At 47.2% G+C, this 121,585-nt stretch overlaps 3 protein-coding genes, 4 long non-coding RNA genes and 2 pseudogenes across 13 annotated transcripts; all 9 read right to left on the reverse strand.

Moving 5' to 3' along the window:
- Positions 1–9,253: 9,253 nt before the first annotated feature.
- Positions 9,254–12,471, reverse strand: LOC310891980 (zinc finger CCCH domain-containing protein 11A-like). 2 transcript variants are annotated; one of them, XM_083854182.1, is made up of 6 exons: positions 12,380–12,471; positions 12,034–12,153; positions 11,128–11,251; positions 10,480–10,683; positions 9,843–9,962; positions 9,254–9,334 (listed from the first exon to the last, which is right to left on the reverse strand). In XM_083854182.1, exons 1-4 carry the CDS (start codon positions 12,431–12,433, stop codon positions 10,580–10,582), a joined length of 402 nt encoding a protein of 133 aa, XP_083710308.1. In that variant the 5' UTR covers positions 12,434–12,471; the 3' UTR covers positions 9,254–9,334; positions 9,843–9,962; positions 10,480–10,579. The 2 variants fall into 2 exon arrangements, with proteins under 2 accessions (XP_083710308.1, XP_083710307.1); XM_083854181.1 differs by lacking the exon at positions 9,254–9,334 and having other exon boundaries at positions 9,621–9,962.
- Positions 12,472–20,504: 8,033 nt separating this feature from the next.
- On the reverse strand, positions 20,505–32,314 carry LOC310891982. 3 transcript variants are annotated; one of them, XR_014577836.1, is made up of 4 exons: positions 29,672–32,314; positions 21,774–24,998; positions 21,244–21,302; positions 20,553–21,036 (listed from the first exon to the last, which is right to left on the reverse strand). It is a non-coding gene; the product is annotated as an uncharacterized lncRNA (long non-coding RNA). The 3 variants fall into 3 exon arrangements; XR_014577834.1 differs by lacking the exon at positions 29,672–32,314 and having other exon boundaries at positions 20,505–21,036; positions 21,214–21,302; positions 21,774–25,256; XR_014577835.1 differs by lacking the exon at positions 29,672–32,314 and having other exon boundaries at positions 20,511–21,036; positions 21,774–25,256.
- A 2,420-nt stretch (positions 32,315–34,734) lies between these two features.
- LOC310891985 (zinc finger CCCH domain-containing protein 11A-like) lies at positions 34,735–69,363 on the reverse strand (annotated as a pseudogene). The gene is made up of 18 exons: positions 68,991–69,363; positions 67,706–67,875; positions 67,228–67,289; positions 64,012–66,450; positions 57,419–59,870; positions 49,520–49,578; positions 49,181–49,312; positions 40,646–40,839; positions 40,300–40,419; positions 39,394–39,517; positions 38,746–38,949; positions 38,097–38,216; positions 37,508–37,588; positions 36,981–37,091; positions 36,180–36,242; positions 35,799–35,921; positions 35,550–35,615; positions 34,735–35,036 (listed from the first exon to the last, which is right to left on the reverse strand). The product of its transcript is annotated as a zinc finger CCCH domain-containing protein 11A-like (transcript).
- Positions 69,364–72,137: 2,774 nt separating this feature from the next.
- LOC310891981 lies at positions 72,138–74,807 on the reverse strand. Its single transcript, XR_014577833.1, has 4 exons — positions 74,641–74,807; positions 73,735–73,858; positions 73,087–73,290; positions 72,138–72,557 (listed from the first exon to the last, which is right to left on the reverse strand). It is a non-coding gene; the product is annotated as an uncharacterized lncRNA (long non-coding RNA).
- An 89-nt stretch (positions 74,808–74,896) lies between these two features.
- LOC310891978 lies at positions 74,897–88,277 on the reverse strand. Of its 2 annotated transcripts, none has more exons than XR_014577829.1 (5): positions 87,730–88,277; positions 84,391–87,615; positions 83,861–83,919; positions 83,522–83,653; positions 74,897–75,180 (listed from the first exon to the last, which is right to left on the reverse strand). It is a non-coding gene; the product is annotated as an uncharacterized lncRNA (long non-coding RNA). The 2 variants fall into 2 exon arrangements; XR_014577830.1 differs by lacking the exon at positions 74,897–75,180 and adding an exon at positions 82,717–83,210.
- A 2,222-nt stretch (positions 88,278–90,499) lies between these two features.
- Positions 90,500–93,887, reverse strand: LOC310891988 (zinc finger CCCH domain-containing protein 11A-like; the record flags this gene model as incomplete). The annotated part of the gene is made up of 4 exons (XM_083854183.1): positions 90,500–90,953; positions 91,731–91,792; positions 92,209–92,378; positions 93,494–93,887. The coding sequence occupies 4 exons, from the start codon at positions 93,885–93,887 to the stop codon at positions 90,692–90,694; spliced, it is 888 nt and encodes a 295-aa protein (XP_083710309.1). The 3' UTR covers positions 90,500–90,691.
- Positions 93,888–96,718: 2,831 nt separating this feature from the next.
- On the reverse strand, positions 96,719–99,305 carry LOC310891989 (zinc finger CCCH domain-containing protein 11A-like; annotated as a pseudogene). Its single transcript has 4 exons — positions 99,144–99,305; positions 98,238–98,361; positions 97,590–97,793; positions 96,719–97,060 (listed from the first exon to the last, which is right to left on the reverse strand). The product of its transcript is annotated as a zinc finger CCCH domain-containing protein 11A-like (transcript).
- An 8,379-nt stretch (positions 99,306–107,684) lies between these two features.
- On the reverse strand, positions 107,685–112,768 carry LOC310891986. Its single transcript, XR_014577839.1, has 3 exons — positions 109,130–112,768; positions 108,351–108,409; positions 107,685–108,143 (listed from the first exon to the last, which is right to left on the reverse strand). It is a non-coding gene; the product is annotated as an uncharacterized lncRNA (long non-coding RNA).
- Positions 112,769–116,116: 3,348 nt separating this feature from the next.
- LOC310891990 (zinc finger CCCH domain-containing protein 11A-like) lies at positions 116,117–119,504 on the reverse strand (the record flags this gene model as incomplete). The annotated part of the gene is made up of 4 exons (XM_083854184.1): positions 116,117–116,570; positions 117,348–117,409; positions 117,826–117,995; positions 119,111–119,504. 4 exons carry the CDS (start codon positions 119,502–119,504, stop codon positions 116,309–116,311), a joined length of 888 nt encoding a protein of 295 aa, XP_083710310.1. The 3' UTR covers positions 116,117–116,308.
- Between the last annotated feature and the right edge of the window lie 2,081 nt (positions 119,505–121,585).

The raw sequence follows: 121,585 nt of genomic DNA on the forward strand, positions 1-121,585 counted from the left end.
GAAACCCTAACCCTAAAAACTCTTACAGGCCTAACCCGATAAAATTTACCACACTAAAGCCCTGAAGACCTACGCCTAAAAACCCTAACCCTAAAAATTAAGACCCTCTAAACCCTAACCCAAAAAAATAAGACTCTCAAGGCTCTAACCCTGGAGACCCTATCAACACTAAAACCCCCCAAAACTTTAAAACCTTAACACACTAACCCCCAAACCCTAACCCTTATAACTGCAACCCTAACAACCTTAAAATCCTAACCCTAAACCCTGGAAACCCTAACCCTGAAACCCAACCCTAGTGCCTTAGCCCTGAAACCTTAAAACCCTAACACCTTATTAGAAACACTCTGTAACCAATACCATAGGCTCAGGCAAGTATCTCAGTGAGGTAGCATTTTTATTCACGATTGCAATGGCAGGCGTCCCACAAGCCACCTACCAGTTCCATAACACAGTTTATATAATTTTTTTTTCCTCTCGGTGACCAGGACCCTCCCCAGTTTCCCCATTGACTGGGTAATCCATGTTCACAATCTATCCAGTGCTTCACAGAAAATACACAGCTGCTGGCCTGTTACTAGTCAATTTTATTTTTTTCTTGACTGTTTTCCTCTTTGAGGTGGTAATGTTTCTTACACCGTGATTTCCACCCAATTGCTCTAAGGATTCTGGTTGTCTGCATTTTACAAGGTTGTCTGTTAAGCTTTCTTATCACTGCAAGCATATATCAATACCACCTTCCTTCCCTCTAAACGATGTAACTCTGTGCAAAAACATTTTTATTCCCACAACCTTGATCCCCTTACCCTAAAATCCTTATTCTCTTTAACCCTAACAACTCTAACCACAACCCTAACCCTTCATATCAACCCCCCGACGCTAATGACACTGACTAATGATCCAAACCCCAAACCCCAGGCAACCAACAAAGAAACAGACACAAAGCTGAAAACTACAAAAAAGGCAAAACCCTGGATACAGACCCCAAATCACAAACACGCTACCAAAATGCTACAGAAAAGCCCCAGACGCAGGCCCCAAGCACTACAGCTAGGCCCCAGAAGCTCTAGACACATCCCAAAGCCAAAATGCAATCCCCAAACACTACAGAAAAGCCCCCAAACACCAGACACAGGCTGCAGAAGTCTACAAGCAGGCCCCAGCCACACCCGGATGCAGACCCCAACTGTCCACAAGCAGCTCCCAACCCACCCCCCCCATGAACTGGACCCCCCCCCCCCACCACCCAGATGCAGGCCCCAGGCCTCAGCCCCAGCCCCCACACCCCAGACTCAGGCCCCAAAGGTGTACAACCAGCTCCCAACTGCCCCCCTCAAAGGGAGGCCCCAAAGCCTGCCAGAGGGCCCTAGAGTGTACAAGCAGCTCCCAACCCCCCCCCACACAGGCCCCAACCCCCCCCCAGACACAGGCCCCAAAGGTGTACAAGCAACTCCCCATCCTCCCCAGAGGCACGCCCCAAAGGTGTACAAACAGCCCCAACCCCCCAAGACCCAGACCCCTACAGCGTAGAAGCAGCTCCCCCCACACCCCCAAGGCACAAGCCCCAACCCCTCCCCCAAGGCAGGCCCTAACAGTGTACAAGCAGCTCCCACCCCCCCCCCCAGACGCAGGCCCAAAGGTGTACAAGCAGGCCCCTACAGTATACAAGCAGCTCACAACCACCTCCCCAAAGGCAGGCCCCAACCCCTCCAGATGCAAGCCCGAAAGGTTAAAACCAGCTCCAACCCCCCCCCCCCCCCCGCCCCACCCCGCACAGACGCAGGCCCCAAAGGTGTACAAGCAGTTCCCAACCCCTCCAAGGCAGGCCCCAAAAGTGTACAGGCAGGCCCCTACAGTGTAGAAACGCTCCAACCCCCCCCCTTCCACCTCGAGGGAGGCCCTCCCCCCCAGTATACACAAACCTCCCAACCCCCTCTCAGAGGAATGCCTAAAAAAGTATACAAGCAGCTCCTAACAACCCCTCCCCCCCCCCCCCCCAAAGAGGCAGTCCCCAAAGGTGTACAAGCAGGCCCTCAAATCCCTTAGGTATACAAACAGGCCCTTCAAATCCCTTAGCCCCTGCGCCAGCTTTATTGGTGAGCAGCGAGGCTGGGGGGGGGAGGGGGGCAAGACAGCCTTAAATAAAATACAAATATAAAAAGTGTTATAAATGGCTGAGTCCCAAATAGGATTACAATCAAAGTTTACAATTTATTAAACGAAAAGAGGCAAGCAAGAAGCGCTGCGTGCGCCGGGAGTCTCTGCTCCCCCAGGAAGCACACCTGTTACGTAACGCGGCTGGTTTTGATGCTCCCAGGCTAATACATATTCATTACTACTTCGAGAAGAGGCAGGGTTATTAGAATTGGTTTCCGGAATCCAAAACCCCTCCCAGGGGCGCCTTCGTATCAGTCTCTGGTGGTCTCTCGGGGCTTGCTCGGGCTCAATGCTGGTTGTCTTCCTCCCAGGCTTTTGTCCTTCAATTGTCCTTCAGCTCCCCCTTCCTCCTCGTTTGGGAGCCTCTGCGCCGGATTTCAGAAACTCTAGCAACATCCCCTGCAGTAGTCAGCACTTTTCCCTAAAAACCCCTTTGTTCTCTTATCACCTAGACCCGGGCCTCGATGTTAACCCTTCAAATCTCTTAGTGACACGAATTGCTGGACCATTCCTTACAAAAGGAAGGATAAAATATGTAGAGGAGCAATGGCACACGCGAAAGCCCAGCGCCGCGGGCAGAGGCAGCGAAGGTTGACGGCAGAACAGTGCTCGGTTTGAACACGGAGAGGGAAAGCGAGGGGAAGGTGGCCGAAGCCGGCCGCAGTCTCTGAGCTCTCCTCCTCCTGATTGTTTTCTCTCAAAGCCATTTCTGTCTGTGTGCGGGCACCCGGAGCCGGCAGAAGTCCCCGTGAAGTCCTTCGGCAGGACGGAGGGCTGCGTGGGCTCCAGTGAGAGAGGGAGTTAGGAGAATCTTATCAAGTAGAGATAGAGCGCTGACAGCGTTAAACTAGGATGCTACTTAGCGTCTTTGCTAACTATGGTGCATTGTGCCAATTAACTAAAGCAAGAAGCCTTGGGCCCCTTACCCAGGTCAGTCTCCTAATAAGAGAGCGAGCCTATCTTAAGAATAAAAGTCAAGAGTTGACATAGTAACTCCGGGATTTGGGTATCAACTGTCCGAGAAATCAGAACACCCAGGCTTCACAATGTGCCCAACATCGAGCTGTGCCAAGGCGGGGGGGAAGGAAGAAGCTTTCCGTTTAAGCCTTCAGAGCATCGCTCCATCACTACGTCAATTCACAGCCACCGCAGCGTGCCGATGGACATCTTTCTGTGCCAAAAGAAACAAGTGCTTTGTCCTCTTGATATCAAAGGTAGCCACCTATAGTTACGGAACCATGCACAAGACCTTAACTCTGACCAGCAGGAAAACTTAGGACAACTGAGTGCAGATCCTGCCAATTTCTACCAGTTCCAACTGTGCTTTAAGTCTCATTGCAAAGCCTCAGTTAGAAAAAGGATCACCTCGGGGTATCCAACAAGAAGAAGAGTTTTTTTTTTTTTTTTTTTTTTAATATACAATAGGACTATGCAGTTCAATCATCAATCATCTTGGAAAGCTCAAGGAGGAGGTCATCCTCATCCTTCCCTGGGTCCAAGTCGAGCTCGGCTTCCAGTATGCCGTCTGAGAGTTCCCAAAGTAGCGTCTCTAAATCCTCGTCTACAGATACGGGCGCGTTGCCTGTGGAACTCAGCCGGCGTGTCCTTGCTTCTTCTAGCTGGGAAGAAGCTGAAGTCGAGCTTGAGAACTCCATTGGCTCCACGGATTCTGCCTGGCTTCCAAGATGTGCTTCAGGTCTTGGCAGAGCAAGGAAGAGAACAATCAGTATATGCCATTTCTTAACGGGAAATCCCTTTTCTGCAAACCGGCTCTTGAAACCGTAGCCAACCCCTCCTGCACTTCAATCTTACCCAGGGATTGTTATTCAATTAACCCAGGGCTACATTTAGAGCCCAATATATTAGCAGGTACATTTTTCAGTTTGGGGGTTTCTCTGTGAAGCCAGAGCACCTGGAGTCTAGCAAAGATGGTTGAATTTTTGTAGCAAGAGGCACTTTGCCACCTTGCTTAATTTTCCTGTTAAAATGTTAAGAAGTCTCCATCTGCAAATATCTGTTTGCTAAGTTAGTCATTTTTCCCACGGCACACTCAGCAGAGTTTGCTCCCCACTACAGGAAGCTGATCTGCAGCCATCACTTCCCTCTGCTCTCCCTGCACTCTTGTCACCTTGTATGTTTGTTCGGGTGGCTTTCTTGAGGACCAAAAGGCAGAGGACACTACTCATCATTTATCACCTCACGAGGAAGTAGGAGAACTTCACCTCATCCTCATTTAGGTATTCAGACAGAGCAAGAAGTCACTGGAAAGCTGTACCGACTTGCAGCATTTAAAGAAAGTAAGTCTAATTAAGCATTCCTGCTAGCTGCTAGAAAGTCATTTCACGTGACTTATTCCTCTGATGGATTTGGGCTTTAATTATCTCAGAACCCTCCTTTTTTCCCCACGTGTGACAGAACTTATGTTTCACTGGGGATATACACCGATTGAGAAAAAGAACAAGTTGTGGTCATCACCTGTTTTGGGGATTTTCTTCAAGTCTGGTGGCTGGGACGTGCTCCAGCGTGGCTGGAACAGCCTAGAAAGCAGCAAAACAGTATTTAGGACTCATGGGTAAAAGATTCCTTACTAGCTTTTTCCTCCATGCTGCTTCTCCTCTGGCATTGCGGAGCCTTAGCCAAAATACAAAACCAAGGTGCTCCTGAAGAAAGTTAATATTCACTTGGAGGTTACTAATGATCTTGTGTCTTTTAAGAACACAGCATTAATGGACAAAATCCTCCACACCAGAGAAATCACAGAATCACAGAGGACTAAGTAAATAGTGCCATTAATCTAATAAATATGGAAGGGTACTACAAGAATTCTGTAGGCAGCTACTGGATTTAAAAGGAAACAGAAAGCCTGTAGAACTTTTGAGTTTTCCATCTTTTCTCCTAGAGGAGGGTGTAAATTTTACAAGGGATCCATTTCTGCATTAGCCCCTGTCCTTACCATAGCTGCTTTTTTGGCTGGAGGTCCCATTGTGTCAGCGTCAGAGGCAGTCCGTGGCTTCACAGCTGCTACAGCAGAGGGAAAACTGCCAGGTGCCTTACGTTTCAGTGCCTTCTTCTTGGGGGAAGCGACTTTCCCATCCCAAGGCTTCGCAAACATGTTAAAGTTGGCTAGAGTAAAAGGAAGAGAGAACTGATACAGTCTTGCTCTGCCTCATGAAAAATCCACGTTCTCTTCCTCATTTCCACGGCCCGTCTACACAGTTAACTGTATTTGGCCAGCAGAATTACACTGCCATTGCCTGGATTCTCAGCAATATCTTCCACATAGTAAACTCCGTCTACCAACAATCCATACAAAGGAACAAAGGAACTGAATAGCTACAGTAAATCATAATCCAGGACGAGGGAAACTCAGACACAGAGCGATCCCAAGTGCAAGCAATACTCTAAGACGTTGTATGAAGTCTAGTAAGATTCACAAATGTTGACAGCTTTTGTATTTAAAGTCTTGCTCCCTCTAGGAAAGGAAAAGCAGCAGGTATAGTAAGACAAGAGAGTGTATGCAACTGTTGTACCAGCTTCCTCTCCCCTGCAGTGATGTCCCACAAAATCTATTAAGTTGTTCTACAAAATCCAAATTTGTAGAGTCATATTCTAGTCTCCCATTCCTGACCTAACATCTGGCTGGCAGGAGAAGAAACGAAAGAAAGCTGGGTACTTGTTTTCTTTGTGTGTTTATTTCCTCGTGTCCCATGAGACAGAGAGAAAGGCTACAATGTGCAGTGCATGCAGCCTTTAAGCCCTCCTTATCTCCCTCACACAATCTCATTTTACAAAGTTGATATAATCTTAACAACGAGGCCTTTGATCCTCTGTCATTTTTGACAGAAACTGGCCCCCCACATTAAGACGCTGATGCATGCTTTACAAACACATACACGTGTCAAGTTAAGCAACACATGCCAAAGAGGAAGGTGAACTTGAACTCAACGCAGGGAGGACTTCATACCATAAACAGATGGCAGAAAAAAACAGAATACCAAAATTAGACTAAAAAGCCCCTCAGTGTGTTAATTTTCTAGTGGGAAATACAGAATACCATCACGTAATTAACGAAAACAGACATGGTTGCACGTTCTGGCCCTTCTTTGCCTTTGAACTTTGTAGCCTTAAACTCTTTTATCCTCCGCATTGAAGGAAAAAGCAAAGCAGATCCTGAGCAAACGGAACTTGCTCAATACGGGAAGCACCTCACCGGGGCAGGTATTAAAGCATCTTATTACCTGATAGCTTTGTGTTCCATAACGATTTCTGCCCGGCTGGGGCAGGTCCAGGTTGTGCTGGGGGAGCTGGCACATTTCCTCCACTCTGCTGCATCCGCAGAGCTTTCTCGCGCTTTATTTCTTCCAGGGTTTTAACACGCACTTCTCCTTCTGGCTTGGCTTTACCTGCCGGCTCCTTCGACTGCACTTTGCTGGGCCCGGAAAGAGTGAGCACGCTCTGCTTCTTGGGCTCACCCTGAATTTTTGCCCCTGCGCTGGGATCTTTGGTTTTACCATGCCATTCAGCCTGGGCTTTGGCTTGACATTCTCGTCTCTGAAGAGCTCTCTCACGACGGATTTCCTCCAGTGTTTTCACATGGATCTCTCCCTTTGGCTTAGCAGCCTTCCCTGTCATCATCAAGAAATGAGAAGCACCAACATTTAAAGAGAGTCCAACAATAGTTTAAGTCTCCAAAATTTGTCACAGTACTAAGGAAAACTAAGCCTGAGCGTTCCCAATAACGCATCTTAGGACAATAGCCTAACATTCTCCTCCTCCTCTGAGCCACTTGTTGTATTTTGAAGACCAGCCCTATCCAGAGAGAGTTGCTACACAGAAATGCTAGTTTACTTGATTACTTTTTCAGACTGCATTTCAAATTCCTGCTCCCGGCAGTGGCTCTATTCTAATTGTATATGATGGTTCACAGAAGCAGCTTAAAACCTTGACAAGGCACAAGCGGAAAATAAACACACACCTAGAGCCAGATTTCTGATAGTGGCTGTCAGAAGAGCTTCAGCACTCGAGCAAGAGGAATCAGTTCTTTGTTTTCATTTGAATTCCTTTTTAGGGCTGTATGAAAACGGTCTAAGTTCACGGAAAGGAAGAAGGAGAAAGTATATTTAATAGCCAGTTGTTACCTTTCGCAGTACTAGTCCGTTGAGAAGGTAATCCTAGCCTCTCCTTCACAGACTTGGGAACTTGAACTGCAAAACAGAAAAAGACCAAATTAGGGAGGCTGCATAAACGTCAACTTTGTGTTCACATTCGAAAACAAGGCAGGAAAGGTAACTTTGAATCCTGGTGATTAAGACCTCAGCCAACATGCAAAAAGAAACATCGCAGGAAAAGGACAAACAGAGAGCCTAAATACAAAACCCGTGAATCACATCCAGATGCCTGTTTAGTAGCTGTACCTCTCTTTGGTGCTTTGTCAGCATTTCCCGGAACCTCCACCTTCTTCCCCAGCCTTTCAGCAAGGCTGCGCTTCACCGGAAGGGCGCTTACATCAGCTTCAGACAGAGAAAACAAGGAATATTTTAAGAACATTTCTTTGCAGGAAGATTTGAGAACAGTCAACCACAAGCTTCTATTTTTCAAGCATATTTTCATAAAATTGCCTTTCAGCTGCTAAATGGTTTTTTTGCCATTTCTGCAGTCAACACAGATCTCCACTGCAATGCATTTTCCTCTCATACGTCAAAAATACTCTTCAATGCAGTCATATAGAGAAGGCGGCACCTAAATAACAGCTCATAAAAAGTTCTTACCCACGGAGGCTTTCCGTTTTCCTTGTTTCTCAGCAAGATCTAGTCGAACCACAGGTTCCTCCCCTAAAACAAAAGTAAAATTTTTCTATTTCATAGAAACCAGTAGCCAATAGAAATAGTATACTGTTAGCCCATGTCCAAAAAGAACCCAGCAAGGCACTGTTTTGACAGCTAAACCACACAAACTCATATTTCAACTATAATTAACTTAGAAAAAGTATCCATAGTCTCAGTGTTTGCCTCAAATTCCAGCTGAATGTAGTCGAGAATGAATCTGAGTCTGCTTGACAGCTATACTTTGTGCAGAACAGAGCTGCATAAGCAAGCAGAATATTATTAGGTACAAATGCTGAGAAATATTCCTTTCTAAGGTGAATGTCTATGAGTAGAAGTACTTCTTCACTTCTTTCCCTTTCAAAGGAATTTGCACAACTCTAAACAATATAATTTATACACAGACTCCTATCGCACTACTGTCCACACGTGCCACTGTCAGCCTCTTTAAAGCTTCAGAAATTGCTTCTTACATAGCACTGTCCTCTAGAGCTCTTTCTTCTCGTTACTCTCCTGTTTTTCAGTTATCCCCCTATTTGCATACTGACACATTTTTTTCTTTCTCCTGCTACTGCACTTAACCTGAGCACCAAAGCTTTCCAGTACAACCAGGGACTTTCAGCATAAAAGCATGTTTTGAACAGAAGGCGGCAGCACCAGGAGGCTAACAGGGGTGAATTGCCTTCCTTCTTGCTTAACCTTCCAGTTTAGGAGTAATGAAATCAAAACAAAAGCATGAATTATTACCTTCCTCTGTAGACAGTGTCACAGTTCTCACCACTGTCCGGACATTTTCCTTTTCCGGAGCAGGAAAAATCATAGAATCGACGGGAGGAAGAGAAGATCTTGAAGGACCTTCTGCTCAGAGCAAGCAAAACATAAGGAAGTTTACCAAACAGAAAAAACTATCACGAAGAACAAAAAACTTTAATTATTCATTACTGTCAAACATACAGTGACCAGAGCATGCAAATAAGAGAGGTGACTAGTTTGCCTCTGGTTGCCCTTGGAATTCCCATCTAGAATACCAGCTGGCTGAGAATCAGGTTGCTCGATGCCCCCAGCTAAACATGGAAGTCTATCCCTCAAGCAGCTCCCAGCCACCATCACCTGCCATTCTGAAGCCAATCAAATTTCACTTCTTTGGCAAAATAGTTGGATTCACCAAAGCATAGCCAGCTACCCGGTATTACTGGAAGAGTTTTTTTTTGAAAGAAAAATCATCACACAGGATGAAGGTGAACAGGGTAAGGAAGCAGGGAATATTAACTCACCACCGTGTCTCTTAGTTTTTTCCTTCATTTTCTGCAATTTGATTTCTTCAAGTGTTTTTATTCCAAAATTCAGACCGTCCTCTGAAAACAGAAAACAGTTAATGAGACTAAGGCTTAGAGGCACTCACTGAGGACCACAGATCCTCAGGCTTCTTAGTGCTCAGGAACTTTCAGAAGTATTTAGAATAAAGCCTGTCAACACTCCTCACAAGTGAAACAACCATAGAATCAATGGCATTTTGCCCCTCCTTTCACCCTTCAGGGTAAAAACTGTAGTTTTAATTTTAATCCATTTACGTGATATTAGATCCCTCTATCGTTAGATATGGCTTTCAACAGTGGTTGCCAGGCTGCACGTGCAGCCATTTAAACTCCATGCTGTGACCCTGTTTTGTTCTCCAAAAGGAAAGAAAAGGAGTTCAACTTTCTGACCCAATGGGCACATGATGGTATCAGGGAGAAATGAGATCATGGAAATAACCGAGTCCATTCAGCACCCCTACATTCTGTTGTGTTTTTACGCCACATTGCTTTTGAGTTAATTGTCAAGTTCTCCTTCCGATTTATCCTACTACAGGTGCTGGAATACCTTGTTTAGCAGTAGTAGCACTGGCTTTCCGAGTGGAAATCATCCGTAATCCATTTTGGCCTTCCTCAGCTGGTTGCTGGACGGGAGTTTTAGTTTCTTCTCCTTCCGCAGAAAGCTGGTCTGAAGGGGAAGAATCTATTCAGTTATGCATAGGCCAGATTGTTCGTGATTATGTAGCTCATGCAATGACACTTCAGTCCATGGTTCCTATAAAAAAGTTGTTTTTTTTTTTTTTTTTTAATACAGCTACACTGACCTGATGAACTCGTAAGTAGACTACCCTAGGACAAAACATCTAGGACTCTAGATTCTCTCTGCAGCTTTAACTACTACACAACATATTACTCTTCAGACAAAAAAAAAGGAATTTCCTTCCTAGTTTCACATAGAGCTTTACACAACAGACCAGCTAAAGCCAAGAGTGGTTCTAAGCTTTCCTCCAACATTTCAGGTTCTGTCCACTGACTGCCAGACAAAGCCACCAGTGACCTGAGCGGACTGCCTGCCCTATCGCTAGTCAGACCTCAGGTCATCTGTGATTTATACATTCATTTACAGCACAAATTCCTTCCAAGAACCAAAGACTTACACAATCATTTACAGCACAAATTCCTTCCAAGAACCAAACCATGCTCACCATCATCATCTGCATCATCATCTGCAGCATTGATTACAACTGGAGGGTGTGTAGGGCTTGGGACATTTTCCGAGTTTTCCACTTTCATCACCCGCCTTAGCTATGGAGAGGGATTGGACTGGACAGAAAGTTTGTTTTGCTGCAGAGACATCTGAGCCACTTTCAAATCATCGTCCGCGGACTCAGGCGGACTTGGCAGTGTAGCTAGAGGAAGAGGAGGATCATCAGTAATATGGCAGTTTAAAACTTTGACCACAATGCACGAAGATGGTAGCTAAGGCAGATAACCTGCACAGGCAATGAATGCAGCATCTCCTTTTGCCCATCCCGCCACTGTTTACACCGTGAACAATGACTTGCCTTCAAACAACAACACATCTCCCTACCACCCAGCAGAAGACGAAACAACAGAAAGCAAACTGCAAGGCAAATATCACACAAAGCAGAGAGAAGCTGAGCATGAAAGCAGAAAACAAATACCAGCAGTACAGCAGCAGTACACTCGGTTTAGCTGACCACCTAGGACTGCAGACCTTTTCCTGCACTCACAAATGAACGGTTACCTGATGTCTCCTACACTATTGGCACCCACTAAGTAATATGCAAAATTAATTCTTCAATACTTAAAGAAAAAGGACCTAAACTCACTCTTGCTTGGTGGTAAGAAGACGCCATCGATGTAACGTCCCTTTGCGTGATGAAAAGCACAGTTGGCTTTCTGACAGCCTACTGGCTGCTTCTCCCAGTAGCAGGGAATCTCAGCGCGCTTTTTCTGAAGACAGAAAGAAAGACAAGCTCGTGATAACATGCACCTAAGGTTTGCAAAGAGATGCACAGTTCCAGGTCACGACAGCGATAGGGCTGTCACAATACAGTGCTGAAACATCATTCCAAAGGTCAGTTTATCACGGAAGTATAGTATTTCCGGGCATATTCACAAAGTTTGCAGAAGCTGTAACCACTATGCACGTTTAGCCTTGTCATCATTCAGTTTGAGAAGACAGGCACTCTCAGACATCAGTTTAGGGTGGGTTAAACTAATACACCTAGGATTATACTAGGATTATTCAGAGGGAAAAAGAACATCTTAAATTGCCTACGTTAACTCTATCCAGAACTACTTCTCGGAGACTTCGTTCTTCTGCACCTTTAACTTTCCCCACTGCTTCCTAGCCCAGGCAGCTAGAACAGCATTATCTGAAGGACTCCGGGACACAAGAGACCTGATAGATCATTATCAAGCCTGCTCTCAGGAGGCTAGTACAGCCTGTTTATTACCCCCCTGCTCCAGCAGGTTTTAGCAGTCTAGTTAGCGGTTATTCTGCATCTGTTGAGAAAATACTGTCGGCGTCTAATAAAAGAAAATCTTGCTAAGACATACCTAAGGCATTGATTTTATTTCCCTCTCCTTCCTCCCACCCCCTCCCCTGCTAACAGAAACCAGTGTAATTCCAAAGCAAAGGACTCTATCCTGCAAAAGCACAATCAGCACACCTACAGCACTGAAAAATGCTTTTGTTGATTTATTTTGAGAACACATCTTTAGGCACTCACATCGATTTCCATGTGTCTGAATCGGCAGACATTCCTGAAACAACGACCCTCCTGCCACAGCGTGCAGACTGTCTCGTTCCCCAGAGCAGCTTCACAGTGGCGGAAGGAACAGTTGTCTCCCTGTAACCAAAAGGAAACCAACAAGGAAAATATAGTACAGCCTCAAAAACGTCCATGCTACTGCTTCAGGTTGCTACAATTGAATTCAGAATCTATCTGGTTATCACGTTAACCAAAGACCAGTGTGCCTCCTCCTCCTACTCTACCCCTTCCTGAAAAAAATGAAAAAAAAAAAAAAAACAACAAAAAAACAAAGCAAAGCAAAGCAAAAGAAACCCAGCCATACCTTGGTACAGGTAGAATAGAAATAGAAGTAGCAATCGTCTCCTTGTTTAGACATGCCGACAAGTTCTGATAACAAGCTCGGGTTCTCTCCACAGGGACTTCCTCTGCTCTTGGAGAGAGCTGTCTTCACCCTTGCTTGGGCTGAAAGTCTTCCACTGGCTTGTGATCAGTGAAATCTTCTTTTTAAAAGTAACCCTAAAGAAAGTACCAACAAGTGAAAAATAATGAGTAACAAGCATTTTTCCAGCTTTCTTCTGTTCATCAAATTAGTCTCTTGAGGAGAGCAATGCCTTGAAATCAGCTGTTACGGGAACTAACACAATATTAAACTAAAGTTCTGTAAAGCTGCCAGGAGCTTTGTCAGCAAGTGTTCTCTTCCACGTCCTCAATAATATGCCTTGGAGCACATCCGGAAGCCTGAAAATGGAGTCACTTCTTCAAAAACCACCTGATCATACATGCAAGGCAATGATCAACTATGGCTACGAGTAACTTCTACAGAACGCAGTATGACGCATTAAATAGCACGTTCCAGTCACTGTGGGTCTTCGAGTTCACCTACCTGGACAACCTCAGCAAAGTTATCGATCTTCAAAGACTTCCAGTTAACTTCTCCTGGAGGCCGAACCAACACTGAATCCGTGAATTAATGATAAAGGGGTAGGAAGAATTTGCCTCCTCACTTTGCCAAGGGAGCCTCTCATCCACAATTCAAACATAGGATGTGCTTTTAAACAGCTTATAACTAATGGAGGAAGCAAGTCCATCTGAACACTCTCTCAGACTGGAGACAGCCAGGGTTAGTTAGCTCTTCAAAAAATAAAAACCAAAAAAAAAAACCACAAAACAAAACAAAAACAAAAAAACCCAGTGCATTTAGAGATGAACTCGTGATTCAAAGTGGCTGCAAAAATGAGGCTCCATCTTCCACAGCCAGAAAATTTGACTTTTTTTTTTTTTTTTAATTCAAAATTCAGTATGTTCCAATCTCTGGTCTTCAAGATTTCTTCACCTATTAAGAAAACACTAAAACCTTTCCCCGTCTTTATTACCTGTACAGCAAAAAACACACCAGTGCACAGAAATACACAAATGTGCATACGCATACACACATATGTGTTTAGACACACACACGAGGAGTGAGTGATAGAAAGTTAGCGAGAGCGACAGTGGAAATCAGAAGTTTTGCCTTTTTGACACAGAGAGCGCGTAAAAACTCTCTCATTTTGAGGGAACTAGAAAAAAAAGGAGGATCTACCAAATATTTTGATGAGTATGCCTTCGAGGCCAATGCTTTATACCATGAGTGATCTGGGGGCCAGCACACAAATATGCATACATATGTATCACACAGTATCACAGATTTCTAGGTTGGAAGAGACCTCAAGATCATCGAGTCCAACCTCCGACCTAACACTAAGTACTCCACTAAACCATATCGCTAAGCTCTACATCTAAACGTCTTTTAAAGACCTCCAGGGATGCTGACTCCACCACCTCCCTGGGCAGCCCGTTCCAATGCTTAATAACCCTTTCGGTAAAGAAGTACTTCCTAACATCCAACCTAAAACTCCCCTGTCGCAACTTTCGCCCATTCCCCCTCGTCCTGTCACCAGGCACGTAGGAGAACAGACCAACCCCCACCTCTTTACAGCCTCCTTTAAGGTAACTGTAGAGAGCGATAAGGTCGCCCCTGAGCCTCCTCTTCTCCAGGCTGAACAAGCCCAGCTCCCTCAGCCGCTCCTCGTAAGACTTGTTCTCCAGACCCCTCACCAGCTTGGTCGCCCTTCTCTGGACTCGCTCGAGCACGTCCATGTCCTTCCTGTAGCGAGGGGCCCAAAACTGAACACAGTACTCAAGGTGCGGCCTCACCAGAGCCGAGTACAGGGGCACAATCACTTCCCTAGACCTGCTGGCCACACTGCTTCTTATACAGGCCAGGATGCTGTTGGCCTTCTTGGCCACCTGGGCACACTGCTGGCTCATATTCAGCCGACTGTCAACCAACACTCCCAGGTCCCTCTCGGCCAGGCAGCTTTCCAGCCACTCATCTCCCAGCCTGTAGCTCTGCTTGGGGTTGTTGCGCCCCAGGTGCAGGACCCGGCACTTGGCCTTGTTGAACTTCATACAGTTGACCTCAGCCCATCGCTCCAGCCTATCCAGATCAAATATGTACATGCATACAGGATAAACATATCTATACACACAAGCGTGCACAGTATATGTCGTATGGTATCCATATGGAGAACAACTCGTAGCCCTGATCAGACACGTAGAGTTGCAATCAATTAACAGCAGGAAGGCAGCAGATCAAGGATACAGCAAGCTTTGAGAGGCAGGGCAATGCTCACTTTGCCAGTGGCATGGCTGCATGATACCAAGAATTTTGAATTAGTTTGATTTTTTGGAAGCAATTTGTTTTCTTTCTGCGCTGTAGCAAATACCACAGGTTTGCCATCACGTGCTGTTCCCTAATCCATATATCCATCATCATCCATTGCTGCAAGATCATGAAAGGTTAGAAAAGATGACTTAGGTCCAATTTAACAGCCAATGATTTTTCAATGACCAGAGCTGCAACAGATTTTATTTAGCCACAAGCAGGTTTTTTTTTCTGATGTGAAGTCAGATATTTTGATTTTTTTTTTAAGACACTAAATGTCATAAAACCTGCAACCAGACCAGATAAAGTTCAAATTAGAGTGATTCTGAAGCCTTTCATTAAAATGCTACACATTTCTGTGCAAATTATTTCTGACTCTTCTGGACAAAAGCGGATGAAATAGTTCTTACAAATTAATAATAAAAGGTTGGAACCTTTTACTCACACAAACACTAGTGAATTTTCCAGGAAGTATTATTTTGGCAGGGAATTTTCCCAAATCTAAAGTAAAGAGGGGAAAAGTTGGGTTCCCGTATTAGTTGTTGGTTTTGACTGCTTGACAAAGGGAATAAAAACAGTAGTTAAGTGCAAGGTTTCCTTCTCTTCTTTAGTATTGAGAGGAATCGTCACTTCTGACCTTTAGCACCTTCAGAAACACACTTAGTGCCATGCAGATTCCTCTGCATCTACTTCTAAAAATTACTGGTGCTCCTTAGCATGGAAGTTGGACTTGAAATCTTTTCCAGACTGAGCTCTTTTGAATGCCCAAGGAGCTCATCATTTTGCTTGTTGCCTTCCATTTTCCTGAACAGACCCAGAACGCTGTTCAGGATATGAATGGATCTGGTCTAAGGAATGGGAAGAAAGCAAAAACCAAGGATACCTCACAGCCCTAAATGCCATAAAAAGCAGTCACATTTTAAAAAAGATCTCCAAAGCTTTTTTTTTTTTTTTTTAAACTGACATCTGCCAATATGGCGATCCAAGTGCTGAACAGAAACCAACTGAACTAGCCCCTGAAAGCCTGAATAAAAATGAGTAACTCTGGTGCACTCAGCAGGTCTGTAATAGAAGTTGGCAAGATTTTTAGATTTCTTTTTTCTCCAGGGTGCTAGTAAAGTTTTTGCGTTACGAGATTTTGAACTCTTTTTGTACAAAAGAATTACAGATGCACTACAGTCACGGTAGCTGGGGGTCTGGAAATACATGCCAACAAGTGTCATAAACTTTGCCTTTGCTGAAGGAAGATAACTAGTCCAAAGAAAACCTGCCTAGTTTGTTTTACAGGCTTGTCTTTCTCAGTATGGAACAAACTGACCTCCCTGGTCTAACTTTCCAGTTGGCTATTCTGCCTTTGTCCTGGAGAGAAGAGCAAGAAGGGAACAAAATATTTTTGCACTCCAAAAAATGCATTAGGGAAGGATTATCACACCTACCTAAGGGTAATTTCTTGTTTGTTTATAAAGCACAAAGTCTTTCTCTTGGACAGTCTCTGTTGCTGGCCTGTTTTGTGCCTTCCATTTATAATAAAGGTATTAAAGATGCTTACCCCGTTTTGGTGGTTTTTTATTTTAAGAACAGTGTAAGCGGACAGTCGGATGACAAGCAAGAAAGAACAGCATAAATCCTTGTTGTGACCCTGCTTTTTAATCACCCAGCATCAGCCTTGCTGCAAAACAGTCTCCGCTGATTTACCTGCTTGTTAAAGCACCCCACAGGCTGCAAGTGTTGTGTGCTAGGTGTCAAATTATATTTAACGGTGCATAGGTAAACCATTCATCTTCCCATGGTCAAAGCACAGAACAGCCTCCTGCTAACACAGCTCATCCTTGCTGTAACTGCTTTTAAACCTATTTGTTGGTAAGAAAAGAGCTCAGTACACCACCTTCACAGGGCAAAAATTCACATGGAAGAGCAGAAAAACCCAGAAGTGCTTCCTGAACTTCACGTTACCAACAGCACCATCGGATTTAGATCCTTGCCTGGCATCCAGGATGCACGGCCTGCAAGCACTGCTGCAATGTGGAAGTGCCAAGGCAGGTTTTTGGCCTGCCCTAAAACACTTTTTTTTTTTTTCTTTTACAAACAATACAAAGAGTGTGCCAGGTATGCTGTAATGCCCGTGTGCCAGGTCAATAGAGGATATCCAAACAACAGAGGCGCTTCTCCTAATTTCTGGCGTGAAAACACTTTCACAGCATTCTTTTCACGAAGAAACCCCTCTCTATCTTCTCCAATGCTCCAGGACCTGCTGCAGCTGCAGCGGCTGCGCTGGTACCAGCCGCATCTTTGACAAATCTTTTCAACGGTTCTGCTTTACCTCGGCACAGTTGAGGTCACTCCTCTTCCTCTTCCAGCTGAGGAAGCAGCTTGCGGGCTCTGCCACACGGTCGGTGCAGAAGCGAAAGCTGGGAACACAGCAGTCAAACCCTCACTGCTAACGAAGCCACCAGGGCAGAGGGCTGACACAGACCCACCAGAGGCGAACCGTACCCGCTCTCCCTCCCGGCTGCGAGGCTCGCCACAGCAGCCCCGACCCGAAGCGCTCACAATGCTTTGCTTGGTGATGTCACCGATGAGTCAGAGTCCCCAGATGAGCATCTGCCTTGCCACTCTTTAATGTTGGTGTTGTTTTTTGGTTGGTTGTTTGCTTGCTTTTGAAACTTATGTAGGTTATGGTAAACCTTCAGGTAAACCACAGATCAATGGGGAAGAAGTCCCACACGAGGGATGGCGCATTCTTTAACGTGCTGCATTCGACAAAGAAGCTCTCTCCATTTTGCGCAGTGGCAACAGGCACGACTGCAACACACGCACGTGTAGGCAGCACCTGCAGGTCCCAAACCGTTAACCAATTTTTAGATAGCACCAATTGTTTATGTAGTTGCTTTCCCTTCATCCATAACCCCTTTTTTCCTTTCTTTATATCGGGTGGCTCTCCTCCATTGTTCTGTCATTTTACTCCCCAGTGTCTGAGCAGGCACTGGGAATCGTTTCCAGAGGAAGGGTACTGCTGAAGCTACAACATTTACTCTCAGGGAAAAGAGAGTATGTGAAAGAATACATACTTCCTTTCTTTTTCCTTTTTTTTTTTTTTAAATCTCTGAAATCAATGCTGCGGCCTGGCAGCAAATAACTATGGGAGTAAAGATGATTCCTCATCCTCACTGTAACGTTGTAGTTAATGTCATAAAGAAGCAATTTCCCCAGGCAGTGGCCATTTGAGATGGGAAGGGGCAGTAAGAGGAAGTTTTCCTTAGACTAGCTCTTCCCCCAGAACACCTCGCCATCCAGCAACAAATTCAATTCACCTGCTCCGCCTGATCAGTCAAACGCGCGTCCGACTCCAGCACACGTCACAGCGGTGGTTCTGACGTGGTTTGAGAATCACCTATCCGCAGAATATCTCGGGTTTGTACACTCAAATAACGCAGTCTTTTCCAAATAAGGCCCAGAGCTCACACTCCGAGTGCAGCCTAACAGCACCAGAGGGCCGGTAGGCTAAACATTCCCATCCTGGCAACAGGACTGACCCGGGCAACAGTAAGCATCCCTTCTGCACTTTCGCCGTGAACATCAACATAAGGAAACAGAGACCTCCTCGATCCAAGTTTGAAGAAACAAACACAAAGGTCACCCAAGCGGGTTGTTTTCAGCAAACTAACGGAGAAATTAAGGTGACAACCGCGTGCATCCAGAGTTAGTCAGATCCCGAAGGCAGTTCCTTTGGGAAACGCAGGAGCAGCGCACCAGATGACGGCTACCTTACAGCGCACCCCTCAGAGGCACTGCTACGAAAGGAAGGCAGAAGGTTGGAACTCAAAATAACTCGCAAGGCGCCCGTTAAGGGGGAAGCTTTAATTTCCTGAGCAGAACCTCCCCCCTGAAGGCAGCCCAGGGACTCTTTGCTTCCCTAGGGAGACGGCAGGGACGGGGCAGGGCGGTGGGACGGGGGGACACAGGGCCAGATGGACGGCCAGACAGCCGGATGGATGGACAGACGGCCAGACGGACGGCCAAACGGCCCAAAAGGCCTGAGCAAGGGCTGAGGAGCGGGAGGGAAGGGCAGGGCGAGGGGAAGGGCGGCCCTGGGCCTGACAGGGCACCTTGGGCCTAACCCCGGGCAGCAGCTCCCCATCTCACAGGGCCCGCGGGGGGCTGCCTGTAACAGGAGATGCGGGCAGGTAAATTTTACAAGCACTGCATCACAAATACCCTGCAACACCTGAACTATTCACTGGGACAGCCTCCTTCCTCACCTCCTGAAAGCTCCAGCTGGCAAACCAAGGACAAAATGAAAGGCAGATGTGGAGGACCTCGTAAGATACTGTTTTTTTCCCTACGTGCCCACTGCTGGTGACACGTAATGCCTCCTGTTCCCAAACGACATCGGCACGTTACATCTTTACTACATGCTGAAAGGAACTCAGCAACTTGAACACAACTTAGAATTACCCATCCCGGCAGCAGGCTGTCCAGCTGAAGCTGCTTTAGCCAATCAAGTGTGTCATGCTGCCCCTCAAAGGTTTCTTCCTGGGAACGTCTGCTGTGACACTCCTGACGTATTACTTCTCGGAATGGCAGAACTGCGCTGGGTAGGCCCCACAGCAAGACTCGTATTTCTGTCCTTCCCTTTCAGGAAAGGATCTCCCACCTTGAATTTATTAATTTTCATGATGATGATACACAAAAAACTGAATGCTGATTAACAGATTTCTAGCACAGCCTGTGCATCAAAATTCATTTCTCTCCATTTAGGTAATCTTAGTTTCTGAGTTACAGTTACAGTCAAAATTTTTCTTCTTCGATTTTTTTCTTTTTCTTTTTTTTTTTTTTTTTTTTTTGTGATCAGAAAAACGAGGGGACTGGCTGTCCCAAGTCAGCCGGGGAACTTCTCTTTGGTCGATGCATCAAGCAACTCAGCTCTCTTGGGGAAACTTAAATAGAAAAGACAGATCTCCAAATGGATAAAAAAAATAAATCAAATGATAAAAACCCAACCGACACATCTGATACCCCAGCTTATTGAACACCACAAGGGTTTAATCTACAGGCTCTGTCCAAAGCAGCAAGAAGTGACAGATTTAATCCAAACCAGTTGCCCGCTCTCACTCTCTGATCTGGAGACGTTATTGGACAAGCATGCATAGCAGTAACACTTGTAAACACTGGGTTACTGCACCACAGCCCCAAATCCCTCACGGGCCCACTAAGATACTTTTACTGACTGATCCACAATAAACACTCCCAAAAAGATTCTCAACAAGCTAAACCCTGTTTAGAAAGAATCTGAGGAACCTGTCACTGCAGCAACAAAGGGCTGCAATTGTATGCAAAATCTCCAACACCCTCCTTAGCACCCTGCTAGCTCAAGGACTGTGTGGGGCTTCCGTGCCCTGAACGAGTCCACCCTGGCCACATAACGCAGATGTAATGGTCAAGAAAGCACATAGCGTTATCGAAACTTATCAGATCCACAGCAAAAAGAAAAGCCCACGCTTCTATATTTCTCCTCCTTCTCCATTCACAGAAGGAAGAGACTGAAAACAAGCAGATTTGTGTTTACATTTACAGTTAATGTGAAAAATGGTTATTTGTGAAATACATCACGTATTGTTTCAAGCTACAAACAACTCGCTCCCACAAAGGAAAGACTTTTGACCTCAGCATGCAACCCCAGTTACAAATAACTTCCTATCTACCAGCGGGCCGCGTTCCCCTGGCACTCAGTCACTCCGCAGCACGGCAGCCACCTTTGTTCTAAGGATGGCAAATTCTACTTAGAAACGCTCTGTAGAAGAGTGATGTTGTCCCCTTTTAACACGATCCGGCCTGCAGCACAGAGAAGGGAAAGAGGGGATTAGAGAGAGCCCAGAACCTGAGAATAATCTCGTGTTTTCAGAAAGTGTTTCGTGTGGTTGAGCAGGGTTTTGCCCATCACGCAGAGTGCAGGCCGCCTGGTATTACACGTTTCAAAGACCAGAACTGGTCTCAGGCAGGGACAGATTCTCCTTCATTCAGCAAAATCAGCAGCTCAAAAATCATCAGGGACAGAGATGTAGCCAGGAATTGCTCACTGAACTTCAACAGCAAGGCTCGTCACACGGTTGGTACGTCTCAGTGCTGCTACCTAGAAGGCTCACCCGGGCAGGTTTCAGACCGCGCGTCACTCGGGTTGCACAGACACACGACACACCCAGCTGTTTCCTTGATTTTGTCTTGGAGTGAATCTCCTCTGCGTCGTCCAGCGCCAAATTCACGTACTCGTCAAAGCCCTACAAATCGGCAACAGTGGCAATTAGTTCAGCAACAACACGAACCATCGTCAGCTTTGCTGACCCAGGCTGGACAACGAAGACTAATTGTTAGAGAAGCACGATTTCTTTTTTCCCTTGGGCTAGTTTTTCTTGACAAGAAAAAATAGGATTGTGAATGAGGGAAAACAAACTAACGATGTAACGTGGGGTCGTGCTGACACTCACGATGATGCAGCCTTCTATCCGCACGTTCACTTGCTCAGCCACACCTGGATCCTCGAGCTCTGCAGAACGAAGGAGGAGAGTAAATTGGAACACAAACACCGCGAGCAGTTTTGTTCTCTCTCGTGTGTTCAGAAATACCCGCTAACCATAGCCGCTAGAGCTCCCAAACACTCCAAGGAGCAACTCTCAGGGGCAGTTTCAATTAACAGTCTGACATTTTAGAGTCTTATATGACTGGGTGAATACTACACGTTTGCTGAAGGACACGTTTCCAGTCACAAGGGAACACTCCTGCACGCCCGGCTGCACGATCCCACTCCCGTTAACACGAGGGGGAAACGCCGGGCTGCGCAGCAGCTCCTTGTACCCACCAGCACGCCGCACAGCTCTCCACTCCCCACAAACCTGCCCCGAGCAACGGGTGGGAGCCGAAAACTCAGCGAGGGAGATCCCCGGACCCTCCCTCCTCCCCCCACCCCCCCCAAATCCCCATCCCCATCCCCTCCCCGTCCTCTCCCCGCGCTACTCACGCTCTGCAGGTAGCGGAAGATGAGGTTCTGGGGCACTGCGTGAAGGGCTCAGCACGGGGACAAGAGCTCCAGGCCCGGGACAAGGCCTCAAGACAAGGCCTCAAACCCTGCAACGAGGCCCCAGGGCCCCGGGACAAGGCCTCAAGGCCAGGGCCGAGACCCCTGAGGCCCGGGCCGCCCCCCACCCGCTCCCCCGTCGCTCCCCAGCCGCAGGAAGGCTACGATGGGCTGCACCATCACCGTCTGCACCTTCTGGTCCTGCCCGCGGTACGCCATGGCTGCCGCCGCCTCGCTGCTCCCGCCGCCCCTGCTGGGCCGCCTCCGGAAGCCCCTGAGGCCGGGCGGGAGCGCGCAAGGTACGCTGGGATGCTGGAGGAGCGTGGGGGGCCGCTCTAGCAGGCCGGGAGGACCGCGTCTCTATGGTTGCAGGCAGGGGTCCCTGCGCTAGCTTTATTGGTGAGCAGCGAGGCTGGGGGGGGGAGGGGGGCAAGACAGCCTTAAATAAAATACAAATATAAAAAGTGTTATAAATGGCTGAGTCCCAAATAGGATTACAATCAAAGTTTACAATTTATTAAACGAATAGAGGCAAGCAAGCAGCGCTGGGTGCGCCGGGAGTCTCTGCTCCCCCAGGACGCACACCTGTTACGTAAGGCGGCTGGTTTTGATGCTCCCAGGCTAATACATATTCATTACTACTTCGAGAAGAGGCAGGGTTATTAGAATTGGTTTCCGGAATCCGAAACCCCTCCCAGGGGCGCCTGCGTACCAGTCTCTGGTGGTCTCTCGGGGCTTGCTCGGGCTCAATGCTGGTTGTCTTCCTCTCAGGCTTTTGTCCTTCAATTGTCCTTCAGCTCCCCCTTCCTCCTCGTTTGGGAGCCTCTGCGCCGGATTTCAGAAACTCTAGCAACATCCCCTGCAGTAGTCAGCACTTTTCCCTAAAAACCCCTTTGTTCTCTTATCACCTAGACCCGGGCCTCGATGTTAACCCTTCAAATCCCTTAGTGACACGAATTGCTGGACCATTCCTTACAAAAGGAAGGATAAAATATGTAGAGGAGCAATGGCACACGCGAAAGCCCAGTGCCGCGGGCAGAGGCAGCGAAGGTTGACGGCAGAACAGTGCTCGGTTTGAACACGGAGAGGGAAAGCGAGGGGAAGGTGGCCGAAGCCGGCCGCAGTCTCTGAGCTCTCCTCCTCCTGATTGTTTTCTCTCAAAGCCATTTCTGTCTGTGTGCGGGCACCCGGAGCCGGCAGAAGTCCCCGTGAAGTCCTTCGGCAGGACGGAGGGCTGCGTGGGCTCCAGTGAGAGAGGGAGTTAGGAGAATCTTATCAAGTAGAGATAGAGCGCTGACAGCGTTAAACTAGGATGCTACTTAGCGTCTTTGCTAACTATGGTGCATTGTGCCAATTAACTAAAGCAAGAAGCCTTGGGCCCCTTACCAAGGTCAGTCTCCTAATAAGAGAGTGAGCCTGTCTTAAGAAACTGGGAGAAACTGGTCCTGCAGGTGGACAAGAGCCAAGGAGCAACTGAGTCTGTGCAAAGACAAGAGGTCAACTAGCGGTGACGAGGAAGAGTCATCAATCTTCATGCCCACGACCTCCCGTGCTGCCCAGCGCTGAATAAACATACCTACTTTACAATCTCACTGATTGTGGAGTCCCTTTTCCGCAAGTCACTAGCAGCGGTTTCTTCCGCAGAGGTTTTCCCAGAGCCGCTTCAAAGCTTCCCTCGCGGAGCTGGGGCGTCGCAGGGGGTCGTCAAAGCATGCACGCGCACACACACACACACGCACACACACACACACAGGCGTTGTTGTCCAAACAGAAAGTATTTACAACAAATTCGACAAGCGGTTTTCCTCTGCCAGCAGCAAATGCCTGAGGGCCCCTACAGCTTCACAAATCATAGCACAAAGAGCCTAAAGTTCCTCTAAAATTTAGGGAAATGATTCAAAATAGATCTGCTAGGGGAAAACGATCACTGGCGGCAGGGTACACAATACACGCGAGTCTCAGCTCTCCTCCGCAGGGTCAGTGCCCACGCCCAAGTGCGACGCTGATGGCACCCGAACATTTGCTGTAGCAGGCAGCAGAGCCAGCAGCTCAGGGGAGCAATTTTAAAAACCAGGAGGCACTTAAACCGACCCTTAATTGACCCAGTTACTGCAGGAGAGTCCCGACTACTCGCCCTGGAGTCCTACTGTCACCAGCAAAAAGCACCAACCAAAGCTTGGGGGAACTTTGGTACAGCACAAGAGAAGGGAGTGGGGGTAGCGTAGCCGTATCGCAGAGCTGCTGCTTTTCACACCATTTTATCATCCCTGATAATTGAAAGTAAGGCCGGGTGGGCTGACCCCACCACCACCACTCCTGGCAGCATGTTTGGTCCACAACGCTAGAATAATTATTTTGCTCCCTCCCGCCTCTACAGCTTCATCATCTGAAAAGATTACAGTCAAAACAATGGCATACACAAATAAAAGTCAAGAGTTGACATAGTAACTCCGGGATTTGGGTATCAACTGTCCGAGAAATCAGAACACCCAGGCTTCACAATGTGCCCAACATCGAGCTGTGCCAAGGGGGGGCGGAAGGAAGAAGCTTTCCGTTTGAGCCTTCAGAGCATCGCTCCATCACTACGTCAATTCACAGCCACCACAGCGTGCTGATGGACATCTTTCTGTGCCAAAAGAAACAAGTGCTTTGTCCTCTTGATATCAAAGGTAGCCACCTATAGTTACGGAACCATGCACAAGACCTTAACTCTGACCAGCAGGAAAACTTAGGACAACTGAGTGCAGATCCTGCCAATTTCTACCAGTTCCAACTGTGCTTTAAGTCTCATTGCAAAGCCTCAGTTAGAAAAAGGATCACCTCAGGGTATCCAACAAGAAGAAGAGTTGTTTTCTTTTTTTTTTTCTTTTTTTTTTTTTTTTTAATATACCATAGGACTATGCAGTTCAATCATCAATCATCTTGGAAAGCTCAAGGAGGAGGTCATCCTCATCCTTCCCTGGGTCCAAGTCGAGCTCGGCTTCCAGTATGCCGTCTGAGAGTTCCCAAAGTAGCATCTCTAAATCCTCGTCTACAGATACGGGCGCGTTGCCTGTGGAACTCAGCCGGCGTGTCCTTGCTTCTTCTAGCTGGGAAGAAGCTGAAGTCGAGCTTGAGAACTCCATTGGCTCCACGGATTCTGCCTGGCTTCCAAGATGTGCTTCAGGTCTTGGCAGAGCAAGGAAGAGAACAATCAGTATATGCCATTTCTTAACGGGAAATCCCTTTTCTGCAAACCGGCTCTTAAAACCGTAGCCAACCCCTCCTGCACTTCAATCTTACCCAGGGATTGTTATTCAATTAACCCAGGGCTACATTTAGAGCCCAATATATTAGCAGGTACATTTTTCAGTTTGGGGGTTTCTCTGTGAAGCCAGAGCACCCGGAGCCTAGCAAAGATGGGAAACCAACATGGCCTTCCGGAAGCCCAGTGTCCGAGAACTACATCTCCCGGCATGCTCTGGGAAAACAATATGGACTCCCGGAAACCCGGTGGCCAAGAACTACATTTCCCAGCACTCCCCAGAAAATTGAGCCTCGCAGCTCTGTTACATTACCGGTTTCGTGTTTATGGAGGGTTTTCCCGCCGTTTTGGGGGGTTTCCCCTCAATTTCGGGTTTTCAGCTCTCCATTTCAGAGTTCTTCCCCGCAATTTTGGGGTTCCTTCCCCTAATTTGGTGCTTCGCCCCCCCCCCACTTTTGGGGTTCCCCCTCCATTTTGGGGATTCCCCCCAATTCCAAGCCCCCCACAATTTTGGAGGCCCCCACCATCCTTTCTTGGCCTGCCACCCTAATATTAAGGTTCTTTCCCCCAGTGTTGGGGTTCTCACCACATGTTTGAGGTTCCTTCCCTTAATTTGGGGCTTAGCTCCCCGGGACCTGGGGCTTTAACCCCAATTTTGGGGGTCCCCCCCAAGTTTGGGGATTCCTCTCCAGGTCTGGGGGGGGGGTCCACATTCAATTCTGGAATTTCACACTTCCTTTTAAGTCTTCTTCCCCCCAATTTGGGGGTTCACCCACCCAATTTTGGGGGTTCCTCCCCTAATTTGGGGGGACCCGACCAATTTTGGGGGTCCCCCCCAATTGTAGAGTCCCCCACCCTCCTTTTTTGGGTTCCCCCCTAATATTAAAGAGTTCTTCTGCCCAATTTTGGGGGACCCCACAATTTGGCCGTTCCTTCCCCTAACTTTGGGCTTCAACCCTTCGATTTTGGGGGGGGCTCCCCCCCTCTTATTTTGGCCTTCCGCCCTAATATTAGGCCTAACCCCTAAGAACCTTGACCCCTAAGCCTATGGCAACCACGGATCTAACCCTAACCCCTACCCCAACAAACCCTAGAAACCCTAACCCTAAAAACCCTTGCAGCCCTAACCCGATAAAATTTACCACACTAAACCCCTGAAGACTGTTCTGGGGGGTCCACATTCAATTCTGGAATTTCACACTTCCATTTAAGTGTTCTTCCCCCCCAATATGGGGGTCCGCCCACCCAATTTTCGGGGTTCCTCCCCTAATTGGGGGGGACACAACCAATTTTGGGGGGGACACAACCAATTTTGGGGGGGACACAACCAATTTTAGAGTCCCCCACCCTCCTTTTTTGGGTTTCCCCCAATATTAAGAGCTCTTCCGCTCAATTTTGGGGGACCCCACAATTTTGACGTTCCTTCCCCTAACTTGGGGCTTCAACCCTTCGATTTTGGGGGGGGCTCCCACCCTCTTATTTTGGCCTTCCGCCCTAATATTAGGCCTAACCCCTAAGAACCTTGACCCCTAAGCCTATGGCAACCACGGATCTAATCCTAACCCCTACCGCAACAAACCCTAGAAACCCTAACCCTAAAAACCCTTACAGCCCTAACCCGATAAAATTTACCACACTAAACCCCTGAAGACTGTTCTGGGGGGTCCACATTCAATTCTGGAATTTCACACTTCCATTTAAGTCTTCTTCCCCCCAATATGGGGGTTCGCCCACCCAATTTTGGGGGTTCCTCCCCTAATTGGGGGGGACACAACCAATTTTGGGGGGGACACAACCAATTTGGGGGGGGACACAACCAATTTGGGGGGGACACAACCGATTGTAGAGTCCCCCACCCTCCTTTTTTGGGTTCCCCCCTAATATTAAAAGTTCTTCCGCCCAATTTTGGGGGACCCCACAATTTTGACGTTCCTTCCCCTAACTTGGGGCTTCAACCCTTCAATTTTGGGGGGGGCTCCCACCCTCTTATTTTGGCCTTCCGCCCTAATATTAGGCCTAACCCCTAAGAACCTTGACCCCTAAGCCTATGGCAACCACGGATCTAACCCTAACCCCTACCCCAACAAACCCTAGAAACCCTAACCCTAAAAACCCTTACAGTCCTAACCCGATAAAATTTACCACACTAGACCTACGCCTAAAAGCCCTAACCCTAAAAATTAAGACCCTCTAAACCCTAACCCAAAACGTAAAGATTCTCAAAGCCCTAACGCTGGAGACCCTAACCTTAAAAAAAAAAAAATAAGACCTTAAAACCCTAACCCTAAATACCTGACCATAACTAAAACCCTAAGACCCTAACCCTAAAAACCCTATCAACACTAAAACCACAAAATATTTTAAAACCTTAACACACTAACCCCCAAACCCTAACCCTTATAACTCCAACCCTAACAACCTTAAAATCCTAACCCTAAACCCTGGAAACCCTAACCCTGAAACCCAACCCTAGTGCCTTAGCCCTGAAACCTTAAAACCCTAACACCTTATTAGAAACACTCTGTAACCAATACCATAGGCTCAGGCAAGTATCTCAGTGAGGTAGCATTTTTATTCACGATTGCAATGGCAGGCGTCCCACAAGCCACCTACTAGTTCCATAACACAGTTTATATAATTTTTTTTTTCCTCTCGGTGACCAGGACCCTCCCCAGTTTCCCCATTGACTGGGTAATCCATGTTCACAATCTATCCAGTGCTTCACAGAAAATACACAGCTGCTGGCCTGTTACTAGTCAATTTTATTTTTTTCTTGACTGTTTTCCTCTTTGAGGTGGTAATGTTTCTTACACCGTGATTTCCACCCAATTGCTCTAAGGATTCTGGTTGTCTGCATTTTACAAGGTTGTCTGTTAAGCTTTCTTATCACTGCAAGCATATATCAATACCACCTTCCCTCCCTCTAAACGATGTAACTCTGTGCAAAAACATTTTTATTCCCACAACCTTGATCCCCTTACCCTAAAATCCTTATTCTCTTTAACCCTAACAACTCTAACCACAACCCTAACCCTTCATATCAACCCCCCGACGCTAATGACACTGACTAATGATCCAAACCCCAAACCCCAGGCAACCAACAAAGAAACAGACACAAAGCTGGAAACTACAAAAAAAGGCAAAACCCTGGATACAGACCCCAAATCACAAACACGCTACCAAAATGCTACAGAAAAGCCCCAGACGCAGGCCCCAAGCACTACAGCTAGGCCCCAGAAGCTCTAGACACATCCCAAAGCCAAAATGCAATCCCCAAACACTACAGAAAAGCCCCCAAACACCAGACACAGGCTGCAGAAGTCTACAAGCAGGCCCCAGCCACACCCGGATGCAGACCCCAACTGTCCACAAGCAGCTCCCAACCCCCCCCCCCCATGAACTGGACCCCCCCCCACCACCACCCAGATGCATGCCCCAGGCCTCAGCCCCAGCCCCAGCCCCCACACCCCAGACTCAGGCCCCAAAGGTGTACAACCAGCTCCCAACTGCCCCCCTCAAAGGGAGGCCCCAAAGCCTGCCAGAGGACCCTAGAGCGTACAAGCAGCTCCCAACCCCCCCGGCACAGGCCCCAACCCCCCCCCCAGACACAGGCCCCAAAGGTGTACAAGCAACTCCCCATCCTCCCCAGAGGCACGCCCCAAAGGTGTACAAACAGCCCCAACCCCCCAAGACCCAGACCCCTACAGCGTAGAAGCAGCTCCCAAACCCATGCCCCCAAGGCACATGCCCCAACCCCTCCCCCAAGGCAGGCCCTAACAGTGTACAAGCAGCTCCCACCCCCCCCCAAGACGCAGGCCCCAAAGGTGTACAAGCAGGCCCCTACAGTATACAAGCAGCTCACAACCACCCCCCCAAAGGCAGGCCCCAACCCCCTCCAGATGCAAGCCCGAAAGGTTAAAACCAGCTCCAACCCCCCAACCCCCCCCCGCCCCGCGCAGACGCAGGCCCCAAAGGTGTACAAGCAGTTCCCAACCCCTCCAAGGCAGGCCCCAAAAGTGTACAGGCAGGCCCCTACAGTGTAGAAACGCTCCAACCCCCCCCCCTTCCACCTCGAGGGAGGCCCTCCCCCCCCAGTATACACGAAGCTCCCAACCCCCTCTCAGAGGAATGCCTAAAAAAGTATACAAGCAGCTCCTAACACCCCCACCTCCCCCCCCCCCCAAAAGAGGCAGTCCCCAAAGGTGTACAAGCAGGCCCTCAAATCCCTTAGGTGTACAAGCAGGCCCTTCAAATCCCTTAGCCCCTGCGCCAGCTTTATTGGCGAGCAGCGAGGCTGGGGGGGGAGGGGGGCAAGACAGCCTTAAATAAAATACAAATATAAAAAGTGTTATAAATGGCTGTTATAAATCCAAATAGGATTACAATCAAAGTTTACAATTTATTAAACGAATAGAGGCAAGCAAGCAGCGCTGGGTGCGCCGGGAGTCTCTGCTCCCCCAGGACGCACACCTGTTACGTAAGGCGGCTGGTTTTGATGCTCCCAGGCTAATACATATTCATTACTACTTCGAGAAGAGGCAGGGTTATTAGAATTGGTTTCCGGAATCCGAAACCCCTCCCAGGGGCGCCTGCGTACCAGTCTCTGGTGGTCTCTCGGGGCTTGCTCGGGCTCAATGCTGGTTGTCTTCCTCTCAGGCTTTTGTCCTTCAATTGTCCTTCAGCTCCCCCTTCCTCCTCGTTTGGGAGCCTCTGCGCCGGATTTCAGAAACTCTAGCAACATCCCCTGCAGTAGTCAGCACTTTTCCCTAAAAACCCCTTTGTTCTCTTATCACCTAGACCCGGGCCTCGATGTTAACCCTTCAAATCCCTTAGTGACACGAATTGCTGGACCATTCCTTACAAAAGGAAGGATAAAATATGTAGAGGAGCAATGGCACACGCGAAAGCCCAGCGCCGCGGGCAGAGGCAGCGAAGGTTGACGGCAGAACAGTGCTCGGTTTGAACACGGAGAGGGAAAGCGAGGGGAAGGTGGCCGAAGCCGGCCGCAGTCTCTGAGCTCTCCTCCTCCTGATTGTTTTCTCTCAAAGCCATTTCTGTCTGTGTGCGGGCACCCGGAGCCGGCAGAAGTCCCCGTGAAGTCCTTCGGCAGGACGGAGGGCTGCGTGGGCTCCAGTGAGAGAGGGAGTTAGGAGAATCTTATCAAGTAGAGATAGAGCGCTGACGGCGTTAAACTAGGATGCTACTTAGCGTCTTTGCTAACTATGGTGCATTGTGCCAATTAACTAAAGCAAGAAGCCTTGGGCCCCTTACCAAGGTCAGTCTCCTAATAAGAGAGTGAGCCTGTCTTAAGAAACTGGGAGAAACTGGTCCTGCAGGTGGACAAGAGCCAAGGAGCAACTGAGTCTGTGCGAAGACAAGAGGTCAACTAGCGGTGACGAGGAAGAGTCATCAATCTTCATGCCCACGACCTCCCGTGCTGCCCAGCGCTGAATAAACATACCTACTTTAGAATCTCACTGATTGTGGAGTCCCTTTTCCGCAAGTCACTAGCAGCGGTTTCTTCCGCAGAGGTTTTCCCAGAGCCGCTTCAAAGCTTCCCTCGCGGAGCTGGGGCGTCGCAGGGGGTCGTCAAAGCACGCACGCGCACACACACACACACGCACACACACACACACAGGCGTTGTTGTCCAAACAGAAAGTATTTACAACAAATTCGACAAGCGGTTTTCCTCTGCCAGCAGCAAATGCCTGAGGGCCCCTACAGCTTCACAAATCATAGCACAAAGAGCCTAAAGTTCCTCTAAAATTTAGGGAAATGATTCAAAATAGATCTGCTAGGGGAAAACGATCACTGGCGGCAGGGTACACAATACACGCGAGTCTCAGCTCTCCTCCGCAGGGTCAGTGCCCACGCCCAAGTGCGACGCTGATGGCACCCGAACATTTGCTGTAGCAGGCAGCAGAGCCAGCAGCTCAGGGGAGCAATTTTAAAAACCAGGAGGCACTTAAACCGACCCTTAATTGACCCAGTTACTGCAGGAGAGTCCCGACTACTCGCCCTGGAGTCCTACTGTCACCAGCAAAAAGCACCAACCAAAGCTTGGGGGAACTTTGGTACAGCACAAGAGAAGGGAGTGGGGGTAGCGTAGCCGTATCGCAGAGCTGCTGCTTTTCACACCATTTTATCATCCCTGATAATTGAAAGTAAGGCCGGGTGGGCTGACCCCACCACCACCACTCCTGGCAGCATGTTTGGTCCACAACGCTAGAATAATTATTTTGCTCCCTCCCGCCCCTACAGCTTCATCATCTGAAAAGATTACAGTCAAAACAATGGCATACACAAATAAAAGTCAAGAGTTGACATAGTAACTCCGGGATTTGGGTATCAACTGTCCGAGAAATCAGAACACCCAGGCTTCACAATGTGCCCAACATCGAGCTGTGCCAAGGGGGGCGGAAGGAAGAAGCTTTCCGTTTAAGCCTTCAGAGCATCGCTCCGTCACTACGTCAATTCACAGCCACCACAGCGTGCCGATGGACATCTTTCTGTGCCAAAAGAAACAAGTGCTTTGTCCTCTTGATATCAAAGGTAGCCACCTATAGTTACGGAACCATGCACAAGACCTTAACTCTGACCAGCAGGAAAACTTAGGACAACTGAGTGCAGATCCTGCCAATTTCTACCAGTTCCAACTGTGCTTTAAGTCTCATTGCAAAGCCTCAGTTAGAAAAAGGATCACCTCGGGGTATCCAACAAGAAGAAGAGTTTTTTTTTTTTTTTTTTTTAATATACCATAGGACTATGCAGTTCAATCATCAATCATCTTGGAAAGCTCAAGGAGGAGGTCATCCTCATCCTTCCCTGGGTCCAAGTCGAGCTCGGCTTCCAGTATGCCGTCTGAGAGTTCCCAAAGTAGCGTCTCTAAATCCTCGTCTACAGATACGGGCGCGTTGCCTGTGGAACTCAGCCGGCGTGTCCTTGCTTCTTCTAGCTGGGAAGAAGCTGAAGTCGAGCTTGAGAACTCCATTGGCTCCACGGATTCTGCCTGGCTTCCAAGATGTGCTTCAGGTCTTGGCAGAGCAAGGAAGAGAACAATCAGTATATGCCATTTCTTAACGGGAAATCCCTTTTCTGCAAACCGGCTCTTGAAACCGTAGCCAACCCCTCCTGCACTTCAATCTTACCCAGGGATTGTTATTCAATTAACCCAGGGCTACATTTAGAGCCCAATATATTAGCAGGTACATTTTTCAGTTTGGGGGTTTCTCTGTGAAGCCAGAGCACCTGGAGTCTAGCAAAGATGGTTCAATTTTTGTAGCAAGAGGCACTTTGCCACCTTGCTTAATTTTCCTGTTAAAATGTTAAGAAGTCTCCATCTGCAAATATCTGTTTGCTAAGTTAGTCATTTTTCCCACGGCACACTCAGCAGAGTTTGCTCCCCACTACAGGAAGCTGATCTGCAGCCATCACTTCCCTCTGCTCTCCCTGCACTCTTGTCACCTTGTATGTTTGTTCGGGTGGCTTTCTTGAGGACCAAAAGGCAGAGGACACTACTCATCATTTATCACCTCACGAGGAAGTAGGAGAACTTCACCTCATCCTCATTTAGGTATTCAGACAGAGCAAGAAGTCACTGGAAAGCTGTACCGACTTGCAGCATTTAAAGAAAGTAAGTCTAATTAAGCATTCCTGCTAGCTGCTAGAAAGTCATTTCACGTGACTTATTCCTCTGATGGATTTGGGCTTTAATTATCTCAGAACCCTCCTTTTTTCCCCACGTGTGACAGAACTTATGTTTCACTGGGGATATACACCGATTGAGAAAAAGAACAAGTTGTGGTCATCACCTGTTTTGGGGATTTTCTTCAAGTCTGGTGGCTGGGACGTGCTCCAGCGTGGCTGGAACAGCCTAGAAAGCAGCAAAACAGTATTTAGGACTCATGGGTAAAAGATTCCTTACTAGCTTTTTCCTCCATGCTGCTTCTCCTCTGGCATTGCGGAGCCTTAGCCAAAATACAAAACCAAGGTGCTCCTGAAGAAAGTTAATATTCACTTGGAGGTTACTAATGATCTTGTGTCTTTTAAGAACACAGCATTAATGGACAAAATCCTCCACACCAGAGAAATCACAGAATCACAGAGGACTAAGTAAATAGTGCCATTAATCTAATAAATATGGAAGGGTACTACAAGAATTCTGTAGGCAGCTACTGGATTTAAAAGGAAACAGAAAGCCTGTAGAACTTTTGAGTTTTCCATCTTTTCTCCTAGAGGAGGGTGTAAATTTTACAAGGGATCCATTTCTGCATTAGCCCCTGTCCTTACCATAGCTGCTTTTTTGGCTGGAGGTCCCATTGTGTCAGCGTCAGAGGCAGTCCGTGGCTTCACAGCTGCTACAGCAGAGGGAAAACTGCCAGGTGCCTTACGTTTCAGTGCCTTCTTCTTGGGGGAAGCGACTTTCCCATCCCAAGGCTTCGCAAACATGTTAAAGTTGGCTAGAGTAAAAGGAAGAGAGAACTGATACAGTCTTGCTCTGCCTCATGAAAAATCCACGTTCTCTTCCTCATTTCCACGGCCCGTCTACACAGTTAACTGTATTTGGCCAGCAGAATTACACTGCCATTGCCTGGATTCTCAGCAATATCTTCCACATAGTAAACTCCGTCTACCAACAATCCATACAAAGGAACAAAGGAACTGAATAGCTACAGTAAATCATAATCCAGGACGAGGGAAACTCAGACACAGAGCGATCCCAAGTGCAAGCAATACTCTAAGACGTTGTATGAAGTCTAGTAAGATTCACAAATGTTGACAGCTTTTGTATTTAAAGTCTTGCTCCCTCTAGGAAAGGAAAAGCAGCAGGTATAGTAAGACAAGAGAGTGTATGCAACTGTTGTACCAGCTTCCTCTCCCCTGCAGTGATGTCCCACAAAATCTATTAAGTTGTTCTACAAAATCCAAATTTGTAGAGTCATATTCTAGTCTCCCATTCCTGACCTAACATCTGGCTGGCAGGAGAAGAAACGAAAGAAAGCTGGGTACTTGTTTTCTTTGTGTGTTTATTTCCTCGTGTCCCATGAGACAGAGAGAAAGGCTACAATGTGCAGTGCATGCAGCCTTTAAGCCCTCCTTATCTCCCTCACACAATCTCATTTTACAAAGTTGATATAATCTTAACAACGAGGCCTTTGATCCTCTGTCATTTTTGACAGAAACTGGCCCCCCACATTAAGACGCTGATGCATGCTTTACAAACACATACACGTGTCAAGTTAAGCAACACATGCCAAAGAGGAAGGTGAACTTGAACTCAACGCAGGGAGGACTTCATACCATAAACAGATGGCAGAAAAAAACAGAATACCAAAATTAGACTAAAAAGCCCCTCAGTGTGTTAATTTTCTAGTGGGAAATACAGAATACCATCACGTAATTAACGAAAACAGACATGGTTGCACGTTCTGGCCCTTCTTTGCCTTTGAACTTTGTAGCCTTAAACTCTTTTATCCTCCGCATTGAAGGAAAAAGCAAAGCAGATCCTGAGCAAACGGAACTTGCTCAATACGGGAAGCACCTCACCGGGGCAGGTATTAAAGCATCTTATTACCTGATAGCTTTGTGTTCCATAACGATTTCTGCCCGGCTGGGGCAGGTCCAGGTTGTGCTGGGGGAGCTGGCACATTTCCTCCACTCTGCTGCATCCGCAGAGCTTTCTCGCGCTTTATTTCTTCCAGGGTTTTAACACGCACTTCTCCTTCTGGCTTGGCTTTACCTGCCGGCTCCTTCGACTGCACTTTGCTGGGCCCGGAAAGAGTGAGCACGCTCTGCTTCTTGGGCTCACCCTGAATTTTTGCCCCTGCGCTGGGATCTTTGGTTTTACCATGCCATTCAGCCTGGGCTTTGGCTTGACATTCTCGTCTCTGAAGAGCTCTCTCACGACGGATTTCCTCCAGTGTTTTCACATGGATCTCTCCCTTTGGCTTAGCAGCCTTCCCTGTCATCATCAAGAAATGAGAAGCACCAACATTTAAAGAGAGTCCAACAATAGTTTAAGTCTCCAAAATTTGTCACAGTACTAAGGAAAACTAAGCCTGAGCGTTCCCAATAACGCATCTTAGGACAATAGCCTAACATTCTCCTCCTTCTCTGAGCCACTTGTTGTATTTTGAAGACCAGCCCTATCCAGAGAGAGCTGCTACACAGAAATGCTAGTTTACTTGATTACTTTTTCAGACTGCATTTCAAATTCCTGCTCCCGGCAGTGGCTCTATTCTAATTGTATATGATGGTTCACAGAAGCAGCTTAAAACCTTGACAAGGCACAAGCGGAAAATAAACACACACCTAGAGCCAGATTTCTGATAGTGGCTGTCAGAAGAGCTTCAGCACTCAAGCAAGAGGAATCAGTTCTTTGTTTTCATTTGAATTCCTTTTTAGGGCTGTATGAAAACGGTCTAAGTTCACGGAAAGGAAGAAGGAGAAAGTATATTTAATAGCCAGTTGTTACCTTTCGCAGTACTAGTCCGTTGAGAAGGTAATCCTAGCCTCTCCTTCACAGACTTGGGAACTTGAACTGCAAAACAGAAAAAGACCAAATTAGGGAGGCTGCATAAACGTCAACTTTGTGTTCACATTCGAAAACAAGGCAGGAAAGGTAACTTTGAATCCCGGCGATTAAGACCTCAGCCAACATGCAAAAAGAAACATCGCAGGAAAAGGACAAACAGAAAGCCTAAATACAAAACCCGTGAATCACATCCAGATGCCTGTTTAGTAGCTGTACCTCTCTTTGGTGCTTTGTCAGCATTTCCCGGAACCTCCACCTTCTTCCCCAGCCTTTCAGCAAGGCTGCGCTTCACCGGAAGGGCGCTTACATCAGCTTCAGACGGAGAAAACAAGGAATATTTTAAGAACATTTCTTTGCAGGAAGATTTGAGAACAGTCAACCACAAGCTTCTATTTTTCAAGCATATTTTCATAAAATTGCCTTTCAGCTGCTAAATGGTTTTTTTGCCATTTCTGCAGTCAACACAGATCTCCACTGCAACGCATTTTCCTCTCATACGTCAAAAATACTCTTCAATGCAGTCATATAGAGAAGGCGGCACCTAAATAACAGCTCATAAAAAGTTCTTACCCACGGAGGCTTTCCGTTTTCCTTGTTTCTCAGCAAGATCTAGTCGAACCACAGGTTCCTCCCCTAAAACAAAAGTAAAATTTTTCTATTTCATAGAAACCAGTAGCCAATAGAAATAGTATACTGTTAGCCCATGTCCAAAAAGAACCCAGCAAGGCACTGTTTTGACAGCTAAACCACACAAACTCATATTTCAACTATAATTAACTTAGAAAAAGTATCCATAGTCTCAGTGTTTGCCTCAAATTCCAGCTGAATGTAGTCGAGAATGAATCTGAGTCTGCTTGACAGCTATACTTTGTGCAGAACAGAGCTGCATAAGCAAGCAGAATATTATTAGGTACAAATGCTGAGAAATATTCCTTTCTAAGGTGAATGTCTATGAGTAGAAGTTCTTCTTCACTTCTTTCCCTTTCAAAGGAATTTGCACAACTCTAAACAATATAATTTATACACAGACTCCTATCGCACTACTGTCCACACGTGCCACTGTCAGCCTCTTTAAAGCTTCAGAAATTGCTTCTTACATAGCACTGTCCTCTAGAGCTCTTTCTTCTCGTTACTCTCCTGTTTTTCAGTTATCCCCCTATTTGCATACTGACACATTTTTTTCTTTCTCCTGCTACTGCACTTAACCTGAGCACCAAAGCTTTCCAGTACAACCAGGGACTTTCAGCATAAAAGCATGTTTTGAACAGAAGGCGGCAGCACCAGGAGGCTAACAGGGGTGAATTGCCTTCCTTCTTGCTTAACCTTCCAGTTTAGGAGTAATGAAATCAAAACAAAAGCATGAATTATTACCTTCCTCTGTAGACAGTGTCACAGTTCTCACCACTGTCCGGACATTTTCCTTTTCCGGAGCAGGAAAAATCATAGAATCGACGGGAGGAAGAGAAGATCTTGAAGGACCTTCTGCTCAGAGCAAGCAAAACATAAGGAAGTTTACCAAACAGAAAAAACTATCACGAAGAACAAAAAACTTTAATTATTCATTACTGTCAAACATACAGTGACCAGAGCATGCAAATAAGAGAGGTGACTAGTTTGCCTCTGGTTGCCCTTGGAATTCCCATCTAGAATACCAGCTGGCTGAGAATCAGGTTGCTCGATGCCCCCAGCTAAACATGGAAGTCTATCCCTCAAGCAGCTCCCAGCCACCATCACCTGCCATTCTGAAGCCAATCAAATTTCACTTCTTTGGCAAAATAGTTGGATTCACCAAAGCATAGCCAGCTACCCGGTATTACTGGAAGAGTTTTTTTTTGAAAGAAAAATCATCACACACGATGAAGGTGAACAGGGTAAGGAAGCAGGGAATATTAACTCACCACCGTGTCTCTTAGTTTTTTCCTTCATTTTCTGCAATTTGATTTCTTCAAGTGTTTTTATTCCAAAATTCAGACCGTCCTCTGAAAACAGAAAACAGTTAATGAGACTAAGGCTTAGAGGCACTCACTGAGGACCACAGATCCTCAGGCTTCTTAGTGCTCAGGAACTTTCAGAAGTATTTAGAATAAAGCCTGTCAACACTCCTCACAAGTGAAACAACCATAGAATCAATGGCATTTTGCCCCTCCTTTCACCCTTCAGGGTAAAAACTGTAGTTTTAATTTTAATCCATTTACGTGATATTAGATCCCTCTATCGTTAGATATGGCTTTCAACAGTGGTTGCCAGGCTGCACGTGCTGCCATTTAAACTCCATGCTGTGACCCTGTTTTGTTCTCCAAAAGGAAAGAAAAGGAGTTCAACTTTCTGACCCAATGGGCACATGATGGTATCAGGGAGAAATGAGATCATGGAAATAACCGAGTCCATTCAGCACCCCTACATTCTGTTGTGTTTTTACGCCACATTGCTTTTGAGTTAATTGTCAAGTTCTCCTTCCGATTTATCCTACTACAGGTGCTGGAATACCTTGTTTAGCAGTAGTAGCACTGGCTTTCCGAGTGGAAATCATCCGTAATCCATTTTGGCCTTCCTCAGCTGGTTGCTGGACGGGAGTTTTAGTTTCTTCTCCTTCCGCAGAAAGCTGGTCTGAAGGGGAAAAATCTATTCAGTTATGCATAGGCCAGATTGTTCGTGATTATGTAGCTCATGCAATGACACTTCAGTCCATGGTTCCTATAAAAAAGTTGGTTTTTTTTTTGTTTTTTTTTTTTTTTTTTAATACAGCTACACTGACCTGATGAACTCGTAAGTAGACTACCCTAGGACAAAACATCTAGGACTCTAGATTCTCTCTGCAGCTTTAACTACTACACAACATATTACTCTTCAGACAAAAAAAAAGGAATTTCCTTCCTAGTTTCACATAGAGCTTTACACAACAGACCAGCTAAAGCCAAGAGTGGTTCTAAGCTTTCCTCCAACATTTCAGGTTCTGTCCACTGACTGCCAGACAAAGCCACCAGTGACCTGAGCGGACTGCCTGCCCTATCGCTAGTCAGACCTCAGGTCATCTGTGATTTATACATTCATTTACAGCACAAATTCCTTCCAAGAACCAAAGACTTACACAATCATTTACAGCACAAATTCCTTCCAAGAACCAAACCATGCTCACCATCATCATCTTCATCATCATCTGCAGCATTGATTACAACTGGAGGGTGTGTAGGGCTTGGGACATTTTCCGAGTTTTCCACTTTCATCACCCGCCTTAGCTATGGAGAGGGATTGGACTGGACAGAAAGTTTGTTTTGCTGCAGTGACATCTGAGCCACTTTCAAATCATCGTCCGCGGACTCAGGCGGACTTGGCAGTGTAGCTAGAGGAAGAGGAGGATCATCAGTAATATGGCAGTTTAAAACTTTGACCACAATGCACGAAGATGGTAGCTAAGGCAGATAACCTGCACAGGCAATGAATGCAGCATCTCCTTTTGCCCATCCCGCCACTGTTTACACCGTGAACAATGACTTGCCTTCAAACAACAACACATCTCCCTACCACCCAGCAGAAGACGAAACAACAGAAAGCAAACTGCAAGGCAAATATCACACAAAGCAGAGAGAAGCTGAGCATGAAAGCAGAAAACAAATACCAGCAGTACAGCAGCAGTACACTCGGTTTAGCTGACCACCTAGGACTGCAGACCTTTTCCTGCACTCACAAATGGACGGTTACCTGATGTCTCCTACACTATTGGCACCCACTAAGTAATATGCAAAATTAATTCTTCAATACTTAAAGAAAAAGGACCTAAACTCACTCTTGCTTGGTGGTAAGAAGACGCCATCGATGTAACGTCCCTTTGCGTGATGAAAAGCACAGTTGGCTTTCTGACAGCCTACTGGCTGCTTCTGCCAGTAGCAGGGAATCTCAGCGCGCTTTTTCTGAAGACAGAAAGAAAGACAAGCTCGTGATAACATGCACCTAAGGTTTGCAAAGAGATGCACAGTTCCAGGTCACGACAGCGATAGGGCTGTCACAATACAGTGCTGAAACATCATTCCAAAGGTCAGTTTATCACGGAAGTATAGTATTTCCGGGCATATTCACAAAGTTTGCAGAAGCTGTAACCACTATGCACGTTTAGCCTTGTCATCATTCAGTTTGAGAAGACAGGCACTCTCAGACATCAGTTTAGGGTGGGTTAAACTAATACACCTAGGATTATACTAGGATTATTCAGAGGGAAAAAGAACATCTTAAATTGCCTACGTTAACTCTATCCAGAACTACTTCTCGGAGACTTCGTTCTTCTGCACCTTTAACTTTCCCCACTGCTTCCTAGCCCAGGCAGCTAGAACAGCATTATCTGAAGGACTCCGGGACACAAGAGACCTGATAGATCATTATCAAGCCTGCTCTCAGGAGGCTAGTACAGCCTGTTTATTACCCCCCTGCTCCAGCAGGTTTTAGCAGTCTAGTTAGCGGTTATTCTGCATCTGTTGAGAAAATACTGTCGGCGTCTAATAAAAGAAAATCTTGCTAAGACATACCTAAGGCATTGATTTTATTTCCCTCTCCTTCCTCCCACCCCCTCCCCTGCTAACAGAAACCAGTGTAATTCCAAAGCAAAGGACTCTATCCTGCAAAAGCACAATCAGCACACCTACAGCACTGAAAAATGCTTTTGTTGATTTATTTTGAGAACACATCTTTAGGCACTCACATCGATTTCCATGTGTCTGAATCGGCAGACATTCCTGAAACAACGACCCTCCTGCCACAGCGTGCAGACTGTCTCGTTCCCCAGAGCAGCTTCACAGTGGCGGAAGGAACAGTTGTCTCCCTGTAACCAAAAGGAAACCAACAAGGAAAATATAGTACAGCCTCAAAAACGTCCATGCTACTGCTTCAGGTTGCTACAATTGAATTCAGAATCTATCTGGTTATCACGTTAACCAAAGACCAGTGTGCCTCCTCCTCCTACTCTACCCCTTCCTGAAAAAAATGAAAAAAAAAAAAAAAACAACAAAAAAACAAAGCAAAGCAAAGCAAAAGAAACCCAGCCATACCTTGGTACAGGTAGAATAGAAATAGAAGTAGCAATCGTCTCCTTGTTTAGACATGCCGACAAGTTCTGATAACAAGCTCGGGTTCTCTCCACAGGGACTTCCTCTGCTCTTGGAGAGAGCTGTCTTCACCCTTGCTTGGGCTGAAAGTCTTCCACTGGCTTGTGATCAGTGAAATCTTCTTTTTAAAAGTAACCCTAAAGAAAGTACCAACAAGTGAAAAATAATGAGTAACAAGCATTTTTCCAGCTTTCTTCTGTTCATCAAATTAGTCTCTTGAGGAGAGCAATGCCTTGAAATCAGCTGTTACGGGAACTAACACAATATTAAACTAAAGTTCTGTAAAGCTGCCAGGAGCTTTGTCAGCAAGTGTTCTCTTCCACGTCCTCAATAATATGCCTTGGAGCACATCCGGAAGCCTGAAAATGGAGTCACTTCTTCAAAAACCACCTGATCATACATGCAAGGCAATGATCAACTATGGCTACGAGTAACTTCTACAGAACGCAGTATGACGCATTAAATAGCACGTTCCAGTCACTGTGGGTCTTCGAGTTCACCTACCTGGACAACCTCAGCAAAGTTATCGATCTTCAAAGACTTCCAGTTAACTTCTCCTGGAGGCCGAACCAACACTGAATCCGTGAATTAATGATAAAGGGGTAGGAAGAATTTGCCTCCTCACTTTGCCAAGGGAGCCTCTCATCCACAATTCAAACATAGGATGTGCTTTTAAACAGCTTATAACTAATGGAGGAAGCAAGTCCATCTGAACACTCTCTCAGACTGGAGACAGCCAGGGTTAGTTAGCTCTTCAAAAAATAAAAACCAAAAAAAAAAAAACACAAAACAAAACAAAAACAAAAAAACCCAGTGCATTTAGAGATGAACTCGTGATTCAAAGTGGCTGCAAAAATGAGGCTCCATCTTCCACAGCCAGAAAATTTGACTTTTTTTTTTTTTTTAATTCAAAATTCAGTATGTTCCAATCTCTGGTCTTCAAGATTTCTTCACCTATTAAGAAAACACTAAAACCTTTCCCCGTCTTTATTACCTGTACAGCAAAAAACACACCAGTGCACAGAAATACACAAATGTGCATACGCATACACACATATGTGTTTAGACACACACACGAGGAGTGAGTGATAGAAAGTTAGCGAGAGCGACAGTGGAAATCAGAAGTTTTGCCTTTTTGACACAGAGAGCGCGTAAAAACTCTCTCATTTTGAGGGAACTAGAAAAAAAAGGAGGATCTACCAAATATTTTGATGAGTATGCCTTCGAGGCCAATGCTTTATACCATGAGTGATCTGGGGGCCAGCACACAAATATGCATACATATGTATCACACAGTATCACAGATTTCTAGGTTGGAAGAGACCTCAAGATCATCGAGTCCAACCTCCGACCTAACACTAAGTACTCCACTAAACCATATCGCTAAGCTCTACATCTAAACGTCTTTTAAAGACCTCCAGGGATGCTGACTCCACCACCTCCCTGGGCAGCCCGTTCCAATGCTTAATAACCCTTTCGGTAAAGAAGTACTTCCTAACATCCAACCTAAAACTCCCCTGTCGCAACTTTCGCCCATTCCCCCTCGTCCTGTCACCAGGCACGTAGGAGAACAGACCAACCCCCACCTCTTTACAGCCTCCTTTAAGGTAACTGTAGAGAGCGATAAGGTCGCCCCTGAGCCTCCTCTTCTCCAGGCTGAACAAGCCCAGCTCCCTCAGCCGCTCCTCGTAAGACTTGTTCTCCAGACCCCTCACCAGCTTGGTCGCCCTTCTCTGGACTCGCTCGAGCACGTCCATGTCCTTCCTGTAGCGAGGGGCCCAAAACTGAACACAGTACTCAAGGTGCGGCCTCACCAGAGCCGAGTACAGGGGCACAATCACTTCCCTAGACCTGCTGGCCACACTGCTTCTTATACAGGCCAGGATGCTGTTGGCCTTCTTGGCCACCTGGGCACACTGCTGGCTCATATTCAGCCGACTGTCAACCAACACTCCCAGGTCCCTCTCGGCCAGGCAGCTTTCCAGCCACTCATCTCCCAGCCTGTAGCTCTGCTTGGGGTTGTTGCGCCCCAGGTGCAGGACCCGGCACTTGGCCTTGTTGAACTTCATACAGTTGACCTCAGCCCATCGCTCCAGCCTATCCAGATCAAATATGTACATGCATACAGGATAAACATATCTATACACACAAGCGTGCACAGTATATGTCGTATGGTATCCATATGGAGAACAACTCGTAGCCCTGATCAGACACGTAGAGTTGCAATCAATTAACAGCAGGAAGGCAGCAGATCAAGGATACAGCAAGCTTTGAGAGGCAGGGCAATGCTCACTTTGCCAGTGGCATGGCTGCATGATACCAAGAATTTTGAATTAGTTTGATTTTTTGGAAGCAATTTGTTTTCTTTCTGCGCTGTAGCAAATACCACAGGTTTGCCATCACGTGCTGTTCCCTAATCCATATATCCATCATCATCCATTGCTGCAAGATCATGAAAGGTTAGAAAAGATGACTTAGGTCCAATTTAACAGCCAATGATTTTTCAATGACCAGAGCTGCAACAGATTTTATTTAGCCACAAGCAGGTTTTTTTTTCTGATGTGAAGTCAGATATTTTGATTTTTTTTTTAAGACACTAAATGTCACAAAACCTGCAACCAGACCAGATAAAGTTCAAATTAGAGTGATTCTGAAGCCTTTCATTAAAATGCTACACATTTCTGTGCAAATTATTTCTGACTCTTCTGGACAAAAGCGGATGAAATAGTTCTTACAAATTAATAATAAAAGGTTGGAACCTTTTACTCACACAAACACTAGTGAATTTTCCAGGAAGTATTATTTTGGCAGGGAATTTTCCCAAATCTAAAGTAAAGAGGGGAAAAGTTGGGTTCCCGTATTAGTTGTTGGTTTTGACTGCTTGACAAAGGGAATAAAAACAGTAGTTAAGTGCAAGGTTTCCTTCTCTTCTTTAGTATTGAGAGGAATCGTCACTTCTGACCTTTAGCACCTTCAGAAACACACTTAGTGCCATGCAGATTCCTCTGCATCTACTTCTAAAAATTACTGGTGCTCCTTAGCATGGAAGTTGGACTTGAAATCTTTTCCAGACTGAGCTCTTTTGAATGCCCAAGGAGCTCATCATTTTGCTTGTTGCCTTCCATTTTCCTGAACAGACCCAGAACGCTGTTCAGGATATGAATGGATCTGGTCTAAGGAATGGGAAGAAAGCAAAAACCAAGGATACCTCACAGCCCTAAATGCCATAAAAAGCAGTCACATTTTAAAAAAGATCTCCAAAGCTTTTTTTTTTTTTTTTAAACTGACATCTGCCAATATGGCGATCCAAGTGCTGAACAGAAACCAACTGAACTAGCCCCTGAAAGCCTGAATAAAAATGAGTAACTCTGGTGCACTCAGCAGGTCTGTAATAGAAGTTGGCAAGATTTTTAGATTTCTTTTTTCTCCAGGGTGCTAGTAAAGTTTTTGCGTTACGAGATTTTGAACTCTTTTTGTACAAAAGAATTACAGATGCACTACAGTCACGGTAGCTGGGGGTCTGGAAATACATGCCAACAAGTGTCATAAACTTTGCCTTTGCTGAAGGAAGATAACTAGTCCAAAGAAAACCTGCCTAGTTTGTTTTACAGGCTTGTCTTTCTCAGTATGGAACAAACTGACCTCCCTGGTCTAACTTTCCAGTTGGCTATTCTGCCTTTGTCCTGGAGAGAAGAGCAAGAAGGGAACAAAATATTTTTGCACTCCAAAAAATGCATTAGGGAAGGATTATCACACCTACCTAAGGGTAATTTCTTGTTTGTTTATAAAGCACAAAGTCTTTCTCTTGGACAGTCTCTGTTGCTGGCCTGTTTTGTGCCTTCCATTTATAATAAAGGTATTAAAGATGCTTACCCCGTTTTGGTGGTTTTTTATTTTAAGAACAGTGTAAGCGGACAGTCGGATGACAAGCAAGAAAGAACAGCATAAATCCTTGTTGTGACCCTGCTTTTTAATCACCCAGCATCAGCCTTGCTGCAAAACAGTCTCCGCTGATTTACCTGCTTGTTAAAGCACCCCACAGGCTGCAAGTGTTGTGTGCTAGGTGTCAAATTATATTTAACGGTGCATAGGTAAACCATTCATCTTCCCATGGTCAAAGCACAGAACAGCCTCCTGCTAACACAGCTCATCCTTGCTGTAACTGCTTTTAAACCTATTTGTTGGTAAGAAAAGAGCTCAGTACACCACCTTCACAGGGCAAAAATTCACATGGAAGAGCAGAAAAACCCAGAAGTGCTTCCTGAACTTCACGTTACCAACAGCACCATCGGATTTAGATCCTTGCCTGGCATCCAGGATGCACGGCCTGCAAGCACTGCTGCAATGTGGAAGTGCCAAGGCAGGTTTTTGGCCTGCCCTAAAACACTTTTTTTTTTTTTCTTTTACAAACAATACAAAGAGTGTGCCAGGTATGCTGTAATGCCCGTGTGCCAGGTCAATAGAGGATATCCAAACAACAGAGGCGCTTCTCCTAATTTCTGGCGTGAAAACACTTTCACAGCATTCTTTTCACGAAGAAACCCCTCTCTATCTTCTCCAATGCTCCAGGACCTGCTGCAGCTGCAGCGGCTGCGCTGGTACCAGCCGCATCTTTGACAAATCTTTTCAACGGTTCTGCTTTACCTCGGCACAGTTGAGGTCACTCCTCTTCCTCTTCCAGCTGAGGAAGCAGCTTGCGGGCTCTGCCACACGGTCGGTGCAGAAGCGAAAGCTGGGAACACAGCAGTCAAACCCTCACTGCTAACGAAGCCACCAGGGCAGAGGGCTGACACAGACCCACCAGAGGCGAACCGTACCCGCTCTCCCTCCCGGCTGCGAGGCTCGCCACAGCAGCCCCGACCCGAAGCGCTCACAATGCTTTGCTTGGTGATGTCACCGATGAGTCAGAGTCCCCAGATGAGCATCTGCCTTGCCACTCTTTAATGTTGGTGTTGTTTTTTGGTTGGTTGTTTGCTTGCTTTTGAAACTTATGTAGGTTATGGTAAACCTTCAGGTAAACCACAGATCAGTGGGGAAGAAGTCCCACACGAGGGATGGCGCATTCTTTAACGTGCTGCATTCGACAAAGAAGCTCTCTCCATTTTGCGCAGTGGCAACAGGCACGACTGCAACACACGCACGTGTAGGCAGCACCTGCAGGTCCCAAACCGTTAACCAATTTTTAGATAGCACCAATTGTTTATGTAGTTGCTTTCCCTTCATCCATAACCCCTTTTTTCCTTTCTTTATATCGGGTGGCTCTCCTCCATTGTTCTGTCATTTTACTCCCCAGTGTCTGAGCAGGCACTGGGAATCGTTTCCAGAGGAAGGGTACTGCTGAAGCTACAACATTTACTCTCAGGGAAAAGAGAGTATGTGAAAGAATACATACTTCCTTTCTTTTTCCTTTTTTTTTTTTTTAAATCTCTGAAATCAATGCTGCGGCCTGGCAGCAAATAACTATGGGAGTAAAGATGATTCCTCATCCTCACTGTAACGTTGTAGTTAATGTCATAAAGAAGCAATTTCCCCAGGCAGTGGCCATTTGAGATGGGAAGGGGCAGTAAGAGGAAGTTTTCCTTAGACTAGCTCTTCCCCCAGAACACCTCGCCATCCAGCAACAAATTCAATTCACCTGCTCCGCCTGATCAGTCAAACGCGCGTCCGACTCCAGCACACGTCACAGCGGTGGTTCTGACGTGGTTTGAGAATCACCTATCCGCAGAATATCTCGGGTTTGTACACTCAAATAACGCAGTCTTTTCCAAATAAGGCCCAGAGCTCACACTCCGAGTGCAGCCTAACAGCACCAGAGGGCCGGTAGGCTAAACATTCCCATCCTGGCAACAGGACTGACCCGGGCAACAGTAAGCATCCCTTCTGCACTTTCGCCGTGAACATCAACATAAGGAAACAGAGACCTCCTCGATCCAAGTTTGAAGAAACAAACACAAAGGTCACCCAAGTGGGTTGTTTTCAGCAAACTAACGGAGAAATTAAGGTGACAACCGCGTGCATCCAGAGTTAGTCAGATCCCGAAGGCAGTTCCTTTGGGAAACGCAGGAGCAGCGCGCCAGATGACGGCTACCTTACAGCGCACCCCTCAGAGGCACTGCTACGAAAGGAAGGCAGAAGGTTGGAACTCAAAATAACTCGCAAGGCGCCCGTTAAGGGGGAAGCTTTAATTTCCTGAGCAGAACCTCCCCCCTGAAGGCAGCCCAGGGACTCTTTGCTTCCCTAGGGAGACGGCAGGGACGGGGCAGGGCGGTGGGACGGGGGGACACAGGGCCAGATGGACGGCCAGACAGCCGGATGGATGGACAGACGGCCAGACGGACGGCCAGACGGCCCAAAAGGCCTGAGCAAGGGCTGAGGAGCGGGAGGGAAGGGCAGGGCGAGGGGAAGGGCGGCCCTGGGCCTGACAGGGCACCTTGGGCCTAACCCCGGGCAGCAGCTCCCCATCTCACAGGGCCCGCGGGGGGCTGCCTGTAACAGGAGATGCGGGCAGGTAAATTTTACAAGCACTGCATCACAAATACCCTGCAACACCTGAACTATTCACTGGGACAGCCTCCTTCCTCACCTCCTGAAAGCTCCAGCTGGCAAACCAAGGACAAAATGAAAGGCAGATGTGGAGGACCTCGTAAGATACTGTTTTGTTCCCTACGTGCCCACTGCTGGTGACACGTAATGCCTCCTGTTCCCAAACGACATCGGCACGTTACATCTTTACTACATGCTGAAAGGAACTCAGCAACTTGAACACAACTTAGAATTACCCATCCCGGCAGCAGGCTGTCCAGCTGAAGCTGCTTTAGCCAATCAAGTGTGTCATGCTGCCCCTCAAAGGTTTCTTCCTGGGAACGTCTGCTGTGACACTCCTGACGTATTACTTCTCGGAATGGCAGAACTGCGCTGGGTAGGCCCCACAGCAAGACTCGTATTTCTGTCCTTCCCTTTCAGGAAAGGATCTCCCACCTTGAATTTATTAATTTTCATGATGATGATACACAAATTGAAGTTTTGAAAAACTGAATGCTGATTAACAGATTTCTAGCACAGCCTGTGCATCAAAATTCATTTCTCTCCATTTAGGTAATCTTAGTTTCTGAGTTACAGTTACAGTCAAAATTTTTCTTCTTCGATTTTTTTCTTTTTCTTTTTTTTTTTTTTTTTTTTGTGATCAGAAAAACGAGGGGACTGGCTGTCCCAAGTCAGCCGGGGAACTTCTCTTTGGTCGATGCATCAAGCAACTCAGCTCTCTTGGGGAAACTTAAATAGAAAAGACAGATCTCCAAACGGATAAAAAAAATAAATCAAATGATAAAAACCCAACCGACACATCTGATACCCCAGCTTATTGAACAGCACAAGGGTTTAATCTACAGGCTCTGTCCAAAGCAGCAAGAAGTGACAGATTTAGTCCAAACCAGTTGCCCGCTCTCACTCTCTGATCTGGAGACGTTATTGGACAAGCATGCATAGCAGTAACACTTGTAAACACTGGGTTACTGCACCACAGCCCCAAATCCCTCACGGGCCCACTAAGATACTTTTACTGACTGATCCACAATAAACACTCCCAAAAAGATTCTCAACAAGCTAAACCCTGTTTAGAAAGAATCTGAGGAACCTGTCACTGCAGCAACAAAGGGCTGCAATTGTATGCAAAATCTCCAACACCCTCCTTAGCACCCTGCTAGCTCAAGGACTGTGTGGGGCTTCCGTGCCCTGAACGAGTCCACCCTGGCCACATAACGCAGATGTAATGGTCAAGAAAGCACATAGCGTTATCGAAACTTATCAGATCCACAGCAAAAAGAAAAGCCCACGCTTCTATATTTCTCCTCCTTCTCCATTCACAGAAGGAAGAGACTGAAAACAAGCAGATTTGTGTTTACATTTACAGTTAATGTGAAAAATGGTTATTTGTGAAATACATCACGTATTGTTTCAAGCTACAAACAACTCGCTCCCACAAAGGAAAGACTTTTGACCTCAGCATGCAACCCCAGTTACAAATAACTTCCTATCTACCAGCGGGCCGCGTTCCCCTGGCACTCAGTCACTCCGCAGCACGGCAGCCACCTTTGTTCTAAGGATGGCAAATTCTACTTAGAAACGCTCTGTAGAAGAGTGATGTTGTCCCCTTTTAACACGATCCGGCCTGCAGCACAGAGAAGGGAAAGAGGGGATTAGAGAGAGCCCAGAACCTGAGAATAATCTCGTGTTTTCAGAAAGTGTTTCGTGTGGTTGAGCAGGGTTTTGCCCATCACGCAGAGTGCAGGCCGCCTGGTATTACACGTTTCAAAGACCAGAACTGGTCTCAGGCAGGGACAGATTCTCCTTCATTCAGCAAAATCAGCAGCTCAAAAATCATCAGGGACAGAGATGTAGCCAGGAATTGCTCACTGAACTTCAACAGCAAGGCTCGTCACACGGTTGGTACGTCTCAGTGCTGCTACCTAGAAGGCTCACCTGGGCAGGTTTCAGACCGCGCGTCACTCGGGTTGCACAGACACACGACACACCCAGCTGTTTCCTTGATTTTGTCTTGGAGTGAATCTCCTCTGCGTCGTCCAGCGCCAAATTCACGTACTCGTCAAAGCCCTACAAATCGGCAACAGTGGCAATTAGTTCAGCAACAACACGAACCATCGTCAGCTTTGCTGACCCAGGCTGGACAACGAAGACTAATTGTTAGAGAAGCACGATTTCTTTTTTCCCTTGGGCTAGTTTTTCTTGACAAGAAAAAATAGGATTGTGAATGAGGGAAAACAAACTAACGATGTAACGTGGGGTCGTGCTGACACTCACGATGATGCAGCCTTCTATCCGCACGTTCACTTGCTCAGCCACACCTGGATCCTCGAGCTCTGCAGAACGAAGGAGGAGAGTAAATTGGAACACAAACACCGCGAGCAGTTTTGTTCTCTCTCGTGTGTTCAGAAATACCCGCTAACCATAGCCGCTAGAGCTCCCAAACACTCCAAGGAGCAACTCTCAGGGGCAGTTTCAATTAACAGTCTGACATTTTAGAGTCTTATATGACTGGGTGAATACTACACGTTTGCTGAAGGACACGTTTCCAGTCACAAGGGAACACTCCTGCACGCCCGGCTGCACGATCCCACTCCCGTTAACACGAGGGGGAAACGCCGGGCTGCGCAGCAGCTCCTTGTACCCACCAGCACGCCGCACAGCTCTCCATTCCCCACAAACCTGCCCCGAGCAACGGGTGGGAGCCGAAAACTCAGCGAGGGAGATCCCCGGACCCTCCCTGCTCCCCCCACCCCCCCCAAATCCCCATCCCCATCCCCTCCCCGTCCTCTCCCCGCGCTACTCACGCTCTGCAGGTAGCGGAAGATGAGGTTCTGGGGCACTGCGTGAAGGGCTCAGCACGGGGACAAGAGCTCCAGGCCCGGGACAAGGCCTCAAGACAAGGCCTCAAACCCTGCAACGAGGCCCCAGGGCCCCGGGACAAGGCCTCAAGGCCAGGGCCGAGACCCCTGAGGCCCGGGCCGCCCCCCACCCGCTCCCCCGTCGCTCCCCAGCCGCAGGAAGGCTACGATGGGCTGCACCATCACCGTCTGCACCTTCTGGTCCTGCCCGCGGTACGCCATGGCTGCCGCCGCCTCGCTGCTCCCGCCGCCCCTGCTGGGCCGCCTCCGGAAGCCCCTGAGGCCGGGCGGGAGCGCGCAAGGTACGCTGGGATGCTGGAGGAGCGTGGGGGGCCGCTCTAGCAGGCCGGGAGGACCGCGTCTCTATGGTTGCAGGCAGGGGTCCCTGCGCTAGCTTTATTGGTGAGCAGCGAGGCTGGGGGGGGGAGGGGGGCAAGACAGCCTTAAATAAAATACAAATATAAAAAGTGTTATAAATGGCTGAGTCCCAAATAGGATTACAATCAAAGTTTACAATTTATTAAACGAATAGAGGCAAGCAAGCAGCGCTGGGTGCGCCGGGAGTCTCTGCTCCCCCAGGACGCACACCTGTTACTTAAGGCGGCTGGTTTTGATGCTCCCAGGCTAATACATATTCATTACTACTTCGAGAAGAGGCAGGGTTATTAGAATTGGTTTCCGGAATCCGAAATCCCTCCCAGGGGCGCCTGCGTACCAGTCTCTGGTGGTCTCTCGGGGCTTGCTCGGGCTGAATGCTGGTTGTCTTCCTCCTAGGCTTTTGTCCTTCAATTGTCCTTCAGCTCCCCCTTCCTCCTCGTTTGGGAGCCTCTGCGCCGGATTTCAGAAACTCTAGCAACATCCCCTGCAGTAGTCAGCACTTTTCCCTAAAAACCCCTTTGTTCTCTTATCACCTAGACCCGGGCCTCGATGTTAACCCTTCAAATCCCTTAGTGACACGAATTGCTGGACCATTCCTTACAAAAGGAAGGATAAAATATGTAGAGGAGCAATGGCACACGCGAAAGCCCAGCGCCGCGGGCAGAGGCAGCGAAGGTTGACGGCAGAACAGTGCTCGGTTTGAACACGGAGAGGGAAAGCGAGGGGAAGGTGGCCGAAGCCGGCCGCAGTCTCTGAGCTCTCCTCCTCCTGATTGTTTTCTCTCAAAGCCATTTCTGTCTGTGTGCGGGCACCCGTAGCCGGCAGAAGTCCCCGTGAAGTCCTTCGGCAGGACGGAGTGCTGCGTGGGCTCCAGTGAGAGAGGGAGTTAGGAGAATCTTATCAAGTAGAGATAGAGCGCTGACAGCGTTAAACTAGGATGCTACTTAGCGTCTTTGCTAACTATGGTGCATTGTGCCAATTAACTAAAGCAAGAAGCCTTGGGCCCCTTACCAAGGTCAGTCTCCTAATAAGAGAGTGAGCCTGTCTTAAGAAACTGGGAGAAACTGGTCCTGCAGGTGGACAAGAGCCAAGGAGCAACTGAGTCTGTGCAAAGACAAGAGGTCAACTAGCGGTGACGAGGAAGAGTCATCAATCTTCATGCCCACGACCTCCCGTGCTGCCCAGCGCTGAATAAACATACCTACTTTACAATCTCACTGATTGTGGAGTCCCTTTTCCGCAAGTCACTAGCAGCGGTTTCTTCCGCAGAGGTTTTCCCAGAGCCGCTTCAAAGCTTCCCTCGCGGAGCTGGGGCGTCGCAGGGGGTCGTCAAAGCATGCACGCGCACACACACACACACGCACACACACACACACAGGCGTTGTTGTCCAAACAGAAAGTATTTACAACAAATTCGACAAGCGGTTTTCCTCTGCCAGCAGCAAATGCCTGAGGGCCCCTACAGCTTCACAAATCATAGCACAAAGAGCCTAAAGTTCCTCTAAAATTTAGGGAAATGATTCAAAATAGATCTGCTAGGGGAAAACGATCACTGGCGGCAGGGTACACAATACACGCGAGTCTCAGCTCTCCTCCGCAGGGTCAGTGCCCACGCCCAAGTGCGACGCTGATGGCACCCGAACATTTGCTGTAGCAGGCAGCAGAGCCAGCAGCTCAGGGGAGCAATTTTAAAAACCAGGAGGCACTTAAACCGACCCTTAATTGACCCAGTTACTGCAGGAGAGTCCCGACTACTCGCCCTGGAGTCCTACTGTCACCAGCAAAAAGCACCAACCAAAGCTTGGGGGAACTTTGGTACAGCACAAGAGAAGGGAGTGGGGGTAGCGTAGCCGTATCGCAGAGCTGCTGCTTTTCACACCATTTTATCATCCCTGATAATTGAAAGTAAGGCCGGGTGGGCTGACCCCACCACCACCACTCCTGGCAGCATGTTTGGTCCACAACGCTAGAATAATTATTTTGCTCCCTCCCGCCCCTACAGCTTCATCATCTGAAAAGATTACAGTCAAAACAATGGCATACACAAATAAAAGTCAAGAGTTGACATAGTAACTCCGGGATTTGGGTATCAACTGTCCGAGAAATCAGAACACCCAGGCTTCACAATGTGCCCAACATCGAGCTGTGCCAAGGGGGGGCGGAAGGAAGAAGCTTTCCGTTTAAGCCTTCAGAGCATCGCTCCGTCACTACGTCAATTCACAGCCACCACAGCGTGCCGATGGACATCTTTCTGTGCCAAAAGAAACAAGTGCTTTGTCCTCTTGATATCAAAGGTAGCCACCTATAGTTACGGAACCATGCACAAGACCTTAACTCTGACCAGCAGGAAAACTTAGGACAACTGAGTGCAGATCCTGCCAATTTCTACCAGTTCCAACTGTGCTTTAAGTCTCATTGCAAAGCCTCAGTTAGAAAAAGGATCACCTCAGGGTATCCAACAAGAAGAAGAGTTGTTTTCTTTTTTTTTTTTCTTTTTTTTTTTTTTTTTAATATACCATAGGACTATGCAGTTCAATCATCAATCATCTTGGAAAGCTCAAGGAGGAGGTCATCCTCATCCTTCCCTGGGTCCAAGTCGAGCTCGGCTTCCAGTATGCCGTCTGAGAGTTCCCAAAGTAGCGTCTCTAAATCCTCGTCTACAGATACGGGCGCGTTGCCTGTGGAACTCAGCCGGCGTGTCCTTGCTTCTTCTAGCTGGGAAGAAGCTGAAGTCGAGCTTGAGAACTCCATTGGCTCCACGGATTCTGCCTGGCTTCCAAGATGTGCTTCAGGTCTTGGCAGAGCAAGGAAGAGAACAATCAGTATATGCCATTTCTTAACGGGAAATCCCTTTTCTGCAAACCGGCTCTTAAAACCGTAGCCAACCCCTCCTGCACTTCAATCTTACCCAGGGATTGTTATTCAATTAACCCAGGGCTACATTTAGAGCCCAATATATTAGCAGGTACATTTTTCAGTTTGGGGGTTTCTCTGTGAAGCCAGAGCACCCGGAGCCTAGCAAAGATGGGAAACCAACATGGCCTCCCGGAAGCCCAGTGTCCGAGAACTACATCTCCCGGCATGCTCTGGGAAAACAATATGGACTCCCGGAAACCCGGTGGCCAAGAACTACATTTCCCAGCACTCCCCAGAAAATTGAGCCTCGCAGCGTGCCGTAGGACGCCATTTTTTGCTCTGTTACATTACCGGTTTCGTGTTTATGGAGGGTTTTCCCGCCGTTTTGGGGGGTTTCCCCTCAATTTCGGGTTTTCAGCTCTCCATTTCAGAGTTCTTCCCCGCAATTTTGGGGTTCCTTCCCCTAATTTGGTGCTTCGCCCCCCCCCCACTTTTGGGGTTCCCCCTCCATTTTGGGGATTCCCCCCAGTTCCAAGCCCCCCACAATTTTGGAGGCCCCCACCATCCTTTCTTGGCCTGCCACCCTAATATTAAGGTTCTTTCCCCCAGTGTTGGGGTTCTCACCACATGTTTGAGGTTCCTTCCCTTAATTTGGGGCTTAGCTCCCCGGGATCTGGGGCTTTAACCCCAATTTTGGGGGTCCCCCCCAAGTTTGGGGATTCCTCCCCAGGTCTGGGGGGGGTCCACATTCAATTCTGGAATTTCACACTTCCTTTTAAGTCTTCTTCCCCCCAATTTGGGGGTTCACCCACCCAATTTTGGGGGTTCCTCCCCTAATTTGGGGGGACCCGACCAATTTTGGGGGTCCCCCCCAATTGTAGAGTCCCCCACCCTCCTTTTTTGGGTTTCCCCCAATATTAAGAGCTCTTCCGCTCAATTTTGGGGGACCCCACAATTTTGACGTTCCTTCCCCTAACTTGGGGCTTCAACCCTTCGATTTTGGGGGGGGGGCTCCCACCCTCTTATTTTGGCCTTCCGCCCTAATATTAGGCCTAACCCCTAAGAACCTTGACCCCTAAGCCTATGGCAACCACGGATCTAACCCTAACCCCTACCCCAACAAACCCTAGAAACCCTAACCCTAAAAACCCTTACAGCCCTAACCCGATAAAATTTACCACACTAAACCCCTGAAGACTCTTCTGGGGGGTCCACATCCAATTCTGGAATTTCACACTTCCATTTAAGTCTTCTTCCCCCCAATTTGGGGGTTCGCCCACCCAATTTTGGGGGTTCCTCCCCTAATTTGGGGGGGACACAACCGATTGTAGAGTCCCCCACCCTCCTTTTTTGGGTTCCCCCCTAATATTAAAAGTTCTTCCGCCCAATTTTGGGGGACCCCACAATTTTGACGTTCCTTCCCCTAACTTGGGGCTTCAACCCTTCAATTTTGGGGGGGGCTCCCACCCTCTTATTTTGGCCTTCCGCCCTAATATTAGGCCTAACCCCTAAGAACCTTGACCCCTAAGCCTATGGCAACCACGGATCTAACCCTAACCCCTACCCCAACAAACCCTAGAAACCCTAACCCTAAAAACCCTTACAGTCCTAACCCGATAAAATTTACCACACTAGACCTACGCCTAAAAGCCCTAACCCTAAAAATTAAGACCCTCTAAACCCTAACCCAAAACGTAAAGATTCTCAAAGCCCTAACGCTGGAGACCCTAACCTTAAAAAAAAAAAAAATAAGACCTTAAAACCCTAACCCTAAATACCTGACCATAACTAAAACCCTAAGACCCTAACCCTAAAAACCCTATCAACACTAAAACCACAAAATATTTTAAAACCTTAACACACTAACCCCCAAACCCTAACCCTTATAACTCCAACCCTAACAACCTTAAAATCCTAACCCTAAACCCTGGAAACCCTAACCCTGAAACCCAACCCTAGTGCCTTAGCCCTGAATCCTTAAAACCCTAACACCTTATTAGAAACACTCTGTAACCAATACCATAGGCTCAGGCAAGTATCTCAGTGAGGTAGCATTTTTATTCACGATTGCAATGGCAGGCGTCCCACAAGCCACCTACTAGTTCCATAACACAGTTTATATAATTTTTTTTTTCCTCTCGGTGACCAGGACCCTCCCCAGTTTCCCCATTGACTGGGTAATCCATGTTCACAATCTATCCAGTGCTTCACAGAAAATACACAGCTGCTGGCCTGTTACTAGTCAATTTTATTTTTTTCTTGACTGTTTTCCTCTTTGAGGTGGTAATGTTTCTTACACCGTGATTTCCACCCAATTGCTCTAAGGATTCTGGTTGTCTGCATTTTACAAGGTTGTCTGTTAAGCTTTCTTATCACTGCAAGCATATATCAATACCACCTTCCCTCCCTCTAAACGATGTAACTCTGTGCAAAAACATTTTTATTCCCACAACCTTGATCCCCTTACCCTAAAATCCTTATTCTCTTTAACCCTAACAACTCTAACCACAACCCTAACCCTTCATATCAACCCCCCGACGCTAATGACACTGACTAATGATCCAAACCCCAAACCCCAGGCAACCAACAAAGAAACAGACACAAAGCTGGAAACTACAAAAAAGGCAAAACCCTGGATACAGACCCCAAATCACAAACACGCTACCAAAATGCTACAGAAAAGCCCCAGACGCAGGCCCCAAGCACTACAGCTAGGCCCCAGAAGCTCTAGACACATCCCAAAGCCAAAATGCAATCCCCAAACACTACAGAAAAGCCCCCAAACACCAGACACAGGCTGCAGAAGTCTACAAGCAGGCCCCAGCCACACCCGGATGCAGACCCCAACTGTCCACAAGCAGCTCCCAACCCCCCCCCCCCATGAACTGGACCCCCCCCCACCACCACCCAGATGCATGCCCCAGGCCTCAGCCCCAGCCCCAGCCCCCACACCCCAGACTCAGGCCCCAAAGGTGTACAACCAGCTCCCAACTGCCCCCCTCAAAGGGAGGCCCCAAAGCCTGCCAGAGGACCCTAGAGCGTACAAGCAGCTCCCAACCCCCCCGGCACAGGCCCCAACCCCCCCCCCAGACACAGGCCCCAAAGGTGTACAAGCAACTCCCCATCCTCCCCAGAGGCACGCCCCAAAGGTGTACAAACAGCCCCAACCCCCCAAGACCCAGACTCCTACAGCGTAGAAGCAGCTCCCAACCCCATGCCCCCAAGGCACATGCCCCAACCCCTCCCCCAAGGCAGGCCCTAACAGTGTACAAGCAGCTCCCACCCCCCCCAAGACGCAGGCCCCAAAGGTGTACAAGCAGGCCCCTACAGTATACAAGCAGCTCACAACCACCCCCCCAAAGGCAGGCCCCAACCCCCTCCAGATGCAAGCCCGAAAGGTTAAAACCAGCTCCAACCCCCCAACCCCCCCCCGCCCCGCGCAGACGCAGGCCCCAAAGGTGTACAAGCAGTTCCCAACCCCTCCAAGGCAGGCCCCAAAAGTGTACAGGCAGGCCCCTACAGTGTAGAAACGCTCCAACCCCCCCCCCTTCCACCTCGAGGGAGGCCCTCCCCCCCCAGTATACACGAAGCTCCCAACCCCCTCTCAGAGGAATGCCTAAAAAAGTATACAAGCAGCTCCTAACACCCCCACCTCCCCCCCCCCCCAAAAGAGGCAGTCCCCAAAGGTGTACAAGCAGGCCCTCAAATCCCTTAGGTGTACAAGCAGGCCCTTCAAATCCCTTAGCCCCTGCGCCAGCTTTATTGGCGAGCAGCGAGGCTGGGGGGGGAGGGGGGCAAGACAGCCTTAAATAAAATACAAATATAAAAAGTGTTATAAATGGCTGTTATAAATCCAAATAGGATTACAATCAAAGTTTACAATTTATTAAACGAATAGAGGCAAGCAAGCAGCGCTGGGTGCGCCGGGAGTCTCTGCTCCCCCAGGACGCACACCTGTTACGTAAGGCGGCTGGTTTTGATGCTCCCAGGCTAATACATATTCATTACTACTTCGAGAAGAGGCAGGGTTATTAGAATTGGTTTCCGGAATCCGAAACCCCTCCCAGGGGCGCCTGCGTACCAGTCTCTGGTGGTCTCTCGGGGCTTGCTCGGGCTCAATGCTGGTTGTCTTCCTCTCAGGCTTTTGTCCTTCAATTGTCCTTCAGCTCCCCCTTCCTCCTCGTTTGGGAGCCTCTGCGCCGGATTTCAGAAACTCTAGCAACATCCCCTGCAGTAGTCAGCACTTTTCCCTAAAAACCCCTTTGTTCTCTTATCACCTAGACCCGGGCCTCGATGTTAACCCTTCAAATCCCTTAGTGACACGAATTGCTGGACCATTCCTTACAAAAGGAAGGATAAAATATGTAGAGGAGCAATGGCACACGCGAAAGCCCAGCGCCGCGGGCAGAGGCAGCGAAGGTTGACGGCAGAACAGTGCTCGGTTTGAACACGGAGAGGGAAAGCGAGGGGAAGGTGGCCGAAGCCGGCCGCAGTCTCTGAGCTCTCCTCCTCCTGATTGTTTTCTCTCAAAGCCATTTCTGTCTGTGTGCGGGCACCCGGAGCCGGCAGAAGTCCCCGTGAAGTCCTTCGGCAGGACGGAGGGCTGCGTGGGCTCCAGTGAGAGAGGGAGTTAGGAGAATCTTATCAAGTAGAGATAGAGCGCTGACAGCGTTAAACTAGGATGCTACTTAGCGTCTTTGCTAACTATGGTGCATTGTGCCAATTAACTAAAGCAAGAAGCCTTGGGCCCCTTACCAAGGTCAGTCTCCTAATAAGAGAGTGAGCCTATCTTAAGAAACTGGGAGAAACTGGTCCTGCAGGTGGACAAGAGCCAAGGAGCAACTGAGTCTGTGCAAAGACAAGAGGTCAACTAGCGGTGACGAGGAAGAGTCATCAATCTTCATGCCCACGACCTCCCGTGCTGCCCAGCGCTGAATAAACATACCTACTTTACAATCTCACTGATTGTGGAGTCCCTTTTCCGCAAGTCACTAGCAGCGGTTTCTTCCGCAGAGGTTTTCCCAGAGCCGCTTCAAAGCTTCCCTCGCGGAGCTGGGGCGTCGCAGGGGGTCGTCAAAGCATGCACGCGCACATACACACACACGCACACACACACACACAGGCGTTGTTGTCCAAACAGAAAGTATTTACAACAAATTCGACAAGCGGTTTTCCTCTGCCAGCAGCAAATGCCTGAGGGCCCCTACAGCTTCACAAATCATAGCACAAAGAGCCTAAAGTTCCTCTAAAATTTAGGGAAATGATTCAAAATAGATCTGCTAGGGGAAAACGATCACTGGCGGCAGGGTACACAATACACGCGAGTCTCAGCTCTCCTCCGCAGGGTCAGTGCCCACGCCCAAGTGCGACGCTGATGGCACCCGAACATTTGCTGTAGCAGGCAGCAGAGCCAGCAGCTCAGGGGAGCAATTTTAAAAACCAGGAGGTACTTAAACCAACCCTTAATTGACCCAGTTACTGCAGGAGAGTCCCGACTACTCGCCCTGGAGTCCTACTGTCACCAGCAAAAAGCACCAACCAAAGCTTGGGGGAACTTTGGTACAGCACAAGAGAAGGGAGTGGGGGTAGCGTAGCCGTATCGCAGAGCTGCTGCTTTTCACACCATTTTATCATCCCTGATAATTGAAAGTAAGGCCGGGTGGGCTGACCCCACCACCACCACTCCTGGCAGCATGTTTGGTCCACAACGCTAGAATAATTATTTTGCTCCCTCCCGCCCCTACAGCTTCATCATCTGAAAAGATTACAGTCAAAACAATGGCATACACAAATAAAAGTCAAGAGTTGACATAGTAACTCCGGGATTTGGGTATCAACTGTCCGAGAAATCAGAACACCCAGGCTTCACAATGTGCCCAACATCGAGCTGTGCCAAGGGGGGCGGAAGGAAGAAGCTTTCCGTTTAAGCCTTCAGAGCATCGCTCCGTCACTACGTCAATTCACAGCCACCACAGCGTGCCGATGGACATCTTTCTGTGCCAAAAGAAACAAGTGCTTTGTCCTCTTGATATCAAAGGTAGCCACCTATAGTTACGGAACCATGCACAAGACCTTAACTCTGACCAGCAGGAAAACTTAGGACAACTGAGTGCAGATCCTGCCAATTTCTACCAGTTCCAACTGTGCTTTAAGTCTCATTGCAAAGCCTCAGTTAGAAAAAGGATCACCTCAGGGTATCCAACAAGAAGAAGAGTTGTTTTCTTTTTTTTTTTTTTTTTTTTTTTTTCAATATACCATAGGACTATGCAGTTCAATCATCAATCATCTTGGAAAGCTCAAGGAGGAGGTCATCCTCATCCTTCCCTGGGTCCAAGTCGAGCTCGGCTTCCAGTATGCCGTCTGAGAGTTCCCAAAGTAGCGTCTCTAAATCCTCGTCTACAGATACGGGCGCGTTGCCTGTGGAACTCAGCCGGCGTGTCCTTGCTTCTTCTAGCTGGGAAGAAGCTGAAGTCGAGCTTGAGAACTCCATTGGCTCCACGGATTCTGCCTGGCTTCCAAGATGTGCTTCAGGTCTTGGCAGAGCAAGGAAGAGAACAATCAGTATATGCCATTTCTTAACGGGAAATCCCTTTTCTGCAAACCGGCTCTTAAAACCGTAGCCAACCCCTCCTGCACTTCAATCTTACCCAGGGATTGTTATTCAATTAACCCAGGGCTACATTTAGAGCCCAATATATTAGCAGGTACATTTTTCAGTTTGGGGGTTTCTCTGTGAAGCCAGAGCACCCGGAGCCTAGCAAAGATGGGAAACCAACATGGCCTCCCGGAAGCCCAGTGTCCGAGAACTACATCTCCCGGCATGCTCTGGGAAAACAATATGGACTCCCGGAAACCCGGTGGCCAAGAACTACATTTCCCAGCACTCCCCAGAAAATTGAGCCTCGCAGCGTGCCGTAGGACGCCATTTTTTGCTCTGTTACATTACCGGTTTCGTGTTTATGGAGGGTTTTCCCGCCGTTTTGGGGGGTTTCCCCTCAATTTCGGGTTTTCAGCTCTCCATTTCAGAGTTCTTCCCCGCAATTTTGGGGTTCCTTCCCCTAATTTGGTGCTTCGCCCCCCCCCCACTTTTGGGGTTCCCCCTCCATTTTGGGGATTCCCCCCAATTCCAAGCCCCCCACAATTTTGGAGGCCCCCACCATCCTTTCTTGGCCTGCCACCCTAATATTAAGGTTCTTTCCCCCAGTGTTGGGGTTCTCACCACATGTTTGAGGTTCCTTCCCTTAATTTGGGGCTTAGCTCCCCGGGATCTGGGGCTTTAACCCCAATTTTGGGGGTCCCCCCCAAGTTTGGGGATTCCTCCCCAGGTCTGGGGGGGGTCCACATTCAATTCTGGAATTTCACACTTCCTTTTAAGTCTTCTTCCCCCCAATTTGGGGGTTCACCCACCCAATTTTGGGGGTTCCTCCCCTAATTTGGGGGGACCCGACCAATTTTGGGGGTCCCCCCCAATTGTAGAGTCCCCCACCCTCCTTTTTTGGGTTTCCCCCAATATTAAGAGCTCTTCCGCTCAATTTTGGGGGACCCCACAATTTTGACATTCCTTCCCCTAACTTGGGGCTTCAACCCTTCGATTTTGGGGGGGGGCTCCCACCCTCTTATTTTGGCCTTCCGCCCTAATATTAGGCCTAACCCCTAAGAACCTTGACCCCTAAGCCTATGGCAACCACGGATCTAACCCTAACCCCTACCGCAACAAACCCTAGAAACCCTAATCCTAAAAACCCTTACAGCCCTAACCCGATAAAATTTACCACACTAAACCCCTGAAGACTGTTCTGGGGGGTCCACATCCAATTCTGGAATTTCACACTTCCATTTAAGTCTTCTTCCCCCCAATTTGGGGGTTCGCCCACCCAATTTTGGGGGTTCCTCCCCTAATTTGGGGGGGACACAACCGATTGTAGAGTCCCCCACCCTCCTTTTTTGGGTTCCCCCCTAATATTAAAAGTTCTTCCGCCCAATTTTGGGGGACCCCACAATTTTGACGTTCCTTCCCCTAACTTGGGGCTTCAACCCTTCAATTTTGGGGGGGGCTCCCACCCTCTTATTTTGGCCTTCCGCCCTAATATTAGGCCTAACCCCTAAGAACCTTGACCCCTAAGCCTATGGCAACCACGGATCTAACCCTAACCCCTACCCCAAAAAACCCTAGAAACCCTAACCCTAAAAACCCTTACAGTCCTAACCCGATAAAATTTACCACACTAGACCTACGCCTAAAAGCCCTAACCCTAAAAATTAAGACCCTCTAAACCCTAACCCAAAACGTAAAGATTCTCAAAGCCCTAACGCTGGAGACCCTAACCTTAAAAAAAAAAAAATAAGACCTTAAAACCCTAACCCTAAATACCTGACCATAACTAAAACCCTAAGACCCTAACCCTAAAAACCCTATCAACACTAAAACCACAAAATACTTTAAAACCTTAACACACTAACCCCCAAACCCTAACCCTTATAACTCCAACCCTAACAACCTTAAAATCCTAACCCTAAACCCTGGAAACCCTAACCCTGAAACCCAACCCTAGTGCCTTAGCCCTGAAACCTTAAAACCCTAACACCTTATTAGAAACACTCTGTAACCAATACCATAGGCTCAGGCAAGTATCTCAGTGAGGTAGCATTTTTATTCACGATTGCAATGGCAGGCGTCCCACAAGCCACCTACTAGTTCCATAACACAGTTTATATAATTTTTTTTTTCCTCTCGGTGACCAGGACCCTCCCCAGTTTCCCCATTGACTGGGTAATCCATGTTCACAATCTATCCAGTGCTTCACAGAAAATACACAGCTGCTGGCCTGTTACTAGTCAATTTTATTTTTTTCTTGACTGTTTTCCTCTTTGAGGTGGTAATGTTTCTTACACCGTGATTTCCACCCAATTGCTCTAAGGATTCTGGTTGTCTGCATTTTACAAGGTTGTCTGTTAAGCTTTCTTATCACTGCAAGCATATATCAATACCACCTTCCCTCCCTCTAAACGATGTAACTCTGTGCAAAAACATTTTTATTCCCACAACCTTGATCCCCTTACCCTAAAATCCTTATTCTCTTTAACCCTAACAACTCTAACCACAACCCTAACCCTTCATATCAACCCCCCGACGCTAATGACACTGACTAATGATCCAAACCCCAAACCCCAGGCAACCAACAAAGAAACAGACACAAAGCTGGAAACTACAAAAAAGGCAAAACCCTGGATACAGACCCCAAATCACAAACACGCTACCAAAATGCTACAGAAAAGCCCCAGACGCAGGCCCCAAGCACTACAGCTAGGCCCCAGAAGCTCTAGACACATCCCAAAGCCAAAATGCAATCCCCAAACACTACAGAAAAGCCCCCAAACACCAGACACAGGCTGCAGAAGTCTACAAGCAGGCCCCAGCCACACCCGGATGCAGACCCCAACTGTCCACAAGCAGCTCCCAACCCCCCCCCCCCATGAACTGGACCCCCCCCCACCACCACCCAGATGCATGCCCCAGGCCTCAGCCCCAGCCCCAGCCCCCACACCCCAGACTCAGGCCCCAAAGGTGTACAACCAGCTCCCAACTGCCCCCCTCAAAGGGAGGCCCCAAAGCCTGCCAGAGGACCCTAGAGCGTACAAGCAGCTCCCAACCCCCCCGGCACAGGCCCCAACCCCCCCCCAGACACAGGCCCCAAAGGTGTACAAGCAACTCCCCATCCTCCCCAGAGGCACGCCCCAAAGGTGTACAAACAGCCCCAACCCCCCAAGACCCAGACCCCTACAGCATAGAAGCAGCTCCCAACCCCATGCCCCCAAGGCACATGCCCCAACCCCTCCCCCAAGGCAGGCCCTAACAGTGTACAAGCAGCTCCCACCCCCCCCCAGACGCAGGCCCCAAAGGTGTACAAGCAGGCCCCTACAGTATACAAGCAGCTCACAACCACCCCCCCAAAGGCAGGCCCCAACCCCCTCCAGATGCAAGCCCGAAAGGTTAAAACCAGCTCCAACCCCCCAACCCCCCCCGCCCCGCGCAGACGCAGGCCCCAAAGGTGTACAAGCAGTTCCCAACCCCTCCAAGGCAGGCCCCAAAAGTGTACAGGCAGGCCCCTACAGTGTAGAAACGCTCCAACCCCCCCCCCCCTTCCACCTCGAGGGAGGCCCTCACCCCCCAGTATACACGAAGCTCCCAACCCCCTCTCAGAGGAATGCCTAAAAAAGTATACAAGCAGCTCCTAACACCCCCACCTCCCCCCCCCCCCAAAAGAGGCAGTCCCCAAAGGTGTACAAGCAGGCCCTCAAATCCCTTAGGTGTACAAGCAGGCCCTTCAAATCCCTTAGCCCCTGCGCCAGCTTTATTGGCGAGCAGCGAGGCTGGGGGGGGAGGGGGGCAAGACAGCCTTAAATAAAATACAAATATAAAAAGTGTTATAAATGGCTGTTATAAATCCAAATAGGATTACAATCAAAGTTTACAATTTATTAAACTAATAGAGGCAAGCAAGCAGCGCTGGGTGCGCCGGGAGTCTCTGCTCCCCCAGGACGCACACCTGTTACGTAAGGCGGCTGGTTTTGATGCTCCCAGGCTAATACATATTCATTACTACTTCGAGAAGAGGCAGGGTTATTAGAATTGGTTTCCGGAATCCGAAACCCCTCCCAGGGGCGCCTGCGTACCAGTCTCTGGTGGTCTCTCGGGGCTTGCTCGGGCTCAATGCTGGTTGTCTTCCTCTCAGGCTTTTGTCCTTCAATTGTCCTTCAGCTCCCCCTTCCTCCTCGTTTGGGAGCCTCTGCGCCGGATTTCAGAAACTCTAGCAACATCCCCTGCAGTAGTCAGCACTTTTCCCTAAAAACCCCTTTGTTCTCTTATCACCTAGACCCGGGCCTCGATGTTAACCCTTCAAATCCCTTAGTGACACGAATTGCTGGACCATTCCTTACAAAAGAAAGGATAAAATATGTAGAGGAGCAATGGCACACGCGAAAGCCCAGCGCCGCGGGCAGAGGCAGCGAAGGTTGACGGCAGAACAGTGCTCGGTTTGAACACGGAGAGGGAAAGCGAGGGGAAGGTGGCCGAAGCCGGCCGCAGTCTCTGAGCTCTCCTCCTCCTGATTGTTTTCTCTCAAAGCCATTTCTGTCTGTGTGCAGGCACCCGGAGCCGGCAGAAGTCCCCGTGAAGTCCTTCGGCAGGACGGAGGGCTGCGTGGGCTCCAGTGAGAGAGGGAGTTAGGAGAATCTTATCAAGTAGAGATAGAGCGCTGACGGCGTTAAACTAGGATGCTACTTAGCGTCTTTGCTAACTATGGTGCATTGTGCCAATTAACTAAAGCAAGAAGCCTTGGGCCCCTTACCAAGGTCAGTCTCCTAATAAGAGAGTGAGCCTGTCTTAAGAAACTGGGAGAAACTGGTCCTGCAGGTGGACAAGAGCCAAGGAGCAACTGAGTCTGTGCAAAGACAAGAGGTCAACTAGCGGTGACGAGGAAGAGTCATCAATCTTCATGCCCACGACCTCCCGTGCTGCCCAGCGCTGAATAAACATACCTACTTTAGAATCTCACTGATTGTGGAGTCCCTTTTCCGCAAGTCACTAGCAGCGGTTTCTTCCGCAGAGGTTTTCCCAGAGCCGCTTCAAAGCTTCCCTCGCGGAGCTGGGGCGTCGCAGGGGGTCGTCAAAGCACGCATGCGCACACACACACACGCACACACACACACACACAGGCGTTGTTGTCCAAACAGAAAGTATTTACAACAAATTCGACAAGCGGTTTTCCTCTGCCAGCAGCAAATGCCTGAGGGCCCCTACAGCTTCACAAATCATAGCACAAAGAGCCTAAAGTTCCTCTAAAATTTAGGGAAATGATTCAAAATAGATCTGCTAGGGGAAAACGATCACTGGCGGCAGGGTACACAATACACGCGAGTCTCAGCTCTCCTCCGCAGGGTCAGTGCCCACGCCCAAGTGCGACGCTGATGGCACCCGAACATTTGCTGTAGCAGGCAGCAGAGCCAGCAGCTCAGGGGAGCAATTTTAAAAACCAGGAGGCACTTAAACCAACCCTTAATTGACCCAGTTACTGCAGGAGAGTCCCGACTACTCGCCCTGGAGTCCTACTGTCACCAGCAAAAAGCACCAACCAAAGCTTGGGGGAACTTTGGTACAGCACAAGAGAAGGGAGTGGGGGTAGCGTAGCCGTATCGCAGAGCTGCTGCTTTTCACACCATTTTATCATCCCTGATAATTGAAAGTAAGGCCGGGTGGGCTGACCCCACCACCACCACTCCTGGCAGCATGTTTGGTCCACAACGCTAGAATAATTATTTTGCTCCCTCCCGCCCCTACAGCTTCATCATCTGAAAAGATTACAGTCAAAACAATGGCATACACAAATAAAAGTCAAGAGTTGACATAGTAACTCCGGGATTTGGGTATCAACTGTCCGAGAAATCAGAACACCCAGGCTTCACAATGTGCCCAACATCGAGCTGTGCCAAGGGGGGGCGGAAGGAAGAAGCTTTCCGTTTAAGCCTTCAGAGCATCGCTCCATCACTACGTCAATTCACAGCCACCACAGCGTGCCGATGGACATCTTTCTGTGCCAAAAGAAACAAGTGCTTTGTCCTCTTGATATCAAAGGTAGCCACCTATAGTTACGGAACCATGCACAAGACCTTAACTCTGACCAGCAGGAAAACTTAGGACAACTGAGTGCAGATCCTGCCAATTTCTACCAGTTCCAACTGTGCTTTAAGTCTCATTGCAAAGCCTCAGTTAGAAAAAGGATCACCTCGGGGTATCCAACAAGAAGAAGAGTTTTTTTTTTTTTTTTTTTTAATATACAATAGGACTATGCAGTTCAATCATCAATCATCTTGGAAAGCTCAAGGAGGAGGTCATCCTCATCCTTCCCTGGGTCCAAGTCGAGCTCGGCTTCCAGTATGCCGTCTGAGAGTTCCCAAAGTAGCGTCTCTAAATCCTCGTCTACAGATACGGGCGCGTTGCCTGTGGAACTCAGCCGGCGTGTCCTTGCTTCTTCTAGCTGGGAAGAAGCTGAAGTCGAGCTTGAGAACTCCATTGGCTCCACGGATTCTGCCTGGCTTCCAAGATGTGCTTCAGGTCTTGGCAGAGCAAGGAAGAGAACAATCAGTATATGCCATTTCTTAACGGGAAATCCCTTTTCTGCAAACCGGCTCTTGAAACCGTAGCCAACCCCTCCTGCACTTCAATCTTACCTAGGGATTGTTATTCAATTAACCCAGGGCTACATTTAGAGCCCAATATATTAGCAGGTACATTTTTCAGTTTGGGGGTTTCTCTGTGAAGCCAGAGCACCTGGAGTCTAGCAAAGATGGTTCAATTTTTGTAGCAAGAGGCACTTTGCCACCTTGCTTAATTTTCCTGTTAAAATGTTAAGAAGTCTCCATCTGCAAATATCTGTTTGCTAAGTTAGTCATTTTTCCCACGGCACACTCAGCAGAGTTTGCTCCCCACTACAGGAAGCTGATCTGCAGCCATCACTTCCCTCTGCTCTCCCTGCACTCTTGTCACCTTGTATGTTTGTTCGGGTGGCTTTCTTGAGGACCAAAAGGCAGAGGACACTACTCATCATTTATCACCTCACGAGGAAGTAGGAGAACTTCACCTCATCCTCATTTAGGTATTCAGACAGAGCAAGAAGTCACTGGAAAGCTGTACCGACTTGCAGCATTTAAAGAAAGTAAGTCTAATTAAGCATTCCTGCTAGCTGCTAGAAAGTCATTTCACGTGACTTATTCCTCTGATGGATTTGGGCTTTAATTATCTCAGAACCCTCCTTTTTTCCCCACGTGTGACAGAACTTATGTTTCACTGGGGATATACACCGATTGAGAAAAAGAACAAGTTGTGGTCATCACCTGTTTTGGGGATTTTCTTCAAGTCTGGTGGCTGGGACGTGCTCCAGCGTGGCTGGAACAGCCTAGAAAGCAGCAAAACAGTATTTAGGACTCATGGGTAAAAGATTCCTTACTAGCTTTTTCCTCCATGCTGCTTCTCCTCTGGCATTGCGGAGCCTTAGCCAAAATACAAAACCAAGGTGCTCCTGAAGAAAGTTAATATTCACTTGGAGGTTACTAATGATCTTGTGTCTTTTAAGAACACAGCATTAATGGACAAAATCCTCCACACCAGAGAAATCACAGAATCACAGAGGACTAAGTAAATAGTGCCATTAATCTAATAAATATGGAAGGGTACTACAAGAATTCTGTAGGCAGCTACTGGATTTAAAAGGAAACAGAAAGCCTGTAGAACTTTTGAGTTTTCCATCTTTTCTCCTAGAGGAGGGTGTAAATTTTACAAGGGATCCATTTCTGCATTAGCCCCTGTCCTTACCATAGCTGCTCTTTTGGCTGGAGGTCCCATTGTGTCAGCGTCAGAGGCAGTCCGTGGCTTCACAGCTGCTACAGCAGAGGGAAAACTGCCAGGTGCCTTACGTTTCAGTGCCTTCTTCTTGGGGGAAGCGACTTTCCCATCCCAAGGCTTCGCAAACATGTTAAAGTTGGCTAGAGTAAAAGGAAGAGAGAACTGATACAGTCTTGCTCTGCCTCATGAAAAATCCACGTTCTCTTCCTCATTTCCACGGCCCGTCTACACAGTTAACTGTATTTGGCCAGCAGAATTACACTGCCATTGCCTGGATTCTCAGCAATATCTTCCACATAGTAAACTCCGTCTACCAACAATCCATACAAAGGAACAAAGGAACTGAATAGCTACAGTAAATCATAATCCAGGACGAGGGAAACTCAGACACAGAGCGATCCCAAGTGCAAGCAATACTCTAAGACGTTGTATGAAGTCTAGTAAGATTCACAAATGTTGACAGCTTTTGTATTTAAAGTCTTGCTCCCTCTAGGAAAGGAAAAGCAGCAGGTATAGTAAGACAAGAGAGTGTATGCAACTGTTGTACCAGCTTCCTCTCCCCTGCAGTGATGTCCCACAAAATCTATTAAGTTGTTCTACAAAATCCAAATTTGTAGAGTCATATTCTAGTCTCCCATTCCTGACCTAACATCTGGCTGGCAGGAGAAGAAACGAAAGAAAGCTGGGTACTTGTTTTCTTTGTGTGTTTATTTCCTCGTGTCCCATGAGACAGAGAGAAAGGCTACAATGTGCAGTGCATGCAGCCTTTAAGCCCTCCTTATCTCCCTCACACAATCTCATTTTACAAAGTTGATATAATCTTAACAACGAGGCCTTTGATCCTCTGTCATTTTTGACAGAAACTGGCCCCCCACATTAAGACGCTGATGCATGCTTTACAAACACATACACGTGTCAAGTTAAGCAACACATGCCAAAGAGGAAGGTGAACTTGAACTCAACGCAGGGAGGACTTCATACCATAAACAGATGGCAGAAAAAAACAGAATACCAAAATTAGACTAAAAAGCCCCTCAGTGTGTTAATTTTCTAGTGGGAAATACAGAATACCATCACGTAATTAACGAAAACAGACATGGTTGCACGTTCTGGCCCTTCTTTGCCTTTGAACTTTGTAGCCTTAAACTCTTTTATCCTCCGCATTGAAGGAAAAAGCAAAGCAGATCCTGAGCAAACGGAACTTGCTCAATATGGGAAGCACCTCACCGGGGCAGGTATTAAAGCATCTTATTACCTGATAGCTTTGTGTTCCATAACGATTTCTGCCCGGCTGGGGCAGGTCCAGGTTGTGCTGGGGGAGCTGGCACATTTCCTCCACTCTGCTGCATCCGCAGAGCTTTCTCGCGCTTTATTTCTTCCAGGGTTTTAACACGCACTTCTCCTTCTGGCTTGGCTTTACCTGCCGGCTCCTTCGACTGCACTTTGCTGGGCCCGGAAAGAGTGAGCACGCTCTGCTTCTTGGGCTCACCCTGAATTTTTGCCCCTGCGCTGGGATCTTTGGTTTTACCATGCCATTCAGCCTGGGCTTTGGCTTGACATTCTCGTCTCTGAAGAGCTCTCTCACGACGGATTTCCTCCAGTGTTTTCACATGGATCTCTCCCTTTGGCTTAGCAGCCTTCCCTGTCATCATCAAGAAATGAGAAGCACCAACATTTAAAGAGAGTCCAACAATAGTTTAAGTCTCCAAAATTTGTCACAGTACTAAGGAAAACTAAGCCTGAGCGTTCCCAATAACGCATCTTAGGACAATAGCCTAACATTCTCCTCCTCCTCTGAGCCACTTGTTGTATTTTGAAGACCAGCCCTATCCAGAGAGAGCTGCTACACAGAAATGCTAGTTTACTTGATTACTTTTTCAGACTGCATTTCAAATTCCTGCTCCCGGCAGTGGCTCTATTCTAATTGTATATGATGGTTCACAGAAGCAGCTTAAAACCTTGACAAGGCACAAGCGGAAAATAAACACACACCTAGAGCCAGATTTCTGATAGTGGCTGTCAGAAGAGCTTCAGCACTCAAGCAAGAGGAATCAGTTCTTTGTTTTCATTTGAATTCCTTTTTAGGGCTGTATGAAAACGGTCTAAGTTCACGGAAAGGAAGAAGGAGAAAGTATATTTAATAGCCAGTTGTTACCTTTCGCAGTACTAGTCCGTTGAGAAGGTAATCCTAGCCTCTCCTTCACAGACTTGGGAACTTGAACTGCAAAACAGAAAAAGACCAAATTAGGGAGGCTGCATAAACGTCAACTTTGTGTTCACATTCGAAAACAAGGCAGGAAAGGTAACTTTGAATCCCGGCGATTAAGACCTCAGCCAACATGCAAAAAGAAACATCGCAGGAAAAGGACAAACAGAAAGCCTAAATACAAAACCCGTGAATCACATCCAGATGCCTGTTTAGTAGCTGTACCTCTCTTTGGTGCTTTGTCAGCATTTCCCGGAACCTCCACCTTCTTCCCCAGCCTTTCAGCAAGGCTGCGCTTCACCGGAAGGGCGCTTACATCAGCTTCAGACGGAGAAAACAAGGAATATTTTAAGAACATTTCTTTGCAGGAAGATTTGAGAACAGTCAACCACAAGCTTCTATTTTTCAAGCATATTTTCATAAAATTGCCTTTCAGCTGCTAAATGGTTTTTTTGCCATTTCTGCAGTCAACACAGATCTCCACTGCAACGCATTTTCCTCTCATACGTCAAAAATACTCTTCAATGCAGTCATATAGAGAAGGCGGCACCTAAATAACAGCTCATAAAAAGTTCTTACCCACGGAGGCTTTCCGTTTTCCTTGTTTCTCAGCAAGATCTAGTCGAACCACAGGTTCCTCCCCTAAAACAAAAGTAAAATTTTTCTATTTCATAGAAACCAGTAGCCAATAGAAATAGTATACTGTTAGCCCATGTCCAAAAAGAACCCAGCAAGGCACTGTTTTGACAGCTAAACCACACAAACTCATATTTCAACTATAATTAACTTAGAAAAAGTATCCATAGTCTCAGTGTTTGCCTCAAATTCCAGCTGAATGTAGTCGAGAATGAATCTGAGTCTGCTTGACAGCTATACTTTGTGCAGAACAGAGCTGCATAAGCAAGCAGAATATTATTAGGTACAAATGCTGAGAAATATTCCTTTCTAAGGTGAATGTCTATGAGCAGAAGTTCTTCTTCACTTCTTTCCCTTTCAAAGGAATTTGCACAACTCTAAACAATATAATTTATACACAGACTCCTATCGCACTACTGTCCACACGTGCCACTGTCAGCCTCTTTAAAGCTTCAGAAATTGCTTCTTACATAGCACTGTCCTCTAGAGCTCTTTCTTCTCGTTACTCTCCTGTTTTTCAGTTATCCCCCTATTTGCATACTGACACATTTTTTTCTTTCTCCTGCTACTGCACTTAACCTGAGCACCAAAGCTTTCCAGTACAACCAGGGACTTTCAGCATAAAAGCATGTTTTGAACAGAAGGCGGCAGCACCAGGAGGCTAACAGGGGTGAATTGCCTTCCTTCTTGCTTAACCTTCCAGTTTAGGAGTAATGAAATCAAAACAAAAGCATGAATTATTACCTTCCTCTGTAGACAGTGTCACAGTTCTCACCACTGTCCGGACATTTTCCTTTTCCGGAGCAGGAAAAATCATAGAATCGACGGGAGGAAGAGAAGATCTTGAAGGACCTTCTGCTCAGAGCAAGCAAAACATAAGGAAGTTTACCAAACAGAAAAAACTATCACGAAGAACAAAAAACTTTAATTATTCATTACTGTCAAACATACAGTGACCAGAGCATGCAAATAAGAGAGGTGACTAGTTTGCCTCTGGTTGCCCTTGGAATTCCCATCTAGAATACCAGCTGGCTGAGAATCAGGTTGCTCGATGCCCCCAGCTAAACATGGAAGTCTATCCCTCAAGCAGCTCCCAGCCACCATCACCTGCCATTCTGAAGCCAATCAAATTTCACTTCTTTGGCAAAATAGTTGGATTCACCAAAGCATAGCCAGCTACCCGGTATTACTGGAAGAGTTTTTTTTTGAAAGAAAAATCATCACACAGGATGAAGGTGAACAGGGTAAGGAAGCAGGGAATATTAACTCACCACCGTGTCTCTTAGTTTTTTCCTTCATTTTCTGCAATTTGATTTCTTCAAGTGTTTTTATTCCAAAATTCAGACCGTCCTCTGAAAACAGAAAACAGTTAATGAGACTAAGGCTTAGAGGCACTCACTGAGGACCACAGATCCTCAGGCTTCTTAGTGCTCAGGAACTTTCAGAAGTATTTAGAATAAAGCCTGTCAACACTCCTCACAAGTGAAACAACCATAGAATCAATGGCATTTTGCCCCTCCTTTCACCCTTCAGGGTAAAAACTGTAGTTTTAATTTTAATCCATTTACGTGATATTAGATCCCTCTATCGTTAGATATGGCTTTCAACAGTGGTTGCCAGGCTGCACGTGCAGCCATTTAAACTCCATGCTGTGACCCTGTTTTGTTCTCCAAAAGGAAAGAAAAGGAGTTCAACTTTCTGACCCAATGGGCACATGATGGTATCAGGGAGAAATGAGATCATGGAAATAACCGAGTCCATTCAGCACCCCTACATTCTGTTGTGTTTCTACGCCACATTGCTTTTGAGTTAATTGTCAAGTTCTCCTTCCGATTTATCCTACTACAGGTGCTGGAATACCTTGTTTAGCAGTAGTAGCACTGGCTTTCCGAGTGGAAATCATCCGTAATCCATTTTGGCCTTCCTCAGCTGGTTGCTGGACGGGAGTTTTAGTTTCTTCTCCTTCCGCAGAAAGCTGGTCTGAAGGGGAAAAATCTATTCAGTTATGCATAGGCCAGATTGTTCGTGATTATGTAGCTCATGCAATGACACTTCAGTCCATGGTTCCTATAAAAAAGTTGGTTTTTTTTTTGTTTTTTTTTTTTTTTTTTAATACAGCTACACTGACCTGATGAACTCGTAAGTAGACTACCCTAGGACAAAACATCTAGGACTCTAGATTCTCTCTGCAGCTTTAACTACTGCACAACATATTACTCTTCAGACAAAAAAAAAGGAATTTCCTTCCTAGTTTCACATAGAGCTTTACACAACAGACCAGCTAAAGCCAAGAGTGGTTCTAAGCTTTCCTCCAACATTTCAGGTTCTGTCCACTGACTGCCAGACAAAGCCACCAGTGACCTGAGCGGACTGCCTGCCCTATCGCTAGTCAGACCTCAGGTCATCTGTGATTTAGACATTCATTTACAGCACAAATTCCTTCCAAGAACCAAAGACTTACACAATCATTTACAGCACAAATTCCTTCCAAGAACCAAACCATGCTCACCATCATCATCTTCATCATCATCTGCAGCATTGATTACAACTGGAGGGTGTGTAGGGCTTGGGACATTTTCCGAGTTTTCCACTTTCATCACCCGCCTTAGCTATGGAGAGGGATTGGACTGGACAGAAAGTTTGTTTTGCTGCAGTGACATCTGAGCCACTTTCAAATCATCGTCCGCGGACTCAGGCGGACTTGGCAGTGTAGCTAGAGGAAGAGGAGGATCATCAGTAATATGGCAGTTTAAAACTTTGACCACAATGCACGAAGATGGTAGCTAAGGCAGATAACCTGCACAGGCAATGAATGCAGCATCTCCTTTTGCCCATCCCGCCACTGTTTACACCGTGAACAATGACTTGCCTTCAAACAACAACACATCTCCCTACCACCCAGCAGAAGACGAAACAACAGAAAGCAAACTGCAAGGCAAATATCACACAAAGCAGAGAGAAGCTGAGCATGAAAGCAGAAAACAAATACCAGCAGTACAGCAGCAGTACACTCGGTTTAGCTGACCACCTAGGACTGCAGACCTTTTCCTGCACTCACAAATGGACGGTTACCTGATGTCTCCTACACTATTGGCACCCACTAAGTAATATGCAAAATTAATTCTTCAATACTTAAAGAAAAAGGACCTAAACTCACTCTTGCTTGGTGGTAAGAAGACGCCATCGATGTAACGTCCCTTTGCGTGATGAAAAGCACAGTTGGCTTTCTGACAGCCTACTGGCTGCTTCTCCCAGTAGCAGGGAATCTCAGCGCGCTTTTTCTGAAGACAGAAAGAAAGACAAGCTCGTGATAACATGCACCTAAGGTTTGCAAAGAGATGCACAGTTCCAGGTCACGACAGCGATAGGGCTGTCACAATACAGTGCTGAAACATCATTCCAAAGGTCAGTTTATCACGGAAGTATAGTATTTCCGGGCATATTCACAAAGTTTGCAGAAGCTGTAACCACTATGCACGTTTAGCCTTGTCATCATTCAGTTTGAGAAGACAGGCACTCTCAGACATCAGTTTAGGGTGGGTTAAACTAATACACCTAGGATTATACTAGGATTATTCAGAGGGAAAAAGAACATCTTAAATTGCCTACGTTAACTCTATCCAGAACTACTTCTCGGAGACTTCGTTCTTCTGCACCTTTAACTTTCCCCACTGCTTCCTAGCCCAGGCAGCTAGAACAGCATTATCTGAAGGACTCCGGGACACAAGAGACCTGATAGATCATTATCAAGCCTGCTCTCAGGAGGCTAGTACAGCCTGTTTATTACCCCCCTGCTCCAGCAGGTTTTAGCAGTCTAGTTAGCGGTTATTCTGCATCTGTTGAGAAAATACTGTCGGCGTCTAATAAAAGAAAATCTTGCTAAGACATACCTAAGGCATTGATTTTATTTCCCTCTCCTTCCTCCCACCCCCTCCCCTGCTAACAGAAACCAGTGTAATTCCAAAGCAAAGGACTCTATCCTGCAAAAGCACAATCAGCACACCTACAGCACTGAAAAATGCTTTTGTTGATTTATTTTGAGAACACATCTTTAGGCACTCACATCGATTTCCATGTGTCTGAATCGGCAGACATTCCTGAAACAACGACCCTCCTGCCACAGCGTGCAGACTGTCTCGTTCCCCAGAGCAGCTTCACAGTGGCGGAAGGAACAGTTGTCTCCCTGTAACCAAAAGGAAACCAACAAGGAAAATATAGAACAGCCTCAAAAACGTCCATGCTACTGCTTCAGGTTGCTACAATTGAATTCAGAATCTATCTGGTTATCACGTTAACCAAAGACCAGTGTGCCTCCTCCTCCTACTCTACCCCTTCCTGAAAAAAATGAAAAAAAAAAAAAAACCAAAAAAAAAACAAAGCAAAGCAAAGCAAAAGAAACCCAGCCATACCTTGGTACAGGTAGAATAGAAATAGAAGTAGCAATCGTCTCCTTGTTTAGACATGCCGACAAGTTCTGATAACAAGCTCGGGTTCTCTCCACAGGGACTTCCTCTGCTCTTGGAGAGAGCTGTCTTCACCCTTGCTTGGGCTGAAAGTCTTCCACTGGCTTGTGATCAGTGAAATCTTCTTTTTAAAAGTAACCCTAAAGAAAGTACCAACAAGTGAAAAATAATGAGTAACAAGCATTTTTCCAGCTTTCTTCTGTTCATCAAATTAGTCTCTTGAGGAGAGCAATGCCTTGAAATCAGCTGTTACGGGAACTAACACAATATTAAACTAAAGTTCTGTAAAGCTGCCAGGAGCTTTGTCAGCAAGTGTTCTCTTCCACGTCCTCAATAATATGCCTTGGAGCACATCCGGAAGCCTGAAAATGGAGTCACTTCTTCAAAAACCACCTGATCATACATGCAAGGCAATGATCAACTATGGCTACGAGTAACTTCTACAGAACGCAGTATGACGCATTAAATAGCACGTTCCAGTCACTGTGGGTCTTCGAGTTCACCTACCTGGACAACCTCAGCAAAGTTATCGATCTTCAAAGACTTCCAGTTAACTTCTCCTGGAGGCCGAACCAACACTGAATCCGTGAATTAATGATAAAGGGGTAGGAAGAATTTGCCTCCTCACTTTGCCAAGGGAGCCTCTCATCCACAATTCAAACATAGGATGTGCTTTTAAACAGCTTATAACTAATGGAGGAAGCAAGTCCATCTGAACACTCTCTCAGACTGGAGACAGCCAGGGTTAGTTAGCTCTTCAAAAAATAAAAACCAAAAAAAAAAACCACAAAACAAAACAAAAACAAAAAAACCCAGTGCATTTAGAGATGAACTCGTGATTCAAAGTGGCTGCAAAAATGAGGCTCCATCTTCCACAGCCAGAAAATTTGACTTTTTTTTTTTTTTTTAATTCAAAATTCAGTATGTTCCAATCTCTGGTCTTCAAGATTTCTTCACCTATTAAGAAAACACTAAAACCTTTCCCCGTCTTTATTACCTGTACAGCAAAAAACACACCAGTGCACAGAAATACACAAATGTGCATACGCATACACACATATGTGTTTAGACACACACACGAGGAGTGAGTGATAGAAAGTTAGCGAGAGCGACAGTGGAAATCAGAAGTTTTGCCTTTTTGACACAGAGAGCGCGTAAAAACTCTCTCATTTTGAGGGAACTAGAAAAAAAAGGAGGATCTACCAAATATTTTGATGAGTATGCCTTCGAGGCCAATGCTTTATACCATGAGTGATCTGGGGGCCAGCACACAAATATGCATACATATGTATCACACAGTATCACAGATTTCTAGGTTGGAAGAGACCTCAAGATCATCGAGTCCAACCTCCGACCTAACACTAAGTACTCCACTAAACCATATCGCTAAGCTCTACATCTAAACGTCTTTTAAAGACCTCCAGGGATGCTGACTCCACCACCTCCCTGGGCAGCCCGTTCCAATGCTTAATAACCCTTTCAGTAAAGAAGTACTTCCTAACATCCAACCTAAAACTCCCCTGTCGCAACTTTCGCCCATTCCCCCTCGTCCTGTCACCAGGCACGTAGGAGAACAGACCAACCCCCACCTCTTTACAGCCTCCTTTAAGGTAACTGTAGAGAGCGATAAGGTCGCCCCTGAGCCTCCTCTTCTCCAGGCTGAACAAGCCCAGCTCCCTCAGCCGCTCCTCGTAAGACTTGTTCTCCAGACCGCTCACCAGCTTGGTCGCCCTTCTCTGGACTCGCTCGAGCACGTCCATGTCCTTCCTGTAGCGAGGGGCCCAAAACTGAACACAGTACTCAAGGTGCGGCCTCACCAGAGCCGAGTACAGGGGCACAATCACTTCCCTAGACCTGCTGGCCACACTGCTTCTTATACAGGCCAGGATGCTGTTGGCCTTCTTGGCCACCTGGGCACACTGCTGGCTCATATTCAGCCGACTGTCAACCAACACTCCCAGGTCCCTCTCGGCCAGGCAGCTTTCCAGCCACTCATCTCCCAGCCTGTAGCTCTGCTTGGGGTTGTTGCGCCCCAGGTGCAGGACCCGGCACTTGGCCTTGTTGAACTTCATACAGTTGACCTCAGCCCATCGCTCCAGCCTATCCAGATCAAATATGTACATGCATACAGGATAAACATATCTATACACACAAGCGTGCACAGTATATGTCGTATGGTATCCATATGGAGAACAACTCGTAGCCCTGATCAGACACGTAGAGTTGCAATCAATTAACAGCAGGAAGGCAGCAGATCAAGGATACAGCAAGCTTTGAGAGGCAGGGCAATGCTCACTTTGCCAGTGGCATGGCTGCATGATACCAAGAATTTTGAATTAGTTTGATTTTTTGGAAGCAATTTGTTTTCTTTCTGCGCTGTAGCAAATACCACAGGTTTGCCATCACGTGCTGTTCCCTAATCCATATATCCATCATCATCCATTGCTGCAAGATCATGAAAGGTTAGAAAAGATGACTTAGGTCCAATTTAACAGCCAATGATTTTTCAATGACCAGAGCTGCAACAGATTTTATTTAGCCACAAGCAGGTTTTTTTTTCTGATGTGAAGTCAGATATTTTGATTTTTTTTTTAAGACACTAAATGTCATAAAACCTGCAACCAGACCAGATAAAGTTCAAATTAGAGTGATTCTGAAGCCTTTCATTAAAATGCTACACATTTCTGTGCAAATTATTTCTGACTCTTCTGGACAAAAGCGGATGAAATAGTTCTTACAAATTAATAATAAAAGGTTGGAACCTTTTACTCACACAAACACTAGTGAATTTTCCAGGAAGTATTATTTTGGCAGGGAATTTTCCCAAATCTAAAGTAAAGAGGGGAAAAGTTGGGTTCCCGTATTAGTTGTTGGTTTTGACTGCTTGACAAAGGGAATAAAAACAGTAGTTAAGTGCAAGGTTTCCTTCTCTTCTTTAGTATTGAGAGGAATCGTCACTTCTGACCTTTAGCACCTTCAGAAACACACTTAGTGCCATGCAGATTCCTCTGCATCTACTTCTAAAAATTACTGGTGCTCCTTAGCATGGAAGTTGGACTTGAAATCTTTTCCAGACTGAGCTCTTTTGAATGCCCAAGGAGCTCATCATTTTGCTTGTTGCCTTCCATTTTCCTGAACAGACCCAGAACGCTGTTCAGGATATGAATGGATCTGGTCTAAGGAATGGGAAGAAAGCAAAAACCAAGGATACCTCACAGCCCTAAATGCCATAAAAAGCAGTCACATTTTAAAAAAGATCTCCAAAGCTTTTTTTTTTTTTTTTAAACTGACATCTGCCAATATGGCGATCCAAGTGCTGAACAGAAACCAACTGAACTAGCCCCTGAAAGCCTGAATAAAAATGAGTAACTCTGGTGCACTCAGCAGGTCTGTAATAGAAGTTGGCAAGATTTTTAGATTTCTTTTTTCTCCAGGGTGCTAGTAAAGTTTTTGCGTTACGAGATTTTGAACTCTTTTTGTACAAAAGAATTACAGATGCACTACAGTCACGGTAGCTGGGGGTCTGGAAATACATGCCAACAAGTGTCATAAACTTTGCCTTTGCTGAAGGAAGATAACTAGTCCAAAGAAAACCTGCCTAGTTTGTTTTACAGGCTTGTCTTTCTCAGTATGGAACAAACTGACCTCCCTGGTCTAACTTTCCAGTTGGCTATTCTGCCTTTGTCCTGGAGAGAAGAGCAAGAAGGGAACAAAATATTTTTGCACTCCAAAAAATGCATTAGGGAAGGATTATCACACCTACCTAAGGGTAATTTCTTGTTTGTTTATAAAGCACAAAGTCTTTCTCTTGGACAGTCTCTGTTGCTGGCCTGTTTTGTGCCTTCCATTTATAATAAAGGTATTAAAGATGCTTACCCCGTTTTGGTGGTTTTTTATTTTAAGAACAGTGTAAGCGGACAGTCGGATGACAAGCAAGAAAGAACAGCATAAATCCTTGTTGTGACCCTGCTTTTTAATCACCCAGCATCAGCCTTGCTGCAAAACAGTCTCCGCTGATTTACCTGCTTGTTAAAGCACCCCACAGGCTGCAAGTGTTGTGTGCTAGGTGTCAAATTATATTTAACGGTGCATAGGTAAACCATTCATCTTCCCATGGTCAAAGCACAGAACAGCCTCCTGCTAACACAGCTCATCCTTGCTGTAACTGCTTTTAAACCTATTTGTTGGTAAGAAAAGAGCTCAGTACACCACCTTCACAGGGCAAAAATTCACATGGAAGAGCAGAAAAACCCAGAAGTGCTTCCTGAACTTCACGTTACCAACAGCACCATCGGATTTAGATCCTTGCCTGGCATCCAGGATGCACGGCCTGCAAGCACTGCTGCAATGTGGAAGTGCCAAGGCAGGTTTTTGGCCTGCCCTAAAACACTTTTTTTTTTTTTCTTTTACAAACAATACAAAGAGTGTGCCAGGTATGCTGTAATGCCCGTGTGCCAGGTCAATAGAGGATATCCAAACAACAGAGGCGCTTCTCCTAATTTCTGGCGTGAAAACACTTTCACAGCATTCTTTTCACGAAGAAACCCCTCTCTATCTTCTCCAATGCTCCAGGACCTGCTGCAGCTGCAGCGGCTGCGCTGGTACCAGCCGCATCTTTGACAAATCTTTTCAACGGTTCTGCTTTACCTCGGCACAGTTGAGGTCACTCCTCTTCCTCTTCCAGCTGAGGAAGCAGCTTGCGGGCTCTGCCACACGGTCGGTGCAGAAGCGAAAGCTGGGAACACAGCAGTCAAACCCTCACTGCTAACGAAGCCACCAGGGCAGAGGGCTGACACAGACCCACCAGAGGCGAACCGTACCCGCTCTCCCTCCCGGCTGCGAGGCTCGCCACAGCAGCCCCGACCCGAAGCGCTCACAATGCTTTGCTTGGTGATGTCACCGATGAGTCAGAGTCCCCAGATGAGCATCTGCCTTGCCACTCTTTAATGTTGGTGTTGTTTTTTGGTTGGTTGTTTGCTTGCTTTTGAAACTTATGTAGGTTATGGTAAACCTTCAGGTAAACCACAGATCAATGGGGAAGAAGTCCCACACGAGGGATGGCGCATTCTTTAACGTGCTGCATTCGACAAAGAAGCTCTCTCCATTTTGCGCAGTGGCAACAGGCACGACTGCAACACACGCACGTGTAGGCAGCACCTGCAGGTCCCAAACCGTTAACCAATTTTTAGATAGCACCAATTGTTTATGTAGTTGCTTTCCCTTCATCCATAACCCCTTTTTTCCTTTCTTTATATCGGGTGGCTCTCCTCCATTGTTCTGTCATTTTACTCCCCAGTGTCTGAGCAGGCACTGGGAATCGTTTCCAGAGGAAGGGTACTGCTGAAGCTACAACATTTACTCTCAGGGAAAAGAGAGTATGTGAAAGAATACATACTTCCTTTCTTTTTCCTTTTTTTTTTTTTTAAATCTCTGAAATCAATGCTGCGGCCTGGCAGCAAATAACTATGGGAGTAAAGATGATTCCTCATCCTCACTGTAACGTTGTAGTTAATGTCATAAAGAAGCAATTTCCCCAGGCAGTGGCCATTTGAGATGGGAAGGGGCAGTAAGAGGAAGTTTTCCTTAGCCTAGCTCTTCCCCCAGAACACCTCGCCATCCAGCAACAAATTCAATTCACCTGCTCCGCCTGATCAGTCAAACGCGCGTCCGACTCCAGCACACGTCACAGCGGTGGTTCTGACGTGGTTTGAGAATCACCTATCCGCAGAATATCTCGGGTTTGTACACTCAAATAACGCAGTCTTTTCCAAATAAGGCCCAGAGCTCACACTCCGAGTGCAGCCTAACAGCACCAGAGGGCCGGTAGGCTAAACATTCCCATCCTGGCAACAGGACTGACCCGGGCAACAGTAAGCATCCCTTCTGCACTTTCGCCGTGAACATCAACATAAGGAAACAGAGACCTCCTCGATCCAAGTTTGAAGAAACAAACACAAAGGTCACCCAAGCGGGTTGTTTTCAGCAAACTAACGGAGAAATTAAGGTGACAACCGCGTGCATCCAGAGTTAGTCAGATCCCGAAGGCAGTTCCTTTGGGAAACGCAGGAGCAGCGCGCCAGATGACGGCTACCTTACAGCGCACCCCTCAGAGGCACTGCTACGAAAGGAAGGCAGAAGGTTGGAACTCAAAATAACTCGCAAGGCGCCCGTTAAGGGGGAAGCTTTAATTTCCTGAGCAGAACCTCCCCCCTGAAGGCAGCCCAGGGACTCTTTGCTTCCCTAGGGAGACGGCAGGGACGGGGCAGGGCGGTGGGACGGGGGGACACAGGGCCAGATGGACGGCCAGACAGCCGGATGGATGGACAGACGGCCAGACGGACGGCCAGACGGCCCAAAAGGCCTGAGCAAGGGCTGAGGAGCGGGAGGGAAGGGCAGGGCGAGGGGAAGGGCGGCCCTGGGCCTGACAGGGCACCTTGGGCCTAACCCCGGGCAGCAGCTCCCCATCTCACAGGGCCCGCGGGGGGCTGCCTGTAACAGGAGATGCGGGCAGGTAAATTTTACAAGCACTGCATCACAAATACCCTGCAACACCTGAACTATTCACTGGGACAGCCTCCTTCCTCACCTCCTGAAAGCTCCAGCTGGCAAACCAAGGACAAAATGAAAGGCAGATGTGGAGGACCTCGTAAGATACTGTTTTGTTCCCTACGTGCCCACTGCTGGTGACACGTAATGCCTCCTGTTCCCAAACGACATCGGCACGTTACATCTTTACTACATGCTGAAAGGAACTCAGCAACTTGAACACAACTTAGAATTACCCATCCCGGCAGCAGGCTGTCCAGCTGAAGCTGCTTTAGCCAATCAAGTGTGTCATGCTGCCCCTCAAAGGTTTCTTCCTGGGAACGTCTGCTGTGACACTCCTGACGTATTACTTCTCGGAATGGCAGAACTGCGCTGGGTAGGCCCCACAGCAAGACTCGTATTTCTGTCCTTCCCTTTCAGGAAAGGATCTCCCACCTTGAATTTATTAATTTTCATGATGATGATACACAAATTGAAGTTTTGAAAAACTGAATGCTGATTAACAGATTTCTAGCACAGCCTGTGCATCAAAATTCATTTCTCTCCATTTAGGTAATCTTAGTTTCTGAGTTACAGTTACAGTCAAAATTTTTCTTCTTCGATTTTTTTCTTTTTCTTTTTTTTTTTTTTTTTTTTGTGATCAGAAAAACGAGGGGACTGGCTGTCCCAAGTCAGCCGGGGAACTTCTCTTTGGTCGATGCATCAAGCAACTCAGCTCTCTTGGGGAAACTTAAATAGAAAAGACAGATCTCCAAACGGATAAAAAAAATAAATCAAATGATAAAAACCCAACCGACACATCTGATACCCCAGCTTATTGAACAGCACAAGGGTTTAATCTACAGGCTCTGTCCAAAGCAGCAAGAAGTGACAGATTTAATCCAAACCAGTTGCCCGCTCTCACTCTCTGATCTGGAGACGTTATTGGACAAGCATGCATAGCAGTAACACTTGTAAACACTGGGTTACTGCACCACAGCCCCAAATCCCTCACGGGCCCACTAAGATACTTTTACTGACTGATCCACAATAAACACTCCCAAAAAGATTCTCAACAAGCTAAACCCTGTTTAGAAAGAATCTGAGGAACCTGTCACTGCAGCAACAAAGGGCTGCAATTGTATGCAAAATCTCCAACACCCTCCTTAGCACCCTGCTAGCTCAAGGACTGTGTGGGGCTTCCGTGCCCTGAACGAGTCCACCCTGGCCACATAACGCAGATGTAATGGTCAAGAAAGCACATAGCGTTATCGAAACTTATCAGATCCACAGCAAAAAGAAAAGCCCACGCTTCTATATTTCTCCTCCTTCTCCATTCACAGAAGGAAGAGACTGAAAACAAGCAGATTTGTGTTTACATTTACAGTTAATGTGAAAAATGGTTATTTGTGAAATACATCACGTATTGTTTCAAGCTACAAACAACTCGCTCCCACAAAGGAAAGACTTTTGACCTCAGCATGCAACCCCAGTTACAAATAACTTCCTATCTACCAGCGGGCCGCGTTCCCCTGGCACTCAGTCACTCCGCAGCACGGCAGCCACCTTTGTTCTAAGGATGGCAAATTCTACTTAGAAACGCTCTGTAGAAGAGTGATGTTGTCCCCTTTTAACACGATCCGGCCTGCAGCACAGAGAAGGGAAAGAGGGGATTAGAGAGAGCCCAGAACCTGAGAATAATCTCGTGTTTTCAGAAAGTGTTTCGTGTGGTTGAGCAGGGTTTTGCCCATCACGCAGAGTGCAGGCCGCCTGGTATTACACGTTTCAAAGACCAGAACTGGTCTCAGGCAGGGACAGATTCTCCTTCATTCAGCAAAATCAGCAGCTCAAAAATCATCAGGGACAGAGATGTAGCCAGGAATTGCTCACTGAACTTCAACAGCAAGGCTCGTCACACGGTTGGTACGTCTCAGTGCTGCTACCTAGAAGGCTCACCCGGGCAGGTTTCAGACCGCGCGTCACTCGGGTTGCACAGACACACGACACACCCAGCTGTTTCCTTGATTTTGTCTTGGAGTGAATCTCCTCTGCGTCGTCCAGCGCCAAATTCACGTACTCGTCAAAGCCCTACAAATCGGCAACAGTGGCAATTAGTTCAGCAACAACACGAACCATCGTCAGCTTTGCTGACCCAGGCTGGACAACGAAGACTAATTGTTAGAGAAGCACGATTTCTTTTTTCCCTTGGGCTAGTTTTTCTTGACAAGAAAAAATAGGATTGTGAATGAGGGAAAACAAACTAACGATGTAACGTGGGGTCGTGCTGACACTCACGATGATGCAGCCTTCTATCCGCACGTTCACTTGCTCAGCCACACCTGGATCCTCGAGCTCTGCAGAACGAAGGAGGAGAGTAAATTGGAACACAAACACCGCGAGCAGTTTTGTTCTCTCTCGTGTGTTCAGAAATACCCGCTAACCATAGCCGCTAGAGCTCCCAAACACTCCAAGGAGCAACTCTCAGGGGCAGTTTCAATTAACAGTCTGACATTTTAGAGTCTTATATGACTGGGTGAATACTACACGTTTGCTGAAGGACACGTTTCCAGTCACAAGGGAACACTCCTGCACGCCCGGCTGCACGATCCCACTCCCGTTAACACGAGGGGGAAACGCCGGGCTGCGCAGCAGCTCCTTGTACCCACCAGCACGCCGCACAGCTCTCCACTCCCCACAAACCTGCCCCGAGCAACGGGTGGGAGCCGAAAACTCAGCGAGGGAGATCCCCGGACCCTCCCTGCTCCCCCCACCCCCCCCAAATCCCCATCCCCATCCCCTCCCCGTCCTCTCCCCGCGCTACTCACGCTCTGCAGGTAGCGGAAGATGAGGTTCTGGGGCACTGCGTGAAGGGCTCAGCACGGGGACAAGAGCTCCAGGCCCGGGACAAGGCCTCAAGACAAGGCCTCAAACCCTGCAACGAGGCCCCAGGGCCCCGGGACAAGGCCTCAAGGCCAGGGCCGAGACCCCTGAGGCCCGGGCCGCCCCCCACCCGCTCCCCCGTCGCTCCCCAGCCGCAGGAAGGCTACGATGGGCTGCACCATCACCGTCTGCACCTTCTGGTCCTGCCCGCGGTACGCCATGGCTGCCGCCGCCTCGCTGCTCCCGCCGCCCCTGCTGGGCCGCCTCCGGAAGCCCCTGAGGCCGGGCGGGAGCGCGCAAGGTACGCTGGGATGCTGGAGGAGCGTGGGGGGCCGCTCTAGCAGGCCGGGAGGACCGCGTCTCTATGGTTGCAGGCAGGGGTCCCTGCGCTAGCTTTATTGGTGAGCAGCGAGGCTGGGGGGGGGAGGGGGGCAAGACAGCCTTAAATAAAATACAAATATAAAAAGTGTTATAAATGGCTGAGTCCCAAATAGGATTACAATCAAAGTTTACAATTTATTAAACGAATAGAGGCAAGCAAGCAGCGCTGGGTGCGCCGGGAGTCTCTGCTCCCCCAGGACGCACACCTGTTACTTAAGGCGGCTGGTTTTGATGCTCCCAGGCTAATACATATTCATTACTACTTCGAGAAGAGGCAGGGTTATTAGAATTGGTTTCCGGAATCCGAAACCCCTCCCAGGGGCGCCTGCGTACCAGTCTCTGGTGGTCTCTCGGGGCTTGCTCGGGCTCAATGCTGGTTGTCTTCCTCTCAGGCTTTTGTCCTTCAATTGTCCTTCAGCTCCCCCTTCCTCCTCGTTTGGGAGCCTCTGCGCCGGATTTCAGAAACTCTAGCAACATCCCCTGCAGTAGTCAGCACTTTTCCCTAAAAACCCCTTTGTTCTCTTATCACCTAGACCCGGGCCTCGATGTTAACCCTTCAAATCCCTTAGTGACACGAATTGCTGGACCATTCCTTACAAAAGGAAGGATAAAATATGTAGAGGAGCAATGGCACACGCGAAAGCCCAGCGCCGCGGGCAGAGGCAGCGAAGGTTGACGGCAGAACAGTGCTCGGTTTGAACACGGAGAGGGAAAGCGAGGGGAAGGTGGCCGAAGCCGGCCGCAGTCTCTGAGCTCTCCTCCTCCTGATTGTTTTCTCTCAAAGCCATTTCTGTCTGTGTGCGGGCACCCGGAGCCGGCAGAAGTCCCCGTGAAGTCCTTCGGCAGGACGGAGGGCTGCGTGGGCTCCAGTGAGAGAGGGAGTTAGGAGAATCTTATCAAGTAGAGATAGAGCGCTGACGGCGTTAAACTAGGATGCTACTTAGCGTCTTTGCTAACTATGGTGCATTGTGCCAATTAACTAAAGCAAGAAGCCTTGGGCCCCTTACCAAGGTCAGTCTCCTAATAAGAGAGTGAGCCTGTCTTAAGAAACTGGGAGAAACTGGTCCTGCAGGTGGACAAGAGCCAAGGAGCAACTGAGTCTGTGCAAAGACAAGAGGTCAACTAGCGGTGACGAGGAAGAGTCATCAATCTTCATGCCCACGACCTCCCGTGCTGCCCAGCGCTGAATAAACATACCTACTTTACAATCTCACTGATTGTGGAGTCCCTTTTCCGCAAGTCACTAGCAGCGGTTTCTTCCGCAGAGGTTTTCCCAGAGCCGCTTCAAAGCTTCCCTCGCGGAGCTGGGGCGTCGCAGGGGGTCGTCAAAGCACGCACGCGCACACACACACACACGCACACACACACACACAGGCGTTGTTGTCCAAACAGAAAGTATTTACAACAAATTCGACAAGCGGTTTTCCTCTGCCAGCAGCAAATGCCTGAGGGCCCCTACAGCTTCACAAATCATAGCACAAAGAGCCTAAAGTTCCTCTAAAATTTAGGGAAATGATTCAAAATAGATCTGCTAGGGGAAAACGATCACTGGCGGCAGGGTACACAATACACGCGAGTCTCAGCTCTCCTCCGCAGGGTCAGTGCCCACGCCCAAGTGCGACGCTGATGGCACCCGAACATTTGCTGTAGCAGGCAGCAGAGCCAGCAGCTCAGGGGAGCAATTTTAAAAACCAGGAGGTACTTAAACCAACCCTTAATTGACCCAGTTACTGCAGGAGAGTCCCGACTACTCGCCCTGGAGTCCTACTGTCACCAGCAAAAAGCACCAACCAAAGCTTGGGGGAACTTTGGTACAGCACAAGAGAAGGGAGTGGGGGTAGCGTAGCCGTATCGCAGAGCTGCTGCTTTTCACACCATTTTATCATCCCTGATAATTGAAAGTAAGGCCGGGTGGGCTGACCCCACCACCACCACTCCTGGCAGCATGTTTGGTCCACAACGCTAGAATAATTATTTTGCTCCCTCCCGCCCCTACAGCTTCATCATCTGAAAAGATTACAGTCAAAACAATGGCATACACAAATAAAAGTCAAGAGTTGACATAGTAACTCCGGGATTTGGGTATCAACTGTCCGAGAAATCAGAACACCCAGGCTTCACAATGTGCCCAACATCGAGCTGTGCCAAGGGGGGCGGAAGGAAGAAGCTTTCCGTTTAAGCCTTCAGAGCATCGCTCCGTCACTACGTCAATTCACAGCCACCACAGCGTGCCGATGGACATCTTTCTGTGCCAAAAGAAACAAGTGCTTTGTCCTCTTGATATCAAAGGTAGCCACCTATAGTTACGGAACCATGCACAAGACCTTAACTCTGACCAGCAGGAAAACTTAGGACAACTGAGTGCAGATCCTGCCAATTTCTACCAGTTCCAACTGTGCTTTAAGTCTCATTGCAAAGCCTCAGTTAGAAAAAGGATCACCTCAGGGTATCCAACAAGAAGAAGAGTTGTTTTCTTTTTTTTTTTCTTTTTTTTTTTTTTTTTCAATATACCATAGGACTATGCAGTTCAATCATCGATCATCTTGGAAAGCTCAAGGAGGAGGTCATCCTCATCCTTCCCTGGGTCCAAGTCGAGCTCGGCTTCCAGTATGCCGTCTGAGAGTTCCCAAAGTAGCATCTCTAAATCCTCGTCTACAGATACGGGCGCGTTGCCTGTGGAACTCAGCCGGCGTGTCCTTGCTTCTTCTAGCTGGGAAGAAGCTGAAGTCGAGCTTGAGAACTCCATTGGCTCCACGGATTCTGCCTGGCTTCCAAGATGTGCTTCAGGTCTTGGCAGAGCAAGGAAGAGAACAATCAGTATATGCCATTTCTTAACGGGAAATCCCTTTTCTGCAAACCGGCTCTTGAAACCGTAGCCAACCCCTCCTGCACTTCAATCTTACCTAGGGATTGTTATTCAATTAACCCAGGGCTACATTTAGAGCCCAATATATTAGCAGGTACATTTTTCAGTTTGGGGGTTTCTCTGTGAAGCCAGAGCACCCGGAGCCTAGCAAAGATGGGAAACCAACATGGCCTCCCGGAAGCCCAGTGTCCGAGAACTACATCTCCCGGCATGCTCTGGGAAAACAATATGGACTCCCGGAAACCCGGTGGCCAAGAACTACATTTCCCAGCACTCCCCAGAAAATTGAGCCTCGCAGCGTGCCGTAGGACGCCATTTTTTGCTCTGTTACATTACCGGTTTCGTGTTTATGGAGGGTTTTCCCGCCGTTTTGGGGGGTTTCCCCTCAATTTCGGGTTTTCAGCTCTCCATTTCAGAGTTCTTCCCCGCAATTTTGGGGTTCCTTCCCCTAATTTGGTGCTTCGCCCCCCCCCCACTTTTGGGGTTCCCCCTCCATTTTGGGGATTCCCCCCAATTCCAAGCCCCCCACAATTTTGGAGGCCCCCACCATCCTTTCTTGGCCTGCCACCCTAATATTAAGGTTCTTTCCCCCAGTGTTGGGGTTCTCACCACATGTTTGAGGTTCCTTCCCTTAATTTGGGGCTTAGCTCCCCGGGATCTGGGGCTTTAACCCCAATTTGGGGGGTCCCCCCAATTTTAGAGTCCCCCACCCTCCTTTTTTGGGTTTCCCCCAATATTAAGAGCTCTTCCGCTCAATTTTGGGGGACCCCACAATTTTGACGTTCCTTCCCCTAACTTGGGGCTTCAACCCTTCGATTTTGGGGGGGGCTCCCACCCTCTTATTTTGGCCTTCCACCCTAATATTAGGCCTAACCCCTAAGAACCTTGACCCCTAAGCCTATGGCAACCACGGATCTAATCCTAACCCCTACCGCAACAAACCCTAGAAACCCTAACCCTAAAAACCCTTACAGCCCTAACCCGATAAAATTTACCACACTAAACCCCTGAAGACTGTTCTGGGGGGTCCACATTCAATTCTGGAATTTCACACTTCCATTTAAGTGTTCTGCCCCCCCAATATGGGGGTTCGCCCACCCAATTTTGGGGGTTCCTCCCCTAATTGGGGGGGACACAACCAATTTTGGGGGGGACACAACCAATTTGGGGGGGGACACAACCAATTTGGGGGGGACACAACCGATTTTAGAGTCCCCCACCCTCCTTTTTTGGGTTCCCCCCTAATATTAAAAGTTCTTCTGCCCAATTTTGGGGGACCCCACAATTTTGACGTTTCTTCCCCTAAATTGGGGCTTCAACCCTTCAATTTTGGGGGGGGGCTCCCCCCTTAGTTTGGCCTTCCACCCTAATATTGGGCCTTACCCCTAAGAACCCTACCCCTAACACTACGGCTCCCACGGATCTAACCCTAACCCCTACCCCAAAAAACCCTAGAAACCCTAACCCTAAAAACCCTTACAGTCCTAACCCGATAAAATTTACCACACTAGACCTACGCCTAAAAGCCCTAACCCTAAAAATTAAGACCCTCTAAACCCTAACCCAAAACGTAAAGATTCTCAAAGCCCTAACGCTGGAGACCCTAACCTTAAAAAAAAAAAAATAAGACCTTAAAACCCTAACCCTAAATACCTGACCATAACTAAAACCCTAAGACCCTAACCCTAAAAACCCTATCAACACTAAAACCACAAAATACTTTAAAACCTTAACACACTAACCCCCAAACCCTAACCTTTATAACTCCAACCCTAACAACCTTAAAATCCTAACCCTAAACCCTGGAAACCCTAACCCTGAAACCCAACCCTAGTGCCTTAGCCCTGAAACCTTAAAACCCTAACACCTTATTAGAAACACTCTGTAACCAATACCATAGGCTCAGGCAAGTATCTCAGTGAGGTAGCATTTTTATTCACGATTGCAATGGCAGGCGTCCCACAAGCCACCTACCAGTTCCATAACACAGTTTATATAATTTTTTTTTTCCTCTCGGTGACCAGGACCCTCCCCAGTTTCCCCATTGACTGGGTAATCCATGTTCACAATCTATCCAGTGCTTCACAGAAAATACACAGCTGCTGGCCTGTTACTAGTCAATTTTATTTTTTTCTTGACTGTTTTCCTCTTTGAGGTGGTAATGTTTCTTACACCGTGATTTCCACCCAATTGCTCTAAGGATTCTGGTTGTCTGCATTTTACAAGGTTGTCTGTTAAGCTTTCTTATCACTGCAAGCATATATCAATACCACCTTCCCTCCCTCTAAACGATGTAACTCTGTGCAAAAACATTTTTATTCCCACAACCTTGATCCCCTTACCCTAAAATCCTTATTCTCTTTAACCCTAACAACTCTAACCACAACCCTAACCCTTCATATCAACCCCCCGACGCTAATGACACTGACTAATGATCCAAACCCCAAACCCCAGGCAACCAACAAAGAAACAGACACAAAGCTGGAAACTACAAAAAAGGCAAAACCCTGGATACAGACCCCAAATCACAAACACGCTACCAAAATGCTACAGAAAAGCCCCAGACGCAGGCCCCAAGCACTACAGCTAGGCCCCAGAAGCTCTAGACACATCCCAAAGCCAAAATGCAATCCCCAAACACTACAGAAAAGCCCCCAAACACCAGACACAGGCTGCAGAAGTCTACAAGCAGGCCCCAGCCACACCCGGATGCAGACCCCAACTGTCCACAAGCAGCTCCCAACCCACCCCCCCCATGAACTGGACCCCCCCCCACCACCACCCAGATGCATGCCCCAGGCCCCAGGCCTCAGCCCCAGCCCCCACACCCCAGACTCAGGCCCCAAAGGTGTACAACCAGCTCCCAACTGCCCCCCTCAAAGGGAGGCCCCAAAGCCTCATTGCAAAGCCTCAGTTAGAAAAAGGATCACCTCGGGGTATCCAACAAGAAGAAGAGTTTTTTTTTTTTTTTTTTTTAATATACAATAGGACTATGCAGTTCAATCATCAATCATCTTGGAAAGCTCAAGGAGGAGGTCATCCTCATCCTTCCCTGGGTCCAAGTCGAGCTCGGCTTCCAGTATGCCGTCTGAGAGTTCCCAAAGTAGCGTCTCTAAATCCTCGTCTACAGATACGGGCGCGTTGCCTGTGGAACTCAGCCGGCGTGTCCTTGCTTCTTCTAGCTGGGAAGAAGCTGAAGTCGAGCTTGAGAACTCCATTGGCTCCACGGATTCTGCCTGGCTTCCAAGATGTGCTTCAGGTCTTGGCAGAGCAAGGAAGAGAACAATCAGTATATGCCATTTCTTAACGGGAAATCCCTTTTCTGCAAACCGGCTCTTGAAACCGTAGCCAACCCCTCCTGCACTTCAATCTTACCTAGGGATTGTTATTCAATTAACCCAGGGCTACATTTAGAGCCCAATATATTAGCAGGTACATTTTTCAGTTTGGGGGTTTCTCTGTGAAGCCAGAGCACCTGGAGTCTAGCAAAGATGGTTCAATTTTTGTAGCAAGAGGCACTTTGCCACCTTGCTTAATTTTCCTGTTAAAATGTTAAGAAGTCTCCATCTGCAAATATCTGTTTGCTAAGTTAGTCATTTTTCCCACGGCACACTCAGCAGAGTTTGCTCCCCACTACAGGAAGCTGATCTGCAGCCATCACTTCCCTCTGCTCTCCCTGCACTCTTGTCACCTTGTATGTTTGTTCGGGTGGCTTTCTTGAGGACCAAAAGGCAGAGGATACTACTCATCATTTATCACCTCACGAGGAAGTAGGAGAACTTCACCTCATCCTCATTTAGGTATTCAGACAGAGCAAGAAGTCACTGGAAAGCTGTACCGACTTGCAGCATTTAAAGAAAGTAAGTCTAATTAAGCATTCCTGCTAGCTGCTAGAAAGTCATTTCACGTGACTTATTCCTCTGATGGATTTGGGCTTTAATTATCTCAGAACCCTCCTTTTTTCCCCACGTGTGACAGAACTTATGTTTCACTGGGGATATACACCGATTGAGAAAAAGAACAAGTTGTGGTCATCACCTGTTTTGGGGATTTTCTTCAAGTCTGGTGGCTGGGACGTGCTCCAGCGTGGCTGGAACAGCCTAGAAAGCAGCAAAACAGTATTTAGGACTCATGGGTAAAAGATTCCTTACTAGCTTTTTCCTCCATGCTGCTTCTCCTCTGGCATTGCGGAGCCTTAGCCAAAATACAAAACCAAGGTGCTCCTGAAGAAAGTTAATATTCACTTGGAGGTTACTAATGATCTTGTGTCTTTTAAGAACACAGCATTAATGGACAAAATCCTCCACACCAGAGAAATCACAGAATCACAGAGGACTAAGTAAATAGTGCCATTAATCTAATAAATATGGAAGGGTACTACAAGAATTCTGTAGGCAGCTACTGGATTTAAAAGGAAACAGAAAGCCTGTAGAACTTTTGAGTTTTCCATCTTTTCTCCTAGAGGAGGGTGTAAATTTTACAAGGGATCCATTTCTGCATTAGCCCCTGTCCTTACCATAGCTGCTCTTTTGGCTGGAGGTCCCATTGTGTCAGCGTCAGAGGCAGTCCGTGGCTTCACAGCTGCTACAGCAGAGGGAAAACTGCCAGGTGCCTTACGTTTCAGTGCCTTCTTCTTGGGGGAAGCGACTTTCCCATCCCAAGGCTTCGCAAACATGTTAAAGTTGGCTAGAGTAAAAGGAAGAGAGAACTGATACAGTCTTGCTCTGCCTCATGAAAAATCCACGTTCTCTTCCTCATTTCCACGGCCCGTCTACACAGTTAACTGTATTTGGCCAGCAGAATTACACTGCCATTGCCTGGATTCTCAGCAATATCTTCCACATAGTAAACTCCGTCTACCAACAATCCATACAAAGGAACAAAGGAACTGAATAGCTACAGTAAATCATAATCCAGGACGAGGGAAACTCAGACACAGAGCGATCCCAAGTGCAAGCAATACTCTAAGACGTTGTATGAAGTCTAGTAAGATTCACAAATGTTGACAGCTTTTGTATTTAAAGTCTTGCTCCCTCTAGGAAAGGAAAAGCAGCAGGTATAGTAAGACAAGAGAGTGTATGCAACTGTTGTACCAGCTTCCTCTCCCCTGCAGTGATGTCCCACAAAATCTATTAAGTTGTTCTACAAAATCCAAATTTGTAGAGTCATATTCTAGTCTCCCATTCCTGACCTAACATCTGGCTGGCAGGAGAAGAAACGAAAGAAAGCTGGGTACTTGTTTTCTTTGTGTGTTTATTTCCTCGTGTCCCATGAGACAGAGAGAAAGGCTACAATGTGCAGTGCATGCAGCCTTTAAGCCCTCCTTATCTCCCTCACACAATCTCATTTTACAAAGTTGATATAATCTTAACAACGAGGCCTTTGATCCTCTGTCATTTTTGACAGAAACTGGCCCCCCACATTAAGACGCTGATGCATGCTTTACAAACACATACACGTGTCAAGTTAAGCAACACATGCCAAAGAGGAAGGTGAACTTGAACTCAACGCAGGGAGGACTTCATACCATAAACAGATGGCAGAAAAAAACAGAATACCAAAATTAGACTAAAAAGCCCCTCAGTGTGTTAATTTTCTAGTGGGAAATACAGAATACCATCACGTAATTAACGAAAACAGACATGGTTGCACGTTCTGGCCCTTCTTTGCCTTTGAACTTTGTAGCCTTAAACTCTTTTATCCTCCGCATTGAAGGAAAAAGCAAAGCAGATCCTGAGCAAACGGAACTTGCTCAATATGGGAAGCACCTCACCGGGGCAGGTATTAAAGCATCTTATTACCTGATAGCTTTGTGTTCCATAACGATTTCTGCCCGGCTGGGGCAGGTCCAGGTTGTGCTGGGGGAGCTGGCACATTTCCTCCACTCTGCTGCATCCGCAGAGCTTTCTCGCGCTTTATTTCTTCCAGGGTTTTAACACGCACTTCTCCTTCTGGCTTGGCTTTACCTGCCGGCTCCTTCGACTGCACTTTGCTGGGCCCGGAAAGAGTGAGCACGCTCTGCTTCTTGGGCTCACCCTGAATTTTTGCCCCTGCGCTGGGATCTTTGGTTTTACCATGCCATTCAGCCTGGGCTTTGGCTTGACATTCTCGTCTCTGAAGAGCTCTCTCACGACGGATTTCCTCCAGTGTTTTCACATGGATCTCTCCCTTTGGCTTAGCAGCCTTCCCTGTCATCATCAAGAAATGAGAAGCACCAACATTTAAAGAGAGTCCAACAATAGTTTAAGTCTCCAAAATTTGTCACAGTACTAAGGAAAACTAAGCCTGAGCGTTCCCAATAACGCATCTTAGGACAATAGCCTAACATTCTCCTCCTCCTCTGAGCCACTTGTTGTATTTTGAAGACCAGCCCTATCCAGAGAGAGCTGCTACACAGAAATGCTAGTTTACTTGATTACTTTTTCAGACTGCATTTCAAATTCCTGCTCCCGGCAGTGGCTCTATTCTAATTGTATATGATGGTTCACAGAAGCAGCTTAAAACCTTGACAAGGCACAAGCGGAAAATAAACACACACCTAGAGCCAGATTTCTGATAGTGGCTGTCAGAAGAGCTTCAGCACTCAAGCAAGAGGAATCAGTTCTTTGTTTTCATTTGAATTCCTTTTTAGGGCTGTATGAAAACGGTCTAAGTTCACGGAAAGGAAGAAGGAGAAAGTATATTTAATAGCCAGTTGTTACCTTTCGCAGTACTAGTCCGTTGAGAAGGTAATCCTAGCCTCTCCTTCACAGACTTGGGAACTTGAACTGCAAAACAGAAAAAGACCAAATTAGGGAGGCTGCATAAACGTCAACTTTGTGTTCACATTCGAAAACAAGGCAGGAAAGGTAACTTTGAATCTCGGCGATTAAGACCTCAGCCAACATGCAAAAAGAAACATCGCAGGAAAAGGACAAACAGAAAGCCTAAATACAAAACCCGTGAATCACATCCAGATGCCTGTTTAGTAGCTGTACCTCTCTTTGGTGCTTTGTCAGCATTTCCCGGAACCTCCACCTTCTTCCCCAGCCTTTCAGCAAGGCTGCGCTTCACCGGAAGGGCGCTTACATCAGCTTCAGACGGAGAAAACAAGGAATATTTTAAGAACATTTCTTTGCAGGAAGATTTGAGAACAGTCAACCACAAGCTTCTATTTTTCAAGCATATTTTCATAAAATTGCCTTTCAGCTGCTAAATGGTTTTTTTGCCATTTCTGCAGTCAACACAGATCTCCACTGCAACGCATTTTCCTCTCATACGTCAAAAATACTCTTCAATGCAGTCATATAGAGAAGGCGGCACCTAAATAACAGCTCATAAAAAGTTCTTACCCACGGAGGCTTTCCGTTTTCCTTGTTTCTCAGCAAGATCTAGTCGAACCACAGGTTCCTCCCCTAAAACAAAAGTAAAATTTTTCTATTTCATAGAAACCAGTAGCCAATAGAAATAGTATACTGTTAGCCCATGTCCAAAAAGAACCCAGCAAGGCACTGTTTTGACAGCTAAACCACACAAACTCATATTTCAACTATAATTAACTTAGAAAAAGTATCCATAGTCTCAGTGTTTGCCTCAAATTCCAGCTGAATGTAGTCGAGAATGAATCTGAGTCTGCTTGACAGCTATACTTTGTGCAGAACAGAGCTGCATAAGCAAGCAGAATATTATTAGGTACAAATGCTGAGAAATATTCCTTTCTAAGGTGAATGTCTATGAGTAGAAGTACTTCTTCACTTCTTTCCCTTTCAAAGGAATTTGCACAACTCTAAACAATATAATTTATACACAGACTCCTATCGCACTACTGTCCACACGTGCCACTGTCAGCCTCTTTAAAGCTTCAGAAATTGCTTCTTACATAGCACTGTCCTCTAGAGCTCTTTCTTCTCGTTACTCTCCTGTTTTTCAGTTATCCCCCTATTTGCATACTGACACATTTTTTTCTTTCTCCTGCTACTGCACTTAACCTGAGCACCAAAGCTTTCCAGTACAACCAGGGACTTTCAGCATAAAAGCATGTTTTGAACAGAAGGCGGCAGCACCAGGAGGCTAACAGGGGTGAATTGCCTTCCTTCTTGCTTAACCTTCCAGTTTAGGAGTAATGAAATCAAAACAAAAGCATGAATTATTACCTTCCTCTGTAGACAGTGTCACAGTTCTCACCACTGTCCGGACATTTTCCTTTTCCGGAGCAGGAAAAATCATAGAATCGACGGGAGGAAGAGAAGATCTTGAAGGACCTTCTGCTCAGAGCAAGCAAAACATAAGGAAGTTTACCAAACAGAAAAAACTATCACGAAGAACAAAAAACTTTAATTATTCATTACTGTCAAACATACAGTGACCAGAGCATGCAAATAAGAGAGGTGACTAGTTTGCCTCTGGTTGCCCTTGGAATTCCCATCTAGAATACCAGCTGGCTGAGAATCAGGTTGCTCGATGCCCCCAGCTAAACATGGAAGTCTATCCCTCAAGCAGCTCCCAGCCACCATCACCTGCCATTCTGAAGCCAATCAAATTTCACTTCTTTGGCAAAATAGTTGGATTCACCAAAGCATAGCCAGCTACCCGGTATTACTGGAAGAGTTTTTTTTTGAAAGAAAAATCATCACACAGGATGAAGGTGAACAGGGTAAGGAAGCAGGGAATATTAACTCACCACCGTGTCTCTTAGTTTTTTCCTTCATTTTCTGCAATTTGATTTCTTCAAGTGTTTTTATTCCAAAATTCAGACCGTCCTCTGAAAACAGAAAACAGTTAATGAGACTAAGGCTTAGAGGCACTCACTGAGGACCACAGATCCTCAGGCTTCTTAGTGCTCAGGAACTTTCAGAAGTATTTAGAATAAAGCCTGTCAACACTCCTCACAAGTGAAACAACCATAGAATCAATGGCATTTTGCCCCTCCTTTCACCCTTCAGGGTAAAAACTGTAGTTTTAATTTTAATCCATTTACGTGATATTAGATCCCTCTATCGTTAGATATGGCTTTCAACAGTGGTTGCCAGGCTGCACGTGCAGCCATTTAAACTCCATGCTGTGACCCTGTTTTGTTCTCCAAAAGGAAAGAAAAGGAGTTCAACTTTCTGACCCAATGGGCACATGATGGTATCAGGGAGAAATGAGATCATGGAAATAACCGAGTCCATTCAGCACCCCTACATTCTGTTGTGTTTTTACGCCACATTGCTTTTGAGTTAATTGTCAAGTTCTCCTTCCGATTTATCCTACTACAGGTGCTGGAATACCTTGTTTAGCAGTAGTAGCACTGGCTTTCCGAGTGGAAATCATCCGTAATCCATTTTGGCCTTCCTCAGCTGGTTGCTGGACGGGAGTTTTAGTTTCTTCTCCTTCCGCAGAAAGCTGGTCTGAAGGGGAAAAATCTATTCAGTTATGCATAGGCCAGATTGTTCGTGATTATGTAGCTCATGCAATGACACTTCAGTCCATGGTTCCTATAAAAAAGTTGGTTTTTTTTTTTTTTTTTTTTTTTTTTTTTAATACAGCTACACTGACCTGATGAACTCGTAAGTAGACTACCCTAGGACAAAACATCTAGGACTCTAGATTCTCTCTGCAGCTTTAACTACTACACAACATATTACTCTTCAGACAAAAAAAAAGGAATTTCCTTCCTAGTTTCACATAGAGCTTTACACAACAGACCAGCTAAAGCCAAGAGTGGTTCTAAGCTTTCCTCCAACATTTCAGGTTCTGTCCACTGACTGCCAGACAAAGCCACCAGTGACCTGAGCGGACTGCCTGCCCTATCGCTAGTCAGACCTCAGGTCATCTGTGATTTATACATTCATTTACAGCACAAATTCCTTCCAAGAACCAAAGACTTACACAATCATTTACAGCACAAATTCCTTCCAAGAACCAAACCATGCTCACCATCATCATCTTCATCATCATCTGCAGCATTGATTACAACTGGAGGGTGTGTAGGGCTTGGGACATTTTCCGAGTTTTCCACTTTCATCACCCGCCTTAGCTATGGAGAGGGATTGGACTGGACAGAAAGTTTGTTTTGCTGCAGTGACATCTGAGCCACTTTCAAATCATCGTCCGCGGACTCAGGCGGACTTGGCAGTGTAGCTAGAGGAAGAGGAGGATCATCAGTAATATGGCAGTTTAAAACTTTGACCACAATGCACGAAGATGGTAGCTAAGGCAGATAACCTGCACAGGCAATGAATGCAGCATCTCCTTTTGCCCATCCCGCCACTGTTTACACCGTGAACAATGACTTGCCTTCAAACAACAACACATCTCCCTACCACCCAGCAGAAGACGAAACAACAGAAAGCAAACTGCAAGGCAAATATCACACAAAGCAGAGAGAAGCTGAGCATGAAAGCAGAAAACAAATACCAGCAGTACAGCAGCAGTACACTCGGTTTAGCTGACCACCTAGGACTGCAGACCTTTTCCTGCACTCACAAATGAACGGTTACCTGATGTCTCCTACACTATTGGCACCCACTAAGTAATATGCAAAATTAATTCTTCAATACTTAAAGAAAAAGGACCTAAACTCACTCTTGCTTGGTGGTAAGAAGACGCCATCGATGTAACGTCCCTTTGCGTGATGAAAAGCACAGTTGGCTTTCTGACAGCCTACTGGCTGCTTCTCCCAGTAGCAGGGAATCTCAGCGCGCTTTTTCTGAAGACAGAAAGAAAGACAAGCTCGTGATAACATGCACCTAAGGTTTGCAAAGAGATGCACAGTTCCAGGTCACGACAGCGATAGGGCTGTCACAATACAGTGCTGAAACATCATTCCAAAGGTCAGTTTATCACGGAAGTATAGTATTTCCGGGCATATTCACAAAGTTTGCAGAAGCTGTAACCACTATGCACGTTTAGCCTTGTCATCATTCAGTTTGAGAAGACAGGCACTCTCAGACATCAGTTTAGGGTGGGTTAAACTAATACACCTAGGATTATACTAGGATTATTCAGAGGGAAAAAGAACATCTTAAATTGCCTACGTTAACTCTATCCAGAACTACTTCTCGGAGACTTCGTTCTTCTGCACCTTTAACTTTCCCCACTGCTTCCTAGCCCAGGCAGCTAGAACAGCATTATCTGAAGGACTCCGGGACACAAGAGACCTGATAGATCATTATCAAGCCTGCTCTCAGGAGGCTAGTACAGCCTGTTTATTACCCCCCTGCTCCAGCAGGTTTTAGCAGTCTAGTTAGCGGTTATTCTGCATCTGTTGAGAAAATACTGTCGGCGTCTAATAAAAGAAAATCTTGCTAAGACATACCTAAGGCATTGATTTTATTTCCCTCTCCTTCCTCCCACCCCCTCCCCTGCTAACAGAAACCAGTGTAATTCCAAAGCAAAGGACTCTATCCTGCAAAAGCACAATCAGCACACCTACAGCACTGAAAAATGCTTTTGTTGATTTATTTTGAGAACACATCTTTAGGCACTCACATCGATTTCCATGTGTCTGAATCGGCAGACATTCCTGAAACAACGACCCTCCTGCCACAGCGTGCAGACTGTCTCGTTCCCCAGAGCAGCTTCACAGTGGCGGAAGGAACAGTTGTCTCCCTGTAACCAAAAGGAAACCAACAAGGAAAATATAGTACAGCCTCAAAAACGTCCATGCTACTGCTTCAGGTTGCTACAATTGAATTCAGAATCTATCTGGTTATCACGTTAACCAAAGACCAGTGTGCCTCCTCCTCCTACTCTACCCCTTCCTGAAAAAAATGAAAAAAAAAAAAAAACCAAAAAAAAAACAAAGCAAAGCAAAGCAAAAGAAACCCAGCCATACCTTGGTACAGGTAGAATAGAAATAGAAGTAGCAATCGTCTCCTTGTTTAGACATGCCGACAAGTTCTGATAACAAGCTCGGGTTCTCTCCACAGGGACTTCCTCTGCTCTTGGAGAGAGCTGTCTTCACCCTTGCTTGGGCTGAAAGTCTTCCACTGGCTTGTGATCAGTGAAATCTTCTTTTTAAAAGTAACCCTAAAGAAAGTACCAACAAGTGAAAAATAATGAGTAACAAGCATTTTTCCAGCTTTCTTCTGTTCATCAAATTAGTCTCTCGAGGAGAGCAATGCCTTGAAATCAGCTGTTACGGGAACTAACACAATATTAAACTAAAGTTCTGTAAAGCTGCCAGGAGCTTTGTCAGCAAGTGTTCTCTTCCACGTCCTCAATAATATGCCTTGGAGCACATCCGGAAGCCTGAAAATGGAGTCACTTCTTCAAAAACCACCTGATCATACATGCAAGGCAATGATCAACTATGGCTACGAGTAACTTCTACAGAACGCAGTATGACGCATTAAATAGCACGTTCCAGTCACTGTGGGTCTTCGAGTTCACCTACCTGGACAACCTCAGCAAAGTTATCGATCTTCAAAGACTTCCAGTTAACTTCTCCTGGAGGCCGAACCAACACTGAATCCGTGAATTAATGATAAAGGGGTAGGAAGAATTTGCCTCCTCACTTTGCCAAGGGAGCCTCTCATCCACAATTCAAACATAGGATGTGCTTTTAAACAGCTTATAACTAATGGAGGAAGCAAGTCCATCTGAACACTCTCTCAGACTGGAGACAGCCAGGGTTAGTTAGCTCTTCAAAAAATAAAAACCAAAAAAAAAAACCACAAAACAAAACAAAAACAAAAAAACCCAGTGCATTTAGAGATGAACTCGTGATTCAAAGTGGCTGCAAAAATGAGGCTCCATCTTCCACAGCCAGAAAATTTGACTTTTTTTTTTTTTTTTAATTCAAAATTCAGTATGTTCCAATCTCTGGTCTTCAAGATTTCTTCACCTATTAAGAAAACACTAAAACCTTTCCCCGTCTTTATTACCTGTACAGCAAAAAACACACCAGTGCACAGAAATACACAAATGTGCATACGCATACACACATATGTGTTTAGACACACACACGAGGAGTGAGTGATAGAAAGTTAGCGAGAGCGACAGTGGAAATCAGAAGTTTTGCCTTTTTGACACAGAGAGCGCGTAAAAACTCTCTCATTTTGAGGGAACTAGAAAAAAAAGGAGGATCTACCAAATATTTTGATGAGTATGCCTTCGAGGCCAATGCTTTATACCATGAGTGATCTGGGGGCCAGCACACAAATATGCATACATATGTATCACACAGTATCACAGATTTCTAGGTTGGAAGAGACCTCAAGATCATCGAGTCCAACCTCCGACCTAACACTAAGTACTCCACTAAACCATATCGCTAAGCTCTACATCTAAACGTCTTTTAAAGACCTCCAGGGATGCTGACTCCACCACCTCCCTGGGCAGCCCGTTCCAATGCTTAATAACCCTTTCGGTAAAGAAGTACTTCCTAACATCCAACCTAAAACTCCCCTGTCGCAACTTTCGCCCATTCCCCCTCGTCCTGTCACCAGGCACGTAGGAGAACAGACCAACCCCCACCTCTTTACAGCCTCCTTTAAGGTAACTGTAGAGAGCGATAAGGTCGCCCCTGAGCCTCCTCTTCTCCAGGCTGAACAAGCCCAGCTCCCTCAGCCGCTCCTCGTAAGACTTGTTCTCCAGACCGCTCACCAGCTTGGTCGCCCTTCTCTGGACTCGCTCGAGCACGTCCATGTCCTTCCTGTAGCGAGGGGCCCAAAACTGAACACAGTACTCAAGGTGCGGCCTCACCAGAGCCGAGTACAGGGGCACAATCACTTCCCTAGACCTGCTGGCCACACTGCTTCTTATACAGGCCAGGATGCTGTTGGCCTTCTTGGCCACCTGGGCACACTGCTGGCTCATATTCAGCCGACTGTCAACCAACACTCCCAGGTCCCTCTCGGCCAGGCAGCTTTCCAGCCACTCATCTCCCAGCCTGTAGCTCTGCTTGGGGTTGTTGCGCCCCAGGTGCAGGACCCGGCACTTGGCCTTGTTGAACTTCATACAGTTGACCTCAGCCCATCGCTCCAGCCTATCCAGATCAAATATGTACATGCATACAGGATAAACATATCTATACACACAAGCGTGCACAGTATATGTCGTATGGTATCCATATGGAGAACAACTCGTAGCCCTGATCAGACACGTAGAGTTGCAATCAATTAACAGCAGGAAGGCAGCAGATCAAGGATACAGCAAGCTTTGAGAGGCAGGGCAATGCTCACTTTGCCAGTGGCATGGCTGCATGATACCAAGAATTTTGAATTAGTTTGATTTTTTGGAAGCAATTTGTTTTCTTTCTGCGCTGTAGCAAATACCACAGGTTTGCCATCACGTGCTGTTCCCTAATCCATATATCCATCATCATCCATTGCTGCAAGATCATGAAAGGTTAGAAAAGATGACTTAGGTCCAATTTAACAGCCAATGATTTTTCAATGACCAGAGCTGCAACAGATTTTATTTAGCCACAAGCAGGTTTTTTTTTCTGATGTGAAGTCAGATATTTTGATTTTTTTTTTAAGACACTAAATGTCATAAAACCTGCAACCAGACCAGATAAAGTTCAAATTAGAGTGATTCTGAAGCCTTTCATTAAAATGCTACACATTTCTGTGCAAATTATTTCTGACTCTTCTGGACAAAAGCGGATGAAATAGTTCTTACAAATTAATAATAAAAGGTTGGAACCTTTTACTCACACAAACACTAGTGAATTTTCCAGGAAGTATTATTTTGGCAGGGAATTTTCCCAAATCTAAAGTAAAGAGGGGAAAAGTTGGGTTCCCGTATTAGTTGTTGGTTTTGACTGCTTGACAAAGGGAATAAAAACAGTAGTTAAGTGCAAGGTTTCCTTCTCTTCTTTAGTATTGAGAGGAATCGTCACTTCTGACCTTTAGCACCTTCAGAAACACACTTAGTGCCATGCAGATTCCTCTGCATCTACTTCTAAAAATTACTGGTGCTCCTTAGCATGGAAGTTGGACTTGAAATCTTTTCCAGACTGAGCTCTTTTGAATGCCCAAGGAGCTCATCATTTTGCTTGTTGCCTTCCATTTTCCTGAACAGACCCAGAACGCTGTTCAGGATATGAATGGATCTGGTCTAAGGAATGGGAAGAAAGCAAAAACCAAGGATACCTCACAGCCCTAAATGCCATAAAAAGCAGTCACATTTTAAAAAAGATCTCCAAAGCTTTTTTTTTTTTTTTTAAACTGACATCTGCCAATATGGCGATCCAAGTGCTGAACAGAAACCAACTGAACTAGCCCCTGAAAGCCTGAATAAAAATGAGTAACTCTGGTGCACTCAGCAGGTCTGTAATAGAAGTTGGCAAGATTTTTAGATTTCTTTTTTCTCCAGGGTGCTAGTAAAGTTTTTGCGTTACGAGATTTTGAACTCTTTTTGTACAAAAGAATTACAGATGCACTACAGTCACGGTAGCTGGGGGTCTGGAAATACATGCCAACAAGTGTCATAAACTTTGCCTTTGCTGAAGGAAGATAACTAGTCCAAAGAAAACCTGCCTAGTTTGTTTTACAGGCTTGTCTTTCTCAGTATGGAACAAACTGACCTCCCTGGTCTAACTTTCCAGTTGGCTATTCTGCCTTTGTCCTGGAGAGAAGAGCAAGAAGGGAACAAAATATTTTTGCACTCCAAAAAATGCATTAGGGAAGGATTATCACACCTACCTAAGGGTAATTTCTTGTTTGTTTATAAAGCACAAAGTCTTTCTCTTGGACAGTCTCTGTTGCTGGCCTGTTTTGTGCCTTCCATTTATAATAAAGGTATTAAAGATGCTTACCCCGTTTTGGTGGTTTTTTATTTTAAGAACAGTGTAAGCGGACAGTCGGATGACAAGCAAGAAAGAACAGCATAAATCCTTGTTGTGACCCTGCTTTTTAATCACCCAGCATCAGCCTTGCTGCAAAACAGTCTCCGCTGATTTACCTGCTTGTTAAAGCACCCCACAGGCTGCAAGTGTTGTGTGCTAGGTGTCAAATTATATTTAACGGTGCATAGGTAAACCATTCATCTTCCCATGGTCAAAGCACAGAACAGCCTCCTGCTAACACAGCTCATCCTTGCTGTAACTGCTTTTAAACCTATTTGTTGGTAAGAAAAGAGCTCAGTACACCACCTTCACAGGGCAAAAATTCACATGGAAGAGCAGAAAAACCCAGAAGTGCTTCCTGAACTTCACGTTACCAACAGCACCATCGGATTTAGATCCTTGCCTGGCATCCAGAATGCACGGCCTGCAAGCACTGCTGCAACGTGGAAGTGCCAAGGCAGGTTTTTGGCCTGCCCTAAAACACTTTTTTTTTTTTTCTTTTACAAACAATACAAAGAGTGTGCCAGGTATGCTGTAATGCCCGTGTGCCAGGTCAATAGAGGATATCCAAACAACAGAGGCGCTTCTCCTAATTTCTGGCGTGAAAACACTTTCACAGCATTCTTTTCACGAAGAAACCCCTCTCTATCTTCTCCAATGCTCCAGGACCTGCTGCAGCTGCAGCGGCTGCGCTGGTACCAGCCGCATCTTTGACAAATCTTTTCAACGGTTCTGCTTTACCTCGGCACAGTTGAGGTCACTCCTCTTCCTCTTCCAGCTGAGGAAGCAGCTTGCGGGCTCTGCCACACGGTCGGTGCAGAAGCGAAAGCTGGGAACACAGCAGTCAAACCCTCACTGCTAACGAAGCCACCAGGGCAGAGGGCTGACACAGACCCACCAGAGGCGAACCGTACCCGCTCTCCCTCCCGGCTGCGAGGCTCGCCACAGCAGCCCCGACCCGAAGCGCTCACAATGCTTTGCTTGGTGATGTCACCGATGAGTCAGAGTCCCCAGATGAGCATCTGCCTTGCCACTCTTTAATGTTGGTGTTGTTTTTTGGTTGGTTGTTTGCTTGCTTTTGAAACTTATGTAGGTTATGGTAAACCTTCAGGTAAACCACAGATCAATGGGGAAGAAGTCCCACACGAGGGATGGCGCATTCTTTAACGTGCTGCATTCGACAAAGAAGCTCTCTCCATTTTGCGCAGTGGCAACAGGCACGACTGCAACACACGCACGTGTAGGCAGCACCTGCAGGTCCCAAACCGTTAACCAATTTTTAGATAGCACCAATTGTTTATGTAGTTGCTTTCCCTTCATCCATAACCCCTTTTTTCCTTTCTTTATATCGGGTGGCTCTCCTCCATTGTTCTGTCATTTTACTCCCCAGTGTCTGAGCAGGCACTGGGAATCGTTTCCAGAGGAAGGGTACTGCTGAAGCTACAACATTTACTCTCAGGGAAAAGAGAGTATGTGAAAGAATACATACTTCCTTTCTTTTTCCTTTTTTTTTTTTTTAAATCTCTGAAATCAATGCTGCGGCCTGGCAGCAAATAACTATGGGAGTAAAGATGATTCCTCATCCTCACTGTAACGTTGTAGTTAATGTCATAAAGAAGCAATTTCCCCAGGCAGTGGCCATTTGAGATGGGAAGGGGCAGTAAGAGGAAGTTTTCCTTAGCCTAGCTCTTCCCCCAGAACACCTCGCCATCCAGCAACAAATTCAATTCACCTGCTCCGCCTGATCAGTCAAACGCGCGTCCGACTCCAGCACACGTCACAGCGGTGGTTCTGACGTGGTTTGAGAATCACCTATCCGCAGAATATCTCGGGTTTGTACACTCAAATAACGCAGTCTTTTCCAAATAAGGCCCAGAGCTCACACTCCGAGTGCAGCCTAACAGCACCAGAGGGCCGGTAGGCTAAACATTCCCATCCTGGCAACAGGACTGACCCGGGCAACAGTAAGCATCCCTTCTGCACTTTCGCCGTGAACATCAACATAAGGAAACAGAGACCTCCTCGATCCAAGTTTGAAGAAACAAACACAAAGGTCACCCAAGCGGGTTGTTTTCAGCAAACTAACGGAGAAATTAAGGTGACAACCGCGTGCATCCAGAGTTAGTCAGATCCCGAAGGCAGTTCCTTTGGGAAACGCAGGAGCAGCGCGCCAGATGACGGCTACCTTACAGCGCACCCCTCAGAGGCACTGCTACGAAAGGAAGGCAGAAGGTTGGAACTCAAAATAACTCGCAAGGCGCCCGTTAAGGGGGAAGCTTTAATTTCCTGAGCAGAACCTCCCCCCTGAAGGCAGCCCAGGGACTCTTTGCTTCCCTAGGGAGACGGCAGGGACGGGGCAGGGCGGTGGGACGGGGGGACACAGGGCCAGATGGACGGCCAGACAGCCGGATGGATGGACAGACGGCCAGACGGACGGCCAAACGGCCCAAAAGGCCTGAGCAAGGGCTGAGGAGCGGGAGGGAAGGGCAGGGCGAGGGGAAGGGCGGCCCTGGGCCTGACAGGGCACCTTGGGCCTAACCCCGGGCAGCAGCTCCCCATCTCACAGGGCCCGCGGGGGGCTGCCTGTAACAGGAGATGCGGGCAGGTAAATTTTACAAGCACTGCATCACAAATACCCTGCAACACCTGAACTATTCACTGGGACAGCCTCCTTCCTCACCTCCTGAAAGCTCCAGCTGGCAAACCAAGGACAAAATGAAAGGCAGATGTGGAGGACCTCGTAAGATACTGTTTTGTTCCCTACGTGCCCACTGCTGGTGACACGTAATGCCTCCTGTTCCCAAACGACATCGGCACGTTACATCTTTACTACATGCTGAAAGGAACTCAGCAACTTGAACACAACTTAGAATTACCCATCCCGGCAGCAGGCTGTCCAGCTGAAGCTGCTTTAGCCAATCAAGTGTGTCATGCTGCCCCTCAAAGGTTTCTTCCTGGGAACGTCTGCTGTGACACTCCTGACGTATTACTTCTCGGAATGGCAGAACTGCGCTGGGTAGGCCCCACAGCAAGACTCGTATTTCTGTCCTTCCCTTTCAGGAAAGGATCTCCCACCTTGAATTTATTAATTTTCATGATGATGATACACAAAAAACTGAATGCTGATTAACAGATTTCTAGCACAGCCTGTGCATCAAAATTCATTTCTCTCCATTTAGGTAATCTTAGTTTCTGAGTTACAGTTACAGTCAAAATTTTTCTTCTTCGATTTTTTTCTTTTTCTTTTTTTTTTTTTTTTTTTGTGATCAGAAAAACGAGGGGACTGGCTGTCCCAAGTCAGCCGGGGAACTTCTCTTTGGTCGATGCATCAAGCAACTCAGCTCTCTTGGGGAAACTTAAATAGAAAAGACAGATCTCCAAACGGATAAAAAAAATAAATCAAATGATAAAAACCCAACCGACACATCTGATACCCCAGCTTATTGAACAGCACAAGGGTTTAATCTACAGGCTCTGTCCAAAGCAGCAAGAAGTGACAGATTTAATCCAAACCAGTTGCCCGCTCTCACTCTCTGATCTGGAGACGTTATTGGACAAGCATGCATAGCAGTAACACTTGTAAACACTGGGTTACTGCACCACAGCCCCAAATCCCTCACGGGCCCACTAAGATACTTTTACTGACTGATCCACAATAAACACTCCCAAAAAGATTCTCAACAAGCTAAACCCTGTTTAGAAAGAATCTGAGGAACCTGTCACTGCAGCAACAAAGGGCTGCAATTGTATGCAAAATCTCCAACACCCTCCTTAGCACCCTGCTAGCTCAAGGACTGTGTGGGGCTTCCGTGCCCTGAACGAGTCCACCCTGGCCACATAACGCAGATGTAATGGTCAAGAAAGCACATAGCGTTATCGAAACTTATCAGATCCACAGCAAAAAGAAAAGCCCACGCTTCTATATTTCTCCTCCTTCTCCATTCACAGAAGGAAGAGACTGAAAACAGGCAGATTTGTGGTTTACATTTACAGTTAATGTGAAAAATGGCTATTTGTGAAATACATCACGTATTGTTTCAAGCTACAAACAACTCGCTCCCACAAAGGAAAGACTTTTGACCTCAGCATGCAACCCCAGTTACAAATAACTTCCTATCTACCAGCGGGCCGCGTTCCCCTGGCACTCAGTCACTCCGCAGCACGGCAGCCACCTTTGTTCTAAGGATGGCAAATTCTACTTAGAAACGCTCTGTAGAAGAGTGATGTTGTCCCCTTTTAACACGATCCGGCCTGCAGCACAGAGAAGGGAAAGAGGGGATTAGAGAGAGCCCAGAACCTGAGAATAATCTCGTGTTTTCAGAAAGTGTTTCGTGTGGTTGAGCAGGGTTTTGCCCATCATGCAGAGTGCAGGCCGCCTGGTATTACACGTTTCAAAGACCAGAACTGGTCTCAGGCAGGGACAGATTCTCCTTCATTCAGCAAAATCAGCAGCTCAAAAATCATCAGGGACAGAGATGTAGCCAGGAATTGCTCACTGAACTTCAACAGCAAGGCTCGTCACACGGTTGGTACGTCTCAGTGCTGCTACCTAGAAGGCTCACCCGGGCAGGTTTCAGACCGTGCGTCACTCGGGTTGCACAGACACACGACACACCCAGCTGTTTCCTTGATTTTGTCTTGGAGTGAATCTCCTCTGCGTCGTCCAGCGCCAAATTCACGTACTCGTCAAAGCCCTACAAATCGGCAACAGTGGCAATTAGTTCAGCAACAACACGAACCATCGTCAGCTGTGCTGACCCAGGCTGGACAACGAAGACTAATTGTTAGAGAAGCACGATTTCTTTTTTCCCTTGGGCTAGTTTTTCTTGACAAGAAAAAATAGGATTGTGAATGAGGGAAAACAAACTAACGATGTAACGTGGGGTCGTGCTGACACTCACGATGATGCAGCCTTCTATCCGCACGTTCACTTGCTCACCCACACCTGGATCCTCGAGCTCTGCAGAACGAAGGAGGAGAGCAAATTGGAACACAAACAGCGCGAGCAGTTTTGTTCTCTCTCGTGTGTTCAGAAATACCCGCTAACCATAGCCGCTAGAGCTCCCAAACACTCCAAGGAGCAACTCTCAGGGGCAGTTTCAATTAACAGTCTGACATTTTAGAGTCTTATATGACTGGGTGAATACTACACGTTTGCTGAAGGACACGTTTCCAGTCACAAGGGAACACTCCTGCACGCCCGGCTGCACGATCCCACTCCCGTTAACACGAGGGGGAAACGCCGGGCTGCGCAGCAGCTCCTTGTACCCACCAGCACGCCGCACAGCTCTCCATTCCCCACAAACCTGCCCCGAGCAACGGGTGGGAGCCGAAAACTCAGCGAGGGAGATCCCCGGACCCTCCCCGCTCCCCCCACCCCCCCCAAATCCCCATCCCCATCCCCTCCCCGTCCTCTCCCCGCGCTACTCACGCTCTGCAGGTAGCGGAAGATGAGGTTCTGGGGCACTGCGTGAAGGGCTCAGCACGGGGACAAGAGCTCCAGGCCCGGGACAAGGCCTCAAGACAAGGCCTCAAACCCTGCAACGAGGCCCCAGGGCCCCGGGACAAGGCCTCAAGGCCCGGGCCGAGACCCCTGAGGCCCAGGCCGCCCCCCACCCGCTCCCCCGTCGCTCCCCAGCCGCAGGAAGGCTACGATGGGCTGCACCATCACCGTCTGCACCTTCTGGTCCTGCCCGCGGTACGCCATGGCTGCCGCCGCCTCGCTGCTCCCGCCGCCCCTGCTGGGCCGCCTCCGGAAGCCCCTGAGGCCGGGCGGGAGCACGCAAGGTACGCTGGGATGCTGGAGGAGCGTGGGGGGCTGCTCTAGCAGGCCGGGAGGACCGCGTCTCTATGGTCGCAGGCAGGGGTCCCTGCGCTAGCTTTATTGGTGAGCAGCGAGGCTGGGGGGGGGAGGGGGGCAAGACAGCCTTAAATAAAATACAAATATAAAAAGTGTTATAAATGGCTGTTATAAATCCAAATAGGATTACAATCAAAGTTTACAATTTATTAAACGAATAGAGGCAAGCAAGCAGCGCTGGGTGCGCCGGGAGTCTCTGCTCCCCCAGGACGCACACCTGTTACTTAAGGCGGCTGGTTTTGATGCTCCCAGGCTAATACATATTCATTACTACTTCGAGAAGAGGCAGGGTTATTAGAATTGGTTTCCGGAATCCGAAACCCCTCCCAGGGGCGCCTGCGTATCAGTCTCTGGTGGTCTCTCGGGGCTTGCTCGGGCTGAATGCTGGTTGTCTTCCTCCCAGGCTTTTGTCCTTCAATTGCCCTTCAGCTCCCCCTTCCTCCTCGTTTGGGAGCCTCTGCGCCGGATTTCAGAAACTCTAGCAACATCCCCTGCAGTAGTCAGCACTTTTCCCTAAAAACCCCTTTGTTCTCTTATCACCTAGACCCGGGCCTCGATGTTAACCCTTCAAATCCCTTAGTGACACGAATTGCTGGACCATTCCTTACAAAAGGAAGGATAAAATATGTAGAGGAGCAATGGCACACGCGAAAGCCCAGCGCCGCGGGCAGAGGCAGCGAAGGTTGACGGCAGAACAGTGCTCGGTTTGAACACGGAGAGGGAAAGCGAGGGGAAGGTGGCCGAAGCCGGCCGCAGTCTCTGAGCTCTCCTCCTCCTGATTGTTTTCTCTCAAAGCCATTTCTGTCTGTGTGCGGGCACCCGGAGCCGGCAGAAGTCCCCGTGAAGTCCTTCGGCAGGACGGAGGGCTGCGTGGGCTCCAGTGAGAGAGGGAGTTAGGAGAATCTTATCAAGTAGAGATAGAGCGCTGACAGCGTTAAACTAGGATGCTACTTAGCGTCTTTGCTAACTATGGTGCATTGTGCCAATTAACTAAAGCAAGAAGCCTTGGGCCCCTTACCAAGGTCAGTCTCCTAATAAGAGAGTGAGCCTATCTTAAGAAACTGGGAGAAACTGGTCCTGCAGGTGGACAAGAGCCAAGGAGCAACTGAGTCTGTGCAAAGACAAGAGGTCAACTAGCGGTGACGAGGAAGAGTCATCAATCTTCATGCCCACGACCTCCCGTGCTGCCCAGCGCTGAATAAACATACCTACTTTACAATCTCACTGATTGTGGAGTCCCTTTTCCGCAAGTCACTAGCAGCGGTTTCTTCCGCAGAGGTTTTCCCAGAGCCGCTTCAAAGCTTCCCTCGCGGAGCTGGGGCGTCGCAGGGGGTCGTCAAAGCACGCACGCGCACACACACACACACACGCACACACACACACACACAGGCGTTGTTGTCCAAACAGAAAGTATTTACAACAAATTCGACAAGCGGTTTTCCTCTGCCAGCAGCAAATGCCTGAGGGCCCCTACAGCTTCACAAATCATAGCACAAAGAGCCTAAAGTTCCTCTAAAATTTAGGGAAATGATTCAAAATAGATCTGCTAGGGGAAAACGATCACTGGCGGCAGGGTACACAATACACGCGAGTCTCAGCTCTCCTCCGCAGGGTCAGTGCCCACGCCCAAGTGCGACGCTGATGGCACCCGAACATTTGCTGTAGCAGGCAGCAGAGCCAGCAGCTCAGGGGAGCAATTTTAAAAACCAGGAGGCACTTAAACCAACCCTTAATTGACCCAGTTACTGCAGGAGAGTCCCGACTACTCGCCCTGGAGTCCTACTGTCACCAGCAAAAAGCACCAACCAAAGCTTGGGGGAACTTTGGTACAGCACAAGAGAAGGGAGTGGGGGTAGCGTAGCCGTATCGCAGAGCTGCTGCTTTTCACACCATTTTATCATCCCTGATAATTGAAAGTAAGGCCGGGTGGGCTGACCCCACCACCACCACTCCTGGCAGCATGTTTGGTCCACAACGCTAGAATAATTATTCTGCTCCCTCCCGCCCCTACAGCTTCATCATCTGAAAAGATTACAGTCAAAACAATGGCATACACAAATAAAAGTCAAGAGTTGTCATAGTAACTCCGGGATTTGGGTATCAACTGTCCGAGAAATCAGAACACCCAGGCTTCACAATGTGCCCAACATCGAGCTGTGCCAAGGGGGGGGCGGAAGGAAGAAGCTTTCCGTTTAAGCCTTCAGAGCATCGCTCCGTCACTACGTCAATTCACAGCCACCACAGCGTGCCGATGGACATCTTTCTGTGCCAAAAGAAACAAGTGCTTTGTCCTCTTGATATCAAAGGTAGCCACCTATAGTTACGGAACCATGCACAAGACCTTAACTCTGACCAGCAGGAAAACTTAGGACAACTGAGTGCAGATCCTGCCAATTTCTACCAGTTCCAACTGTGCTTTAAGTCTCATTGCAAAGCCTCAGTTAGAAAAAGGATCACCTCAGGGTATCCAACAAGAAGAAGAGTTGTTTTCTTTTTTTTTTTTTTTTTTTTCAATATACCATAGGACTATGCAGTTCAATCATCGATCATCTTGGAAAGCTCAAGGAGGAGGTCATCCTCATCCTTCCCTGGGTCCAAGTCGAGCTCGGCTTCCAGTATGCCGTCTGAGAGTTCCCAAAGTAGCATCTCTAAATCCTCGTCTACAGATACGGGCGCGTTGCCTGTGGAACTCAGCCGGCGTGTCCTTGCTTCTTCTAGCTGGGAAGAAGCTGAAGTCGAGCTTGAGAACTCCATTGGCTCCACGGATTCTGCCTGGCTTCCAAGATGTGCTTCAGGTCTTGGCAGAGCAAGGAAGAGAACAATCAGTATATGCCATTTCTTAACGGGAAATCCCTTTTCTGCAAACCGGCTCTTAAAACCGTAGCCAACCTCTCCTGCACTTCAATCTTACCCAGGGATTGTTATTCAATTAACCCAGGGCTACATTTAGAGCCCAATATATTAGCAGGTACATTTTTCAGTTTGGGGGTTTCTCTGTGAAGCCAGAGCACCCGGAGCCTAGCAAAGATGGGAAACCAACATGGCCTCCCGGAAGCCCAGTGTCCGAGAACTACATCTCCCGGCATGCTCTGGGAAAACAATATGGACTCCCGGAAACCCGGTGGCCAAGAACTACATTTCCCAGCACTCCCCAGAAAATTGAGCCTCGCAGCGTGCCGTAGGACGCCATTTTTTGCTCTGTTACATTACCGGTTTCGTGTTTATGGAGGGTTTTCCCGCCGTTTTGGGGGGTTTCCCCTCAATTTCGGGTTTTCAGCTCTCCATTTCAGAGTTCTTCCCCGCAATTTTGGGGTTCCTTCCCCTAATTTGGTGCTTCGCCCCCCCCCCACTTTTGGGGTTCCCCCTCCATTTTGGGGATTCCCCCCAATTCCAAGCCCCCCACAATTTTGGAGGCCCCCACCATCCTTTCTTGGCCTGCCACCCTAATATTAAGGTTCTTTCCCCCAGTGTTGGGGTTCTCACCACATGTTTGAGGTTCCTTCCCTTAATTTGGGGCTTAGCTCCCCGGGATCTGGGGCTTTAACCCCAATTTTGGGGGTCCCCCCCAAGTTTGGGGATTCCTCCCCAGGTCTGGGGGGGGGTCCACATTCAATTCTGGAATTTCACACTTCCATTTAAGTCTTCTTCCCCCCAATTTGGGGGTTCACCCACCCAATTTTGGGGGTTCCTCCCCTAATTTCGGGGGACCCGACCGATTTTGGGGGTCCCCCCCAATTGTAGAGTCCCCCACCCTCCTTTTTTGGGTTCCCCCCTAATATTAAAGAGTTCTTCCGCCCAATTTTGGGGGACCCCACAATTTGGCCGTTCCTTCCCCTAACTTTGGGCTTCAACCCTTCGATTTTGGGGGGGGGTTCCCCCCCTCTTATTTTGGCCTTCCGCCCTAATATTAGGCCTAACCCCTAAGAACCTTGACCCCTAAGCCTATGGCAACCACGGATCTAACCCTAACCCCTACCCCAACAAACCCTAGAAACCCTAACCCTAAAAACCCTTGCAGCCCTAACCCGATAAAATTTACCACACTAAACCCCTGAAGACTGTTCTGGGGGGTCCACATCCAATTCTGGAATTTCACACTTCCATTTAAGTCTTCTTCCCCCCAATTTGGGGGTTCGCCCACCCAATTTTGGGGGTTCCTCCCCTAATTTGGGGGGGACACAACCGATTTTAGAGTCCCCCACCCTCCTTTTTTGGGTTCCCCCTAATATTAAAAGTTCTTCCGCCCAATTTTGGGGGACCCCACAATTTTGACGTTCCTTCCCCTAACTTGGGGCTTCAACCCTTCGATTTTGGGGGGGGCTCCCACCCTCTTATTTTGGCCTTCCGCCCTAATATTAGGCCTAACCCCTAAGAACCTTGACCCCTAACGCTATGGCAACCACGGATCTAACCCTAACCCCTACCGCAACAAACCCTAGAAACCCTAACCCTAAAAACCCTTACAGCCCTAACCCGATAAAATTTACCACACTAAACCCCTGAAGACTGTTCTGGGGGGTCCACATTCAATTCTGGAATTTCACACTTCCATTTAAGTGTTCTGCCCCCCCAATATGGGGGTTCGCCCACCCAATTTTGGGGGTTCCTCCCCTAATTGTGGGGGGCACAACCAATTTTGGGGGGGACACAACCAATTTGGGGGGGGACACAACCAATTTGGGGGGTCCCCCCAATTTTAGAGTCCCCCACCCTCCTTTTTTGGGTTTCCCCCAATATTAAGAGCTCTTCCGCTCAATTTTGGGGGACCCCACAATTTTGACGTTCCTTCCCCTAACTTGGGGCTTCAACCCTTCGATTTTGGGGGGGGCTCCCACCCTCTTATTTTGGCCTTCCACCCTAATATTAGGCCTAACCCCTAAGAACCTTGACCCCTAAGCCTATGGCAACCACGGATCTAATCCTAACCCCTACCGCAACAAACCCTAGAAACCCTAACCCTAAAAACCCTTACAGCCCTAACCCGATAAAATTTACCACACTAAACCCCTGAAGACTGTTCTGGGGGGTCCACATTCAATTCTGGAATTTCACACTTCCATTTAAGTGTTCTGCCCCCCCAATATGGGGGTTCGCCCACCCAATTTTGGGGGTTCCTCCCCTAATTGGGGGGGACACAACCAATTTTGGGGGGGACACAACCAATTTGGGGGGGGACACAACCAATTTGGGGGGGACACAACCGATTTTAGAGTCCCCCACCCTCCTTTTTTGGGTTCCCCCCTAATATTAAAAGTTCTTCTGCCCAATTTTGGGGGACCCCACAATTTTGACGTTTCTTCCCCTAAATTGGGGCTTCAACCCTTCAATTTTGGGGGGGGGCTCCCCCCTTAGTTTGGCCTTCCACCCTAATATTGGGCCTTACCCCTAAGAACCCTACCCCTAACACTACGGCTCCCACGGATCTAACCCTAACCCCTACCCCAAAAAACCCTAGAAACCCTAACCCTAAAAACCCTTACAGTCCTAACCCGATAAAATTTACCACACTAGACCTACGCCTAAAAGCCCTAACCCTAAAAATTAAGACCCTCTAAACCCTAACCCAAAACGTAAAGATTCTCAAAGCCCTAACGCTGGAGACCCTAACCTTAAAAAAAAAAAAATAAGACCTTAAAACCCTAACCCTAAATACCTGACCATAACTAAAACCCTAAGACCCTAACCCTAAAAACCCTATCAACACTAAAACCACAAAATACTTTAAAACCTTAACACACTAACCCCCAAACCCTAACCCTTATAACTCCAACCCTAACAACCTTAAAATCCTAACCCTAAACCCTGGAAACCCTAACCCTGAAACCCAACCCTAGTGCCTTAGCCCTGAAACCTTAAAACCCTAACACCTTATTAGAAACACTCTGTAACCAATACCATAGGCTCAGGCAAGTATCTCAGTGAGGTAGCATTTTTATTCACGATTGCAATGGCAGGCGTCCCACAAGCCACCTACCAGTTCCATAACACAGTTTATATAATTTTTTTTTTCCTCTCGGTGACCAGGACCCTCCCCAGTTTCCCCATTGACTGGGTAATCCATGTTCACAATCTATCCAGTGCTTCACAGAAAATACACAGCTGCTGGCCTGTTACTAGTCAATTTTATTTTTTTCTTGACTGTTTTCCTCTTTGAGGTGGTAATGTTTCTTACACCGTGATTTCCACCCAATTGCTCTAAGGATTCTGGTTGTCTGCATTTTACAAGGTTGTCTGTTAAGCTTTCTTATCACTGCAAGCATATATCAATACCACCTTCCCTCCCTCTAAACGATGTAACTCTGTGCAAAAACATTTTTATTCCCACAACCTTGATCCCCTTACCCTAAAATCCTTATTCTCTTTAACCCTAACAACTCTAACCACAACCCTAACCCTTCATATCAACCCCCCGACGCTAATGACACTGACTAATGATCCAAACCCCAAACCCCAGGCAACCAACAAAGAAACAGACACAAAGCTGGAAACTACAAAAAAGGCAAAACCCTGGATACAGACCCCAAATCACAAACACGCTACCAAAATGCTACAGAAAAGCCCCAGACGCAGGCCCCAAGCACTACAGCTAGGCCCCAGAAGCTCTAGACACATCCCAAAGCCAAAATGCAATCCCCAAACACTACAGAAAAGCCCCCAAACACCAGACACAGGCTGCAGAAGTCTACAAGCAGGCCCCAGCCACACCCGGATGCAGACCCCAACTGTCCACAAGCAGCTCCCAACCCACCCCCCCCATGAACTGGACCCCCCCCCACCACCACCCAGATGCATGCCCCAGGCCCCAGGCCTCAGCCCCAGCCCCCACACCCCAGACTCAGGCCCCAAAGGTGTACAACCAGCTCCCAACTGCCCCCCTCAAAGGGAGGCCCCAAAGCCTCATTGCAAAGCCTCAGTTAGAAAAAGGATCACCTCGGGGTATCCAACAAGAAGAAGAGTTTTTTTTTTTTTTTTTTTTAATATACAATAGGACTATGCAGTTCAATCATCAATCATCTTGGAAAGCTCAAGGAGGAGGTCATCCTCATCCTTCCCTGGGTCCAAGTCGAGCTCGGCTTCCAGTATGCCGTCTGAGAGTTCCCAAAGTAGCGTCTCTAAATCCTCGTCTACAGATACGGGCGCGTTGCCTGTGGAACTCAGCCGGCGTGTCCTTGCTTCTTCTAGCTGGGAAGAAGCTGAAGTCGAGCTTGAGAACTCCATTGGCTCCACGGATTCTGCCTGGCTTCCAAGATGTGCTTCAGGTCTTGGCAGAGCAAGGAAGAGAACAATCAGTATATGCCATTTCTTAACGGGAAATCCCTTTTCTGCAAACCGGCTCTTGAAACCGTAGCCAACCCCTCCTGCACTTCAATCTTACCTAGGGATTGTTATTCAATTAACCCAGGGCTACATTTAGAGCCCAATATATTAGCAGGTACATTTTTCAGTTTGGGGGTTTCTCTGTGAAGCCAGAGCACCTGGAGTCTAGCAAAGATGGTTCAATTTTTGTAGCAAGAGGCACTTTGCCACCTTGCTTAATTTTCCTGTTAAAATGTTAAGAAGTCTCCATCTGCAAATATCTGTTTGCTAAGTTAGTCATTTTTCCCACGGCACACTCAGCAGAGTTTGCTCCCCACTACAGGAAGCTGATCTGCAGCCATCACTTCCCTCTGCTCTCCCTGCACTCTTGTCACCTTGTATGTTTGTTCGGGTGGCTTTCTTGAGGACCAAAAGGCAGAGGATACTACTCATCATTTATCACCTCACGAGGAAGTAGGAGAACTTCACCTCATCCTCATTTAGGTATTCAGACAGAGCAAGAAGTCACTGGAAAGCTGTACCGACTTGCAGCATTTAAAGAAAGTAAGTCTAATTAAGCATTCCTGCTAGCTGCTAGAAAGTCATTTCACGTGACTTATTCCTCTGATGGATTTGGGCTTTAATTATCTCAGAACCCTCCTTTTTTCCCCACGTGTGACAGAACTTATGTTTCACTGGGGATATACACCGATTGAGAAAAAGAACAAGTTGTGGTCATCACCTGTTTTGGGGATTTTCTTCAAGTCTGGTGGCTGGGACGTGCTCCAGCGTGGCTGGAACAGCCTAGAAAGCAGCAAAACAGTATTTAGGACTCATGGGTAAAAGATTCCTTACTAGCTTTTTCCTCCATGCTGCTTCTCCTCTGGCATTGCGGAGCCTTAGCCAAAATACAAAACCAAGGTGCTCCTGAAGAAAGTTAATATTCACTTGGAGGTTACTAATGATCTTGTGTCTTTTAAGAACACAGCATTAATGGACAAAATCCTCCACACCAGAGAAATCACAGAATCACAGAGGACTAAGTAAATAGTGCCATTAATCTAATAAATATGGAAGGGTACTACAAGAATTCTGTAGGCAGCTACTGGATTTAAAAGGAAACAGAAAGCCTGTAGAACTTTTGAGTTTTCCATCTTTTCTCCTAGAGGAGGGTGTAAATTTTACAAGGGATCCATTTCTGCATTAGCCCCTGTCCTTACCATAGCTGCTCTTTTGGCTGGAGGTCCCATTGTGTCAGCGTCAGAGGCAGTCCGTGGCTTCACAGCTGCTACAGCAGAGGGAAAACTGCCAGGTGCCTTACGTTTCAGTGCCTTCTTCTTGGGGGAAGCGACTTTCCCATCCCAAGGCTTCGCAAACATGTTAAAGTTGGCTAGAGTAAAAGGAAGAGAGAACTGATACAGTCTTGCTCTGCCTCATGAAAAATCCACGTTCTCTTCCTCATTTCCACGGCCCGTCTACACAGTTAACTGTATTTGGCCAGCAGAATTACACTGCCATTGCCTGGATTCTCAGCAATATCTTCCACATAGTAAACTCCGTCTACCAACAATCCATACAAAGGAACAAAGGAACTGAATAGCTACAGTAAATCATAATCCAGGACGAGGGAAACTCAGACACAGAGCGATCCCAAGTGCAAGCAATACTCTAAGACGTTGTATGAAGTCTAGTAAGATTCACAAATGTTGACAGCTTTTGTATTTAAAGTCTTGCTCCCTCTAGGAAAGGAAAAGCAGCAGGTATAGTAAGACAAGAGAGTGTATGCAACTGTTGTACCAGCTTCCTCTCCCCTGCAGTGATGTCCCACAAAATCTATTAAGTTGTTCTACAAAATCCAAATTTGTAGAGTCATATTCTAGTCTCCCATTCCTGACCTAACATCTGGCTGGCAGGAGAAGAAACGAAAGAAAGCTGGGTACTTGTTTTCTTTGTGTGTTTATTTCCTCGTGTCCCATGAGACAGAGAGAAAGGCTACAATGTGCAGTGCATGCAGCCTTTAAGCCCTCCTTATCTCCCTCACACAATCTCATTTTACAAAGTTGATATAATCTTAACAACGAGGCCTTTGATCCTCTGTCATTTTTGACAGAAACTGGCCCCCCACATTAAGACGCTGATGCATGCTTTACAAACACATACACGTGTCAAGTTAAGCAACACATGCCAAAGAGGAAGGTGAACTTGAACTCAACGCAGGGAGGACTTCATACCATAAACAGATGGCAGAAAAAAACAGAATACCAAAATTAGACTAAAAAGCCCCTCAGTGTGTTAATTTTCTAGTGGGAAATACAGAATACCATCACGTAATTAACGAAAACAGACATGGTTGCACGTTCTGGCCCTTCTTTGCCTTTGAACTTTGTAGCCTTAAACTCTTTTATCCTCCGCATTGAAGGAAAAAGCAAAGCAGATCCTGAGCAAACGGAACTTGCTCAATATGGGAAGCACCTCACCGGGGCAGGTATTAAAGCATCTTATTACCTGATAGCTTTGTGTTCCATAACGATTTCTGCCCGGCTGGGGCAGGTCCAGGTTGTGCTGGGGGAGCTGGCACATTTCCTCCACTCTGCTGCATCCGCAGAGCTTTCTCGCGCTTTATTTCTTCCAGGGTTTTAACACGCACTTCTCCTTCTGGCTTGGCTTTACCTGCCGGCTCCTTCGACTGCACTTTGCTGGGCCCGGAAAGAGTGAGCACGCTCTGCTTCTTGGGCTCACCCTGAATTTTTGCCCCTGCGCTGGGATCTTTGGTTTTACCATGCCATTCAGCCTGGGCTTTGGCTTGACATTCTCGTCTCTGAAGAGCTCTCTCACGACGGATTTCCTCCAGTGTTTTCACATGGATCTCTCCCTTTGGCTTAGCAGCCTTCCCTGTCATCATCAAGAAATGAGAAGCACCAACATTTAAAGAGAGTCCAACAATAGTTTAAGTCTCCAAAATTTGTCACAGTACTAAGGAAAACTAAGCCTGAGCGTTCCCAATAACGCATCTTAGGACAATAGCCTAACATTCTCCTCCTCCTCTGAGCCACTTGTTGTATTTTGAAGACCAGCCCTATCCAGAGAGAGCTGCTACACAGAAATGCTAGTTTACTTGATTACTTTTTCAGACTGCATTTCAAATTCCTGCTCCCGGCAGTGGCTCTATTCTAATTGTATATGATGGTTCACAGAAGCAGCTTAAAACCTTGACAAGGCACAAGCGGAAAATAAACACACACCTAGAGCCAGATTTCTGATAGTGGCTGTCAGAAGAGCTTCAGCACTCAAGCAAGAGGAATCAGTTCTTTGTTTTCATTTGAATTCCTTTTTAGGGCTGTATGAAAACGGTCTAAGTTCACGGAAAGGAAGAAGGAGAAAGTATATTTAATAGCCAGTTGTTACCTTTCGCAGTACTAGTCCGTTGAGAAGGTAATCCTAGCCTCTCCTTCACAGACTTGGGAACTTGAACTGCAAAACAGAAAAAGACCAAATTAGGGAGGCTGCATAAACGTCAACTTTGTGTTCACATTCGAAAACAAGGCAGGAAAGGTAACTTTGAATCTCGGCGATTAAGACCTCAGCCAACATGCAAAAAGAAACATCGCAGGAAAAGGACAAACAGAAAGCCTAAATACAAAACCCGTGAATCACATCCAGATGCCTGTTTAGTAGCTGTACCTCTCTTTGGTGCTTTGTCAGCATTTCCCGGAACCTCCACCTTCTTCCCCAGCCTTTCAGCAAGGCTGCGCTTCACCGGAAGGGCGCTTACATCAGCTTCAGACGGAGAAAACAAGGAATATTTTAAGAACATTTCTTTGCAGGAAGATTTGAGAACAGTCAACCACAAGCTTCTATTTTTCAAGCATATTTTCATAAAATTGCCTTTCAGCTGCTAAATGGTTTTTTTGCCATTTCTGCAGTCAACACAGATCTCCACTGCAACGCATTTTCCTCTCATACGTCAAAAATACTCTTCAATGCAGTCATATAGAGAAGGCGGCACCTAAATAACAGCTCATAAAAAGTTCTTACCCACGGAGGCTTTCCGTTTTCCTTGTTTCTCAGCAAGATCTAGTCGAACCACAGGTTCCTCCCCTAAAACAAAAGTAAAATTTTTCTATTTCATAGAAACCAGTAGCCAATAGAAATAGTATACTGTTAGCCCATGTCCAAAAAGAACCCAGCAAGGCACTGTTTTGACAGCTAAACCACACAAACTCATATTTCAACTATAATTAACTTAGAAAAAGTATCCATAGTCTCAGTGTTTGCCTCAAATTCCAGCTGAATGTAGTCGAGAATGAATCTGAGTCTGCTTGACAGCTATACTTTGTGCAGAACAGAGCTGCATAAGCAAGCAGAATATTATTAGGTACAAATGCTGAGAAATATTCCTTTCTAAGGTGAATGTCTATGAGTAGAAGTACTTCTTCACTTCTTTCCCTTTCAAAGGAATTTGCACAACTCTAAACAATATAATTTATACACAGACTCCTATCGCACTACTGTCCACACGTGCCACTGTCAGCCTCTTTAAAGCTTCAGAAATTGCTTCTTACATAGCACTGTCCTCTAGAGCTCTTTCTTCTCGTTACTCTCCTGTTTTTCAGTTATCCCCCTATTTGCATACTGACACATTTTTTTCTTTCTCCTGCTACTGCACTTAACCTGAGCACCAAAGCTTTCCAGTACAACCAGGGACTTTCAGCATAAAAGCATGTTTTGAACAGAAGGCGGCAGCACCAGGAGGCTAACAGGGGTGAATTGCCTTCCTTCTTGCTTAACCTTCCAGTTTAGGAGTAATGAAATCAAAACAAAAGCATGAATTATTACCTTCCTCTGTAGACAGTGTCACAGTTCTCACCACTGTCCGGACATTTTCCTTTTCCGGAGCAGGAAAAATCATAGAATCGACGGGAGGAAGAGAAGATCTTGAAGGACCTTCTGCTCAGAGCAAGCAAAACATAAGGAAGTTTA

This window comes from Anser anser (assembly GCF_964211835.1).
Source record: "Anser anser genome assembly, contig: HAP1_SCAFFOLD_141, whole genome shotgun sequence".
Classification (NCBI taxonomy): domain Eukaryota; kingdom Metazoa; phylum Chordata; class Aves; order Anseriformes; family Anatidae; genus Anser; species Anser anser.

What these genes read in the sequence shown, in the direction of transcription:
- LOC310891980 (XM_083854182.1), bottom strand. Translation starts at nt 12,433, where the DNA reads ATGTCTAAACAAGGAGACGATTGCTACTTCTATTTCTATTCTACCTGT. An exon ending in TCAGACACATGGAAATCGAT is followed by an intron (nt 11,252 to 12,033) that starts GTGAGTGCCTAA and finishes TTCTGTCTTCAG; the next exon opens with AAAAAGCGCGCTGAGATTCC. An exon ending in CTTCTTACCACCAAGCAAGA is followed by an intron (nt 10,684 to 11,127) that starts GTGAGTTTAGGT and finishes CTCTTCCTCTAG; the next exon opens with CTACACTGCCAAGTCCGCCT.